The 128,333-nt window shown below is 44.6% G+C and overlaps 7 protein-coding genes and 1 long non-coding RNA gene across 50 annotated transcripts in view; 3 read left to right on the top strand and 5 right to left on the bottom strand.

Moving 5' to 3' along the window:
* Positions 1 to 2,507: 2,507 nt before the first annotated feature.
* On the top strand, positions 2,508 to 5,359 carry LOC118283443 (ubiquitin-conjugating enzyme E2 D4). The gene is made up of 7 exons (XM_035605401.2): positions 2,508 to 2,684; positions 3,205 to 3,268; positions 3,352 to 3,383; positions 3,930 to 4,007; positions 4,125 to 4,230; positions 4,486 to 4,579; positions 4,674 to 5,359. Exons 1-7 carry the CDS (start codon positions 2,661 to 2,663, stop codon positions 4,717 to 4,719), a joined length of 444 nt encoding a protein of 147 aa, XP_035461294.1. The 5' UTR covers positions 2,508 to 2,660; the 3' UTR covers positions 4,720 to 5,359.
* A 1,772-nt stretch (positions 5,360 to 7,131) lies between these two features.
* On the top strand, positions 7,132 to 57,722 carry LOC118283437 (protein bicaudal C homolog 1-B-like). 2 transcript variants are annotated; one of them, XM_035605390.2, is made up of 21 exons: positions 7,132 to 7,690; positions 22,910 to 22,956; positions 31,501 to 31,570; positions 34,960 to 35,039; positions 36,336 to 36,494; positions 37,593 to 37,646; positions 40,858 to 41,040; positions 42,982 to 43,233; positions 44,652 to 44,783; positions 46,636 to 46,840; positions 48,346 to 48,507; positions 48,788 to 48,975; positions 49,062 to 49,191; positions 50,661 to 50,814; positions 51,218 to 51,377; positions 51,473 to 51,512; positions 51,949 to 52,103; positions 52,248 to 52,410; positions 52,779 to 52,942; positions 53,357 to 53,456; positions 54,655 to 57,722. In XM_035605390.2, the coding sequence occupies exons 1-21, from the start codon at positions 7,498 to 7,500 to the stop codon at positions 54,780 to 54,782; spliced, it is 2,919 nt and encodes a 972-aa protein (XP_035461283.1). In that variant the 5' UTR covers positions 7,132 to 7,497; the 3' UTR covers positions 54,783 to 57,722. The 2 variants fall into 2 exon arrangements, with proteins under 2 accessions (XP_035461283.1, XP_035461284.1); XM_035605391.2 differs by lacking the exon at positions 7,132 to 7,690 and adding an exon at positions 9,632 to 9,731.
* On the bottom strand, positions 57,711 to 62,541 carry LOC118283444. Of its 2 annotated transcripts, none has more exons than XR_004784551.2 (3): positions 59,659 to 62,541; positions 59,221 to 59,307; positions 57,711 to 59,107 (listed from the first exon to the last, which is right to left on the bottom strand). It is a non-coding gene; the product is annotated as an uncharacterized LOC118283444 (long non-coding RNA). The 2 variants fall into 2 exon arrangements; XR_004784552.2 differs by having other exon boundaries at positions 59,225 to 59,307.
* Positions 62,542 to 62,745: 204 nt separating this feature from the next.
* On the top strand, positions 62,746 to 77,368 carry phyhiplb (phytanoyl-CoA 2-hydroxylase interacting protein-like b). Of its 2 annotated transcripts, none has more exons than XM_035605399.2 (5): positions 62,746 to 63,470; positions 70,008 to 70,204; positions 71,653 to 71,827; positions 73,339 to 73,456; positions 74,522 to 77,368. In XM_035605399.2, the coding sequence occupies exons 1-5, from the start codon at positions 63,365 to 63,367 to the stop codon at positions 75,063 to 75,065; spliced, it is 1,140 nt and encodes a 379-aa protein (XP_035461292.2). In that variant the 5' UTR covers positions 62,746 to 63,364; the 3' UTR covers positions 75,066 to 77,368. The 2 variants fall into 2 exon arrangements, with proteins under 2 accessions (XP_035461292.2, XP_035461293.2); XM_035605400.2 differs by lacking the exon at positions 62,746 to 63,470 and adding an exon at positions 63,537 to 63,832.
* On the bottom strand, positions 75,984 to 93,865 carry LOC118283435 (protein FAM13A). Of its 4 annotated transcripts, none has more exons than XM_035605386.2 (21): positions 93,675 to 93,865; positions 93,352 to 93,553; positions 93,043 to 93,252; positions 92,491 to 92,671; positions 90,438 to 90,723; positions 89,663 to 89,787; positions 85,728 to 85,946; positions 85,486 to 85,585; positions 85,111 to 85,208; positions 84,510 to 84,564; positions 83,879 to 83,968; positions 82,382 to 82,589; positions 81,565 to 81,814; positions 81,177 to 81,309; positions 80,213 to 80,294; positions 79,076 to 79,311; positions 78,799 to 78,882; positions 78,591 to 78,695; positions 77,739 to 77,953; positions 77,414 to 77,515; positions 75,984 to 76,943 (listed from the first exon to the last, which is right to left on the bottom strand). In XM_035605386.2, the coding sequence occupies exons 1-21, from the start codon at positions 93,702 to 93,704 to the stop codon at positions 76,817 to 76,819; spliced, it is 3,138 nt and encodes a 1,045-aa protein (XP_035461279.2). In that variant the 5' UTR covers positions 93,705 to 93,865; the 3' UTR covers positions 75,984 to 76,816. The 4 variants fall into 4 exon arrangements, with proteins under 4 accessions (XP_035461279.2, XP_035461280.2, XP_035461281.2 ...); XM_035605387.2 differs by having other exon boundaries at positions 81,565 to 81,811; XM_035605388.2 differs by having other exon boundaries at positions 90,438 to 90,600; positions 93,675 to 93,864.
* A 277-nt stretch (positions 93,866 to 94,142) lies between these two features.
* Positions 94,143 to 101,284, bottom strand: LOC118283439 (monocarboxylate transporter 9-like). 2 transcript variants are annotated; one of them, XM_035605395.2, is made up of 6 exons: positions 100,953 to 101,284; positions 100,075 to 100,315; positions 98,720 to 98,863; positions 97,618 to 97,713; positions 96,258 to 97,136; positions 94,143 to 96,068 (listed from the first exon to the last, which is right to left on the bottom strand). In XM_035605395.2, exons 2-6 carry the CDS (start codon positions 100,271 to 100,273, stop codon positions 95,884 to 95,886), a joined length of 1,503 nt encoding a protein of 500 aa, XP_035461288.1. In that variant the 5' UTR covers positions 100,274 to 100,315; positions 100,953 to 101,284; the 3' UTR covers positions 94,143 to 95,883. The 2 variants fall into 2 exon arrangements, with proteins under 2 accessions (XP_035461288.1, XP_035461289.1); XM_035605396.2 differs by lacking the exon at positions 100,953 to 101,284 and adding an exon at positions 100,418 to 100,548.
* Positions 101,285 to 105,278: 3,994 nt separating this feature from the next.
* LOC118283440 (coiled-coil domain-containing protein 6) lies at positions 105,279 to 118,490 on the bottom strand. Its single transcript, XM_035605398.2, has 9 exons — positions 118,129 to 118,490; positions 116,991 to 117,140; positions 115,050 to 115,178; positions 114,359 to 114,462; positions 113,376 to 113,536; positions 111,306 to 111,462; positions 109,229 to 109,329; positions 108,461 to 108,582; positions 105,279 to 106,495 (listed from the first exon to the last, which is right to left on the bottom strand). Exons 1-9 carry the CDS (start codon positions 118,381 to 118,383, stop codon positions 106,292 to 106,294), a joined length of 1,383 nt encoding a protein of 460 aa, XP_035461291.2. The 5' UTR covers positions 118,384 to 118,490; the 3' UTR covers positions 105,279 to 106,291.
* Positions 118,491 to 119,907: 1,417 nt separating this feature from the next.
* The window catches only part of ank3a (ankyrin 3a), a 113,037-nt gene continuing 104,611 nt past the window's right edge, over positions 119,908 to 128,333 (bottom strand). For 26 of the 36 annotated variants that reach the window (XM_035605351.2, XM_035605347.2, XM_035605346.2 and 23 more), the window contains 7 exons: positions 125,297 to 126,737; positions 125,010 to 125,172; positions 124,650 to 124,730; positions 124,288 to 124,371; positions 124,034 to 124,147; positions 122,711 to 122,802; positions 119,908 to 121,894 (listed from right to left, as the gene is read on the bottom strand). In XM_035605351.2, coding sequence (XP_035461244.2) covers positions 122,731 to 122,802; positions 124,034 to 124,147; positions 124,288 to 124,371; positions 124,650 to 124,730; positions 125,010 to 125,172; positions 125,297 to 126,737 — 1,955 coding nt within the window. In that variant the 3' untranslated portion in view covers positions 119,908 to 121,894; positions 122,711 to 122,730. The remainder of the gene's footprint in view (positions 121,895 to 122,710; positions 122,803 to 124,033; positions 124,148 to 124,287; positions 124,372 to 124,649; positions 124,731 to 125,009; positions 125,173 to 125,296; positions 126,738 to 128,333) is intronic. The other 10 variants (XM_047334871.1, XM_035605381.2, XM_035605382.2 and 7 more) reach the window with 8 other exon arrangements.

Genomic DNA, 128,333 nt, shown 5'->3' with positions numbered 1-128,333 from the left:
TAATCAGCAGTAGAAAATAACTACAAGCTAGTGCTATAAGCCTTCTATCTGGGGTTCTTACACTTTACCTTAGCATTTTTTATTTATTATACTTTATGTTTCCCCAACACTGCGGTAAAGCAGAGGTGAAAACTGTGCGAGAAACTGACTGCAAATGTAAGAAAATGCTACACATCATCTACGAGTTTCTGTGATTCAGTGACAGTGTCTCTGCAGCGATAAATGAATAACAGACAAAAAACTCTTAATTCGCTGCAATCTGTGTCTTTGAGATATGCACCAGTCCGGGCGTGAAAGATGACAGATGTGCCCTTTCTCCCTATGTACTGTATGTGCCTTTATGTTTATCTCTCCTCTGTTCTCCTTATCCCCTCTTCTCTCTCGGGACTTAAGCTCTCTGTAAGATGGATCGTTTGCTTCACTCACATTCCCATGCTGCAACATCAAAATTGGGATAATGTATACGATCGTGAATTCTTAACAATTAGTTACTGATGTCACGTCCTTGTGGGACACTGAGTCAACTAATATAATATAAAAATATAAATAATAAATATAATAATATCCATATTCCACTCTCTCTCAGCATTATTTTTCCATTTTTGTTTGTGTGCTGATGTGCTGCAAATAGGTCACATAATGCCTCCTCAAAAACATGCAATACAAAATAAAGACCTATCATAAATCCTAAGTTTATCTGAACAATATTGAGACAGTAACTTTCTTTCAGCTCAAACCTCAAATATAAGAGAATTTTTACTCTGGTTTTAGACAACAGATAATCAAACGATCTCTACCTCAATGATTCTGCAACTAAAGCAGGCCTCAGTACCACGGATCATAAAATACTTTTAGACAGACCGGACAACGGGATATGACTGTCTGCTATAGTTTTCATTTGGAACAGGTTTGTGTGTTATTTAGATTCTGGCTTTTTAAAATTCCGTCGTTAGTTTATAAATCACTAAATGTCTTTGGGCCCAAAAAATATTTTTGGTACACTGGAAGAATAAAAACCCAGTAGGCACCTTGGATCTGTAGAAGCCAGTCAGCTAGAAGTGGCTCAAGTCAAAACCAAACACCTGCTCACAGAAAGACAAGCTTCCTGTTTATCCATAACCTCAACTTTAAAAGATAAATTAAAGAAGTCATCCTGTGCCTTTGGTTGATTATTTTTGTATATATTAAACCTTTCATTATGTTTTAAAATGTTGTAAGCCTCTGTGTTAGACAGGTATAATTCCAATAAACTTGCCTTTGCTTGTTTATATATATGAATATTTCAAGCTCATGGTGATGCTATCGATCTCCCTCACCTCATCCTGACTCGTGGAAATCCTCCCCCGTGCACAGAAGGACAGTTACAGTCAAAGAACCTTGTCCTCAAAGCAACATTGGGTCAAGTTATTTATTATTTTATTGGACATTTTTGAAATGCCACAGTTGAATACTGATTTCTTCAATCCAAAACGGTGTCGGCTGAAGCTACATTTTTCCTAAACATATCGTATTTGACATCAACTACATTGCAAAAAAAATTGACGTATCCTGTACCTTTTCCTACAAATGGCTTTCTGATCACACTTTTTTTTTAAATAAATGTTGTCTTTAAATATTTAGTGTTTCTTCATTTTCAATTCTTCACTACATCTGGCCCTTAAAGCCTCCCTTTAACTGCAATACATTGGAGATTTGTCAATTTGTTGTTTCAACAACTCATTCTAAACAACCACTGGATATTTTCAGGTCATAACTGATTTTGAACTCTATTATTGGCACCATGTAAAAGCTACTAAATCTAAACATTCTAGAGCCTTTAAACAGTTCATGTTAAGTAGTTTTGTTAACATGTACCATGGCTCTCTTTTGACTGTATGGTTTTTAATCAGCAGCATGCCAACATATCATCATCTCATCTCATTAGTGAAGCTTACATCATAGCCACATCTGTCCAGTTCAAACACCATATGTTCCTCAAAGGTCAGGCATCAGTCACAACATAATACCGCTGATTCTAATGCTGTGAATGCAATAAATTGAGGGTAATAGACAAGCTCATACCCAACGAGTCTGGCGGTGTAGATTATAGATTTGCAGAGAAAGATGAGCTTTGTTTTGAATGTATCCTTGTTAACTATAATGTTTCACTTGAACAGTGAATAGATAATAGTCTTGCAGAAAATATGAACGTGTCAACTCTAATTCACAGTTGGGAATTATTAAATTAGTTAATAGTAAATTGCTGTGATAGAACAATAGTTGGTATCTATATTTAACACATTTGGATGAGTGTAAAGTCAAAGTAGCCCTGAGGCCTGAGCCTCATATAATATGATTACCTGTTTGTATTAAATATAGCATCAACCTGTTTCTCATGGTTTGTACATTTGTTTACCAAATTCTTTACCGAGTGGTTTTCACAGAACGAGCCGTGGTCACATATTGGGTGAACGGTCCCTTTAAGTGGCCCGGCTGAAAAAACTCAAAGTCCCACAATGCACCGCGCCATTCTCCGTCGCCAAACAAAAACGCGGAAACAAAAGAAATAGGCAGTTTGTCAAAACAAATAAGAGCGAGTCGGCACAAAGTGAGCGCAGTGGAAGCTGACAGCTGTCAAAGTTCACACCGTAGCTTCTCTCCCCCCGTCTGCACGACCCGCCATGGCTCTGAAGAGAATACAGAAGGTAAGCGGCTCCGTCTTCTCCTCGTTTGTGTGATGTGGTGAAAAAGGCTCGGGCGATACGGAAACGTCGCCCTAACGTTAGCCAGTCAATCGCCTAGTAGCATGTTTGCTAACGGAACGCAGTCGGCCTCAGCGCCGACGGTCGCTGGTCGATTCGAGGCTCGGAAACCGTTTCACTACGTGGCGTCGATGGTCGGCGAGTCCGAACTCCGAGCCACTGGCGATGACATCGCACTAACGCCGGAGAAGAAAGCAGCGGAACTGGAGTTAGCTAACTCCGCTGCCAGCTAGCGGTGGCCTAGCCGACGAGCTGGGCGGAAGCATCGGTAAGCTGCGTCGCGTTCCTGGCGGATTTTCGACACGTTTTCATTCTCGCTTGGTTTTGATCCGTCGATCGTCGACGGTCTGTGGCGAGGCGGACGAGTGTAGGTGTCCCGTCGGGTTCGGTGCGTGTGTCGCTGTGCGTCACGCAGCGCAGCGGGGCGGTAGCCGTCACACTGAAGTCCTTGTTCTGTGTGCAGGAGTTGAACGACTTGCAGAGGGACCCTCCGGCTTCGTGCTCGGCTGGACCTGTGGGAGAGGACCGTGAGTGACCTCCACAATCTGAGTGAATGTGACTGTGACTGAACGACGTGCTCTCACGCTCTGTGTCTGCCCCTCTCCTCTAGTGTTCCACTGGCAGGCCACCATCACAGGACCGGTGAGATTCTTCTGGATCCTTTGTAGCCAAGCTGCTTCTGGATCTCCAGACAATAGTGTTTTGTGTTGAGGAGAGCACACTGGGAACGAGGGAAACACCACAATGTCTTCATTTCAACCACAAATAACAAGCTACATTGTGGAAACTGTATTTAATACACATTTATGATCAGTTGATCGATTAGTAATCGAATACTAAATTAATCGGCCACTTCAAGTAGTTTTTATGAAAAAGTCAAAATTCTCTGATTTCAGCTTCCTAAATGTGAATATGTTCTGGTTTCTTTGCTCCTCTGTGACAGTGAACTAAATACCTTTGGTGTGTGGACGAAACAAAACATCATCTGGAGGTTTTGGGAAATACGATTGACATTTTTCACCATTTTATGACCCGATTAATTAATCGATTAATCAAGAATAATCGACAGATAAAACGATTAATCAGGAAAATAATCGACAGATTAATCGATTATGAAAATGATCGTTAGTTGCAGCCCTTACTTTATACTGGCAAATTTTAACAATATTTCAATCCCCTTTTTTTCAGAATGACAGTCCATATCACGGAGGACTTTTCTTCCTTTCGGTCCATTTCCCCACTGACTATCCCTTTAAACCGCCAAAGGTAATATTATTTATCTTAGTTTTTCAGTTACAGTTACTACAGTTCTTCTGACATTTTGTAGAGCACACAGTAAACTCAAACTGAAAATAAAAAGTTCTTTTTTAACTTTTTCCATAGGTTGCCTTCACAACGAAAATTTATCACCCGAACATCAATAGCAATGGTAGCATCTGCCTTGACATCCTGAGGACACAGTGGTCACCTGCACTTACGGTGTCGAAAGGTGAGTAACATCTATATTGTTGTATTGTATTGCTTGTTCAAAAATGACCCTCTGCATCCTGCATATTTTTGGGGATAGTTTTTCTTCCAAGGACCTAAACTGAAAGGATTTGGATTTGAATGAAATCAAAGCTTGTTAATTCGTATTTAAATTGGTATATAGAGATTGAGACGATAAATTGGAAAAAGTCCTGTTTGATTTAAATCAAACCTGTATGCTTACTGATCTCTGATCCTATTTTCCCTTTTCTTTCAGTTTTGTTATCCATATGCTCTTTGCTATGTGACCCAAACCCAGACGATCCCCTTGTCCCAGACATTGCCCACACCTACAAATCGGACAGACAAAAGTAAGTTGTTAAGGCTGAACACGATCAAAACGTGCAAAATCTCAATCACTCAGTTATTCTGTAGAAACCCATTCTGATGTACTTTTCTCTCTAGGTACAACAAATTAGCCAGAGAATGGACTAACAAGTATGCAATGTGAAGGAATGTAGTCCCAGCAACAGTGACGCATCCCTGAACACCTCAAAATATGACAGTACTGTTCCAAATGCTCATCCACACTGGTTCTAGCTGAGGTGTTTTATACGCTTGAAGCACTTTCTCTACTCAGATTTTACTTGACTCAACTGTTTTTACTGTTTATTTCTCCCTTAAATTGGCATTATTATTATTATTGGCAGTGGTGAGATAAAAATATTTTTCTTTTAAGATATTTACTGTATATTGTACAAACAGTACGGAATTTATTTTGCATTTGTTTTGCATTAAAAGCATTATTCAAAATTGGATTAAAATTTGTTTCTTCACAATTCACAAGTAAAGTGATATTGTAAACCATCTCCCTGTGGTACAAAATGTTTGCTTCATTGTACTTTATTTTTCACCAACAGATCCAAAGTGTTTGTTGTTGCCATGACCACTAGGTGGAGGCCTTTACTTTTTACTGCCCATCCTTTTTGCATAAGGCAGTTTGTCTCCTGGACAACTTCATTTTCATATTCATTTCTGGCCCATTTGCTAATTGATTTTTCATGTGGATCGTGGTTATTGGAGTGTTTTGTTTGAATAATGAAATGAGAAGAGATTCTGTTTAATTGACATTAAACTGCCCGTTATCATCACGTCTGCAGTTGCTTTACACTGTGAACGCACATTAACTCAGCCGCTCGTCTCTGTCAGAGGCATTTTATCATAAAACGCATTGCTATGGTGATGTAATGTCATCTGGTGAGCACTTTTCTTGTTCTTGTAGTAAAACAAATATTGATCCACTTGGTCAAGGATTCCTTCTCATTGGAATCAAACATTTTACGGGCGGAAAGAGTTATGAATGTGAACTTGAGTAGAAGTAAGTACTTGTGTTAAACTGTACTCCGATAAACGTACCCTTAACAAAAGATTGTAGAAGGGGAAATGTAAAGTGATAATGAAATATGATAAATGAAATAAACCAGTAGAGTGACCACCTTTAGGCCACCAGATGTAAATGAGTGTGTGCCCTGCCTCCTGCAGCCACAGACTCACCAACAGCTTCATCTGCTGTTGCTGAGGATTTATTGTGTTCGCACACAGGCCGTCATAACTTCATGTGACCTGCTTTTATTCTGTACTAAGTTTGACACCATGGCTGTGGCTCAGGGGGTAGAGACGGTCCTCCACTAACCAAAGGGTCGGCGGTTTGAGCCCTGCTTCCACACAGTCCACATGCCGAAGTGTCCTTGGGCAAGACACGCAACCCTAAATTGCCTCTGACGGCTCCGTAAGATAAGAAAAGCACCATATAATTAGTCCTCTCACTTGAGATGTAGTAAAGTACAACGTTAAAAAAAAACCTTAAAAATGGCTGCACTATGAATATGCTGCTTAAAAAGTGCTAGTGCTCTTTCCTTAGTTACTGTAAGGAGGGAACGTGTAACTGTTAACTTCCACACCTGCTTTTTAGATCAATCCTGTGAGATTTACTTAGTTTGTGTGAAAGGTGTAAATGTCAAAGATGATGTCAATTGTTTTCAGCTTCTGTCGATGTTGTTTCAGGATTGAAATCCAATGATCAGGTACATGGTCATTTCTACCTTTAATGCCAGATTGATGGAAGTTTTTTTCAAATGATTAAAATGTGTTGTGAGTGCGAGCCGTGGTTCTGCGGCTCTGCGGCCGCTGCCTTGTGCAGACGGCTCCAGCTGTAAGGTCGGGTCATCCCAAGTCGTGGCTGGCGTGTAGGATTAACACCTGACTAGAGTTTATTGAAAGTATGAAGAATAGCAGTGATGAAGGTGAATCATCCCGAACCACCGGCCTGCCGTGTTCCTGGGTGACAGATCTCAAGAAAACATGGAGATTGACCAACAGACACAACTCAAACTGGAACCTGAGAAATGTAAATGTAGCATGTAACCAGGCCGTATATAAGTGGAACGTGTCACTAGTCATGTCCTGGACACAGCATGAGACAGTAAAACCCCAGAAATATGTTTGTACAGGGACTTGAAATCATTGGAGTAGTTTCTGTGTCCAGACGCCTCTTGGTTCTGTATTTCTTTAAAGCTTTTCTCTGTGGGTGTGGACTTTACATTGAGTGGGTCTGTTGCTGCACATTGTTTCCCTTCCCTTCCCTGTATTGCTCTCGGGAAGTGTAGTGTTTCCTCTCTGAACCAATAAAGAGGCCGATGAAACAGAAAATAAAGAGATGTGAAGTGTCAAGTGAAGCCTGCTGTTGTGCTCCATCGTTCACGGTTGCTTTATTCCCACCTCATAATAACTATGATTGTGTTGCTCTAATTGGCTCCGGTCCCTCGGCAGTCGCCCATAAATGACGCATAAAAAGTTTTGCTCTGCAGCGAGTGGGTTTTTTTCACAGCTGAAGTTCTGGGACTTTCACAGGAACCGGGGGGAGGTAGATGCTCCGAAAAAAGTCTTTCTGGGAGGAGTCCCGCTTCTTTCTTTCTTCCTTTTCGCAGAATGACACGTGAACGTTTCCCGAGGAGCTGGTTGGCGTGTTCGCAGTGAGCAGCAGTGGGACACAGACGACCCCGTAGCTGCACACCCGTGCGCCCCTGCCTATTTTTAGACGTCTGCCCGATGGGGGGAGACGGAGGCGCCTGACGAACCGTGCGGCCGAGCTGCGATGCGCGCGCTCCACACCGCGCAGTGACGGGACGGGACGCGACGCGCTCGGTTCCAAGCTCCGCTCTCTGCGTCTGGCTCCACTGACCTCTGAGTCCATCGCAGTGGCCCCGGGACAAGTTGCCGCGCAGCACCGATGGCTGCCCAGTGCGACCCTCTAAGCGGATACTTGCAGCAGTCGGACCAGGGCTCCAACAGCGAGCGCAGCGCCGACTCCCCGCTGCCCGGCTCCGAGGAGGACCTGGGCGGACCGCATGCGCCGCCGGACCCGGAGTGGACGGAGGAGCGCTTTCGAGTGGACCGGAAGAAGCTGGAAGTCATGTTGTTAGGTAAAGAGCAAAAGGAGTCTTAACTAAGCGGGCTGCACGTCCTCACTGAATAATGTGCTTCTAAACTTTGCTGTCCACGTTTCAGCCAAACGTTGCTTGTCGTTGTTGTCGAGCAGCCCCCCGCCCCCCGACGACGGCTCTTTGTCGAGCCCGGACGACTTGAAGAACACAAGTTCAAAAGTTTCCGATCCGTCGTCAGCGTGACCTGGGGCCGCGTCACGTGCGCGCTCCGGAAATCACCAATTAGTGCAATTAAGCCAAGTTCAATTAGTGTCAGCGCCTTTTATTAACGGAGCAAAACGCAAAACGATAAAGGTTAACGAGTTGAGTTGCAACTGCGTGCATGTTGCCCCAAGACAGAGGGTCTGCGGGGGTCGAAGGGGTCAAACACACGAGCTGATGAACCAGCAGCGAGGCAGTAACGTGCCCCGACCACCAGGTGTCGCTGTGCAAACTCCCATGGCGGCCATTTGTTTTTGCAGACAAACATGAACTGAGCCGAACCTGCAGCTCACTCACTTCTCAGTAAAACAGTTTGCAGTCAGTCACAAGTCATTACAAAGTTGATTTCATAAATGAGTTAGCATATTTCATCATGAAATTACATCAACTACATTTTCTGCCTCACAACTTAAAAGGATTCCTTGAAAAGGTCACTCGCACCACATGTTGACCCTCCATGCATGTGATCCAGTGTGTGGTGTGTCCTCTCATGACGTGACAGCGACGTGCACAGTTAAACAAGCGATGACAGACTCACGAAGAGAGCCCAGCCTGGTCCCTGCTCAGAGGTCCCTGCGTGGAAACTCACGGGTTGAGGTCATTCATCACACATTTCAAAACACAAACTTATAGCATTAGGTAAGTTGGCTGGATTCTTTGTCAAGTTCACAGCCAGAGTGGGCAAGCAGCCAAACAGGACCTTAGGAGGATCATTAACATCATACTCTTACTGTATGATGTTAAATATGTCCACATTGCTGATGAGGAGAGATTTGGATACCAGAACTGTAACTCGGTGAAAGCTGCTCATTTGCAGTCGTCATTTAAACGTGTGACTAACTTTGGGTGTAATTCTCAGTGAGCAGCTGGTCTTGAAGTAAGTTTATCCTTCATGCTACACACTACAGACACGCACGCACACACACATATTTCCCCTCGAGAAATGTCCCGGTTGCTGCCTCGCTCCTCAGTACATTCCACAAAGCTGCATGTCATCCCAAACCCTTCCAGGAAAACAACTCAACCAGAGGCCGTCCCTAAATGTGAGCGTCCCGGACAAACCCTGCGCCACGTCACAGTGTCCAAATGTGTCCCTACGTTACGTATAGTCAATGTAGTTTGCTGGATCTGTACATTTTGTTACTTTGCTCGTCTTTCTGACTTCATGACCTCACGGCTGACGTCGCTCATGTTGACATTGCTGCTGGGATGTAGAATACATAAACACACAGTGGAACAGCGCTGCGTCCTGCTCAGCTGTAGGTTCATGTTTAAGCACCACAGTGTCTCCACTGTGGAACTGCTTTAACCTTTGATCTCTTGTTCAGGAAGAGTCCTGGATGTCTGGTTGCATCATGTGGAGCTTTGTTATCTCTCAGTAGACAGTACACAGGATCAGAGATTCTCATCTTTTTTTGCTCTTTGGCTGCAAGTTTAAAATCATATCCTAATAAATAGCCGTCCCATCCAGTTGGGCCCGAGCTGTGTAACATCTGGCTGTGTTTTGATTGGATGAGCTGTAGATTTTGACGTGGTACATCATGTTCTGAAAGCCTGAGCCCTAACCCTGACTGTAATTAAATCATTTAATGGGAAGTCCAGTTTATTTTTTCTCAGTTTTTTATTGTCTGTGACAGTACCTCTTTTTTTTCCTGGAATATGAAGTGTGCGCTGTACTTGGCAAATCTGCAAACACTTCCCACACAACTGTACACCAGTTGTTTGGATGGATCCAGGTAATCTGTCTGCACTAGTTTGTCATATGGAGGCTTCAGTGACCACATAGTCCAGAAGAGTCAATCATCAACGGTGCTGCGTGGTACGGCTAGACATTTATTCACTATGCTCTCTTGCTTATGGATAACACAATTCTGCCCTAAATCAGAACTGCTAAGCACTTAATGAATTTGACAAATGATATAAAATATTAGATGGATTTAATATGAAGAGAAATAGATTAGTACATTCATATTGGATGCTCAACTGTCTGTTTTTGTTTGTTTTATTATCAAAATGATATTGACCTGCTTATTGTCACTTTTGTTTATATCGCTCATTTAATAACAGGAGTTGACCCAAAGCAAGACAAGTATATATAAAGAAGACAATGTGAAGAGATATTTAAAATCAATTCAAGAGAAATCTGAGGTTCAAAAGAGTAAAGATTAAAATGTAATAATCAGACATTAAAGATAATAAATGCAATATTGAAAAAAATATCTTTTAAGTTTGATTTTAAAAAGTCAATGGTGGGACAGGACTTAATGTATTGGACCAAAGACATGAGGCAGCAACAGAAACAGACGGTCACCTGTAGTGAGGAGTTGTTGTGAGCATAATAACCCTACCTGGTTCTCAGAATATGGAATAATAATAATAAGAAAATACTAACGAGTATGGCTTTTCTGCATTTCACTGGTAAACACTGGTAACCTGCCAGAGTAGGAGTGATATGACGTCTTTCTTTAGAACCAGTTAAAAGTCTGGCAGCTGCACTTTGAATCATCTGTAGATGGTCGAACGGGTCGGCCCCCATTTACAGGGAATCGCTCCAGCAGAGAGGTGATACAAGCATAGACGATTATTTCCAGGTCCCCCTCAGATAGAAACCAAACCAAAAAACCCTCTTTAATTCGGCGGTGGTTCTGAGCTGATAAAAGCTGCACTTCACAACACTGCTCTCTTATTTAAGTAAAAGTCCGACAAGTGGCCAGTTCTTATTATGGTCATTATGACCTGGGCCAGGTAGCCACAGTAAGCCTCCGTAAAGAGGCTGCCGTTATGTCTTTGTGAGACCACCTCAGACAGGTTGAACCTGATGGAGGCGACTCGTGAGTTTCAGAGGAAACAGAATGTGAGAGGAGATCTTACGTTGTCACTTTCATTATAAACTAGAAAGCGTCTCACAGATTTGAGTAATGGGAGCAGACGTAGCAGTTTCAGTCAGTTGTCTCTAGTGGTCGACCTATAGGGACATTTACATTAGCTTTAGAGAGCACTGTACGACTGATGGTGTTTTGTTTTTATCTTTTCCATCTGATAAAAAAACAATAATTTCATAATAATAACTAATGATAACTAAGTTTCCTATGTGAAATAAACATGTATTTACTTCTAATGTATTATTCACTTGAACACAGAAAAATATTTGAAAAACAAATGTACTGGTATCAAGTCTACATATTATTTTATTTTAAAAACTGTGAGAAAAAACAACATTGTCTTTAGACAAGCAAACCAAATGCATGTAAGTTATCCCAGATATCAGCATGATTGGTTGACCAACCAATTCATCGGCCTATAATTAGTTGTCAAATCCTCCCACCCACAAAACAAAATCTCAAAATACTACAACCGAGGACTTAAAGCAGATGAAAAATACATGAATGAAAACTATAATAATTTATATTCTAATAAGCCTAGCTGAAGGTACAGGAAGTGGGCCCCAGTGGGACGTCACGCTGGTACAGACACATAATCAGGGCAGGGGTTGCACACATTCTGGAGAATAAGACTGCTCCTTTAAAGATGTTAGTGACTCACCAGCATTTCTCCACATTGAACCAAATCCCAGCGTACACACTTTAACTACCCTGTATTGGAATCGCCCGTATTTTATTTCCCAAGTTCTCAAGTTGCATCAGGAGAGAATGGAAATTATTACCTGCTGAGCAATTACAAAATGGACGGTCTGCCCCGCTGGCGGGGACTCTGTTTCCTGGGCTGAGTTCAGTAAATACAGCGTCAAGTGACAACAAAATCTGGCCCTGACGGCCGTCTGGGTTGACTGTTGTACCGCTGGCACCCGAGAATAGAGTTCTCTGGTTAATGGCTTGGAGACCTTGACGCAGGCATGAAAGCTTGAAAGATAATTTTATGTGTTCAGGGAACAGCGTACGAGAACTTTTGTGCCTTTTTAACATTCATTATGAAGTTAAGAGACCGGGAACAAGTGTGGGAAAGAGGTAACATTTTCTCCAGAGTTAGTGTCTGCAGGTGCGAAGCGTTTTTCCATGGATTCAGTAGAGCGTGCCGATGCCTTGTACCGCGCGTGGGTCCGTCTGAAGCTCTGGCCGTGGGTTTCCCTGCCCAGTCGTGTTTGTGACCAGTGTGCGCACACATCGTAACAACATGTTTGCTGAGTAACTGTGACAACAGCCTACGATTAGGCTAAGTGAATCATTTTCTTCATTGGACTAATTTGTTTTCCCTGCTCCTGAACCTGGGGCTGTTATTGGGCGGCTTTGTCTCCTAACGGAAAAAGAGCTGTTCCATACTGCAGTGAGAGATTTCAGTAATGTATTCATACCTGTTGTTCTCTTGGTGGAATATGTTGATGCATATTGTTCTGAATAAGCATACGTTCAAATGCTTTCTCACCAACGACTGCAGGCAACAGATTGCACACATTAGTCGGTCCTGTTGGACGCCAGTGGGATCGCTTTCTCCGAGAAAGTAAACCGAGCCTCTTGTTAAAACGTGATCATTGCTTTTTCAGTTTTTTCTCCTCATTGTTTCGACAAAGATTTCTCTGGCCTCTATGCCCACATAACGAGGGGAGGGTGTGTGAGGGCCCCATCCTCCTCTTCCTCCTGGGTGCTGAGTAAGACTCACAGACAGGAAGGAGTGAGTGTCTTTCGGGGAATGTGCTGCAGGCCTTCTCTCCTCTCACTCGCGCTCCCCCCTTTTTCTGTTCCCTCTTGAGCATTCAAACACTGCTCTGTTGTTCCAGCTTCCATCAGGTCGGCTATGGAGTCGTTGGACGTTCACGGGTCATTATTACACTACAACACGGCCCTGACGCTCACCTAACCAAACCCAGGCGAACACATTGCTGAAAGACTCCGATTGGACCTGAGCACCGTGGTTTTTTTGTAAAAGCTAAAAAGTAAAGTCAGGGCTGCACAATGAAACGATCACAACTCATGAGTGAAATGATTTAGATTTTCAGATATAGGGCTAAATGTCATGTAACGTCATTATATTTGACTAGTCTAAAGGGAAGGCAAAGATGGAGAAGCAGAGAAACCTTACACGGACCACTTGTTGGAAAAAATGCAGTAAGGAGTGGAAAACACTCGACAGGGCCAGAATTTGAGAGGACAATCCTTCTCTCGTGTCAAGATGTGAAATCTTTTATTCCCTTAGACGAGCTTATCATCTGTCGTTTGGAGATATTTGGTTGTTCAAACTCGATTGTGAATCGATTTTGTGTGTTATATCTGTGACTGTGCCAACGCTGCAGTTGTTTTAGTTGATTCTGTAGCTGTTTTCTAGTCCGGAGAAAGAAATGCTTCCTGTTCACTAAAGCAAAGAGAGAAATAGAGATGCTTTCACGTCCGACAAGCTTTCCTCTGTCAGGAATACGTTCTGCCTTGTTCTGAACAAACCGAAAGCTGGGCGAAAGCTCTTGGGGGAGTGGTTACGGGCTGGGTGGTGTGCACGGCGTGGGCTTCTGCGTTTGTGTGTGCGCGGCGTGGTAAACGCACGGAGTTGAGTCTGATTGAACTGTGGCCCATGAAATGGCGAGATTCTTCGATGTGTCAATCGGAGGGAAAGAGTAGGATTGACCCGCAGTTGTTCAGGAAGTAATGCTGGTATTGGCGTGTTTGTCCAAGGTCATGCAGAATGAATACAGGCCATGGAGCAGTAAGTGTGCTGCGTATTAAGAGCAAGGACATGATTAAATATTTTATTGTACAGAATTAACAATTCAAGAAATAAGTGCATTTATGTTTACAATTTAATTTTTTCATGCAAGTTCTATGTATTTGGTTGTATTCGTGATTTTCTTGTATTAATAGTTATTCAAAAATTTTGCTAATGACATCTTGGGAATCATTACCAATTTAAATTGTTGTATATATGTATATATATTATATCTGTATTGGGAACGTTTCACTCCCTAATATTTGTATTGACATCGATCCCCAAAAATACATATCTGTCAGTCTCTAGTATAAACAATATTATTTCCAAACCTGCTTACTTTTGTTGAATAGTCGAGCGGCACCAATTATGGAGATGTATGGTTTTCTCTGAATAGCATGTGTCATACGTCCTTTGAGAAAATAGTACATACAGTTAATGCAGGTCTAAGCCAGTAAATGTTCAAGGGAATGAAATTATTTTGTCTGTTGAAAGTCCAGCAGAATTATTTGCTTATTCATTAATTAATTCATTTGTATTAACTATTATTTCTACCATGTAGCCCAAACTATGTTGGTCAAATCTTGTTACCCGCTGTGTATAGTGTATTTTGTGACGGAAAGCAGATGCACGTTAGAACAACAAGTCTCAAGTCTTGCCCAGGTACCTCTCGCCACCTTCCCCTCCTCTCCTACGTGCAGTTTTCACAGAAACATGCTGATACAATTAAACAGTTCTATTCAGCTTTGCTTACGCATTGAATTCCTTCATCCTGGGCACGATGGAGCTTTCAGGAGCTGTAATATAGTTCACCTTCAGTCCACGGAAAAACCTGTAATTCATTACTGGAGAAAATAAAACCAGGAGTCCTATTTCAGCAGTCCAAGTGGAGCTGGAGTGTGTGACCCATTTCTACGCTCCTGGAACTGTAAATGGGCTGAAATGAATACCTGTTTTTCTACATCCCTCAAAGCTCTTTTTCCCCAGCCCTTTTCAAAGTGCAGATTTACATTCTGTCTGGTTTGTGGTTGCTATTTCAGAAAGGTTTCTTTTTTGGGGGGGGCAGCCCTGACTTAAGCCGCACGCGTGCGCACTGACGCCGCGCACACACAAACGCAGAAGCCCACGCCGTGCACACCACCCAGCCCGTAACCACTCCCCCGAGAGCTTTCGCCCAGCTTTCGGTTTGTTGTTCTCGCTCCTCATTCAACGTCTCAAAGCACAATCTGCCTTTTTCTCCACTTGCCGTGATTGGACAGAAAGCCTTTTGAATGTGCTCCTGGCTGCTGACGGAGTGTTCTCCAGGTGAACAAAAGAGAGAAGGTTCTGCTTAAGTTAGTCCAAGAGCAGCCATTTAATAAAACTCTGTGAATGATTTATATGAATTACTTCGGAGCTGTTCTGTCGGCTCATGAATCTGAGGCCGAGTATTCAAGTACAGTAACCGAGGAAAGAATTTCCAACTGTAAAATCCTGGACAGATTCCTCATGTGGGTGCTATGGTCGAAGTACTGATGAATGTGAAGTGTCAATGATTTCCCAATGTTCTGTTAGCAGGACAACTCTCGACCTGTGAGGTGAGACTGACTCCCTGTGCTCCGTGGTGGATCCAACACAGTAGATACCAGGCACCAGGAATGTACAGTGTTGTGTAATCACTTGGCAGCATTCACACAAGGGAGACGAAGGGGGAGACGAGAACCCAAACATGACACCAACAACTGCATGATGTTAGATGTCTGGTTGCCTGGGCTGGAGGGTTCTGTGTCTGTGAAGTCCTAATGGACCAAATGTTTATGGACAAGGCCGCAGAATGTCACTCCGAGGTCACTGTACTGAACGGATTCCTACAAAACTTGGTGGAAGGAGGCCACACGTGCCAAGAAAGATCCCGTTAAATGTTGGTGCGGACCCCAGCAAAGGGTCAAATCACTCTCTTTAACATTACAAGACCCACGTTTAAGTGAATTCAGCATGTATCTTGAGGGAAAGAATCAGGCATATTTAGAGGACTGATGAGTGTTTTCACAGTGTAATAAAATCTGGATCTAGCGGATATAAATGTGGTTTCATGGGGTAAGACAAACCACCAATGTGTAGCTGAGATCCCGTGGATTCGTTAGGGAATCTACAGTGTGTTTTAATGCTGTGAATAAATCCTGTTCTTAGTGTGATCTGGATTGTCTTTTTATTGACCATTCGTTGTTCTGCAGTTGAGATCATGATTTCATCTTCTCCGTTGTTCTGTTTGCTATAAGGTTTGACTGTTGAGTGTCATTCTCCTTTCGAGAGCGTATCACCCGTGTGACCCAGGGTCAGTTTTCTGACGGTTTCCTTTGGCAGGCGTTCATCTGTGTCTGCCAGAAAGCAACATCTGGTACTTGGTGCGTTTATTTGACAGCACTGTTGCTCGGCAACGCCGCAGGAGTTGCGAGGAGGCGTTTTTAAGCACAGAGGTGACTTTGGCTCAGCGCAGGAATACATTGACAGGCGTTCAGTTTGTGGGAGTTAACTTCTTTACCAAATGTGAGAGACGTGCTCTTAGGCGTTCAGTGGAGCTTGACCTCGAAACTCTGGTGGAAGAAAATACAGTTTAATACCAGAGCAGCGCTCATTTGAACAGCTGCTTATACAATAATGAATGCAACACAGGAGCAACAGGTTTGTCTGTTTTAGTGCAGCCAAACAAACTCATGTAATTGTAATGAAGAAGTCACTAATAATAGTTGCAGGTGAAACCTGATTTTGTTCACAGTTGAAAGTGGGACTGGTATAGAGCAGAAAAAAGACCACTGGATGACATGCTGCATCCCTACAGTGGGATGTTTTCATCTAGTGAGGGAATGGCGGACTTTGCCACTAACATGAAAACTACTGTACCAAACACAGAATACGTAAATACATGAAATGTCTACTGCTGAAGAAAATGTCAGCAGTAACGTAAGTGGATAACCTACAAAGTCAATGTAAGACGCCACTAGATACAATTTTCACTCGCGTTGGTGTTATGAAACAATCATAACCCCCAAGCTAGAAACCTACATGCTAAAATGATAAGTTAGTAATGTGCAGTCAGCATCCGTATTCTTTTTGTTTGAGGACTTAGCCATTTTAATGATAGTGCAAATCTTTTTCTAATTTCCCCCAACAGTATTTCGCAGGGTCACAGTTGCTGCATCCTGGAACTATTATCTCAAATCATAGATCTGTTTTATGACATAACTGAGAAGAAAATCAGATGTTCCCAGCAAGTGATTTTATTAAAGTCCTCAGTTGAACTTTGAATACACTGTATCATGACATACTGAACATAAATATTGCGATGTAATGTCACATACATTATACATTGACAAAAGTTGTATCTGTTCACCCACCCGAAATATGAAACACAACTCAGCGTTTACATCTAATTGTCTTTCTTATTTTTATGTAAGAAGGTTTTTGTTCATTTGACTTCTGACTTCAGATACATTATTATGTCTAAAATGGCTTTAACCGGAAAAAAAGACAGCAAAAAATATCCTGTCTTAGTCCGATAGATGTCACTTCTGTACGATGCTTTCCTAATGAGTTTGTTGCAATGCATGTGTTGTCATGTTTGGCTGCGGCTCCCTGCTCAGGCCTTCCATGTTGAATCAGCTGAGAGCGGCTGCACAGGGCAAGCGGATGCTTGTGCTCTCCCGCTCTTTTAAAAAGCAAAATGGGAAATGTAGTTTCTTTCATACTAGTTGAGGGGGGGGGGGGGGCTCGTATGTCTGGCTTTAATACTAATCTGTCTCACTTTAGGTCATGTGAGCAGACGGTGGACTGACATGTCAAACCTTTCCTAGATTAGAGTTGTCATTTGTTATGGAATCCAATCCAGGGGAAATAGAGTTTTAATGCCTGCGTGGGCCTTTCTGTGAAATGTCCCACGTTTCACCTTAAGTCCTCCTCAGTGCAGAGGATTTCCTCTAAGCAGCTCTGCAGTTTTGAGATTTAGCTGGTGCCTTTGGGCTCTTGCTTTTTGTAATCTAAAACCTCTCCTCTTCATAGAGATCCTTTGACGTGAAAGATTTTTTGCTTGATAATTCTGGGACAGCACGAATACTAATATTTGATTGGCTATTGAATGACTGATACCGCTTGTTCAAAATAAATGGACGTTGGATTACTTCTGAGCTATGAGGTATTCACCTTTGTGTTTTTCTAAAAGTCATTTTGGATTTGTCAACTCTGATTTGGCTTTGTTAAACTTCTGCTCACTCTCCAGATTTCTTTCATACCTGGATATTGTAGGAACTGAAACTAGGTAATAGTTAAAATATCCATGTAAAAAATGTCTTTTGATTAGATTTTCAGGGACTATGTCTCTATTGTTCAAGTGACTGTTGTGTGTGGATCGAAGCCATAACTGCAGAAATCTACGCTGTTTACATTCCGTCAGTGTCAAAACAGCGGAATCTCCCGGAAAGTTAAGTCTCTCCACAAAATAATGGATACCAGACCCCGTCCCGTCTGCCAGCATGGAGTCCGCTCTGCTTCTCACTGCCACTTCTCTCACGTCTTTCTTCACATCCCGTGGCAGTGATCTGATACAGCACATGATTAACTGCAGCCACCGAGTTTACTTTTTGAATTGATAGACAATTAAAAGACGGAATCAATGTTCCATGTTGGGGGGGGGGGTCCTCGGTGGACAGAACTGATTGCAACATGTGATCTAAGCCCAGGGGTCTCATGTCTCAGCTGTGATGTCTTTACAATCTGCTCTGCTGGGGGGGGGGGCACCACTGTCCTTATATAACCTGGGTAAAGACAACACTAATAAACCATTCTAGCACTTGTAAAACAAATGAAGCAAATCTTCTTGACTACTAATCAAAGCTACTAAACACTAAAAACATTTTAACTATATGCTCTTCAACTCTCGACCAACCATTTTGTTGATTCGATTTGTGCAAGGCCTATAATTTAAACTTGTTTTTTTTGGTTGGCAGACGAAATAATAGGTTGCTTGGCTATGAGGCATGAGCTGTGCATTTTTGTGGCATCACAACGTTAATTCTTTGAGAACGGGGTTACAGACAAATGCTTCTCGCCTTCTGATGGCATGTCGTTTCCCAGTCAGATCTTCACGTAAACAAAGACATCGTGAAGACTGGGATGTCAATTTGTTGACCACTGACCGGCAATATTTGACCAGTCAGCAGCCAGCTCCACAGCGCTCTGTCAGGGCTGAAGGGTGGTCTGGCTGTCATTCTGCTATAGGGGGGAAAGTAACTAATTGCAGTCGTCTCGGGGGGGGGGTTAACCATTGGAAATGGTTAATTCCCTGCAAAGGAAACGCCACAAAATAGTAACAGATGCACGTCGACTGCGTGATTGGACAGTTTATGAATAAAGTGATCAAAATCGCCACAGCAAACCCATCATTACTCACAGATTAACTCGACCCCTGCCAGCTCAGGTGAGGTTCGGGTGTGTGATGCTGTCAACGATCAGTAAAGCAGCGAGAACAGGTTCAAGACTTCTGGTGAACTCACTTGCTTCTAATGTCACACCCGCAGAATTCCAAACAGAACATCCTTCAGACCCAACTGATGCTGACTCAAGTGACATCACTTGAGGTCATTTATTAGACATTGAGCGGCTCCCTCTACAGCCGCAAAAGGCTCTGAACAACTTTTTCACGTATACAGTATAGTAGTATTCTCCAAAACCTGTAAACCGACTTTGAATTGTAAAATTAGTGAAATTTAACGTTAGTCATGTCAATCAGAAAGATGTTGAACCTACTCGACCTGTATAGCTCTGATCATTTCTTCCAGTTTTTCTGACTCGTATGCAGGTTGATGACGGCCTCGTTGTCGATCCCACATACAAAGGGAAACTGTCTCGATGAGATCTTGGCCTTCTTCAACCGCAGTAGTGCTTTAGGTGAGGGAATTAGTCTGCTCTGTAAGAAGCTCTAGTAGCTATTGCCTTATAGTAAACTGACATCAGAATGTCTTCTGTGTGTTTTTAGAAACACGGTGCAGATTCAGAAGGACTCAGCACTGTATTAATCTCAGGTCATAGGACGTCCTGCCAAACGCCTCCCGTCTGTGCTCTGGGTTCTCCCACAGTCAGTTTACACACCACACATGTTACGACAGGATGTTTTGTTCTCAGCACATGGCTCATATTTTCACTGATGTTCCGTATCGGATTCCTTTCAGCTCCCTGCGCTCACATGCCACAAATCATGTGGCATTGTTTGTGTTAGTCCTTGGTTGTTGCAAGGTTAATAACCAAGCACAACGTGTAAATGAGTTAAAATTATTGGTTTCCCAAATCATGTCTTTAGGATCTGATCTCATCTGATCTTCTTGTTTGATTGTGGACATTAGAATTTTGACTTGAATGTGGATATTTGAAGTTTCACCACTGCTGACAGAGGCACACTGCATGCAAAGTGTTAGTGTGTGCACGTGTGTGTGTGCACATGCTGTTTTAATTCATCTGTGGCTTTATATGCTAATGTAACTGAAGTAAACCACAGTCATTAAAGAATCAGCCATTATTATTATTATTATTATATATGTGTACGTGACTCACTGGAGGCTGATGTTAAATAGAATGCATATAGGATCATGTGTGAAAGTCAGCTTTCAACACATTTTTGTACGTACATGTGTGCTATGGAGACAGGATGTCATCCTCTGCATGGAAATTCCATTTTCATCAATACATTCTGTGAAAATCCTATTTCATTGGGCACATTTTGGATTAGACTGAATGGAATAAAACATGTTATTGAACTAGTATTGAAATGCTCAGTTTGTGGTGTTTGTTGTGTAATCACTCAATCTCAGTACGTTCTTGCCAAGCGTCCCCATGCAGCAGACACACAATTGTGTCACTTGGTCTTCATACATGCATCTCATTATTCATTGAGAAAACATCTGTTTCATATTCATGACAGTTCAAGTGAAACACACTGTATGATCAAAACAGTTTAACATCATTACCAAGGAGAAAGTCATTTGAATTGGCTCCACGCACCCTGTCTCATTGAGACACTTCACCTTTGGGTTTCACTCTTGTTGAGTTGATGGAAGAATAGAAACCATAAAACTCGCTCTACTAAACTGTCTCAGTAGACGAGTGGGCGAGAACAGTCGGTTGGGTGTTAGTGCTCTTCTTTTTGTTTGTCTAAGTTCTTACAGGAAACGCTTCCAGTAACGGAGTCTTTCATAATCGTGGATCAACTCCAGGCCACCTAGGAACTGAGTGCTTCTATCAGAGCTGTTCTGTACGAGACTAAACATTGGACGTGCCACTGATATTCATTTTCAGCGTCAGTTAATCTATTCATCTTTTTCTGTTTTTCATGTACTAATTTATTGAGTTTGACAAGCTGTGATCAAGTAGTTTATTTTTCTGCCGAATACATTCCAACCATGTCTGGAATCACAAAGCAAAGACTTGTTGTCGCTTTAGTCCCGACTCTTAAAGTAAAAGTTAAGTGTTAGATTCAGGCCGTGTTTTTGGTTTTGCTTTCTAAACCTTTATCTGCATGATGCGTCCTTCGATTATGATGATTATCCACAGCGTATGGATGTATCGGCCACTCTTGAAGGAACTGAAAAAAATCCAAAACTGTTGTAGGAAGATGTTTTTTCAACCATCTGTGACAGTTCCCGTCTGTGGATGTTGCTCATCCATCCATGACTTTGTGTTACAGCTTTGTTTCATAAGCAGGTGATGTCATCAGAACATTGGAATAAGTGCATGTGTCGTGTCAGAGGTAAACTTTGTGCATGAAGTATTGAATTGGACGTCTTCCTGTTTCATTCGAGGCTATGCAGATGAAGTGGGAATGGAATGACAGAAGGGTAAGAGTTGGACTGCTTTATGAAAACAGACTCCAAAATGCATTGGACATTCAATTTTTTCTACTATCAGTGTAGATGAGTGCTTAGCATTTCATTGCAACTCTTTAATTTGAAAGTAAATGAGCGTTTGAGCCAAGTGGGACCGTTCTCCTGTAAACTGTGGCCTGGACTCGTTTACTGGGCAGCCTGCATAAGTACATGTGTTGACCACTGCGACGCCAAAGGTTGGAAATGAAACTGTTTTCTAGGTTTGATCTTTGAAATGTGGTGTGGACGCAAAGAGTCAACAATGTTTTCACACCCAAGTCTAAAAACGGTCTCTTCGAACAGTACTTTGTGCTTTTTGTACTTTCTGAGGGCGAACAGACTTTTAGTTTAAAGACATTTCACAGAAAAGTGTAGCGATAGCTTTTAGGAACATTTATTTATTTATACATTTACAATTGCCATGTTGTTCCAAAGAATTTTTATTTTTATTTTCTGCCAATCAGTTCCCTAAAGCCCAAGGGGACACTTTCAGATCGCTTCTTTTGCCCACTCATGGTCAAAACCGGCACATTCTGACAACTGAGAAGTTGGAACTAGAGAATTTTTGGCATTATTTATTTTTCCTGAAAGATGAATTCTTTTTCAAAATAGCTGTTGATGAACCGTCTGTTGACCCACGGACGGATCAGCAGGACTTTTCTTTTTGTCCGAATGTCGTCCTTGCTTGTGCAGCATGGTCTGGTATAACCCACATCGACTCTGCCGCTGCTCCGGGCCCAGATTTGCACAGACAGCAACAGATCCATCTGGACGACGCTGGCTCAAATGTGTCACTACACCTTCCCTGTACTCCCAATGACAGAGGAACATGAAAATACTTCTTGGGGAGCAGATATGTATTTTGCATCGACAGATCTGCCACAACTTGAAGGATTTGCAGATGTGTCTTGGGCGCTACAGGCCCGACTTGCTTTGGTGGTTGGCCCCTCTGGTTCTATCCAGCTCACTGTGTCAGCTGAGGGAGTTTCTGTGCTTTAAAACACCAGGGCTCTCCGAAGTGCTTATTTAGTTTACAGGTCCTTCACAAGTTTTCATATACTGTCGTTCCCAAGGCCAGAAGTGTGCAGTGTGCTGACAGACGAATTTCAAATGTGTGAACGCCTTTTTCTTAAGAAGTGTGAAACCCGAGTGTGGTATGAAAAACTCCATTCACGGCTACTGTAAAGCGCCCAAATATTCTCACTGTATCCATCAATTTGTTACGCGGAAGCTGTATCCAATCTCTGGGATTATAGAAAATTACTTGGAGAATTGAAAGCCGTTCCTGAAAATGAGCTGCACGAGAGGCCGTGCCAAATACAATATCCAAAGAAATGGAGATCCACCATGAACACACTGACACTGTGAGGAGACCAGATAATGTGTGTGTGATTTGGCTGTGTTCAAGTTCCATTGGGGCAGTTTAACGTACGTATTTTTCTCTTTCCCTGTCTCACTCCAGCTGCCTCTGAGGGGAGAGTCAACGGCGGGGAGGATTTCTTTCAGAAGGTGAGTGTGCCGTCTGTTTGCCTTGTCTCGGGCTTGTGTTCCAGCCCACTGAGCAGCGCCTCTCTCTGGGTACGGGAGCAGATGTCAGGTGCTGCACCAGTCACTCGCAATTAATAATCAAAACAAACAAAAGCGACAGAACGAGGCTGACGTGAAGTCACTACAGGGCTCTGATCCTATAACACAGCTGACACAACACGGTGGAGCTGTTTCTCCCTCACATAATGTTCCATGATACACCAGAACATCTCCATTTTCTGTGTCTCTGATTTAATTAGTTCATATATTAAAGTTTCACTGCATGCAATGAAACAAGGATGCGCCTCAGTGATTTTAAATAGTCTTGATGAGCAAGTCGTAACTTGCTCACATTGTCTCATTGGTGCCCACTGATCAGTCAAATGTGTGAGTTTAAATAGTTCTAAGTACATTTCCCATTAAAGGAGACTTATTATGCTCATAATAATATAATAATGATAATGATACATTACATTTCTATAGCGCTTTACACTTTAGTGTGGGGGGGGTTAAGAGAATGAAAGGTGGTGAGGGAGTCTGAGTCGCAGATCTCTTGGGGGAGGGAGTTCCACAGCCCCCTGGAGAAGGCTCTGCCCCCAAAACTGCGGAGGTTGGTTTTGTGGGTGGAGAGGAGGCTGGCAGAGGCAGAGCTGAGGGACCGTGGGTCAGCGGGGGTCGGTAGGTGGAGAGGAGACCAGTGAGATATGCTCATATTCATGGTCTTAATTTTAATCTGGGTTATTACTTGAGAAGGTTCACATGCTCCAATGTTCAGTGAACACATCAGTTTCCTGCAGCTCCTCTTTAAGGCCCCTCCCTCCTGATGAAGCCCAGTCTGCTCTGATTGGTCAGCTGGACCACTGTGTTGTGCTTGGTCATGTAGGGAGTTCTCTCACTCTCACTTTGCCCCGCTTTGTTGGGGGTGTGTCGGACGAGCCAGTAGGCGGGGTTTATGCACGCATGTAACATGGTGATGTCACAGACGTATCGGCCGGACGACTGACGAGGTGTTTCAGTGTTTTCTGTCGGGGGGGGGGAGTTCCCTTTACCACCGACTTTGGGCTTTTTAACTTTGCAGACCTTTTACATACACAGAAACCCATATAACCCACTGGAGGAAGGGGGAAAACAGGAAAAAACATGATATGTCTCCTTAAATCATGTGTCTCAATCATGGAAATAGTTTCCAAACATTCATTCATCAGGCTGCAGTGAGTCCTGCAGTGATCTTGTAAAGCAATGATTGTTATCATTACATCTTTTTCAATAACACAATTAAAAACTGTTGCTTTCATAAATGATGCCCATGACCTTTTTTCAGTTAACCGTGTACAAAATGCAGTAAACAGAAAATAATCTAAGCGATATATTCTGTGACCCCCCTTTATCTTTAAGTTCTCCTTGGTGCACTGACAAAAATGTTGAAGGTTCCATTGCGGGTTGGTTGTTGGAGAACTGCTCAGAGGATGTCTCTGTCTCTACATGTGGAACGAGGCTGACTCCATGATGTGGAGATCTGGGCTCTGTAGGGGCCCGACCATCTGTAACTGAAGACGCGTCTTTATGACTCTGTGCTCGGGGTCCTTGTCGTGCTGCACAATCGGCCTCGGATGTGATGGATAAGAATCTAAAAATCTGCTTAACATTTTTGTTTCACAGTGACTTATCAGGATTAAATGCTTTTGCCGTATTGCCCAACTCTAATTTTGAACACAGTTCATTGTATTTGTGCAGCACAGTCTGACCACAGTTGGCCTCATTATGAGGAAAAAACATCCATTAATGATAGAGGAGAGAGTGAACCTGTCTTATGACCTGGCAGTGAAATAACTCTGATACACCCCATTTGAATAACACTGCTGCCGTTGAAGTGTGAGGGTGGTGTCCTTTTTAAGTATTTGCGTGATAAATGAAGTCACGTATTGAAATGAATCAAGACGAGACTGATCACTGTAATGAAAACAGCAATGTGGACTATTGGTGTTAATTATGTTCAAACAGCAGTTACCATGAAGCTCTCTTGTTGATTATGTGGTTTCTCACTAAGTATTTAAAGTGGACTTGTTCATGTCCACTCTGCCGTTTCCTGAGAATGTTTAAATCCTTCTATAGTATGTTAATGGGCTGTAATGAAATAAATGATGGACAGCGGTTTGTTTTAGAATTCCCCTTTTGTCCATTTTCCGTATTTGGTTTTGGAGGTTAGGAAGCTGAGTTAAACGTCAAAGGAGGAGGCAATTTAACTGTCCCTGAAGCAGTTTTCAAAAACCAAGTAATGCAAACCAGGCGCCTTAAGATTCTGCCCCTTGGAATTTTAACAAGAACTCTATACTCCAGCTCATTTTTCTCCACCTCTTTTGGTTTGGATATAACTGTAATGTTTAAGATATCCAGTGTAGGTGTGAACCTGACAAAAAAGGCCTTTTGGTTTATCATGTCGTGATTCTTTTCAATGTTGTCACAGCTTGTTCAAAGAGACGGTGGTTGCCCAAGGTTAGATTGTCAATTATGAATTAGTGCGCCGCTGTTTGGGTTGGCCGGCTGGCGAGTGCCACAGTCATGTTTTCACTGTAGAATTTCCGTTTGGATAACTGTGTGTAGTTTCCCTCTGATAGCGTGATCACCATGCATGCCCAGTTTCAGTCAGGAAAATAAACCCTGAGAGCGACCGTGGAAAGGTATTGTTGAAAGAATATGGATGAGGTGTGTGAAATACCTTGAAGTTGATGAAAATGGAAATTCCTGGTCGGACCGCTTCCTGCCTGTCCACCACGCCCACGAACCACACGCACTCAGGTCGACCAATAAAATACACGCGTGGCAACTCACTCCCTCATCCATAAGGCTCATGGTCCTTTCTGACGCACCTTAATGCACAAGGCTTTGGGAATGAGACTATGTCAATGTTTTTACATAGTTGCTGGAAAAAGCACTAAAAGGTCTTTTCATTGTATATTTGCACTTTGTGTAAATCACTGTACCTGCCTTTTGCTCCCACATTGCTGTTGTAGTTTCAACAACTAGGGAGAGGTTGCAGTGGTGTTATAATAATAACGTAGTTTGTGTCCCAAGAGAGACTGATTTTAAAGAACAAAAGCCAAACAATGGGAACGCTGCAGGCAGAAGTAAAGGAATGTGTCCTTATCACGGAGAAGAGAATGTTGTTAGTGAAACATGCAGTGTTCTTTCCCACGTGTAACCTCCCAAATCACGGTGGGAGGGGCTCATGATGTCGATTGTGCCTCAGGCTAACAAACACAATGACACAGAACACATCAGATTTCAGTTTCAGACCTAAAATTGTTCTTGTGTAACGGTGACTAGAGTGAGTAGACTCATAATATCCATGCAGCACTTGTGACCCATTTGGGTTGGCCGATCAGAATTGTCTGATATGAATCTTTCACAGACATATCTGTATCTGCATTTATTTTTGCACTTATATCTTACAAATTAAACAATGCAGAAAATATGTGCATTTATGTATTATTATTATAACATTTTATGTGAACAAAATTATGTTTATTTTTCTTTATTCAAGTTCTATATATTCTCTAGTATTTTATTTTTTTATAATCATCTATCACAAAATGTATGGTTAAACTGTAAAATAATAAACCCCATTTTCATTTCTTTGTCATTAGCTATTTATTACATCACCATAGGAATCATATTTGCCGAAGTGTGTGTGTGTGTGTGTGTGTGTGTGTGTGTGTGTGTGTGTGTGTGTGTGTGTGTGTGTGTGTGTGTGTGTGTGTGTGTGTGTGTGTGTGTGTGTGTGTGTGTGTGTGTGTGTGTGTGTGTGTGTGTGTGTGTGTGTGTGTGTGTGTGTGTGTGTGTGTGTGTGAGAATGGTTGGAAGATGTTTCTCCCTCACAACAGAAGCAGGAGGTGATTGGTGTGAAGTTATTCTACAATGTTTTTTTACGTTACAAAATATTCAACGTTGTCAGTGACCGTTCTAGTGACTTCACACTAACTACCCATTTTCCGCTTTCTCAACCCCTCCTACTCCTTCAGCTTCTCCATCCAAATTCCAGCAGCCTGCCTTCACACTGCAATCTCTTTCAGTCGCTGACGAAAGCAACATGAAATAGTCCAACTCCCCAGACTCTCTTGCTCCCTCTTAGTCAGTGTCTGGCGGACTTCCTCTCAGTCGAGAGAAACATCTTGTAATAGAGGGCAGTCCCCCTCTGCATGTGGTCAGTGAAGAAGTAAAAGGGATGGCAGACAGAGAGGGGCCACAGGAGGGTGCCACAACGGGGAAATGAGCCATGTGCGAGTCTCTGCAGCTCACCCGTCTCACCTTGTCTTTGTTTTGGTCTCAACTCTCCGTCTCGTGTTTTCCCTCCTGCTCGTCCCTCATTTCTCCTCCCCCCTCCTGCCGGATCAATGTTATTCCATCTTTTCACTCTGTTAAACCACAAGTGTGTCGTTGTTGTCAGCCTGTTAATCTGGGGATTTCTCCACGGATGACATGCTTGATTGTTTAACATCAAACCTGCATCACAACGGAAAGTCTCAGTCTGTGAAGAGCCGGAGTGTCGAGCCCCGGCACAGACCAATAAGCTGCTTTGACTCGAGAGCTGTGCAGAAACTGAGCCGTGGGACAGTGAAGAGCTCCGAGTGGATCTGAGTCCAGAGATGCCTTTGAACCCCCAGTCAGTTCATCGCTGATCCTCCTTCCATCGCTCCTTCCCAGGAGTTGTGGTTCTGTGAATAATGCCAAGCCTGAGATGTAAGTGCCCTCAGATCTCAGGCCAGACGTAATTCCCTTCATTCGGTTTAGAGCATTGGTACATCTTGTGTTCCCCCGTGTTGACAGAGAGGGGGAGAAGGAAAACTGAAGACTGTTCAGATGAAGATTGTGAGATGTTGAAATAAGCAGGTCATTGTGAGTGGCATCAAATGAAATGCTTTATCACATTGTGATGGAACTTTAGATGCAGTTCAGCAGCAGAAAGCTCTTCCCTGTAATGTGAACCATGCGTGTTAGTATCCGACCGCGGTGTGATGGGGCTTTACCTGCACGTTAGCACTCTGCTTGTGAACATGAACTCCGTTATGACTGAGTCTCGGGGGATGGTTCAGTCAAGGTTGTCCGCTTTCAGCCTCTTTTGTTCCCTCAGTCAGTCTCTTGCTCCGCTCACACAGTCTGCACACCCCCCAACACCCCTCGGTGCCCCCCTCCCAAACACTCACACACACGCACACATTCCAGCTGAGTAAACAGCTGCACCGCCGCACTGCGGGCCAGGAAACATACCTCCGCCACGCTGATTGCTGCTGCGCTATACGTACGTACAGACGTACACACGCAGTCACGTGTGCCCAACACGTGCTGTCGCTCAGGACTTCACTTCAGTTTCAACCACAGCTCTGCGCACATACGCCAGCTGCGAACCTCTCCCAACCTATCCTCAAGTCGAGGTCGTGCCATGGAACTGATCGAGCCATGGGCACTTATGTATTTATTCATTTCAGAGTGGGTGGGGTGGCGGAGCAGAAAGGGCGGGGCACTAAATGCATAGGTAACTTAATTTGTGCAAATATCTCGAGCCATTTGAGAGGTATTTGCAAGCTGCTTCATAAAAATAAACGCCGTCCACCCTTTCAAATGGTGTGTGGTCTGTTAGAAATCAGTCCCATCTGCGGGACGCTGCCAAGAACAGCAACACTGGACAGGAAACAGGTCTCACTGAACAAAGCCCTTTAGAGAAAAAGTTGATGAGGCATGTGCCATATAGTTTGATCGTTTTAGGAACGTATAATTGGAGACACATCTGATAGGATTTTACCTTATGTTGTTTTTAACATACGCACTGGGTTCTACAGTGCATTGTATGAAATGTTTTTACGTTTTTTATTTTGAATGACATTCTTATATGGATGTCAGGGGAATTTTCATTAGACGACCCCAGAGAAGTTGTGTTTGTGTGTTGACTGATTTCTACGAACAAACGCCAATGAATGGGAACGTCTGAGGGAGAGGTAAAGGGATTTTAGAGTCGTTTGTGATACATCCAGCTGTTGGTGGGAACGTGTGACTTGAGCTGGCGAAGAGATGGTTTGCTTTTTGCTCCAGGGGCATTTGTGCGTTATTGCCCTTCCCTACATATATAACCTACCAAATGATGGTGGGTGGTGTCATGCTGGAGACTCAGGCCGCTAGGGGCAGTAACACAGAACTCGTCAGATGTTGGTCTGAGGCCTACAGTTCATTGTGAGTAGACTCATAATATTAGTGCAGCACAAATATTTCAGCGACGGACGGGGAGGTTTCAAGTCAGAGGACATTTATCGGGGATGATAAGGGAGCTGGTTGCAAAAGCTAGAACTGTGTTCAGCCTACTCACTGTAATGACGCCACGGAAGAAGAATTCACAGAAAATAGTCAAGATCATCTGAAAGGAATTCTCCTTTGTTTTCATGGCAAAGAATGATAATCAGATGTCTTTTAGTTTTGTTATTAGATCAGTAAAAACTGGAATCAAACACACAAGCAGCAGACGTCATGAGAATGAATTGAACGATGTTTCTGTCATCTGATAATAATGATGATTATTAATGATGAGCAAAGGTGTTGAAGTTGTGCCAAGAGCTCAAGAGAGACAAATGAAATGAGGAAGGAGTGGACAAACTTGCCTTTGAGCTGTGGATTCACAACATACACAGCCTAAAGAAAAGACCCAGCTGGCTTTGATAAATGTAAAGGTGCTTTGACAAAATGTTACACTTCTGACTGCAGGTTTCATTCTGTTTTGTTTTGAATGGTACCTCGTGCTGTTGCTCTTCCAGGCTGTCCATTTCAGAATGTGATTGTAATAGCATCAATAATAGTTTTTATTTGTAGGACGCTATTTAAAGTGATTCTCACAGCTGCAAAACAGAATGATCATAAAATCTTCTGAATCACAAGAATAGAAAGAAAGCAGTTAGTGTATAAAACCAACTTGGTAACAAAAGATAAAATACAAATGCAGTATCAAAATACAAGAATATTTTTGAACATTTTTTAAGGAAAGGTCAAATCAGGAATGGCTGTTCCATGCGAGTGTGTCTAAACTTTGGACTGAGAAGAACCGACTGAGTCGGTCGGCCTGACCCCTCCGGGCCCTGACTGCAGACGCTCTGTCCCACGTGTGATGGGATTCTGCAGAAACCCACTGAGGCTTGACCGGGCTTCCAGTCAACCATCATGGTCTCGGGGTGTAGCAGCAGAGGAAAGGGCGAAGCTGTCTCTGTTTCCCAGGTGCGTGTGTGAGCCTGGCAGTGGATTCGCTGTCGGGTTCAGTTTGAAACGACGCCAAACAGACCATGTTACTTCCACAGCAGCATATGGAGGAATTTAAGTTCACTTCCAGTTCCCGTCGGTGTACAGGCTGCCGTTTTCTCTTGTCTTTTGCAGGGAAGAAAAGGACATACTGTCATTTCATGATGCCAGCTGTGAATTGCTGTAGCAGTCTTAATAACAGTAATATCTTATCGTTGAACGAAGTTCCAATACTAAGTGATGGCTGGAGCTCATGCAGTCCTCCGCTGCTTGATCACGGGCTTTTTGAGAACTTTGGGAAATTCATATTTTCTCCACCCTGAAAACACAAACCCCTGGACAGAGTCAAACAAACAAGGGGCCGCAGGACCTCGGTGAGAACAACCAGGGCCCGTCGAGGACAGAGCCACTAGGAGGGAGCGTGTCAGCCTCCCGCTCTTTGTTTCTTTTCTTGTGATGTTCTTCCCCATGCATTCTCTTCCCCCTGTGCATTTGTGTCAAGGAATTAGTGTGTGGATGTGAAAACCAGGCGATGTGACCTTTCCTCGTGGCTGAAAAGGGCGAGAAGGAGATTGGACGGCTGACAGCCTCTTGACCAGCAGCTCGCGCATTTCGAACTAGCAGCCGTTTCCTTTTTTCCACTTCAGTACCTTTGCTCCTGGTTACGGTGACTAGACTTGTCAAAAGGTTCTCGCATGAATTGTTGTTGGCATTTTTCGCGTGTTCCAAAGCCAAGTGTACTCCTCTGAATCTATAAAGGAGCTTTTCTGTGCCGTTTTAGCGCTCGAGCCCACTTTTCATCACGTACGGCTTTTTTGTTCTGTGACTGCTGGCTGCTAATAACTTGTTTCATGTGTTCTCTCCAGTCAACAGAATGACTGTTTGCTAGCACGAAAGATTCAGTAAGAGTTTCCCATACCCCAAGCGAAGCCAAAGCCACATTAAGGCAGTGAAATAAAATCGACTAATTCCAATGTAATACTGACTAGAGCCCAGTGGTTACTAGCTTTTTGTCTAAAAGTATGTCGCTGGTTAAAAAGAATGAAATAATGATATACTGTGTGCAGGCTGATAATCTGTTTTTTTCTGCCCACTCCGCCGTGCGGAGAACTGTTGTGAGCAAGAAAGTTCAGAGTGTGCTGCTGTGAAACTTTATAATCACGCTTGTCGAGATTTATGTTCCTTTGCTTGTATTCTTCTGCAAGTTTCCGCATGTGTGATGAACTAATGTCCGCCTGCTTCACTCTGTTCCAGATAATGGACGAGACCCAAACGCAGATAGCCTGGCCGTCCAAACTGAAAATTGGAGCAAAGTCCAAAAAAGGTAAGTTTTTTCCTTTTTAAATCCCAAATTGTGACTGAGAGCTCGTCCACTGCACGCCCACCGACACCTGCGAACACGCACCGATGGGAACCAGCTGTCCGTCACGCTGTATCCATGTCTACTTAACTCTAAATGAAATGTTCTCATAGAGTCGCCCCCTGCTGGTCGCTCCACAGAATACAGGCTTCAGGCACTTCAGCGTTGGCTTCCTTTTGCAGCCCCGGCGACTATACGTCCATTTCTATGTTTGAAACAAACCAATGAGTGACGTCACGTTGGGTTGCCACGCTGCCGCAGGGGCCTACTAACTATATGAATCTGATTCATACGGAGAAGAGTAACGTTTCCATGCATCCAGCACATCAAAGTCCATAAGCTCTGCCGTCAGCAGTGAACAACATGGGTTAATGATTCTGAGTCGGTGTTGTTTTAACCAGAAATATGTTCTCGGGGAACATCTCCGGTATTTCCTTCTTAATAAGTCAACTGAAAGGTTTGAAAAGATGAAAGATTGCTTGTGTTCGTTCCTCACACGCCTGTCATTTCATCTGCACTGAGGAATGTGTGAGGCGGAGGTGTGGGAGTTTCTTGTCTTGAATCTCACACATTTATCGGCCAAGTTTTTGCTGCACTCTTAACATTAAAATATTATCGAGGCTATTTTAAGCTGAGGGAGTGCGGGGGGGGGGGGGGTAGTTGTGCCCACTTTGTTGTTCTCAGGAGAATTGCTTCTGAGCGTCCTCCAGCCAGATGTGGAATCCAATGTCATTACGTAACTTCCTCACTCACTCTGTACAGAAAAGAGTGGACAGGGTTGCATCAGAATCTTGAACATTTTTCCCTCTGGATACTTAATCAAACCGTAGCTCCTGGCAACCCACTCACACATACTCATCCATTAGCCCCAAGTACCTTTTCATTCACAAAACCTGCCTCCACCTGGGAACGATGTTCTGTAGGGCAAGTGGGAATATTTTGAATTCTCACCCATGATTTGGAGCCTGTCAAATGTTTCTCCTGTGTTGCATAAACTGAGAGGAGCAGAGATGAAGAGGTTTGGATCATCATCACCGACTTATCTTGTGAGGGAGGCAGGGGAAGAGAACAGAGAATATTCTTCCTACCAATTCAAAAGGACAACTGAAGATGTATCACCCGGAGGTTACAACCTCACACACAAGAAACATCCAGAAAAAGGACTTTGTGATGACGACCCACATTCCATTCTCCCCTCATCATGTAACACAGGATATGACAACACAGAAGTCACCGGAACTGTCGCCTTCATCTGCACCTAAAATAGCTGATGACGTAGTTATGCAGTCGGTGCGGGGTTATAGATTATTACCGCTTGTCCTGATCTAAAGTAGTTGTCCTTTACGGTGTGCGTTTGCCTCGTTTTCCTGGAATTTTGCATCGGTGTTGTCTTTCACGTGCAGTCTGGAATCACTTACTCTTGGCAGGACCGCGGCAGATGCGAGCGGATTTCTATGTTCGTAACCTCTGCCCAGACATGGCCCGCTCCCCTCTTTCATTTATCACCTGCAGCTAGCCATCGCTGCCACCTGCGTACGTGTGATGAGGCCAGTTGTCAGCTCGCCGTCAGTGATTTAATACGGCGAGGAGCCACATCGCTCGCAAGAGACGGGTCTGTGTTGTGACTTCAGCATCGTGCGACACAGTGGGCTGGACTTTTGAATCCTAAAAGTTCAATGTTTAATGTTTCTATGCAGTAACTATGTTAACACTACCTCTTGCCAATTGTCTGTTTCAACATTTCCGCAGATGTTTCGAATGAGAAACTCCAAACGGAATGGACTTAATTCCCTTCATTTGTGTGGTATTTTCAAATGCAGTCCTTTGCTGGAAAAATGCTTCGGCATTGCCAGGACGGAGCTGCGGGTCAAAAGGTTTCTGCTCCGCCAAGTGAAACTGTTAAATCAGTGCGATTGAAAACACTCACTGTACAGCTGCAAGTCTGCTCTTGTTGGTGCTTGATTTTATAGGTCTTGCCTGTGCCAAATTAAGACTGAAGGTATTCATTTTCTTATTCCACAATCAATCATCCACCAGAAAAAAAGAGCGGCCAGCACGCTGCACTTCAAAAATGCGGGGGTGTTCTGCATCACGACTGCAGCACTCATTCAAGCTGCCTAATGTTTGCCAGATGTGCTGTACAGGTTGGACACTGGAAGAGCCACACTCCCTCCAACGGCCACGGCCGGCGCCACAGGAGGAAGTCCAAAGACTTGTATTGTTCACAGCAACGGCTCAATGATGGGAACGGTTCCTGGAACCAGTGTTGAGACTGTTGTGGGTTTTTGGGCCGCTCTCTCTGCCCTTTGTCCTCGTGCTTTGTTTACCTGTCTCCGACTGCAGCTTGGCTCTCGTTCAGCTCCGGCCCCTCGAACCGTCTTGGAGCCGGTGTTGCTCCCTGCGACGCTGCTGCATGTCTTGAAGTGTGTGTGTTGAAATCGCCTGACCCTCGTGACACGCTTAACCAGATCAGTGCTTGTTTACTGGCACCCCTTGGTTCTCATGCTTCCCAGGGCCCATTAAACGGAGGGCTGAAGCTCCTTCTGATGCTTAAGAGCAACAGCATTCTCGACTCCAGCCCACCCGCGTGCTGCTGCTCTCCGAAGAAGACTGTGGCCATGCGCCCTGCTGGTGTTTGTCGGCCTCGTGGAAAGCTTCTTTTGCTTTTGCGAGTCCATCTTGGTGTTTAAACATCATCCAAAAACATTTTGTAAATGTGCAAACTTCCCTTGCCGTCACAAAAAACATTCTGATATCTGCACACTCAAGCTTCAGCAAAATCTGAACATGCAGAACCGCGGGGTTCTCCTTTGGAGCAAATAGATCTGACTCGGGAATCTGGGTCCTGTCCGACGGGTATACTGTAAACTGCAGGGGGATTCCTGGAACGGAGCAGCTTACTGGACTTCCTGCAGCTTGGTACAAAAGACGGGGGCGACGGTCTGTGGGCGAACACAGACACACTGACTCCTGTGTGAAAAGGAAGCTGAGAGATAAGTCACCCTCTCTTCTGAGTGACAGAATGGGGTACAGGAAAATCGTCCTCCGTCTTCTATTGAGGCCAAATTGAAGAGGAACAGTTGTCTTTAGCTCCGCGGGTGCCACTGACTCCACAGATCTGCCCCCCCCTCCCCACGCCGTGTGTTCATTTGCCGACTTAAATGAGACCCGGCAGATTTCAAAGCACCGATTACTGCCGCTGAGCTTTTCTCTGACGCGCTGTGATTTGTTGACAAATGCAGACTGCTGTCGTGTTCTGGTCAAATGGGTTTAACTTATGTCCCACTTTCACATTCTATCAGACTCACACATTGAACACGTGCTCTCTCTTTTCTCCCTGTCTCTGCCCACAGATCCACACATCAAGGTGTGCGGGAAGAGGGAGAATGTGAGGGAGGCCAAAGACAGAATTATGTCTGTTCTTGACACAAAGGTACAGTATGCATCTTTATTGCTGTGAACATACACTTCATCTCTGTGTTTGCGCTCCTCTCCCCGTCTCCTCTGTTCCTCGGTCTTTCTTGTGTTTCACCTCTGCTCCCATGTGTCCGAGTGACAGATTGCACCTCAATCCAGCCAGATAGTCGCTCCCCGAGCTTGCTGTGGATTTGCAGTTTGCGCATGCAGGCTTCATTGCCATGGCAACACAAGAAAATCACCGACCTGGGCGACTGCACCATAGCACCCCCTGGGGGCAGCTAATCATCCATGCACTTTTGCACCACTTCACACGAAATAGCAACACATGATTGGCTTAGTTTACTGCATTTCATGTGGTTTTGTCACGAAGAGGCTGTTGCCGTCTGGCAGTCACAGCAGAGATATTTGATGAGTTGACTTTTTATTTTAATGTACTTCATTTCTGGTTGCCCGTTTGCTCTTTTCTAAATGACTGCAGCATGTGAAAGTGTTTAAAGGAGAGGAAATTGTGTGTTTTGGATCTTGTGGCTATTGGAGTAAAGAGACACAAAGCAACATTCATAAGACAATCCCAGGGGTGCACTTGGTCCTCGTCCTCCTTGTTGTCTGTGCATTTACAAAAGTGTTGGGCTGCAACTAACGATTATTATCATAATCGATTATTTTCGTTTGGTTCATGAAATGTCATAAAATGGTTTCATAAAACCCTCAACATGATGTTTTGTTTTGTCCAAACACCAAAGATATTCAGTTTACCGTCACAGAAGAGCAAAGAAACCAGAACATATTCACATTTAAGAAGCTGAAATCAGAGAATTTAGATAATTTTTTGTTATAAAGACTACTTGAACCGATTAATCGATTATCAAAATAGTTGGCTATTAATTTAGCAGTCGTTTATTAATTGATTAATCGATTAAGTGTTGCAGCTCAACAAATGTGTGATAGTAGAAAAAACAAACACATTTAATTTAAACGGAGATGGCGGTTACTATTTCTATGAGTTTTGTAAGTCGTCTGTGGAGATATATTGGATACATTATCCTGCCTCGGGACACAATCAACTTTACTGTACTGTATATGCCAGATGCACGCATAAGTCACTTGAGGAAAACCATAAAAGCAATATAACTTTAAAAAAAAATGCAAATAAATGCAGTGGATAAATGTTGTCCATCAAGTGTAATACTCTGTCTTTTTTTTAATTGTCATGTTTGTTTGTGGTGCCTTTCTCATACAGTACCACACTACCATAGGGAAGTGTTGTCGATCTTCATTTCAGCCCGACCCTGTCTTTTGTGCTCATCAGAGTAACAGGGTGACTCTGAAGATGGACGTTTCCCACACAGAGCACTCCCACGTTATCGGCAAAGGTGGCAACAATATCAAGCGGGTGATGGAGGAGACGGGCTGCCACATCCATTTCCCCGACTCCAACAGGAACAACCAGACGGAGAAAAGCAACCAGGTCTGTGGGGCTACCGACATGCTTTCACACTGTGCACTCACCAGATGTTAACCGCTCTCTGTACTCTAATGAAGCACAACATGGAAGTATGTCGCAGTCTGCTGCCCCGAGTGTTTACCATCATCATCCCTGCACAATGGGTTTTCTTTATTCGTCAGCTGCAGTTGTTGGGGTTTTAAATTCTGAAAAGTGTTTCCGATCTGTGCGTGCGCCAACGCTGTCACGGGTTCTCAGCCTGGACAGGTTACCAGAGAGTTTTGGCTCACCCACAGGAAGCCATGCGTGTTTTGGCTGGACTCACTAGAAGAGCAACGGGATCCTACTGTAATTACTATCAAAGTGTAGGAGGAGTCCAAGAGAGCACACCGAGGGCACGACATCAGACACTTCTCTTTGCCAGGTGCCCTACAGTGCACCTGTGTATGAAAGGAATCACGAGTTCCTTTATTACCCCCCCTCATGTCTATTGTACTGATTTCGACCTTATCTCTGGGTTTTGCGTAGTGTCCACACTATTATCGTCTCAGAACTCTGCCCCTCACAGACGGTGACACCGCCTCCAGGCTTACTCTCATGATGCAAGTGTGGGCTAATGAGTAGCAAGAGACTCCCTTTAGGCCCGAGAGCCCTCAAGCAGTGTCTATTTCAAAAACGGTGAATAAAGACAAGTGTCTCACTGGAGCGGGCAGGATTCAGGATATTGTACATTGTGTGTTTTGTTCCTGTGAGGGCCAGAGATGAACCAGACTGACCAGGTTTTTATTTAACCTGGAGCAGGAACACTGTGGACCAGTCCTTGGTTTGTTCCACAGTTGAAGTCTAAAAAGTCGCGTTACATTAGTTTTATTTTGAGCACCTCATCTGGGTGCTTTTGTTAAAGAAGTATATCACTTAAATTGTAACGGTCATATTTTTCTAATCACAATGTTGGATTCATGGTTTTAGTAACGCTGTGGTTCACAGTGGAGGAGGCCTTTAAACCTTTTCCTGTTATGATTACTCTAGATTTTGCTCTCAACTCTGAGAGGAAGTGCAACTGTATGCAGCGATCTGGGCCCGGTGAACTGATTTACATATGTAACTTTTTATTGTGAACAGGTGTCCATCGCTGGGCAGCCAGGAGGGGTGGAGGCGGCTCGAATGAAAATAAGGGTAAGTTGGAACTTGGCCACGTTCGTCCCAAAGGGACACTCCATCCAAAGTCCAAAGTTTTGAGTAGCAGTCATTTCCTGCCCCGGGGGCCTCTGTAAGTTTGTAGGTTTGACCTTCATTCAACAAGGCAACAGCACTCCAGGAGAAAGAAATATCAAAACACCGCCTCCTGCAGCATGAAGCTCAGTGTGTTCCTAACTGACCTATTTCTCCCAGATATGTGGCTGCCTCGGCCTCAGTTGGGACACACGACAACCCCGTTGAGCTCGGGAGCCGGCGCGTGGATTAGTTTTACAGATTATGGTGGAGTCAGACCAGTTTTCATTTCCCATTCAATTCTACAGTATGTGGGACAGGTCGAGAGGCATGAGTTCAGACCGACTTGAGTTGGACATGCAGAATCACCGGGGGACGACATAGGACCCACCTCTCATTCATTATATTTTGGTTTCATACTGCAGTAGCATGCCCAAAAGAGACCAGCAGCAAAGATAGGGATTCTGTTGAAGTTTATTGATTCACTCAGGTGAATCTCTCAAAACCTTTACTCCCTCAAACAAAGTACCAGACTCGAGACGGCCAAGACCCCTATCTCATCTCAGAAGAGCACCAGTGTCATGGTAGATAACTGTGCACTCGCGGGACAAATTACTCCCAGACCACTTCCCCAGAACAATTGTAAAATACAGGCACGAGCCTCAGCCCATTCCACAGGCCCATGTTCATGTCCAAGCCTCATCTCAATCTCCAGTTTCTTTCTGACTGGAAGCTCGACCTCCAGCCTCCGCTCTTTTTTACAAACCTTTGCTGTGTTTCAGGTCTGCAGCGGCTGTCTGCAGTGAACATGTTCCTCCACTATGAGCTGACCGAACTGCGTGCGTGCGTGTGCGGGAGAGAATGACAGAGTGTGTGAAGTGTGTGTGTACGATGAGGCGAGAGGGGGGAAAGAGAAGCTCGTGCTGGACATTTGTGCAGTGTGTATTGGCAAATGTCGGCATGTGTGCGTACCCATCCCTCTCCGTGCTTAAAGTTGTTTTCATAAGCAGCAGGCCGAAACCCAGTTCATCTACTGTTTTTACTAGGGGTGGAAAAAGTGTTGTACAAAAGGGTTTATGATATGAGCTGCAGAGAACCACAAAGATTGTTCTGCCCTAAGAAGGAACACACAGTCAGCGAATGCGCGGGCGGATCTAGAGACGGGTTTCCCTCTGTCAACTTGGCGTCTTTTGAAGGGAGCAGACCTTGATACTTCCATGATCCCCAAATACCTTGGGCTGATCCACAAAACACTAAACACTCAAGACCAGAAAGTCCCTCCACACAAAAGAGCTACACCACTTAACCTGGATGCAGTTTCCTCGTATGCAGCTTGGGAAAGGAACGACTTTGTCCACTCTCAGTGCAGTGCAGTGGATCTGTGCTCAAATACAATACATGCACGATAATCGGTTAACAACAACTTGTGCTAGTTTTGTTTCCTGGCTCCAAACAAAGATTTTCTAAACATGCTTATCAGCATGATATTAAATGAATTGAATGGGAATAACAACAGTTTTCAGTTTATGATCAAGTTGATCACCTCCTGGTTCCACCTTCAAGATGAATGGACAGATACCGTTAGTTATTGATCTTCTCCTCTAACTCGTGTTTCCTTTCAATCTATTTTAAAAAGAGGAATGGGATGAAGGTGGCGTCATGTTAATGCAGAAGGAGTCTGAATTTACAGCAGGTCCCTGACCCTGCCCCCCAACCACCCGAGGTTAACCCTTGCATAACACAATACAGATTTCTGTGTTTGGTCCTGAGTGACTTTAAGAAGCACATCCTCCCCATCTCTCTGGAAACCAGAAGTGGCTCTTGTGCCTTGTTGCTGAGCTGCGTTAGCTTTTAACTTCCAGATCCACTGACTGTGGTGGTGTAAGATCTACTGTATTTCTGCAGCCTCCTTGGATGGAGGTGTATTTGAGTCAGTTGTTGAGGTGGTGAATTCTCCGGGGGGTTTCTAGGAGCTTTCTGAGGTGGAGCTGACAGGCAGGTGATGAAAGGTCTGGCCAGTTGCTTTACCTTGAAGATATTCTCATTTTTCTTCATCTCTCACCCGTGTGTCAGGAGAACTGAGGCCTTCTCACAGCCCTCCAGACTGAATACATGTGAAACTCATATCTGCCAGGTAGACTTCTTTAAAAAAAATAAATAAATAAAAAAAAATAGCTGAGGTCAGCTCCGCCATAAAAATCAGTCCATTCTTCATTCAGCGCCCGACTCCTGCTGTTCTGCTTGTCCTCTGCTGTATTTCCCTCAGTGCTGACCTACATTTCTCAAGCCCTCTGAGAGCGAGTGCTGAAACGTGATATAAATGTAAGGCCAGGCGCATATGGGACTGATCAGGGATGCATTTCTTTGGTCAGAGCAATTCATGCTGCTTGCCCTTCACTGGCAGCCAAAACCATAGTGGCGCTCTGCCCAAGAGTCAGTGTTTGGATAACACACTGCGCGTGTGTGTGCGCGTGTGTGTGTGTGCGTGCGTGCGCGTGCGTGTCTACACGTGTACATTCCCTTCAGTCTGTCTGTGTATGGGTGTGTGCCTGTGTGATTTCTCTTCCATGCATGCATAAGTATGTGTATACACGAAGCCAGGCCTTCCTGTCCGCATCTATTTTGTTTGAGTGACTGCTGTGAAACAAATGACCGGAGCCGATGTCTGTTGCTGCTCCAGTGGTTTTGATTCAATGAATGCATGAGAATGAGCGGGCCATCAATCACTGGTGTTTTCCGAATTTTTAAAAGGACAGTGTAGCTGTAGTATTTAAATAAATGCATCGAGTGTTACTGTACCTCCACAGTACACACTATAGTGACTATAGCATACTTGGATGCCTCCTCCTGCTGAAGGAAGGGTTGTGCATCAATTCACAGGCTGCAGAGTGTAAAGAAATCATTCTTGTACCTCTTTGTTTCCATGATTACATACAAGACTGTATTGTGTCTGTCAGGAGTTTGTTAAGAAAACTGTTGAGGTTCTATTTCCCATTTTGCAGAGGCAGACACAGCATAATAAGTTTTCTAATTTGAGTCATTTATTTCAGTATTCCAGCAGCCATCATGTGTGTATCAAGGACATCGTGTTCATAGAAATATGATTGATTTTCTCTGACTTTTGTAACGTCCGTCCTCCCCGCTCTCTCCTCTCCTCTGACCCTCCATATTGCAGGAACTGCTCCCTCTTGTGTTGTCATTCGAGCTTCCCGCCATCATGCAGTCTGACCCCAGCTCCCCCACCGTGCAGCACATCTCGCAGACCTACAACCTCACAGTCTCCTTCAAGCCCCCGACACGCCTCTATAGGGCCACGGGCCTGGTCCGAGGCTCGCAGAATAACAGCAACGCGGTCAAGGTGAGGAGGAGACAGATGATGAATGGTAGTATTGGATAGTGGGGATGGTCAGTGCTCTCGTTTACTTGGTTGGTACCTGTAACCAGAATAACAATAACCAGAGGTGCTTTACACACACACACACACACACACACACACACACACACACAGTCCCTGTGTTAGAGAACTATATCTGTCTCCGTTCTGATTCTGTGCTGACTTGTTTGGATTTTCTCTCCGAATTTGGAAATGATGAAGAGACCAAATCGTAGAGCGATGACGATGACACCCTCCACCCTCCACCCCCCACAGCCAGCGTTACAGATTCTTGAACAACTAACTGAACCCTGTCATTTTAGATCGGATCAATATTTGCGTCAGCGCCCCCACTCTCTTCTCCAGCCGTTAACACGGCGAGCCACAGACCAAGACAAGCTCTCCAGAGCTGCACCACGTCACGGCCCACCAACGCTGCCGGTGCTCCTCACTCTCCTCGTATGAACTGCCTCATTGCTCTCGGCACCACAGGGGCAGGAGAGTGCTGAGAGATGTTTGGGAACTTGAACTGGACAGTGCTCTGCATGGCTCTTTCAACTAAGCTCTCTACTGTACCAGCAAACTCGGACCTCTCTCCTGAGTGACTTTTCTGCGTGAAGTCGGCCTTTGAGATTCCTCGCTGCAGCTTCTGAAGCATACTGTACATTTGATATGTGGACATCCAGAACTAGCCTCTGCGTTGTGTCTAAAGCCTGCCAAGCTGTCCTCCCATTCTCTCCGCCAGGAAATCATTCCCACCACCGCCTCTGTCAACATTATCAAGCTCATTGCAGTTTGCCCACGACTGCATACATGTGTGCACATTTGTGTTCTGTGTACAGTGAATGTGTGCAAATGTGTGTGGTAGGTCTGAGGGGTCAGTCCAGATTGGGAAGGGTGCCAGACGAAGGCTAGAGGATTAGAGGAATATGTGTGCTATGTAATGTGGTGGTGTGAGACCCTTGGAACACCTTCCAGGGTTGCCAAAACCACCGCGGGTTGTTGTGTTGTGCTGGCCACAGCGTGTAGATTCCTGTTGCACGCTGGAAATGACTTACTTTACTAGGCCAAGTGATGCTTGCGGAGGCACAGCAGAGACAGGGAGGAATACGACCGTTCAACAGCAGATGCTGCGGAAAATACAGTAAAAAAAAAAAAAATAGTTTCCATTGGTTGTATAGAAAATGCTGTTCCTGTGTGCTTTGGAAAACAGGCAACTGAGATGGTAACTTTTAAAACTACACACCACGATCAACTGTTCCTGTAAAAAGGAAAGTTGGGATTACTGCTGAAGAGAAGGCTGCTGGTTTATCCTCCCGAAGACTGACAGGAAGACTTGATGAACAAATTTTGATAAACAATTAATAGGATTTATTATTTATCAAGAAAAAGTGCCAACAATTTGCTGGCTACACAACTTTGAGGACTTGTGTTTTGTGTTTTGTCACAGTTAATATGCTCTACTTTGAATAAAACCAAGAGATTTGGAGAAATCATGTTAGACTGTTGGCAATTGTGAAAGGCATTGATTAACTTTATTTCTGAGCTGTTATATGCCCAACAATTTCATCTAAAAAATAAGTTACAGATTTTTTTAATAATGAATATGATCATCAGATGCAACAGTGGCAAATATTAATACCATCTGTCAAAAAGACCAACTCATGTTTGGATTTGTTAATATATCAGTTACAATGCACTTCTTTTTTTGGAAGATCCTCTCCTCTGGTGATTCAAAGCATAAAAATACTCTGTATGTACTCTGTAATAATGTCCAAGTCAAATTTAATATATCACAGATCACAATTTGCCGAAGGGGCTTTAACACCCTCTGTCCTTGAAGCAATGACTCGTATAAAAGCTAAGTAACAATAACCAAAAGACATTTACTTTAACTGTTCGTCCCTTGTCATCTTGTTTCCCCAGAGGGGAACCGCTCTGTTGTTAGAGCACCTGGCTGGTAGTCTGGCAAGCACCATCTCCGTCACCACCCACCTGGACATCGCACCCCAGCACCACCTCTTCATGAAAGGCCGCAATGGCAGCAACATCAAGCACATCACCCAGAGGACGGGGGCCCAGATCCACTTCCCCGACCCCAACAGCCCCCAGAAGAAATCCACAGTCTACATCCAGGGCACAATTGAATCGGTCTGCCTGGCGCGGCAGTACCTCATGGTGTGTACTTTGTTTTGTTCATTGACGTCTGCTGGTTGAAAGTAATAACTTTAAAATGCCGGGCATTGTGTATGTGGTTGAAGGGGTGGCAACGGCAATATAATCTTCACATATAAAGATTCCATATAAAGATAGATGTCGTCGTTTCTCTCACGTCATCACGGCATGTGTGAATGATGGGGTTCGGGCGTCACCACGATTGCCTTCAGGGGGTCGGCTTGGCTCTGCTCAGACTGCTCATCAACAATCTGTAGGCTGCGTGAGTTCTAGCTGCCACATACCTGCATGAGGCGGACACACATTTGTTTCAGCTTGGCAGAGTTCTCAATGTCTCGTGTGTGTGTATAGAGATTATCCTTATTGGTGTTAATGCTTTGGTTTTGCGTGTACAGTAGATTTTGGTGGACTGGAATTTCATCCCTGTCAGTAATTCAGAGTTAAGCACGGTAGCATTAGTGTTTTGGACCAAGAGGAGAAGTGCCTCCCATTTAAATTTCTCTTGGTTAAAGTGTGTTCGTTCTTGTCTTGTTGCCCGTCACCACTGAGGCTGCCCTTATCTGACTGACTTGAGAACATAATCAGAAGTCTGTTTCAAAAATGTCCAAACGTGATGGCTGTTTAATTACTGTTGGCTCGAAGCTTCTGCTGAGCTGGTGCTTATAAGACATCTCAGCCACAAACACATTTGGCTCTCTGTGTGGAGATCCATAATGTGGGGCGGTAATTCTGCCAGAGCTGCCTTCTCTTTGTCTGCGGTCTCCCATTTGGCCCCAAAGACATTTAGCAAATGCCAGAGTTGTCGCAGTGACTAAACATGACTTTCTCCTGGTCTGGAAACGGGGGACACAAGTATGATCCTCTCACTGTCCGTCTGAGTGGGAGTAAAAAGTGATTGATTCATGAGAGGAGAGTACAAGAGGGGAGAGCAGAAGCAACGCAAGCAGGGGATGGGAGAGTAGAATAGAAAAGGAGTTCAAAGAGGAGTAGGGGAGTCTCTTTGAAAGTAGAAGCCGTCTTGCCCACAGAAGTGTACTGTGTGATTTGGCCTCTTCCAGCCAGACGGTAGATTACAGCTCCAATCCCAGGCCCTGTCAGAACCATCCCGGTCCTATACTCTGCTGCTAATTACACCCACTCACAATAGGAGCGCTGTCCAGCTCTCGGCCCAAAATATAGATGTCTGTGGCACTTGTGGTGGTGATCATGCAAAACAGATTGCTCTTGGCGGAATTTCCCAAACCCCGTGTGGGATGAATCCAGCAGTGAATCTTGTATTTATTGGTATGACTAACATGTAGGTCTACAAATGGTAAAGTATAAAAGAAGCCTTCCTAACCAATAGTATAGGGACACAGATTTATTACATACAAAAGAAAGTATTTTTGTTTCTTAACTTGTTTTTTTGGTTTGCTCCACAGGGCTGTTTGCCTCTGGTCTTAATGTTTGACATTAAAGAGGACATTGAGGTGGAGCCCCAGTGTATCACAGCTCTCATGGAGCAGCTGGATGTCTTCATCAGTATCAAACCAAAGCCAAAACAGCCCAGCAAGGTATGACACTCACACCGCACACAAGGTTGAGGGGACTGTAAAGCAGGCTCTTGGAATGGATGTGTTGTAGCACCACTGGGGATCCCCTGACCTTTTATCAGCCAAAATTGCAGTTTAATTATTTCATATTTATATCTATAGAGAGGACAATAGCACAACATACAGCATGTACAGCCTAAGCTAATTTGCAATGTCCTAATGTAATGTCTACTTTTAAAATTAATAATTTCTACTAAACCCAAACTGTAAAGTTTAACAAGAAACGCATCCCACGTTTGCACACAGAGAAATGCAAAGCTGTCGTCTTATTTGTCCAAATGCTGTGTCAGGCCGAGAAAAAAAACACTACCCAGAAACAAACAAGCGACTGTTCCACTCGAGAATTACTCACCATCAAAAGTCACAGCGTGACACTGAAATAAATCATAGATTGCCATGTCACATTTCATCACCATTTGATGAAATTTAAAAGGAAAAGCTGGAATCGTACACCGAGAGGAATCATGCCATACCAACTCTGAGAATAGTTTTGGCAGATCGACATATGCCACACTGGAGAATCACGGTCCTCCCTCTCCGGGGCACTCCGCCTGCTGTGCGTGCCTCTCCTGATGGACAGGAAACTAAATATTGTTATAATGCCTCAGCTGTTCCAACTAAGAAATAGCTGACTTGATTTGAATGTGTTTTTATTAAATTATGTTGTCAATTGGCCTTTTAATAAACGGAGCCTGCATCAGTTCAACACGTTGATGGATTTGATATCATATGAGGATTTTTCACACTCTAACACTAACTGTGGAGCACCTGCAGTGCATTTAAAGCCAACCTCTGATGATGGTCCAATCTTCGACAACGCTTAATGTGCGTCATCATATTTCACCACTTCCCCCCCTCCTGACTGTCTCCGAGGTGCCCACGTCCCCTCCAGAGCCAGGGCTCGATGCCCAGACCAGACAGGCCTGTGGGGGCTGGTGTGGGGTGCCAGTGTCAACACTGACCCAGCCCAGGTCCTCTTCAGGACCCTTCACTTAAACATTTAAACGAGGTGACAGCAGTAATCCAAAAGGAAAAGGCCCGTCCAAACACACTCTGTAGCCTCTGTGCTCCCGGCACTTCGGCAGATCCTGTGTGTGTGTGTGTGTGTGTGTGTGTGTGTGTGTGTGTGTGTGTGTGTGTGTGTGTGTGTGTGTGTGTGTGTGTGTGTGTGTGTGTGTGTGTGTGTGTGTGTGTGTGTGTGTGTGTGTGTGTGTGTGTGTGTGTGTGTGTGTGTGTGTGTGTGTGTGTGTGTGTGTGTGTGAGAGATCGTGATTGGAATCCATTTTCCTCAGGCTCAGCTCTGGCACAGTACAAAGAGCCAGGGGCATGATTTATGTTCCCGTTAATTTTAATGTGATGATCATGAAGGGCAGCGCTTCTGGTGATATGGAAAATGTAGAAATATTTTCTCTCACTGATTTAAAATCTTTCCTGTTTTTAATACTTCTTGGTTGTATTATAGCCATTAAGCAACGTGTAACCTCATATTCTCTTCATCTGTATCAGTGAGCAATGGATTGAGAAACACTTTCTATCAGACTTTGCTCCCATGCCTCTTTCTATCTCCCACACTGTCTCAGTGTTTATCCTTCTAATCTACCCTTAATTCCCTCTTCCTTCCTCCCATTTGTGTTTGTCTCCCCCCTCATCCTCCCTTTCACTCCCCGTCCCTGGTGCCAACATTCCCAACCCTATCTAGCCCTCCCTCCTCCCCTGCCTTTTCTCATGCCTTTTCCCCCTCTCCGTCCTTCCCCCACCTCTCTGTTGTCGTTTGTTTCTCATCACCTATTCCTTCTCCAATGATCTCTCTCAGTCTGTAATCGTCAAGAGCGTGGAGAGGAATGCAGTGAATATGTATGAAGCCCGGAAATTCCTCCTGGGTCTGGAGAGCAATGGGGTGTCGTCCTCCTTACCCTCTGTGGCCTTGAATCCCGCCACCAGCGGCCCGTCCCCGTCCCTCATCTGCCCCGTTGGCCTGGACATCCTGGCCTCAGCTGGCCTGGGGCTGAGCAATCTGGGTAATGACAAAATGAATCCTGTTTGTTTCTTGCACGAAATGCATCAAAGATGAAACATCTTTGCAGAGGAACGAATGTCCTCATACATCTTTGTGCCATCGCTGTCTTGCACCAGTCACACACTCCATAACGGTGAAGTCCCTAAAGCCTCCAATCTGTGTGTTTACTGAATAACTCATAGAAACGTCCTCTCAGCATCCTCATAAATCACAGCCGGTGAGTCGTATGTACAACAGTAGGAGTTGTCTGACCTTACCATGGTGCTATGAATTTCATGCCAATAAGTGAGCTTCACATGTGCATATCTGTGATCAGTCAACCATCAAAACATAACCTCAATATGAATTAAGTTGCACTCGTTTGAGTGAATCATGGGCTTATGAATCACAGGATGATGAACAGTTATAATGGCGTAGGAGTTTGTTTGTCTGCAGCGCGGACCTCAACACGAAGGCACAGAGTTCAGCCTGGAACAGATGTCAGGGTTTCTTTGGACTTTTAATTGAAAGTATTAAGTGCAGTATTATGGTAAATATTTAGCCACAGCTATGTGTTTATTGCCTTTATGTGACACAGTTATTGGTCACCATATGAAAATGAATTAATGCATCAAAGGCTGTTGGAAATGACTTATTGCTCTAAGCACGGCTGCTGGCAATACATCACAGTTTATCTCTATTGTGAGATTGAATATAAACGCAGCATGTTTTTTATATCATCAAATGCTCAGTTAAATAATATCATGTGTGTAAATTTATTTTCTGCAGCCATGGGATTGTGGGTGTATTGGATAGATGGGCACTGACCTGTATTTGCGTTAATCATCTGTCTTTGATGTTCATTTTTGGAAAATATAGTCAAATTGTTCTTGCTAATTTCTTTGTCTCGGATTAATAGCTTTTATTCGATCTCCTAGTCACACTAAATGAGATGGTAGGATCATTATTCTTTTTACTGCCCACAAAAAGAAAAGACAATGGGTCATGAAGTCCCAGGACACTCAAACTGGTTTCTCGTGTCTGGTGCGGACCCAGGGGCCTGGGGCTGACGCTGTGGATGGCCACATCCTGGCCTTTAGTAATTGCTACATGCTTCTCTTCTTCAGATTACAGGCCGGGCTGCCAGCAGAATCCCTGGCATCATTCCTGGAGCCAAACTAGCCCCTTGTTTAAGCCACAGACCTGCTTCTTTCTGTTTTCATACGCTGTGTTTGGGTAAAGACACCCAGCACCACATTGTTGGTGCTCTCAATAACATGGTTCTGTCGGGTATAGAGACACATAAGATATGTACTTTTGCATCCATGACCTTGTCGAAATTTGGGAAATTCTTCCTCTCGTTTGCTGTCTGGTTGATGGAATTCCAGTTAAATAGCTGCAAGACCACGATTATTTTCTGAGGCCCTTTTCTGAGACCATGTGATTAGCTTGAAAAATGTCTCTGTGCCCTGACAGGACCACCGCTGATCCATTCAGCTCCTGTCCACTCCTGTCTCCTCTCCTCAGGTTTCCTGGGTGCAGCGGCGGCCCACTCCCTCAGCAACTCGGCGATGCCCAACGCTGTCCTCAACAGCCTCAACTCCTCCATGAGCCCTCTGCAGACCCCGAGCCCCCCCGCCCCCACGCCCTCCGCCTCCCTGTGGCCCAGCTCACTCACCAGCACCCAAGGTCCGTGTTTGGCGTTTCTGTCATTTTGTCGTCTGGGTGTGTGATTTTCTTGGCGCCTTTCATTTTAGGTGTATTGCAAATTAGAGGGATTCTTTTTAAAAACCCATGGGGTTTTTTTTAGAGGGATTATATTGTACATCATAAAAAAACATACAACTTGTGGTTTTTCTCCTTGTCATAATTTCAGTCTTTCCATTATATTTTTTTACAGACATTTTTGGTAATTGTCCCTAATGATTTATTCCAATTTAGAAAAAAATGCCTCATTCTTTTGTTTCAGGCTTCTCGTCTCAGCTGATGCTGCACCCTGCCGCCCAGGCCACCCTGAGCAGCATCCTGCTGTCAGGCGTGCAGGGCTACACACAGAGCACACCGTCCCCTCCTCCGGGCCTGGCCCCCATAGACAAGCAGCCCAACGGGGTCCCTGACTGCACCAAGGGCCCCTGCACTCTTAACGGACATGTCAAGGTTGGATCATTTATATACTGTAAACTGCATCACATTCAGTTCACTCGTACGTATTTCTCTCTTACTTAATGGTTTTTCATGTTTAGCATCCCGGCTCAGTCTATGGGAGGATAGCAACCGCGTCACTTGCAGAAACAGTTCCATGTGATTCGGTCCAGGAGGCCAGCGGACACAATCCGTCAGAACCGCTTTCAAGCAAGTCCAGCCCAGATGAAGGTATTCTTCTTACGTCAATTCATGAAGAACGTCGACTAGCCTGGCCTACACACGACACTACACTACACTACATAGGATACATGTTCTTGTGACCACTGGATGCAGTATGTGCAGTTTCCAGCGACCAGATTTAACATTCAAATCTTGACATAAAAAAAAATCTGGGTTGTGTTATTGTCTCTTCATAAAGTGCCAATTCAATAAACACACTGCATAGTGAAAATTGCATCATGTGCCCATGTTGAGAAGGTTCACACGTTCAGCCTGAGATTTATGTCTGCAGGTTTTATGCAATGAAAAAAAACCTCGTCCTGTTCAACTTTGTAAGTTATTAATTAATAATCATGTCCACTGTACTTTTCTAGCGACAGTTTATATATATATTTTATATTCACCATTACTGCTGGTAAATCCTTATTAACCACTTTCTTTAAGAAAGTATTTTTTAGGAAATCATGGTGAACTAAATCTCAACTAGGCTCGGAAGTCAAATGTAAAAGTCTATTTCGAGCAGGAATCTCGCCCTCATGTGATCCCTTGAAATCTTTTTGATTTATGTGTTATTATAATGTTGAGTCAACAATTTCTGGAGGTATTAACTTTTTTGACTCTGCCGAGCCTCGCAGACTCAACATAAATGTTCAATTTAAACTTTTCCTTTGAGATTTATGCAACCCTTAAAGCCACTTTGAGGAAAACGCCTGGAATGAACTTATTTCTATTTCTCTATACTGTCCTCTTAACCTCATACTCCCTCTGACTACTTTTATTGTATTGGAATGGAGACAGATTAAGTGCTGGTCTCCTCGTGGTTCAGAAAGGCCCTCATTTCCTCTGTGTCTTACACTCGCGGTTTTCCCCTCAAACCTTCACTCTCACGCGTCTCGTTTTTCTGCACTGTTTTCTGAGCAGGTCCTCCCCCAACGCAGCGAGTCCTGTTAGGTTTCCTCTCCCTCTCCTGCCTCCTTCTGTGTCCCGGAATTTGTTTGGACTGGCTCGCCCGTCGTGGATTGAGGGAAATGCTGGGGGAGAATAGTTCAAACATTGAACCCCAGAGAGATCCATTAGATCGACTGACATCACATGTTTGATGTTATACAGTGCACCGTGCACATTTCAGATGCTCTTGGTTATTCACATATTGACGTCCTTTCGCACGGAGCAGGCTCTTGGTAGAGGAGCAGATGAAAACCACTGCAACTACAGCTGCTGTGTTTTAATGAATCCAGGATCACACTTTAATTCATGCACACATACTGTACTTATGCCCACTGGGCCGCACAAACTCCTTAACAAGGAGTGACCTGGTCACAAACTGACAAACTAGATGAAACTAGAAGTATTTCAGCTCCGGCTGTTTTCTGTTCAGAAGACTTGACAGCATCTGTAAACTCTTTGGACCAATTAACTGGGGGGGGAATAATACAAATGGATAATCCAAATATGCTTGTGTTTGTTTGTTGCTGCAGGCTCTGACACATTTGTAGAAGTGGGCATGCCCAGGAGCCCCTCTCACTCGGCCAATGGGAGCGAGCTGAAACAAATGCTGGCTTCGTGCAAGACGTCCTCGGGGAAGCGACAGGCTGTGGAGCTCCTGCAGGGCACCAAGAATTCCCATCTACAGTATGTTTGAATCAAAAAAGTTGGCTACTTACAGTTTATCTGTATTTCTATCTGTATGTGAAACGGTGGTATATAATCTTTTTCAGTCAACTCTCAAGTTTTTTCATTTCTATATATAGATATTCTTCAAATTTGCTTCTGTAATTGACCTTTGGCAAAGAGTGCACACTTAATGTCTTCATACCTGTTTCTTGTACAGTCACAATGAAGGAATTGAACTGAATAACATATTTTGTCCAACGAGAAGTTTGTATTATTATAGAGTAACCAGCTATAACTTGTGTGCAGTCAAACCCAACGAGCTGGGAACAGCCTCAGTGATAATGTGAGGAGGGTAAGATATGCAATGCCTGGCCTGGATTTCTGTTTCTCACAATAATGTGTTTTGGTGCGATCCCAACAGCTCCGACTGTCTCCTCTCGGACGCCGAGTCCAGCTCGTCAGACAGCCCGGTAACGGATAAGAGGGCGCCGGGCAGCGAGCGGGCGGCTGAGAGAGCAGCGCAGCAGAACGAGAGGGAGAGAATCAGACTGGCACCGCAGACCTCCTTCGCCAACATGCAGGTACACACACTCCTGCACCCAACACACACACTCACAATACACCGTTTTGATGGCATTGAGACATAAAGGAATAAAACTGTCTCATGTCTTTTCAGGCATTTGACTATGAGCAGAAAAAGCTGTTGGCAACCAAAGGTAAGTAGACATTTGTGTTTGGTCAAATATTACTGTCATTGGCCCAGAACTTGTGAAGACAGACTGACACATAATCTAAAGGACACAGCTGCCAGTTAGTTTATCAAATATTTGTGTGCCCTGAAAAACATATTGTTGAGAGGAGACCAAATATCCTCGCTAAATGTTCGCCCTTGTGGATATGACCGAATATATGTACTGTAGTCTTCGGTGGACCTGGACATTTCAACTACTACATTGGTCCAATAAAAAATGTGTTTTCTCTTTAAAACTGTTCTAAAGGAGCAGTGACCACATTCAAGTGATTAAAAATGTACTAACCATATACTGGTATTTAACGGGATTTGGGGCTTTTAACTGTTTACAAGAGATGTTGATGTGACGCTATCTCTCTGTAGGCGCATGTGTGCATCACTCTGTGTCTGTATTCACGCAGCTATGTTAAAGAAGCCTGTGGTGACTGAGGTGCGGACCCCGACCAACACTTGGAGTGGTCTGGGCTTCTCAAAGTCCATGCCAGCCGAGACCATCAAGGAGCTGCGGAGAGCCAATCATGTGCCATACAAGCCCAGCATGAGCACCACGTACGAGGTCAGACTCTCTACAATTGAGTCATTATGTGTATTTGTTAGAAGATATTTAGACATGTGATATCTAAAAGACATTTGTCTTACAACATCCCCTGGGACAATGGCCTTGTCGACGTTTGCTTTGCCTCTGTGTTCGCTCTCCCAGGGTTCCCCGCTGTCCTTGTCTCGGTCCGGCAGCCGGGAAGGTATGGGCAACGGCAGTGACTCGGACAACTGGCGAGACAGAAACAGCGCCGGTAACGGGCTGCCAGGTCACACGGAGTTCCCCTCCGCTGTCGGCAGCCCCAAGAGGAAGCAGAACAAATCTGGTCAGTGTAGCAGCTCTTTGTTGTGTCTTTATATCTTCATTGGCTTTGATTGAATAACTTCATAGAAGTACTTAATAGTCTGTGTTTTCCATTTAATGTTGTGTTTAATACTGTTAATGATGAGGAGGACAGATGATGGATTCTCTCCAAAGAAAACACCATCATCACCATTTTCATCTGTTCAATTCATTTGCTGAATAAAGACGCTCTGACAACTTAATGCTAAATAAACTGTCGTTGTTTCTTTGTATGACTTCACATCTGTGACAGCTGACAAATGTGACATTTATTTTGCCTGCTTTTAAATTATAATTCCGTGTTTTGGGTTTTTTTGTTTTTCATTTTTGCCTTAATCCTTGTATGGACAGCTGCAGAGCATTACCTCAGCAGCAGCAACTACATGGACTGCATCCCCTCAGTCACTGGCAGCAACGGCTGCAGCCTGAGCTCGTCTCTGAAAGGCTCCGACCTGCCTGAGCTGTTCAGCAAGCTGGGCTTGGGGAAGTACACGGACGTCTTCCAGCAACAAGAGGTAGTGGAGAATGACAACACGCCTCTTCTTTTGTTTTCTGTCTGACCTAAGGAAGGACACAGGCTTTTCCCTACATTGTTAAGAACTTTTTATCCATGCTAATAGTTTGGCTTAATCTAGATCAAAATATCCCCAAAACGATTGGGTCAGTTGACAACGTTGTACAAGCATTTATGAATCCCTGAATGACTTTGTCGATCCATTAGCTGTTTCTGCAGACATGTGTGTTAAAGGATGGCATGTACAGTATGTATGTTGAAAAAAATATTTTAGTATTTAAGTCATGGATGTAATATAGCACTTGTACGAATTATTTCGTGACATTTATGGTTGATTTAAGGTCTCCTGCTTCTTCCTTACCGGATGTTGACTTGTGCCAATAGTTAAGTCAAATGGACTTGTCTCTGTGTCCAGATTGACCTCCAGACATTCCTGACTCTGACCGACCAGGACCTGAAGGAACTGGGCATCACCACCTTTGGAGCCCGCAGGAAAATGCTGCTCGCCATCTCAGGTACAGATGGAGAAGAGCGTGTGTTCCTTATAAGATATGATAAACCTTTATTCGTCCCATAATGGGGAATTTGGGGCATTACAGCAGCAAGGTGGAAAGAAGAATATATAAGAAATTTACAGACGCGTCTGTCTCTCCTATCAGCTGACCCACATACGACCACCTCTGTCTCACATCAGACATTTTCTGTGCCTGTTACAACAGATGCCATCTGGGCCCTTGCACTGTCCCTCACCTCTGCTGAAGGCCGTGCACACAAATTGCTTTGTGTTTCATTAGTGTTTCCTATTTTATCTGTCGTTGCAACGAGCCCGAGCTGGAGCCCAGCTGTGCAGAAGACGACCGTGTACTACAGCTTGCATTCCCACTGATGGCCGCTGGATCTGAAAGCTATATGTGGCCCTTATTAGTGTCAGACTCTTGGAGAAAAGTTCAGGAAAGTGCTGTTCCAACTAATTCTTCTTGTAAGCATACGAGGGAACATGTTGCAGTCATTTTCACCAGCAGGAATACATGGCATTAAGGCACATTCCTCTCAAATGAGTCTGTTGGTGTTCCTCCAGTTGCTCCAGCTGCCTCCCTAATGCTGGTGCACTGTCTCATTTCACTGCTGTGGGTGTCACGCTTCATTACTGATGTCATATTTTGGACCATGTAATAGCTGCAGTTGTTAGGCTGCAGAGTCAATCTTGCACGTGTTGGGATCAATGGCTTCCTGGATGCTCTGTAAATGTTCGCTTCACAAACCTTCGGCCAGAGCCAGGGCTGGTGGAGAGAGCAACACGGGGGAAAGGGAGGCCAGTGCTCTGATTAATAAGGAAGCAGAGTGATCCAAGGCTCAAATAGTCTCTGCCAAGCACAGGTCAACTTTCATGTCTGCTCCAAAAGAGGAACTTTATAGGAGAAAGAAAACCAGTCAAACTTCCTGCTGGGTTTTCCAGTAACAAGAACTGCTGGTTTACACTGGCAGCCACAGAACGCACCTCTCATGTGAATCACCCAGAGATGCCGTGGAGCACTTCTGACATTTTTATGAAAGCATTCCGTCCAAGCTAATTTGTCAAACCAGATGGACACAAAGAGGACGTTTGTTGATCCGAGCAATCATGTAATGATTTGAATCCAATTTTTCTTGTCACTGATGATCAATGGAGATTTTTTGTATCAGCTTTGCTCCACCTTTTTTTTTTTTCCACAGAACTTAACAAGAACCGGAGGAAGCTATTTGAGCCACCCATCAGGTCCTCTTTCCTCGAAGGTGGAGCGAGCGGCCGCCTCTCCCGCCAGTTCCACGCAGACATGGCCAGCGTCAGCGGGCGGTGGTAGTCGCCTCCAGACCGTCAGCCCATCTCCAGGCCGTCCGTGATGGAGACCGGCCTCCAGTGTCTTTCCAGGTTCCAGGGGTTGTTTCCCATCTTTCAGCTTCAGCTGAGTTGAGACTGTTAAGAATGTTGCCATGTAGTATAAATAAATACAAACAAACCTATATATATTTTGAAAAAGCCATAGTTTTACCTGAAGTGCCAACAAGTAAAAAGGGATTTCTCAGACACATGAGATTCAGTGTTCACTCCTTATGGAGCCATTCAGTCTCTCTGGAGCATTTATATATGAAGGTCGTTATGATTCTGAAGGAAGAGTACTGTCCAGTATTTCTGTCCACTTTGTGTTCAAGGGAACAGGCAGAATGATTGGTACAATCATTTCTACACATTGATACTACCTGCATTCGTATTATGCTGTCGTATCAGTGACATGCACTTTAACAATACTAGACTTTTGCCTGTGAGAGCCTAATTCCTTAGACTGAAGTAATGATGCCTTGATGCAACTATGCATTTCTTTTCTTTTTTTTATTGACTAAAAGCACAGATGCATTTTGTACCAAACGAATTGTAAGCACTTAGCCTGAGAGATTAGGGAGCTGCCAAATGAAGTGCAGAATGGGTCAACACACCAAAGTGATGACTTCATCAGCTTTCACACGTCTACCAAGGAAAGTATCATTGCGGCCTATGACCTTTGGCTGCCTTCAGTGTGTTGATTGGTGGACATTCCTCCAAGGTCAGTGTTTGTGTCCAACCACACTCTGTTCATCTGTCTTTGTATTTCTAGACAAAACCAAAAAAAACCAAGTATTTTGTACTCATTATGCATTATGATTCTAGTTTTAGTTTTTCATTTTTATTACCATTTTAGGGGAATGGGGGGGAGTGTTTAACGGTAATCAGTTTACATGTGTATTTTTTTATACGTTCATGAATGAGTTTCTATGATTTTGTAATTAGATTATTAGTATCTTTTACCTTTTTTTTCCTGCCCCTTAATCTGTGGAGCCGTGAACATGGCTGTGCCATTGGACCGCAGCAGAGACATGAGGCCGGTGGGCGAAGCTTGACCGGCCTCGCTCTGCCGGTGTCAACGGGCATTTTTCTGTGGTTTTCCCTTCACTTTGGTCTTTTGTCTGACCTGTTGTCTGTCAGCGTTGGCCTCCATGTCGCCCCGTCTCAATGCACTCCTCCATATATCCTGAATAGCAGTGGCCTCACTACAACTGCGTTCTTTTTGTAGTTTTTTTCTTTTGTCGCTCTTTTCACTTGCTGTTCCATTAAGAGCAAGGAAAGACCTCATACCAGAGCAAAGCCTTTGTATTGACAAGTGCCAATGTACATAAGTAGTTTTTCCAGCAGGGAGGTATTTCATTGAGAACACTTATATTTTGGTCTGACCTCGCTCTCCAGTTAGGAGGTGCATCACACACAGAACCAGTATATTCACAGCCAAGTCGGTTACATATGAGCATTTCTGCGAGACACAAATAAGGAACCGTATCGGTCTTGCAATCTAATATTCAGAAAACCTGGTTAAGCATGGTTTAATGAAGTAACAGGGTTGTGCATGCAGCAGCATTTATCATAAAAACGTGTCTTTGTTCAGTCAAGTGTTTAGAAAGGAAAACATTTACTTTGGATAACAGTTTTTTTTCTCTGTGTATGATGTTCTTGATAAGCTTCTTCCATGGTCCGTAGCATTTCGTATCAAGTGCAATTAAGTCTCTCAATTAAGTTGTTTTTTTCGTTTCTGGAAAAATGTGTTTATTTGTAGTACATCACGTATTAGAGCTGGGACTGAAGAATTCCTCATCTAAAATCCATTGTGTATGTAGAGGACATTTATCTAGGCAAATGTGACTATGACAAAACGTTCCATCAGTCCTCGTGATCAGAGCTGAGTCAGTCTCCTCACGATCGGCGGTGATTCCCTTCATCATGTTGTCTCATCACCACGTCCCCCCCTCCCTTGCATCGGATTTCAGATTTCCGGATGGTTTCCAAGTTAATAAGACTATTCTGAATAATGTTCTGACATGGTTGTTGAAGCCGACCAGTTAATTGTGGTTCTTGTTGTTTTGTTTCGTTTCTTTAAGGGACCCTCTGTCGCATGTCATGCCCCCGTGTCTCACGTCCTGTCGCCCCTTTGCGTTCGACTGCCCTACAGAGGCAAACTAGATGCCAAAAAAATGGCAAAATAAAGAGATGTGGGGAGTAGGGGGAGTAGGGGGGTTCTTTATCCTGAGAGGCAACCTGGGGCTGGTCCGCCCCCACTCATCATGGTACTACATTGAAACTATTAGCACTGATCCTCCCAGTGCTGTGACTCGTGTTCCTGCTTAGCAGACATTTGTTCTCCTCCTTCACTTTGCTCAGAGGGCAGCAGACGCTCCGGTCTTATCAAGTGAATGTTGTTTAAAAGGAAAAAAATATTGCTGTGCATGTTGTTGCAGATTTCTCACGGATCAGTAAAAGGGACTCATTAAGTCAAAAAAAAGTTTACTGCCAGCTTTAGTCTTTGCCCTTGATAGGATAGTTTCACAATTATGTCTTTGATTTGTGGCGTTAGTCATAATGTTGTTCCCAAAGGGATTCATTTTGAAGGAGTCTTTGAACTGCAATCAAATGGTACATTTATAATAAATGTAAACCACTAAGGAAACGGTGTTACATAACTCTTGTACAACTTGTTCATCTTGTACAACCATTGTTTTTGTGAGAAAAGGTACAATTCTGCACAAAGGTCCAGAGAACCCTCTGTGTATAAACATTGCCATGTGGCCAAAGCTCTGTTCACTGTGGATGCTGTTGTCGTTCTGATTGTATTGTTCGACTGACATAAACAGAAGAAACTGTCAAGCAGGCAAAAAAAAACATGTTTGTTCAAACATTCAAATGATATTATTAAGGTAATAAATGTATACAAACCAAACAATGTTTTTGGCTTATGTTTTGTGCATATCACAGAAATATTAAAACAGGCAAACCTTCTCCATAGGAATATATTATTTTTCAGCTCTCAGGAAATCCAGGATTTCAACGATGTGACCTCTCTACCTGCAGAACTTTCTGGAAATGGCAAAATAAAATACCACAATCGCTGTATCGATGCACAGATACACTGAATCCCCTTCTGCAACCAGCATTACAAAATCAGAACATTTAGAATATTAATGCCCAAATAAAGTTCCACTGATGATGTCACTGCCCATAAAGGATTGAGGCTTTTCAGTTTGAGCTCATTGATTGGCCACATTCACTTCATGTTGGTTAGTTTCTATAAACAGCCTCAGATATAACCACGGGACAAACACACTGCAGGTCCAGAACCAACCCAGTCCCCTGTCGTGTGTCTGCTGCGCCCGGCATGACAGCAGAAGGCCTGATCCATCGAAATGAATCTGCTCATTCACTGACCGCTCTGGAGACCGTGTGCACTGTACTGAGAACAGAAACAGAGTGAAATGGGTAAAGAGTTCAGATCTGTCTGATTTCAGGTCACGGTCTCTTATTTAATATGAGCAGCGCAGCCAATGAGAGGATGAGACTGCCTTCGTTTTCCTGCACTCTGCAAAAACACTGGCAGTTTGATCGAAAGTCTCAAGGGGGCAGTGTTGTGCCACTTGACTTGACTCACTTCCCTGGAAGTGAAAATGGACACGGTTACTCAGCATCATGTGTTTGATGTGACGTTTTATCTGTGGCATTAAATAACCATGCTCAAAAAAGAACATTCTTAACAAACAGAACATACAGAAGACTTCACTGCCAATATATATTTTACTTTGTTCTTTTGAATATCAGATATTAGTTTGTGTGGGTGTGTGACTGCCAAAAGTACCAGACAAACTCTTTTTCAGCCTGTAATTTGCTTTGAGGCAACGGAAGGTGGATGTAACGGCTCCAGTCCTCGTCCACAGGCCCCTCGACCACAGGCCCCTCGTCCACGGGCCCCTCGTCCACGGGCCCCTCGACCGCAGGCCCCTCGTCCACAGGCCCCTCGACCACAGGCCCCTCGACCACAGGCCCCTCGTCTACAGGCCCCTCGACCACAGGCCCCTCGTCCAAAGACCCCTCGTCCACGGGCCCCTCGTCCACGGGCCCCTCGACCACGGGCCCCTCGTCCACAGGCCCCTCGACCACAGGCCCCTCGACCACAGGCCCCTCGTCCACAGGCCCCTCGTCCACAGGCACCTCGTCCACAGGCCCCTCGACCACAGGCCCCTCGTCCACAGGCCCCTCGTCCACAGGCCCCTCGTCCACAGGCCCCTCGTCCACAGGCACCTCGTCCACAGGCACCTCGTCCAAAGGCCCCTCCCTCTGTTTGTGGCAGCAGATTGATGTTCACATGGCGGAGAGAGAGAGAGAGACTCATCCAATGCAAAAACAAGCTGTCATTAGAAATAGGTGGTGCCACTGAACTTTGTACTCACTCACGTTCCCTCTCACTGTCATCAGTTTCCACAGGAGCTTCGTGAGGTAAACTCAGAACGCCTTCATGTTGACATAACACCCGAACGCTGCACAGGATGTAAATACTGGTGTGTTACTCTGCAGAGTCAGGAAAACATCCATTATGGTGTCGGCTGCCACTCCTCATATGACAAATACTGTAGATCAGATCTACAGTGAAGTCAGGTTTCATCTCATCTTGCTCAGAATATAGTTTGATCGTAAAGTAACAACTTTCATCTTGACCCATGTGCATCAAGCATGATAGTTCTGGAGAACCGTGCACATGGCACCGTGATGGCACTGTTGGAACTCAGTGCCCAGCAGGACTCTCTCTAATGTCCTGCTCTATTGTGGGAGACGAGGATGGAAGATGGCTAAGTTCCAGAGAAAAGAGTGAAGGGCTTTTTATCACTTACCAGCCAAACGTACACTTGTTCAGCATCCTGCAGCCTCGCCGCTGAAGACATCACATATTGTTCTCATGGGCAGGACAGGTGTGAATGACTGGAGCACTGGCTCCTGGCTCTTCTCCAGCGGACCACATGCTCAAGTGTCTGATCCGTCTGACTCATTGTGTCTGTCCACCTTTTTTGTTTTTATTCTGTCTTATGCAAAATGAAACAAACACCACGAACGATGATGTTCCTACTGTTTGGAATCTCTGCATCTCTTAGTCGATTCAGTAACATAATTTCATCACGTAATAATTCCAGTGATGTTGAAAACTCCAACTCCACCAATCCTGTAAATGTTCTTTACAGGGGTTGTGCCCACTTGTTGGGGCCATGCAGCCAATGGAGACTCCAGAATGTTGTTGTTCATATGTATTTTATAATACAGACATTAGAGCTATATTGATATTGATCATCTAACTTTCTGCAGCAAAGCAAACAAACATATTTAATAAGTGTTGTCTACATTGGACACCCTTAATCAACTAAACTGACTTTATTGAAGAATCTTCCCTTCACTTCAAATGTGTTATCTGTTGAATACTGGCTAAGAAGTATTTTTATTCTTCATTTCCATTACAACAGGATGGACGGTGAAGGCGTTTCATTCTTGAAAACCACAGATAAAGAGGCATTTCCTTTTGCAGAAGCAGAGACACACGTGGGCATTATAAATCAAACTGCAGCCGGGCCAAAGGCACGGCTCCCACTGGAAATCAATGACACACGTCATTCACTTCCCCTAGATAAATGTGACTGTGCAGTCACACACACACACACACACACACACACACACGTTGAACCCTGGAGACGTGGTATTGTATTCTGCTAATGTAAAATGTTGTGGCTTGTGCTTCATATAGTCACTAGTGACTGCAGGAGAAGGGTGTGTGTGTGTGTGTGTGTGTGTGTGCGTGTGTGCGTGTGTGCGTGTGTGCATGCGTGCGTGCGTGCGTGCGTGCGTGACAGACAGACAGACAGACAGACAGACAGACGACAATTGAGATGTATTCAATTCTATTCTATTTGATGACTGCTCATGTACTCTACTGATTCTTGCACATTTGGGGTAATAGCTCCATGCTATATGCACTTATTTTAAGTCGCTTTGAAAAAAAAGTGCCTGCTAACTGAATGTAATTCTACTTTTTTGTATAGCACTAAATCAGAACATACATTATCTCAGGGCTCTTTACATAGTGAGGTCGAGGCGTCACAATATCATAGAGAAACCCAACGGTTGCCGCAATGAGCAGCACTTGGCACATATATGGATATGTACTTTACTTCTTCATTTCCTTCATCCTTCTGTCTTTTGTCTGGTTCATATTCTGACTACACCTCTCTCCCTGCTATTTCTCCATCTGTCTCTGTCTTCATGCGGTCTCTGAGCTCTGGGGAGGCAGACCGAGCAAATCAGAGTGGACTGCCAAGACAGGGCACACCATGACATCTAGTGTACACACACACACACACACTGCAGAGTATCATGCACTTCACAGGCCAAGAGTAACGGCAGACGAAGTTTGGGAAAACAGACGGACAGACAGAGAAGGAGACAAGAAGGTAGAAATGGCTGAATATGTAAAAGGCGGAGAGCTGGAAGAGGTGAAGAGGAAAAGAGGAAGAATGTGGGTGAAGGAGGGAACTGGACTTGGCTGGGACACTGCCGCTTTCCCCTCGACCTCCTGCAGCTCTACTGGAAACACTGACGCTAACACAGGGTGACTCTCGCTGGAGGGGATACGGGTGGAGCGAGGGATGGAGGTAGGATGAGATGGAACCCTCTAGAATCGGTCAGCCACATCCTCCTCCTCCTCCTCCTCCTCCTCCGTGTTTCCAATACTGGATTAGTGCAGCAGGCGGAGCGGGGAAATGGACAGGGGAGGGGCCACCGAGTGAAATAGATGATGGCATACATAACAATGAGCTCATTTTAATTTTGGTCTATAGCAGCTCTGGGCCATTATCTGAGATCTGGTTCTTGTTTGTAATCACTGCCCAAAGACGTATGATGAGCCAACTCACTGGTTGAGTGAAAACAGAATCTGTCTCATCATATGAATACTGTATATGAACACATATACAAGCATAATGCTTCATGCAACTTCCTTACACTAAAAATGCATTACGAAATAAGATCATTTCATCAGTTGACCCTGGCTCTAGCAGCATCCTCTCCTGGGACACAGATGGCTCTGTGTTCGCAGGGACTGATCTGTTGTGTTTCCCAGGCAAGAAGTTCGAGCCAGATGCAGCGTCGCCTTCATGCAATCCTAGAGTGGAATATATTCAGGCCTTCAGTGGTCTAATGTGTTTCCTACTGAATCTGAATGCCACAGTGATTATGAGCTTACTCAGAGTTTAATTCTCCAGCCCGTCATAACCCCGTCTACTAATCCTGCAGTGTGCATGACAACGCCCACCAACTGTAGCCTGGTGCACTGCATCTCCTGCATGGGAAAGTCAAATGAGATTTGTATTTCTGTTATGCTTCTTCCTCTGTTCCAAATTCAGATGATGAAGATGCTGCTGCTGTGTCAGCCCCCAAAACGAGATGAGTTAGTATCGTCTCCCCTGCCATGATTCAGCAGACTGGTGCAGCAGTTTCCCCCTTTGCCGTTTTGAACAGCATGTCTCAGGGCCCCACGGGCGCAGCTGCAGAATCCGTTGTCCGATGAACAGTTAAACACTCTCTCGCCTCTCCTCAGGCCGCCTTGCACAACACCCAGAGACACAAACAAATAGAAAGTGACACCGCCTGACCTCTGGAGCTCCCCTGCGGACTATGAGGAGACGACACTGCCTGAGGGATACGAGGATGAAGATGCCTGCAGATCTTCGCTGTGCATTTAGCCACGGTTTACCCACGCACTTGACCTTTCATGACCCTGGCACACCCATCTCTGTGGACCACTGATAAAGGGGGTGTAGCTAGTGTGCAGGAGATAACCACACACACACACACACACACACACGCACACACAGCCCAGCATTAAGTAGGGTTGTGTTGTGTGCATGAGGGTCATCCCCCTGCTCATTATACCGTGCGGCCCCTCGCACCTGTGCCCTGCTGGAGCGGCTCCACCTCTCCATATAAGGACATGTGAGAGAGCCTTGATGGGCTGACGTCGAGTGTGAAGGGGAAAGAACAGGCTTTGTGTGCTGAGACCTAAACCGGAGGGGAACACCGGGATAATCTGGTTGCATAAGAAGCCATTGAATTTGTCTCTGCACTAATCCCCCCGACATGTCCAACCGTCCCGCGGCGGAGGAACACGCGCCCGCACACCTGTGGCTCTGAAGGCACCGAGAGGCGCCGCATGCTCGAGGAGCGCATGGAATCAGACTGAACGCACGCGGTCGGGGCATCGCTGGGTCCGTGCGCGTCAACGCATCTCTGCAGAAGCTGCAATGCTTCACGCTGCGAAGGCGAGGTGGCCGCTTGTGCCGTGCGCGCCCGTGACGATGCCGCTGACGCGCCACTAGCCGCACCACCCAGGAGACGGAGAGGAGAGCTGTGAGCGACGACCGACCGGAAACCTCTCTCGGTTTGTTCTTTCCTCCCTCCTTCCTCGACGACCGCGGACCGAAGCCTGTTGTCCCGCAGGACGATATTCAACGAGCGACAGCAATTCACCGGTAGCATCGTCCAGGCTGCTCTGCAGAGATGGAGGTACCAGGCTTGGCGCACAGCATCAGCAGCCCGCTGAGTCCCTGCGAGGGGATGATCAAGGACCTGAGCCTAGACGCCTTGCAGCTGTGCGAGCGAGATGGTAAGAGAGGTTCGGCTGCTTTGCATTACTGTGTTGACACGTCAGGCTCCATTCTCAGTCCCAGTCGGTGCAACGCGCGCACAGAGTGTGTCCTTGCTCTGAGATGCATGATGCAGGGAACAGGGGCCGGTGGCTCCTCCGGCTGCTCGGGTGGAATGTCTGAGCGTCTTTACAGTGGCAACGACGTTCTGTTCCTTCACGAGAGGAGATTCATCCCTGAGCACAATGTGGAGAGATGAGGGACTTTGTTTCAGCACCACAGACATGGACAGAGGCCGGCGGCCAGCCCGCCTGATGGAACACACGACTCGACATCCATTCATCCACCTCACCTCATCTGTGCTGACTCCGCGGAGTTAAAAGTTGGTTTTTTTCCCCGTTTACATATCGCGTTGATAGAAACGTCATCAGTGATTTGAAGACACCTATAGTCAACTTTTACATTGTCCAGCCAAAACAGTTTTTCAAGTGAGCGGGCCGAGCTGATGCATAATGGTGAGGAGGGGGAAACAGCAAGTCATCATCAGGAGAGAAAGAGAGCCTCGAACATGGCTGCGCCCACATGGGAGCGCACAGGCGGCGCAGCCCCACACACCCATCAGAGCAATTACAGACCAGTGAATCCACATCTGAGCCCCCCCCCCCCCCCTTTTAATTAAGATAGTAGATTGATTCACAATGAGATGAGACCGCACCTTTTCACAGCTGAATGGATTTGATGGAGATTTTTTTTCTTCTCTCTGTTTCTGGATTGGCCAGTCAGGATGCCCACTGAGTCAACGGTGTGTCTCCACTGAGCCTTCACATGACCCCTAGCATCTTATGACAGTGCCACACCGCCTCAGTCTCTCATCTGCCAGAGATGCTCCTCATAATATAATACAGCAGGATAGGGTTTATATCCTCTTAGTGCGTTGCTGGCCCGACTGTAAAGCTGTAATTCTAATAATGGTACAGTACGAGGCTGGGGCTTGACTTCTCTAATGGACCCCTGTGCCAGTGCCGCGCTTCGTGTGCCGCTGCTCGGGAGCTTTAATGATAAGCCTGGTCTTTGGAGCATAACAGCCACTTTCCTATTTGTCACGTCGAGTGCCCGCAGTGTAAACAGTGTCCCTGTCTCCTGGAGACACCCACGTACTGTCTGTTTATGGAGCAACACAGCCACATGTCCACCTTCTGCACATTCTGGAAAACTATCGGTGGTTGTTGTATAGCAGCGCAGTGACTATATGCTTCAGAATCAATAGATCAAGCAGTCCCTGTTGTGTAAAAGTCCGTTGAGGATGGTTTGTAGTGTTTGAATTATAATTTAACGTAGCACTTTCTCATTTAAGGTCACCTCCAGAGACACTGAATAGTGTCCACCTGCCCTGCCACACCCCATGTAGAAGACCAATCAATACCAATATTTACATTCTTCAGACCACAGTCGTTTCAGTATAGCATAGCTTTCTAAATTTATCTCCCATATCCATTAATATTTAATTGAGAGGCTCATGTGCCTGTGCTGACCCAGCAAATGGAAATAGATGCAGCTTTAGTAGTCTGTGGGAAAGAGCTCTAAAAGCACAAAAGCATTCGTCCGATACAAGTTGTCTCTGTGTGCATCTGGGGCCAGAGCGGGTGTTACAGCCTTAATGGTTCAGTTTGATGATGGGGTTGTGACACGAAGAAGGGGGGAGGGGGGTTGCTACGAGCAATGAGTAGTAAGATATTACAGAGTCTGCACGCATGAATGAGATGTCTCTGCAGCTGGTGTGCACAGCTTCCAAAATGATGTACACATTCACTGCGTATTTACGGGGGATAATGAAATACACACTACATGTCTCTCAAGACCTCATGCTGTAGCCGTTGACAGTTGCCTTGATGGATTGCAGCCATTTATGCAACCAAGTACTCTCTCTGCACAAAATACTGTAGTGTTGTGTGTGTGTGTGTGTGTGTGTGTGTGTGTGTGTGTGTGTGTGTGTGTGTGTGTGTGTGTGTGTGCGTGTGTCCACAATAGAAAGATTGTCGTTGTTCTTACTGTTCAATCCCTGCACAACCCCAGCACTGAGAAACATCAGAAAATATTTTTTGCAATATTATATCGGCAGTGGAAGAATAGAACATGCAGGGGCTGTATTTTATTTCATCGTTTGATGTCAAAAGATTTTTTGTCGGCATGATAGAAAATTGGTGTCCACCACTTTGGTCATAACTGAAACCTCCCATCCTCAACACCTCTTGGATGGGTCATATCCATGTCTACATTGTCATTGTGACTATATTAGCATGTTAGGATTTAGCCCGGGGCTGCTCGCACGGCCGTAGCGGTGATGGCTGACTGTTACTCAGTATGGATCAGCATGGTGCAGCAGCAGGCCGGCCTTCTGACACAGCCACGTCTGAGCGAGCTGGCATTTCGGTCTGGCCAACGTTCAGCGTGAGCAGTTGTGTGCCATGACGCTGCTGGCAAGAGGCACAGGTTTTGTGCTGTCACTTATCAGCTGCATAATATATTCAGCAATGACCTTTTCTTCATTCATTAGTGAAGGACATTATTTGAGATTGATTGCAGTGCAGTATGACAAAATCAGCTTCAAATATGAAAGCTGTTTTCCCCTAGTTCCTGGATGCTGGTACTTACATTGCTCTAAGCAGAAGGCATAGAAATAAAAACTTTAACTTTAAAAAAAAAGAATTGAAGTATTTTCTGCAGCTTGCTCTTTTTTAATTTAAATTCTGTGCAAATGAGAAATTATAACTCCTGGTTTTGGACAAACATGATCTCTGCTCTCAAATGGTCTTCTATGTAATGAATGTATAAGAAGAGGGACGGGTCAATTCTGCAACGACAAACCCTCTCTTTATTCGTGTTATTTAAGTGTCTTTACTCCGTCTTTGCTATTCAGGAGCTCACTGGTTTGCAAAAGGTGGAGCTGCACATTGTGTAACCCTGATGAACAGGGAATTGTTTATCTCACTCTGAGAGAAAGCTGCTTTTTCTGTCGGCAGCTCCTCTCACTCCCAGCGTGGTCTCCGTCTCGGTCTGGCCTGTGCATCGAGAGGAACAAAGGCGTGATTTTCAAAGGCCTAGTGAGTGTCTGTCGCAGTGCTCATGTCTACACTCACTACTCCTAAAACTGCAGCTTAAAAAGCAGGCGGCCCGTCCGTCTGAAATGAGTGGCCACAGTCAGGGCTTCTATCATCTGCCAGTTCTTTCCATCACGTCACACACCTGCCAACAGGACTGTGTAAATTGATTTCCCCCATTGAAATTGGACTTGTTGTGAAATAAAGAAACATGAGCCTTTCAGCTGGAGCACCATAGTCTCACGTGGTGCACATTCTTATCACCAACGGCCGTGGTTGTGGCGAGTACATTTAGTGCTTGGATGGCCTGGATGGGAATCGAATCACTTTCCTCTCACCAGTAAAGAGCGCTCACAAGTAATTCACAGCACCAGTCCATGTGTGACTGGAACAGATCCCAGCACAGAGAGCCATTAGGATGGCCCTATGTATACATCTTAACACGATTGGCATTGATCCTTGTGCATCTACTGCCATTCCACTGGCATTTGACTGCACGCTGAGTAAAAGGGCAACACACTGTAAAGCTCCATTAGCTCGGGTTCGGCAGAATCAACAGAGACGGCTTTCCATCTTTTGAAATGTGCTTTTGCACCAGCGCAGATATTTCTGTGTCCTCCGTTTAGTTTCTCTGCTCAAGCATGTACACTGCTCTTATGAAGTAGGTCGAATGTATATGTGGATCGTTTTGAGTCTCCTGTACATGTGTGCACAGAGAAATCTGTGCTCCAAAGCAGGGGCTCGAAAACTGACTCTCAAAACCCCCCACCCTCCTTCTCAGGCATAGCATTATAATAGATGTATATAATAGTGTAATACATAGTAAAAGAAAATAGCAAAAGTACATTACAGTATAATGGCTTCCATGGTAAAATTCTGACCCTACAAAATGAATATTGGCTACAGCCACAACCTGGGTGCGAGTACAAAGTATCAAGAGCCGAGGTAGACGACTAGCATGATGTAAATCCCACGAGGTCTGGGCCTCCCGTGAGAGACTGTAAAGGTTTCTCTCAGTCTAATGCTTGACCTTGGCTTTCGCTCCTCCATCTTTCATCCTGCTCCCAGAGTCCCAGAGGACCACATGGAGCCAACGTGTTTACCTGCAGGCACATAGTATATTTATATTCAGATATAGTCGCAGATCATTTCATTTCATTTCATACTTTTGCTAGTGACAATGATGTGATATATATATATATATGTATTGAAAAGTGAACATCATTGATTTTATTTCCTGCCCAGTAAACCGAAGCCAGTACAGAACGTGTGTTCCCTGATGGCATCATTTTAACACTGAATAGCCTTAATATGCAGGTATACCTTAGTTAGTTTGTAAAGACGTAGTGTCGGTGTAGTGCCTCCATCTGCAGGTAAATTAAGAGAGGGTTAGATTAAACAGGATCTAAATCAGCGTTGTGAGTCAGGAGGAGCTGGGAGGGCAAAGAACCTGCAAGGTTTCCTCTTACAACTGACTCAGCAGGACCTTCTCATTTTGGTGTCTGGTGTCGGTTCATGTTTACAGTAACATACTGCAGGTATAATGAGGATTAAGGATTGAATTTGTAACTTTAGGGCCTATGTTTATAATCAATGAAAAGTGATGAATCGGCATAATAATGCTAAGAGATTAATTTGCTATTAAAGATTCAACAAAGTCCACATTAAAATAAACTATCTGTACTATCTAAATGTACTATCTGTTCTTTAAGGTTCACTCATTCACACACATATTCCTACAGCACATTTTCTATCACACATCATTCATACTCTGCTGGCTCAGCTGTCAGGGGCATTTTAGGTTAAGCGTCTTCCCCAAGGACGCCTCAGCATGCAGACTGGCGGTCGGGGGGGATCGAACCATCGGCCTTCTGATTAGTGGATGTCTGACCCGCTCTACCTCCCGATCCCCAAGATGGAATCAGAGAATCGCCTATCCCCCTCAAATCTAGTTTAATGCATCTAAAATCTAGTTGAAGTCCAGATAATAAATCCCATGTTTAAATACAGACTTTTTGTAGTGTACGTTCACAACACACATTTAGATTCAGTTCATCATGAGCAGCAGTAACAGAGCAACACTTAACTCTGTAGGTCAGAGATGATTATTTGTGGTAATCAGCTAGTCCTGATTAGGAACTCGTGATTAGGACAAACGTAAGTGGGGGGTCTGGTCTGGTCTGGTCATTTGTCTCTTAAGAACATTATTTGAAGATCATCATCAGTCATGATCCTACAATGAGCAAAGCCAGAATAAAAAAAATTGTGAGGCAACTCACGTCAGTTGTAAGAGTCCCCTTCTGGTTAATCTGTTTCCTAAAACAAATCCACCTAATGCTCCACTGTCAGAGTCGTGTTGCGGCGAGACAGAGGCGTCCACACAGCCCAATTATGGGATTACTCTTTTATCTCGTCCCCTCAGCTGATGAGCGGAGATGGATGTTCCATGCTCCACCGCCTCTGCCATTGTTTGGTCTCTATAGAGTGAAGTCGAGTTCTGCATTACTCCCATATTCTGCATTCTTGTATTTTACTCACTCTCGTGTTTAGACCCCAGCGCGGCACAGAAAACACATTGTTGCCATGCCAAGTGGGCGTCTCCGTGTGTGACCCAAGTCTATATTCATCCTGATACTACAAAGCTCTCATTCAACCACTGACATCTTCATTGGGCCCAGTGTGCACTTTGGACTGGACTGCTCTGCCACATGTTGCGTTACATGCAGGGAGCTGACTAATGGGTGAGGGAAAACATTATTGTCATGGCCATCTTTCTGTGAAATTAGATTGTTACAAGTTTACCCAACTTGAACAAATGGCTGTTCTTGCAATCCACATGAGTTATTTTATTTCTTACTACTGATTATAAATGAATCCATCTCTGCAGAGGGAAGAGGAGATTCATTTAGCAGTGTTTGATATTTAATGCCGCATGTGTTCTGAGAAGCAGATAGGTGTGTGTGTGTGTGTGTGTGTGTGTGTGTGTGTGTGTGTGTGTGTGTGTGTGTGTGTGTGTGTGTGTGTGTGTGTGCATGTGTGCGTGTGTGCGATGAGGGACTGATGTGTTTCCATGGCAACATACAGTATATGGTGGTCGGTGGCGCAGGCAGTCCTTTGTGCATGGGTGCTACTGTGTGTTGGATATTCTACTGTGAGTGCTGTTTACTGAGAGACTGAAGCGTGGACGGTTTACTGTCAGTAAGAAAGAAAAGAACATTTTGAGGGCTGAATGATAACTGCGCATTGATACAGGTTAAAACTTTGTACTCCTGACTTAATGTCCCTCACATAATGTAGATGTGATTGACGATTACTGATCAGTGATCAATGTCTCATAACACCTGAGTCAATATGAGCAAAGTAAACCATACCATGTCATCTTGGTCTATGTTGTTGTTCTTTTTGACATTAATATAAACCACCATATTAACATTGCTTCTTATTTTTTCATCTACACAGGGAGTAAATCGCAGGACGGCAGCATCTCTGAGATGGAGGAGCTCCCTGTTCCTCAGAACATCAAGATCAGCAACATCACCTGTGACTCCTTCAAGATCTGCTGGGACATGGAGCCGCGCAGCAAGGAGCGCATCACCCACTACTTCATTGACCTGAACAAGAAGGAGAACAAAAACTCAAACAAGTTCAAGCACAAGGTAACGGTTGAATCGGCTCACACTCCAGAGAGGTGGCCTCCAGAGAGGGGACCTCCAAAGAGGTGGCCTCCAGAGAGGTGGCTTCCTGAGAGGTGGCCTCCTGAGAGGTGGCCTCCAGAGAGGTGGCCTCCAGAGAGGTGGCCTCCAGGTGACCTCCAGAGAGGTGACCTCCAGAGAGGTGGCCTCCAGAGAGGTGGCCTCCTGAGAGTGGACCTCCTGAGAGTGGACCTCCAGAGAGGTGGGCTACTGAGAGGGGACCTCCAGAGAGGTGGCCTCCTGAGAGGTGGCCTCCAGAGAGGTGGCCTCCTGAGAGGGGACCTCCAGAGAGGTGGCCTCCAGAGAGGGGGCCTCCAGAGAGGTGGCCTCCAGAGAGGTGGCCTCCAGAGAGTTGGCCTCCAGAGAGGTGGCCTCCAGAGAGGGGGCCTCCAGAGAGGGGGCCTCCAGAGAGGTCACCTCCAGAGAGGTGGCCTCTCAGGTGACCTCCAGAGAGGTGACCCAGAAGGCCTCTTGTTGAAGGCTCGCTGAAATGAAGGGTCAAAGGATGAGAGGTTCTGTAACAGTTGGAGAAAAATGGAAAATCACAAGGCGCTGTGAGAGCACAAAATGGACAATATGCCAGCAGAATAAATATAAATCTTTTACCAAATTACAAAAATATGAATAATTTTCCCTCTGATCATTCAGTTTCAAACATCATGTCATGCCTTACTTTAACCAGGAAAGTGTCTTGAGGTTAACAACATCTCTGTTTCCACAATAAAAACCAACAACATAATTATGACGTGATACAAATTAGCAGTTGTAGGGACAATATCCAGTCAAGATGCATTTATCAGTCACATAAACTATTGAATAAAACAAAACAACATATTTTGAGGCAAATTGACTTCATCATTTCGGACATGTTCAAGTCTCTCTACATTGTTCCATGAGGCAGATGCACTCTACCATGTCATCTGATATAAATATATATGTGTTTGTAAATCATGTGCATTAGTTCATTAAAGTAACGTAAAGCAGGTTTCTTATTAAAAGAAGAGGATATACAATGTGACTGCGGGTCACTTCATGATCATAACATTCTGAAATCCTTCTGAGGTGTGATTATGTTTGAGGTTTGAAACCTAAAATGACTTGACTTGAAACACGGTGGTTTTGTTCAAAGCGGTGGCAATTCGGATAGTTTGATTTTGGTTGGAGTAGTGGGGCTCACCCTGTTGCTAGGCGGGGGCTCCTGGTCCAATCAGCGAGTGGCTTGGACTCACAGAGACTTTGGGAGGGAGAAAAGAGTCAAAACGGTGTACATACAAACATAAAAGTGGAGTAACAGGTTTAAACCACGGTCCTCCACTTAAATGAAATGTATAAATGTGTGTGGCATAAATGGAGTTTCTCTTCCTGACTCTTCACTGTTCTCATCCTTCACCTCCCTCCCTCCCTCCCTCCAGGATGTTCCCACCAAGCTGGTGGCCAAGGCCGTGCCCCTGCCCATGACGGTCCGGGGCCACTGGTTCCTCAGCCCACGCACAGAGTACACCGTGGCCGTCCAGACCGCGTCCAAACAGACTGACGGGGACTACGCCGTCTCCGAGTGGAGCGAGATCATCGAGTTCTGTACTGCTGGTGAGAAATACAGTCCATACATCTTCAGGCCTTAGTGTCAACCTGAATCAAAGAGGAGAAGAGAGAGGGGGTACCATGGGATACTGTGGAGGATATATGCAGCCCAGTGAAGTGAGTCAGGCTAATTTATACTGAGTGGAGTGGAGGGATAGATGGATGGAAAGATGGAGGAGGGGATGGTGAGGAGAGAGAAGGATTAAAGGAAGGAGCGGAGCTGTGCTGTATATCTCTGGATGCAGAGGTCACCGAGTGCAACATCGCTGGCTAGAGGCTTAGAGTGGGGGAGGGGAGAGGGGGAAGGACTGAAGGGGTTAGGGGTGAGGAGGCTTGTCGTGGCCCAGCCCTCCCCTCAGGCTCATGCCAACATGCTCACAATGACAATACAACCATGCTTATGTTGAACACTTGGCACCGAGTACAGGTGACTGTCTTCCGTTTACCATCGAACAAAGTATTGAACAAATAGAAATAGTGCCACCACAGGTATTATGATTACATAACATAAACGTCCTTGGGTCCCTTGAAAGGCGCTATATAAAATGAAGTTATTATTATTTTTTTTTTATTATAACCCCCTCAGGACTGCAGGTTTGGATACCTGTATGATTTCATAGCAATCCAAAAGTTGTTGAGATATTTCTGTTTAGACTTAACATTGCACTGTGTCTCTCCTGACCTGTTCTTTATTTTATTATGTTCAATACAGATATTTATTGTAATGATGCATCGTGACCAACAGTGGGAGGGGCAACACGGTTAGCCCCGCCCTCTGCATTTAAAGATGGTAAAGAACATACCTGAAGAAGGCCTTTGACTGAAACGTATTAAATGTGCGAGTAATTCTTTTTTTTCAACAGGAAATGAATATACAAAAGTACATATCACGTATATATGTGATAACATGTTGAAAAGAAGAGTGTGTCTGAAATAGCGAAGCAAGAAAGAGGTGATGAAGGAGAAAGCTTAAAGATGCTGCACAGACCTTCCATTAGGATAACAAAGGCAAAAAAGGTATAGAGAAAAGTTGGATCATGTCTGTTCACCATGTAGAGACTTGGAGCCTCCTGGGTATTACAGTAATAATCGACCAAAATAAGCAATATGTCTACTTTCTTTTTTCTTCAACTCAACTTCTTTGCTGCATGAGAGAGCAGAAACATTTCCTCTGACTCACATGTTCCTCGTTGGTGTGTTCATGTTCCCGTGGCAAAATCGGGATTGTGAAAAATGCCTGCATCCTTCTGATTTTTCTTTTTTTATATGCTTTGGATAAACTCCACAAGCATCTGGCAGAGCTGCTAACATGGTGGTGAGTAGAGGTGGATTATATTATAGGACTGAGCGAGAATGTTTTTGGTCTAAATGCTGAGTCATGTCAGCCAATGAATGTCAGGATCCCTGAGCATATATTCAGAATTCACATTACGCACCTTATAAGAGAATAATTGGTTTTCTACCAATGACATTCAAACATTTCTTTTCACAAAGTTTGCGCTCTGTGTTTTTTGCAGATTATTCCACAGTGCATCTAAACCAGCTAATGGAGAAGGCAGAGGTCATCGCAGGTCGCATGCTGCCTTTCTCCGTCTTCTACAGGAACCAGAATAAAGAGTATTTTGACCATGCCAGGTAGGCAAATCAAGACCAAATCATTTTAGGGGAATGTGGAACACATGCTTGTAGCCGTTGATTGGTTCCATAAATCCACACATGTACGTCAAACTACTGCCATTGATTGGTTCTTCCAGCAATTTCTTCTGCACGTGTACTGTATATCTGAGGACAACAGAAAGGGCCATGGCCTTGTGAGATATGGTGTCAGACAGTAGCAGAGAGTTGTCTGGGGATGCAGGGGAAAGAAAAGAGAAAAAGAAGACGTGCTTGTGGCAGCAAAAGTTGACCCAGTCTACTTTAATGTTGGAGGAGAGTGTGACAGACGGAGGAGAGGAATGTTTCTGTGCTTTTTATTCTAATGGCTTCTCCCCATCCTCTCACAGACTCTGTGCTGAAGCCACAGCTTGTGAGCCCTCTTTTGTTGGAGCTTTACAGCATGACGTCATCTGGGCGGTCTTCTCCCTTTTGCTGAGTTGCAGCCGCAGCCTTGTGCTCACAGTGATTCTGTTAAACTGCACCATCGTGTGGGGAGCAATAGTACTGACATCACCACTTGATGAGGCCTCAGATCCTCCGACCTGGACTGGGAGCTGTAAAATTCGATAATGCGCACAACAACGCATCAATTATGGATATAATGACAACCTGTGGAGTGATAGCGGTATAATTACAATTCACAATTTGAGCTTCTGGGCTAAGATTGACTCTGTTGTGAAGACAGGCAGCTGCCACAATAGCAACCAATGCTTTGAATGTTCAACTGTTAATTTGCGGTCTGAAAGCTGCTTTTGTTTCCGGGCAGTTTGTCATAATGATATTTGTCTCTCTTAGTGTTTCTGTGAGACAAACTCTGTTTACTGAGTTGTACCCATTCAGACAGCTCTCCCTTGAGTCACGCTGTTTCAGACACTGTTCACGATACTTTAATGAATCTCCATAAAGGGATGCCACCGCTTTCTGGCAACTGCAAAATGACTTCAATCAACTCAGGGGTAGAATTAAAAACTGCTGATGAAAAAATGTGCAGCCTTGTTACCTGTTGGTCCTGAAGCATTTCCTTTTCCTCTCTCCAAACTCCAGGGAGGTGCAGGAGAACCGAATGCTGTCATCGGTGAAGGACAACAGTGGCAGCCATGGCTCGCCCATCAGTGGCAAGCTGGAGGGCCTTTTCTTCAGCTGCAACACCGAGTTCAACACAGGCAAGCCTCCGCAGGACTCCCCTTACGGTCGCCACCGCTTCGAGGTCCGCGCTGACGCACTCTTCAACCCCGACACCAACCTGTACTTCGGAGACTTCTACTGCATGTATACAGCCTACCACTTTGTGATTCTGGTCCTGGCACCAAAGGGCTCCGGCGGTGACGAGTTCTGCAAGCAGCGCCTTCCCGCACTCGACATCGGCAACAACCCGTTCCTCACCTGCAAGCGGGACGAAGAGGGCGATGGCAGCCTGGCGTTTCATCACGCCCAGGACGTGATCCTTGAGGTGATCTACACGGAGCCTGTAGATCTGGCGTCAGGCACAGTGGCTGAGATCAGCGGGCACCAGCTCATGAGTATGTCCACAGTCAATGCCAAGAAGGACCCGAGCTGCAAGACCTGCAACATCAGTGTGGGACGCTAAGAAACAGCAGATTGTATGGAGAGCAAGGGATCGGACTAGAGGTGACCGACCTCGCACACACAGGAAGTCCACGTGTGCTGGAGAAGCAGACCAACACATGCATGAAGCAGCAGATTTAGTAGGCTCCAACATATCTCTGACACCGCTCTGTACTCTGAAGAAACCAACATTCCCAAAGAAGAATGGAGAAAAATAGGAGCGTCCACACACTTTGACACCTGCACCATTGTCTCCTCATCGTAAAACGTTGCCCTAAAGGTTGAAAGCCTACATTAAAACATACCTAAAGATGTCCACATAAGGGACCACCAGCTGAAAAATGTACACCTGGGTCACCAGGTCCATCCATCCATCCTACAAGTCCACACCGGCGTACTGACCAAACCCTTTAAACTGTACTAAAAGACACGGGCTGCTTCTGTTCTATTTCCTGCTTCTCATTTGGATCTGTTGATCATATTTTGCTAATGACCTTTGCCTTGTTATTATTAATATGCTGTCGATAGTGTCCACAATCTGTGTGGACGAGCATTTTGTTGTTTCCATTTACCTTTCTAGAAACATTTTGTTCTCATTCCACAGTAGAGAAAATCTGACTTCTTCTTACCTCCTACTAGTGGCATGGACTGGTTCTACAATTTTCGAAGGCTGCAGCATCAATAGTCATCTTTCTTCATATTGTACCAAAGGTATTAATAACCAGACATGAAACTGCTGTGGAATCTAATGCAACAACCTGTAGAAGGTGTTCTCACTAAGTCTCTGATGACCAACTGCTCATGAACTCATCATCCAAAACAAAAGCATGATGCAGTTCTGTGCCGACTGACAACTGTTCCTCAGCTCTCAGACCTTTTCTGCAACGTTCACTTTTATTTTATTCTGGTCAATGGAAAGAAAGTAGAACCATAAACTGTGTTTAGCAGAATAAATGTGAAAAAATATTTATTTTTTATTGATATTCATATATATATTGTGTGTATATATATAGAAAATTCTATAAACCAGAAGTGCACAATGTCAAAAGCTCTGATCATTGTCAACAACAGCATTTAGGGGGAATGAAATGAACTAATTAAATTAAGGTAAAATGGGGTAAAAAAATAAATTGAAAAAGACAAATTTGACAGCAGCAGAACTTGCACTACAATGTCAAGGTTCACCAACATTCACATTCCAAGGTGAGCCCGTAAATCGAATGGTCACGATTTAGATTTACTCTGAAATTCTTAATGCATATCATAGCACAATGCAGGACTAGAGAACTGACATGCACAAACACCACACGATCGTCTCATTGATTGCATTTATACTTATTTTTGCCAAGATATTGCACAAAAATGCAGTCTCCACATTAATAATGGACAAAGCTCCAAAAATAGCATTTTGGCAATGGCATAAAAAGCAAAGTGCCATAATATACGTACAGTAATCTTAAATGACTAATATGTAACTAACATCATGTGGTTGCAGCTCTTCATCTTTGACAGACTAATGCTACATGAAGATACACTTGCTACATTAGGCTTATTTAGTACGATGCGTCACGAATGACAAACGGTGTGTTTTGGGAATAAAAAAAACTGCAGTTGCCCAGATTTCCGTCAGATTGTCTCCGAATTCCATCCCTGTTTTCCTCATGTAAAGTGCATCCACCTAATGAGCATGGCATGAAAAAAAGACCCAGCGGCTTGTCGTCCCGACACGACCGAGTCCTGTTCAGTCAGATCAAAGTCCCACTGTGAGTCAACTCAACTGGTCCTGGTTGAGGCCTGTTGTTTGCTGAGCAGGGCCTCCAGCAGACGGAGCTTCGCTTTGAGCTTCTTGTACTGGCAGTACTCCTCCGCCATCGGGCCACGGTCCTCCTTCTGACAGGCCCTGTTAGAAAACACATGGAGGAAAGAAGATGCAAACAAACGGCAAAACCCTTTTTGTAGTTTCCAAACAACCGTTTAGCAGCTTCCATAACTAGTTGATAGTCCCTATGTTGCCTTACTCAGATTGCTTTGTACAGTGTGTATTGTAATCACGATCCTTCTGTATTTACTTTGGAGGACTAACATGTACAGTACAAAAGGACGTGTACAGTTCAGAGCAAACGTCCTCTCTCTCTCTCTCTCTCTCTCTGTCCCTCTCCTCTGTGCTGTATTAACGTTGTGTGAGTGTGCATTACTCTGTCGGACCATTACGATGGAATTTCTTTTGTGGATGTTTTTCTTTTTCCTTTGTTTTTCACAAGACATTGTTGAAAACCAAATGTTCCAAGTTTATTAAAAGACAAAATAAAATTCAAGCGCCAAGTAGTTGGGATGTGCTGTGTGTTATTTGTGTGTGTGTGTAACCGTTACCTGCCCGTCTGCATATAGAAATGGTCTTCAAACTCTCTCAGTGCCTGGTGAAGCCTCCGCTTCTCTAGTCGAGCCATTCTGAGGTGATCCAGTAATTCTGGTCTGCACCAAGAGAGAATCCAAACATTCATCATCTTTCATATTGTCTATTAATCCGTGTGCTGACTTGTAAACTGTAACTATGATGATAAAATGGGTTCAAGCTAAAACAGACTTTGCTGTTTGTATATTTAATACAAAAATGAAAAAATCATTTGATTCAACAACTAATTCTGTGTAGTAAAATAAACTGAAGAGCTGTTTAAGCTACAAGAATCAACCATACCTGGAAGCTTCATGTAATGTTGCCATGGTGATGAGTGGCAGCTGGAGACCCTTCCCCTCCTCCAGCGGGGACACCAGCGGTGTTTCGGACGTCTCTAGGGAAGGCAGGTGCAGTGACTCTTCCGGGGACACACACCTGGGAGGTTTCAGCCAGAGCGGCTGCTGCCCGGGGCTGCGCTGGTTGGGATGCCCTTCATCAGAACCCTCCTCTTCTTCCTATGTTCACACAAACACATTGTCTTTCAAACGTATACAGTACTGTGGTCAACTATTATAGACCCCACTCCCACCAACACCAGCTCTTAGTGTCTCAACCCACCCACAACTGTTATACACACCAGGTCGGGGAAGTCAGGGTACTGAGGGAACTGATTATGCATGAAGTGCCTAATGTGGAACAAGTGAGCAAGTACACTCATGTACACATGATAAGATAAGATATGATAAGATAAGATAATCCTTTATTTTCCTCCCACAACGGGGCAGTTTGGTGGGTTGTTTTTTACCAGTAAATCTGGGAAGAAGGAAAGAAACACATTTACATTCAGGAATCATTTGTCAAAGCAAACACTTGACAAAAAGATGAAGTAAACCATACAAGAGTTAAGGGCAGATCTGAACACAAACTAAGATCAGTCCCTGCATCATCTGTTCAACAACAAGCTGATGTATATGTGGCCATTAGATGGCAGTAGAGGGACACTCTGGTGTCAAGGCCTCAGAAGCCCTGGTCACTTTTATCCTCTGATGGAATACAGCAGAGTTGTGTAGCTGTGAAGATGTTGTCGCTGTCTCCAAAACAAGACCCTCTCCTGTTCAACATTCAGCTTCAGTATGAGACGTTGCCACTCACAATGGTCGTAATGACTGTTGAGGCCGCAGAAAAAAAGAGAAGCTGCTTGAGGACACGGTACCGATCGTAGAGAGGTTCCATCAGAGTCCGCTCCTGCTTCGTGCTCTGGAGACATACAGACAGAACGAGGCACCGACAGAAACCCCTGTGTTATTGGTGATAATGGACAAAGCAAGAGAAACCAACACGTGGTCCGGGCCGGTCTTACCGGTCGTCCGTGCAGACTCTCAAAGTAGAGCAGACACTTCTGCATGCTCGTCTTCTCCAGAGTCATGTGGTAATGGCTCATCTCCTGCACATGTAGGCACAGGGAAACTGTTCACAGACAATCGGTTTGGTCCACAACTTGTTGACTATTGCAAGTGTATAAGCAAATATGCTTTTCTGTATTACATTCATTCAGGGTCAGTGACCCCCCGACTCCCCCTCCCAGGAAATCCGACCACCAAAACGTACGCAACAACGTGTCTGTGTTTCATATCAACCTTGATGCTGTCGGGCACGCCGAGCTCCCGCCGCCTTTCCTTCAGTCTGTTGGTTATCGTGTTGAGCGTTTCCTCCACGTTGGGCTTGGAGTTGCTGTTGTTGTTGCGTTGCCGCAGATCCGTTCCTGTCAGTGCTGCCTCCCTCTGGTCTTTGTTGGTCCTGCGCGTTTTGACTGGTGGGTTTAAGCCCCCCTGCCCTCGCAGCCCTGCGTCTTCTGATTGTCTCAGCTTGAGCTCTGAACGGAGGGAAATGGTTTAGAAAAATATAGGACATGAAGACTGGAACCCTGTCAATCTAAAATGTGGAGGGGTACCGCACAAAAGGCATTTAGCATGTTTACAATGAGAAGTTACTAATAAAATCTTCCTTGACAATGAATTCAAGTTAATGTAAGTACTGTTGCAAGCTTCCTACTCCACTACATTTCAGAGACAAGTATTGTACTTTCACGCCACCACATGTATGTTGACTTTAAGATAAGATAAGTTTATATACAATACAGTGCTGGTGAATAAACCAGTGTTTCCCGAACATTTTACTGTGAGCTTTACAAAAAAGAAGTTTCTTGTTGAGGCACTTCCACCAAAGAGTGAATTCCCCTCTAAAACTTCTTAAACCTCTGGTTTTATTTGCACTTTGAGATTGCTTTTAGCAATGAAAAGTGCTCTATACATGAAATGTATTATTATTATTATTATTATTCAAAGTATATAAAGTGTTTAGTGTTCAATGTATAAATTTATTTCTTCTTTCCTACACTATTAATCATCCTGTGACCCTTTGAGACCCCTCAGCTGGGAACTGAACGAACTGTACATAAAAAAGTTCAAACTCGTTCCACCTCGACCAGCTTTTTACACAGAAACGGTACTTGTTCACTGCTGCATCATTATTGACAATCAAATAATGTTATGAATAATAAGTCAGACACAGCAGACATTTTTATAAAGAATGAGAAACTGATAATACCTCTGTACTGAAGTAGAATTTTAAATGCAGGTCTTTTGCCTATAATGGAGTATTTCCTTTTTTATTGTTTTATTGTTGTAATAGTACTTTGACCAAAGAAAATCTGAATACCACTGCAGTAGTACCGGTGTTTGACTGTTTATGTATGGTTACTGTATGTGACTGACCTTTGAGCTGCTTGCGACTCTTGATGAGCTCCTTCATTAGTCTGGCCACCTCTGGATCGGCTGTTTTATCATTATGAGCAGGCTGGAAAACACAGAAAACAATCAGGTCTCATCGTGAACAGAACAGGGGCTGTTTGTTGCTTTATTCACTTGGTCCGTTGATCTGGGTCTACTTGGTTCACATGTTTACCAGCGGCCTGTGTGCTGCAACAGTCCCGTCAGCCAGTTGACCGAGGATCATTTGTGTGACAAACTAACTTTTACAGTGGACCAGCAGAGGGAGTCATTCACTCTAGTATCTACCTAGGGTGGATTGGGAGTGTCCTTCCTATCATCTTTCCCTATCTACTCTTCCTTGACCACAATGGAAAACGATCATGATGTCAAGGAAAGGTGTGAAGGAGGACTCATAGGACTAAACGTAGATGTGACATTATTCGTGGTGAAGCTACAAAGCTCAGCGGCTCCATCAGCATGTTTCAGTGTTTTACCACCGTGTGACATCAGATGTAAATTATTCATATGTAACAGTAACTGACCGGGTCATATTCACACTCTCCTACTTCTTCTTCTTCTACTTCGGATTGAATCGTTTACGTCCGTACGTGTCACGTCACGTTAAATATCGCTGCCGCAATGAATTGTGGGGCGTCTATCTCTCCTTTCCTTTCGCATAGGAAGCTCGAGTGTAGCCTATGCTAAAGGAGACAGGAAAGGAAGCCTTACAGCTCCTTTCCTATGCATTTAGAGAATCCTAACAGCTCTTATCATGGCTGCTGATCAAATACTTCAGGCGGACTTCAAAACTTAAGAAACTTCCTAAGCAACGTTAACAATTCCACTGCACCCCTAGTAACTATATTTTTGGGAGGAAGGTGACACTGACTTTAAAATCCACGATATTAACTTCCAATCTAACGATAACTTACCCAACTGTCCCAGCAGCTCTGCTCTCCGTCCTTACCTTATAGTGCTTCTCCTGTTCAAACCGCTCCTCAAAATGCCTGATCCTCTTCCTCAGGGTGTGGATGTGTCTGTTGAGCACTGCGATGGACGCAGAGCCCTCCCCTGGCTCTGTGTGGATGCTGCAGCGAGCCCTGAAGACAGAAAAGTGCACGTCAGTTCATTTGCATTCTTGACATTCTGCATATTTATGCCTCATTATGAAATAGGGACACATGCTTTTACCATGCATCTAACTATGAGCAACGGATTTCCTGACATAGCAGCCATTTGGAAATCCTCCACTGCACCACAGATTGAGCGCTGCGAGGGTGAATCAGGAACGTAAAAACAGAGACTATTCTACCTGGGATTCCCTATTCTGAAGTAAAGTGAGGACATGATCTTACATGCGAATGTGCTGTGAACACGGTGGAGAAGGGGCTGTGTCAGGGTCTAAGTTGTAGCGCAGGCTGTGGCTGAGGTTGGGGCAGCGTGGTGAGGGAACGGGACAGTCGCTCGTCGTAAAACAGGACAGCAGCGGGCTGGTGTTAGTGTCTGTTGGGCTCGACGAGCTCTCGTCTCCTGACTTGTCCTCAGAAAGAGTGGCAGTCGAGAGGACTGGACTGGACGCCGATGGAGGAGGGGATGGGCTCTCTACTGTATGAGAGGGGGAGAGCGAAGGAAAAAGAATGATAAATAACTCTTTCCTTATCAAGCTTCACATGTGACATCTTCCTGTGAATCAGAATGATTTCCATTTTCAGGAGGAAAGTGTCTTGATATTGAAAATATAACATATCATTGAGTATATTTCCCGAGTTATTGTGTCACAAGTGATGCAACAGTGACAGAATTGTACCTCGGTCATCAGAAAAGACACACCCAGCTCTGGGTAACGATGAAGCTCGTAGCTGACTTAACATGCATCAAAAGAATATAGCAGCTTGGAAGATGCTCTGAATGGAAACAGATGATTAATTGGACCCTATGAATAAAGGTATTAATGTAGGACAAGAATAGAAGGAAAGTACTCCACTGTGAGCTCCTTTGAATAATACAATCACGTGAATAAATTGGTGATAAAAGTAGAAAAATCAAATCATTGGCAATTTGTCATTACAACTTTTAGATACATTTTCTCTTTGCCCCATAGAGCAAGAGGTACATTTAAGTTGTAAAACTTGAATATTACGACTTCTGTATAATACGATGTCATGGTCTTACCAGGCGGGAAGAAGTCAATCGTGTTATTATCCTGAGCAGGTAGTGATGGTGGTGAGTGGAGGAACGGCTTGTGGGTCAGATACAGGCTCTGCTCTTCAGTGGAAAGAGGCTGCTGCTGGGCAGGTAGGTTGTCCTGAACTTGGGGGTCTACCGGCGCTGGCGGGGGTCCCAAGTCAGCCTCCAGGGCTCGTAGCTTGAGGGAGGGGTTCTGGAAACAGAAGCAGAACATGGCCTCAGGGATGCCGACGAGCAGGGACAGGAGAAGCCAGAGAGATGTGTGAGAGAAGTCTTCAGCCTTTTTTTCAAGTCCTGTAAAACTATTTCACTCTCTCCTATGAAAAGAAATACTGTGGGTCTGTAGCTTGGTTGGGAAGAGATTCGCAGGATGAGCTGAGTTGCGTGGTCGCCCAGTCCTCGTGAGAAAAGACTGAGTCAAAAGGCAGATGGCTGGCAGAAGAATAAGGTACAAACTTCTAAATAAATGAATCTCGCAAAGCTCCCAGTCCGGTAGAAACGCTGATGGAAATCATCATTACAAGAACAGACGTTCCTCTGCTGCAGCCATACGTGAATCCTGCATCCAGCGTGGGAGTCCTTATAAGCAACATGCTTTCTCTTTAACAGTATCGTGGTGAATCCCATCCCAGATCAGCCCGTCCGTGTGTTTGTGGGTGTGTGAGTGTAGAGAGAGCACCGCCCCCCGAAAAGAGAATCCTTATATCCACATGGTTTTCCCTCTGAACGGCATTCCCGGCAAGTCATCTCCTCAACTGCCCACACATGCATTATTCATCATGCACGGAGGAAGGGGGTCGGCAGGAATACCGCTCTGGTCGGTGCATGTGGTGGGGGTGTGTGAGCAAGGGAGGAGAGAGGTACAGTACTGTGTGACGAGCGTTTCCACGGCAACGTTGTCAGACCAAGCCAACGGATCTATTTGATACAGCTGCAGGGAGTCACGTAGCTGCCTTGGTCGTGTGCGTGTGTGTGTGTGTGTGTGTGTGTGTGTGTGTGTGTGTGTGTGTGTGTGTGTGTGTACATAATGAATACTAATTTAAAAATATTTGAAATTTATCTGAAAACATTCTGGTCTCAGTGATGAGAGTAGACTATAAAGCAGATCTGTTAAGGGCAATTTCTTTTTGTTCACTACGGTGCTCTGACATCCTTTGTCAGCACCAACATCCTCATCATCCTCATCATCCTCATCATCAGCAGCAGCAGCAGCAGCAGCAGCAGACAGGGGCTTGACTTCTCCCTTCTCACCCTCCTTGGCGGTTCATTCATAAGAAAAAAGGAAACGCTGTTGTGTGCGTCACACAGAGGAGGTGGAAGGAGGGAGGCTGTTATTACTGGAGCAAAACAACCACAGGCAGGCTCACACCACGCAACACACACTCCACCGCCGCAGGTATCTTCGCTCCTGTTGTCATAGATACCCTCAACTGAAAACTGTTAATTTGTGTATCTAGAAAGACTGTGAGGAGGAGAACTTACGTCATGGCTGTTATTCATGCCTCTGCAGCCATTGAGTCTGTTGGGAGAACAACTACACCTTCCTCCTCCTCCTCCTCCTCCTCCTCTCCCCTGTAGGAACAGACAGTTGCACAGCACTGATGAAGTCTCCTTCTCAAAACCCACGCAGTGACACGACACAAACCGGTGTCGGTGAGTGGGCACACCCAAACGGAGGTCACAGTGACATTCATTTATCATTTTTATCTTTTTCACCAGACGACATTTTGAACAGTTTCCTTGTAGTAAGGTCCATTACCATCATCACCCAGCCGTGTGCTTCTTACAATGAAAGAGGGCAGTTTGTGTCTGTTACTGCTACATATGAACAAAATCATCTATTATTATGGATATTGTAGAAACAGCTTTGTACGTCCGTCCTGGTGACATCACTGAGAACACCTCACCCTTTTTCTTCTTTTTATACTGACAACATAACCAAACCGAATGTCAATTTTATTTTGGTTTTGATCTAGAATTTGAAGTGAAGTGACTTGGTGGCTGTTAGCTGCACTAGTGCATTGCACTAGTTTACAAGCCAAAGGCGACAGACTCCTCGTCCCTGACCAGGATTCAAGTGGTCGCCTGTAGAACCGATGTGGAGATCGTTTACCTTCCATCCAGGCTCTTCGGTTTTGTCTTCTGTCTTGTATATGCAGCACAGCAGACTGGAAAACAACGATTGTCAATTGTCAATTAAATCACATTTAATATTAGTAAGAAAACAGGTCTTTTTCCCAACTGGTAAGATTACAGTCCATTTGCCTCTTACACACATTGTGTTCTTTCTGTATCAATACTGTATCAGATCTGTTCACAGCACCCTCATCTGGCTTTGCCAGTAAGGTTATGACTTATTCATATCTGACACTAATGAGGCACTACTCAGATGACCTGTCCTGTGGCTCTCTGGATGCCACAACCAAACTAAACGGATCCGAGTCCAGCTCGTCGGTCTGCTCCGCGTGAGCGCCTGTAGCAGTCTATTTGGATTGGAATCATATCAAAACCATGACTGTGAGCTGCGCATTGCTCCAATAACCTACTTCTCATTTGACTACAGGGCAGAGACATGAGCTGAACTGAGGAGCCAATGATTGAAAACTACTTCTATTTGAATCTTGATAAGATTTCATATAACTGATACAGGAAAGTCACTTGGATGTTTTGTTACTATTGAAGCCAAATAGAATCAACCCTGCACCAACTCTCACCTCTCTGCGTCCTGACTTTGCATTTGGGGTTTTTTCCTCTGCAACCCAGTCACTATGCAGCAGTCTGAAATGGATGTCTGCCCACAATCTGCAGAAACCTAAAAAACAGTTTCATCTGTGAGATCTAAACTTTCCACTTTGTTCATTGCGCTACAATACATACTCCACAGAAAGTATTCTTCAGCACACGTAGGAGGCAGCAGCTCACTGTACATCGTTTTACCCACATGGTTACAGGTCTATAAATAAATACAAAGAGCTGCAAACTGTTGACTGTTGAATGATATTCACGGCGAGAGTCATGAGTACTGGAGGCTCCGGAGGAGACAAAGAAGAGAAATAAAAAAGGTCAAATGAAAAGATAAAGAATATGACCATTGAACAGTCATCTTTGATGGAAGGTGTCCTTCTATCCTCTGCCTTTTCTTTCTCCTTCCATATTGAGGTGGATGCAGACATCCGCGGTGAAAATGTCCTGTTTAAGAAGAGTAACTTATTGAAGTGTAGCAGAGAGATACGCAATTTCAAAAAGATGTATTAATAAAAAGTGAGCATTTGAGTTTTAAACTCATGTGAATAGGGAAGATATGATCTGTGTAGGCAGGAAAGACCCTCACTCTTTAGTGGTGGACTCCGGTGGCTTCTCTTGGACCGTCTGAAATGGTCCCATCTGGTGCGGATGTTGTTCTGGCCCCGGGTCAGTGGGGCAGGGCGGCACGCAGCCCACCTCCGTACCTTCACCTTTCTCTTCCAGAGCCTCCTGGTCTGGAATCAGCTTCTGAATGTCAGCGCTGACGTCAGAGCCACTTCCACAACCCTGTGTCAGAGTGTCGGCACTAGGAAGAGCGTGAGGAGGAGAGGAGGAAGTAAGGCATCCTTTATAAAGTGTCTTTTATAAAGTTTTATCAAGTGTTTTCACATACTCATGCTTCATAGATCAGTAGTAAGACAGAAATTAGAACACTGTTCTGTAGCCACTGCACACATGTTGACAATGTCAATATTAGGGTTCCTACATTAATTTCATTACTGTTTTGAAATCATTTTATTGACAAAAGGATTTTGTTCCAAATGCTCCATGGCCCTTTGATCCAGGAGGCGTTGAACAGTCCACTGGATTGATCTTCATGAAGAATGACAAGGCTACAAAAAACACCATGAAATGTACCGGAGGAGGATCGATACCACAAACTGCGAAATTAGTTTTATTCATCGTCGTCTACCGCTTTATCCATTTAAGGGGCGCGGAGGCGAGAGGCGCGGAGGCGAGAGGCGCGGTACACCCTGGACAGGTCGCCAGCCTATCCAAATTAGTTTGATATTTATGCTTTTTTACTATTAATAATAATTCATTAACCATTAACAAAAATTATAATCCAACATGTTACAATTTTCTTCACAAAATAACGATAGACTTGAAGACCAAAACAACTCAATCAGTAGAATGTTGAAAAGATTAGCAGGAACATAAGGCATGTATAAAACAACAGGTTTTGGGGTATCAGTCTGCATATCACAGGGATACCAGTGTCCCACATGTAATCCCTGAGAAGCTGTTGGCCTCTGCGGCAGGTAGTTAGACAAAAAGCGACGTGACTCAGCAGTGCTTGATTCAATACGTCTCACGGAGCTCTAATGAGCTGCTCCCAGCAAAAACAAGCACGACTCGTTTGCTGGGACATGAACTATCCGTCACATGCCTGGTTCAAACGGTGCGCGACTCCGGAACTGCAACCTACAGCCGATGGGTCAGAGCAGCAGCAAACTAATAAGGCTATTAGTCAAAGAATGAGCCGAGCGGACAGCAGCCTGCGCTATGAACATGAATTACTTCTCTGCTCCGAGCCTCCAGAGGCGACTCTGAATGAACACTGACGTCACACAACTCTCAGTGTGATCAATGTGTATTCTGTCAGAAAAAACAATAGAGCAAAGATGATAAATAACTTGATGGTCAAAAACACAAATGCAGAAAGCAGAGAGAAAATAAAGTCACACACGGCAGCACTAACTCATACTCATGTCCGACCGGGTCCTGGATTGTAGCTGAGGCTTCTCTAAAAAGTTAAACACACACGTGTCCTCAGTGACTCACATTCTCTGCTGACTCAATTACAGCCAATTTCCCACATTCTCACATTAAATCCTCCTCCGACACAAGGTCATTCCCTCCAAACTCCTTCTTATTTTAAAGATGCAACTGAACAACCCCTGCTCCACTCTCAGCAATAACTATTTCTGAAAAAAATCTTAATTATTGCCTCTCGGTTGATTGTATTCATGAGTTCCAACTGCATGTGTGCTCACTCCCAGAGCTCTGCATAGTACAGAGATAGTCTTAGTTCTAGGTGATAAATGACAATTTGAACAGCGACGTTCATGCATGCAAACGCCACACGTTTTGGGGGAAAACACAATCTGACGTACAGACGCTTTTTTTTTTTTAAATTATGATACCAGAGAAATGTGGTCATGTCCTTAAGTCCTCCAATCTGGAGCCTCTCATTTGATTGGCTTTGATTAAGAAGAAAAGTAGGGGATTGGTGACCACGTGTTGTCTCACAGGTGATGAACAGCAGATGAAGATGAAGTTTGTTTTAGGAGTTTTCAATCCTCTCTGGTCTGGAGACGAGGTTCCACTCTCACCAGGATAAAGACCATCCTGATATGAACTGTTCCCTCCCATATGCTTCGATACTGAAATGTTTCTATCGTACTTCAGGTTTTTGGGCATGACTGCATGTGAGCTGTGACCAGAAGCTTCCCTGTCCACAGGCCTGTGATATAATAAACTCATCTGTCAACTCTTTGGACCTGATGAACTCTGTCAGACGTTTTTCTTCGTGGACTTTTGGTTATATCTTTGATTTATGATGTTGCTTGCTCTTTTATTACTGTGATTATGAATTCTTAGATTTATGCTTCCTTGCGTCTCTGCCTCAGATGAGTCTCTTTCTTGTGATCCCTTGAGTGTTGTTAGTTCCTCTTTTTCTTCCCACACACTCGGATTGTCAAATTTGCTGAAATGACCCAGAAGTATTTCATCGGCAGCCATGATAAGAGCTGTTTAGATTCTCTAAATGTTTAGGAAAGGTGCTTCAATGCTTCCTATCTCCTTTAGCAGAGGATACACTGGAGCTTCCTATACGACAGGAAAGGTGAAACAGACGCCACAATGCATTGCGGCAGCGATATTTAATGTGACGCGCGATGCACGGACATAAAGGATTAAATCTGAAGTAGAAGGAGAAGAAGAAGAGTATGAATGTGACCCAGAAGAGACGCACGTCATCATGTAAATTACCGCTGCCTTACATCTGATGTCACGCGGTGTCGTGAGCAAACATTCTCACTGTCACAACCTTTCACTTTTCAGTTTTGTAGCGTAGACTATTGTTTTTATTTCAGTTCCAACCTTGGTAATGAATAAATATTTTTCACTGTGTTGTCCATGTTGAGCATGAATCAACCCACTAGGGAACGCGGAATGTGAATGTGAATGTGTGTGTGTGTGTGTGTGTGTGTGTGTGTGTGTGTGTGTGTGTGTGTGTGTGTGTGTGTGTGTGTGTGTGTGTGTGTGTGTGTGTGGCATGAAAAGGTGTGAGACGATGCTCCGACAGGGGAACAACCATATCGTGTTCTGGACATCAACACCAGACCGTCTGTGTGTCTGGTTTCAGGACATCAGTCGTCTGGCAGCTGGACTGAGAGTTGTGCATAGACATAGATGGAGAAATAAATAGAGGCTTGTGTCTGCTGGCGTGCTGCTACGCACAGAGCTGGAAGGCCACACACACACACACACACACACACTGCAAATTTCATAGCACAAGTTGAACTGGAACAAGCGACTGATGACTCCTCTGTAAACTGACATGGTTGGGTAGTTTCATTATTATTATAAGCCTGCCATTTGAATATCCATGTGACCTACAAACTTCATTTTACCTGTAGTCCACAACAATATGATCCGTCATCGTCGTGCTGGTTTTCAAATAACATCTTAACTATTATGAGTATTCACAACATGTCTGCTTCCACACAGGAAACAGACAAACTAATATACTCACACACATGGCTGACGGCCACCAAATAATCCGTGAGTGCATGTGAATAATACGTCTCATGCTCAATGAGGGCAGACCAAAACAGGAGATATACAAATGGGATTTAACTGATTCTGTCTGAGGGACATTGTTCTACTTCTCTGCTCCTGCCAGCACCAAAACACTGCTGCCATTAGACTGGAAGAGCTGATCTGAACGAGCAACAGCACTCCTTCCTGTCGACTACAGACACAAACGACACCAGCCTCTGTGAAGTGAGACTGTTCACATGCGTTTTCAGCAGGAGGTAGTGAGACATCCAAAGAACAGAAATAAATCACAAGCCTGACAGAGCACTCACGTCATCAACAGCGGGGATGTCCTTTAATTAGATTTCCCCTTTGCTTGTAGAAGCACATCCAACAGAAAGTGCGACACTGATGCAAAGCTCTGGTTTCCAGAGGAGAAGTGTGAATATCTGCTAACCACAGCACTGGGGACACTACCTGCTGAGTTGAGCCTCCGTCCTTATTGTATGCTCAGAAGAACTGGTCAGTGACACTGAGGTGGTCTCTGCCTCCCCCCTCTCCACACTGCTCTGCTCTGAGTGACAGCTGCTGGCTCGGGACAACTGGAGTGAACAAACACACACCACTGTATGAAGGTGATAACACCCCAACGCTCTGTTGGACTGTATACAGTGTTCACCACATTGTTAGGACTTTTATACAGCACACACAAGTGAACGGATGATGGAAAACCAGTAGGGACAGTGAGGCCTATAGTTATTTGTTATTAATAGTATGAATGTATTAACATTACTATCCTTCTTTGTTGCCCAGCTCTACATAATAATTCCTCCTAATATAATGAATCAATTTACACAACCTGGAACCAGATCAGTGGAAGACAGTTGATAGATGGATTAACTAATTAAAAACATAATGATTCACACTCATCCATCATTTGTTGATGAGCTCCCTAGATACTGTAGCTAGTAGCAACAATCCTACTTTTTGCTCAAACACGCTCTTGGTATGTATGTTAATGAAATTGATGATGTTTAAATACCTTCCTCAATGTTTGTGAGGGAACTATATGATATATATGATGTATATGATATACATCATATAGTGCACGAGTTCAAGACTGGCATAACTATGGCCCCACAGGTAAACACTGTGATGTGCAGTGATTACTAACAGAAATATAGATGTCATCAAAATGTGCAACAAATCATGAAATATAAATAACATTTCTGTCAAAGGGAACTTTGTTTACCTCAAAGTGCGAGAGAGCAGAGAGAGTGGGGGGAGGTGGTGAGGCGGAGACCCCTGTGATCTCGGCGGGGGTTGGAAGGAGAAGCTCCTGATGCTGGAGAAGACGGAGCAACAGGCCGTTGCACACACTCTGCTCCTCCAGCATCCTGGGTCCTGCTGGAACACTGCAGGGCGAAGAGACGGCCACCATGAATACACAGCACATGTATTCAGAAAGGGTCGTAACACACAAAGGATGTTGTTTCCATCTAGTGGAGGGACACAGCACAGCACCAGTCACAGTGCATCTGGTGAATCAAAAGACAAAAGTCAAAAGTTCCACATTTCAGAGTTAAGTAGAGATTCTGGTCATACATGATACAGTGATGATTCAAACCTCTTCATGTTGAAGCAGCTATTTTTCAACGTGTTGAACGTTGCTGCTGTTGACAACATCCATACTGGGTTTTATTTAGGTCTCGTCCCATGTACACACAGTGTTGGTTGTCATCGCGCACACCCGGTGAACACAATGTGAAATATCTGAGTAATAATAGATGCTTTACGAGGCTCGCAAGTCAAAGTGGATGTCGGGACAGGAGCAGCCTGCCACGTGGATGACATCAGAGGCACACAAAAGGTCAGAGGTTGTTTAGAAAGGAATTATGGGGGGAGGGGGGTTACATGTGCTCAGCCTGCCCGCCCCAGGTTCATTAAGACCCACCAGAATCCATTTAGGTCAATCTTACATTAACTAACAGAGTGGGGATCAGATGTTTCTCTGTGCACTACCGCCGAGCTAGTGTTCACCATATACAGTCGAAGGTTTCTACTGATATCCTGCACGTGTGGCCTTCAGAGAACATTGGTAAACGGTGCGTGTCAGGCGTTTGGGGACATCTTTCAATTGAAGCTTAGGAAAATAACCTGGGTGACAGTCTCCCCCTCTACACCGTGCGGGTCTCTGCATGCACATCGTCGCACCACCCACCACCACATCACAAGTAAATTCTCAACCCGTGTCTATCAGTCATTCAATATCATTCACATCTCACAAGAAGCAAAAATACAGCCACTGTTACTCAAAGTTTTTTTGCAGCTTTGTCCAGCCAGACGTCTTTGCAGCATGTAAATCTCATTGACTCTCTAATCGTTTTCATTCAAACAATGAGAACCTTCCTCTGTTTGTTGTTCTGATTCCTGTGGAACCAAAGGCAGAAGGCACATGACATTCTCCATCTGTCTCCAGCTACCACAACTCAAACCCGCCCACAACCCTTTTCCAAGCCTTTGATACCAACTCAACTCCCCCTAACCCACTCTTCGTCCTCTGGCTATAATGGTCGGACATTTTCCCCACATATGCAGAACTTTACAGCGTGACTCATCCACATTCCACTGACATGCCATTATCTTTCAGAGGAAAACAAGGCGGACACACAGTAGATGAGGCTGGAAGAACAAGCGAGGGGGAGAGAGTGAATGGCTGTTTAATATTTATCTCTTTAACGTTGTACGGTCTTCCCCTGAACTATGATGTATGTTGTGATTTACCTTTATACAAATAAAATTGAGTCATCACATTGTGTCTTTTTCCTCAGTGGCAGAAAATCACACAACACACAAATCTGAGTGTGTGTGTGTGTGTGTGTGTGTGTGTGTGTGTGTGTGTGTGTGTGTGTGTGTGTGTGTGTGTGTGTGTGTGTGTGTGTGTGAGTCGCCCTGGAGAGCCTGTGTTGTTTACATTGACGTCAATGTTCTATCAACAAGAGAAGAGGCACAACCGACAAAATCCCTGTTTGTGTCACGTTCTCCTTTATCAACCATGATCATGATCAACACCCATTTCCTCGAAGGGACAAACCTGACTCCACCCAACTCGGTGTAAACATGGAGCAGACACACAACCACGGAGGCTGGTGAACTCTGACAGACACACAAAGCATCCTCTGTGGTTATGGATCTGACAAAGACACAGAGACCATGAGCATTCATTGATTTAACTCTAGATCGCTCCTGTGTCCTAACAGTGGCCTGCAGAGGATTGGAACGAGGCATTAACAACAGCAACTTACTGAAATATACAAGGCCCAAAGATGGTCGCCAGATTTTCCATGGGCATGTGATTTGATTGGCTGTGAGCCGCCACTCTGGACAGGAAGTGGATGAGGTAAGACAAAAGAATGAGGTTGTCGGCAGGGAGGTGGTGAAGATTTTCTCTAAGGGACTGGTTCACCTCCGCCTCATCTGCATATCCTGAAAATAAGCAAAAACATAAAAGTTGTATTTATTCACACACACTTCAATCAACCATTAGCACTTTGACAACTATGGATATATGGCACATATCATAATAAAGATCGTATTATCATATCGCTGGTTTGTTTACATATGGGACAGCAAATCTTGGCTTTAAATAAAGCACAACATTTTAAAGAGAGACAAATACAACTATCATCCATGCATCAAATAACTAGTCATTAGTATTCGATTCCCCACTGAATGATGAACTGGTCACTCAAAGGACATCATGAGAAAGAGGTATTACATTCACGATGCCAACAATGACACTCATTTGATCCTCACGACGTCGGTCCAGCATGAAGTCAGAGAACCTGCCCTGGTACCTGAGAGGCTCCGGATGAGCTGCTGGCGCTGGGCTTCAGGGACCGTGGGGGTGGGCAGCTCCCGGAGGAAGAGTTTGAGCAGCGAGGCCACGGTCGGGACGTCTCCGTCCCGCTCCAGGTCCACCCCCCCTCCGTGGTCCCACAGCCTCCTCAGCTGCCTGGTCCGGATCACTGAGCTGCACAGACGGAACAGGCCTCTGTGCTGCATCCCTGTGGTGGGGAGACGCCAACGTTCAACCAGCAGGTGATGGTGATGTTCCACTACTGGTCTGAGTCAAGTGAAGGACAAGGTGAGGGGGTCTCTGTTACCTCTCCTGTCCAGGAACTGCACCATGTCTCTCAGGGCGAGGGGCACTCCACACACCATCTGCCCTTCCTCTCTCAGCGTTTCCAAGGCAACGCCGAACACACACCTGGCGGCCACTTCAGGCTCCAGAACCGGGCTGGGAGCGACGAGCTCCGGGCTGACCTTCGCGCTGGGCCTCACGATTCTGACCGAGGACGGGTCGTTCTGCAAAATGAGCTGCTTTAACTCACTACCAGGAAACAACAGATGTACAGTAGCTTTAAAAAGTGACAACGTTACGACACGAACGAAGTGAAGCGGCAGGTTCCTTCCTCCCCGAACTCACACACAGCGCCACCGACGCCCTCGCCCCCATGGTTCAGCTCCGCGGACCCTGCTCCATGTTCCCTGCCGAGCATGGCGCTCGCCTCCCGGCCACTGTGCGCACGTCTTGACTCCGGGCTCACCGTTTGTCTCTCGGTCGTCTCGGCGCAACGCTCGCTCCCTGCACCTTGTTTACGTTGCTAGTCACGTGACGAGCGTGTAGCCATGGCGACCTGCGGCGCGTTGCTAGGAGGAGGAGAGGAGTGGAGGGCGGTTCGGAAAGATGCTCAACTGTAAAGTATGAAACTCGCCTTGTCCTCCTTTCTCCAGGAAGCATGTTGGATGATGTCTTATAATATGAATTCCAGTGGACATTATTTAATAATGTCAGGTCAAGATGTTTTCTTTTGACAAACATGGCCATGGGCTCATATTTATCTTACATCTAGGATTCAAAATGTAGCCCAGACTCAAATCATTGAGAGGCATCTTTACTCCAAATACATTTTATTGGCACTTTATAAATGAAAATATGAATCAGAAACACAGACATAAATATTATAATACTGGCATAAAAAAATAAGAGTAGCTAAGCGGAGACGACCACACAGACTTGTCTCCTCTAAGTCAGAACTCACCTGCACGCGGTCAGGACCCTCTACAAACAAGGAGAAGAGACTAATGTCCCAGATAAGGAAACTGGAACTATCAAAAAAAGACATTTGCAGTAGAGTATTCAACAGCATTCAAGTGATTCTCAAAGTGTGTCGCAACTTATTCATCATCACACTAATCAACAGCTCTATGGCCACTTCTGTGCATATAAAAGTCACTATCACAGAGGACTTTACAAAGTGGTGCTGCTACAAAAGTTTATCAAACTATGCACACCCACAGCTGTGCACGTATGCGAATGTACATGTCCAGATGGGTACACACAACATAGACATGAACATACACGTACACAAGATGATGGAAAGCACCGTCCACAGGTCATGATATTCATGCCACAAAGAGAATCAGCATGCTCTCCAGGATGGAAACAGTAGTAGGAGGACGTCTTCAGTGTTTTCAAAAGTCCGTGTATCAGCATAACTCAGTCTCTCTCTGATCCATCAGCAGGGTGTATGTGGATCTCAAGCAATTTTTAAAAAACAGTATAAATTGAGTCAATGCACTTGAAAACAAAAATTATCTTTAAAGCAAGGCTTCTGCATTGTTCCAACAGGCATTATGTGTTGACAGGTATTGACTATAATTGTTGCTTTGGTAAGATACATAGTGGTGCAATTGAGATATAAAGTAAAACCAAAATACTAAATAACGCTGTGTTGCTATAATTATGATTATCAGAAAAGACTCCCTCCTTCATTCCAAACCCTGTATTCTTTGTTCCCGCATAATTCCTGGGAGATCTTTTGTGCATTTGCGGAGCGGTTTAAAATATTCGGACAGGGTTAAATTGGCCACCCTGTTACATTAACACGTGTTTTTCTTCCCAGCACCATGAACGGCACCATGTCTCTTTGTTCAGCGCTGCAGTGAGTAGAAAACCACCGTTCACATGAATGCAGTGTCGAATTTGGGAGTTTAACAATATTGTTCGGTTTGCCTCGTAAAATGAAGCAATAAGGAACGGTATCAACGCAGGCACCAGAGTCAAACCTCTGAAACGAGAGATCATCTTGCAAGGGGATCACATCAGCTGCAACGCCTATCAGCATGTTAACATGCAGACTCATGAGTACACAGTAGTTATTATTACATGACTACTGAGGAGTCATGGGTCTGTCCACAACCACCCAGCCTTCATTTTGATCTCAACTACACCTGTGCAGGTCTGTGTGTGTGTGTGTGTGTGTGTGTGTGTGTGTGTGTGTGTGTGTGTGTGTGTGTGTGGTTGTGATGCTACTGTAATGACAAAATGTGTCCACAGACATATAACCACCACTACCAAAGTTCCCGCTACAGTTTGTGTCTCCAGGACCACATTTTGCCATGATGACACACACGCACAGACTCAGAGGGTGAAAATAAAACTAGCTCTCTTTTTGTGGTTGGTAAAGATTTGCAGTAAATGGTTTGAACCTGAGAAATGCAGGCAAAGAGGGAACCCCCTGTGTACTCACTGAGAGAGACGTTATGCTACAGGTGGTTTAGGTTCAGTTTATCATTGGACAATTGCTTGGCAGTAGGGGTAAGATTTCAGTCCTTATGGAAGGTGGTCATATTCAGGCTACGGAGGCAACTTTGTCACAGTTGCTGGTGTAATTGACTTCTGGTCTGTGGTTCTCAGAGGGCTTCCTGTTCCAGCAGGGAAGGGTAAGCACAGAGAGAATGAATCCTCCCAGCAGAACACAGCTCCCACTGAAGTAGAACGCCAAATCATACGACTGTGTCCAGTCAAAGAACCAGCCTGGGAAGAGACGAGAGAAATGACACACTGATTGAGATTGATTTGCACTTTGACATGTCTCCAGAAACCATGACCTTTCAACAAGGTTTATCTCCACCAAGTAAAAGAAATATATTTATTGCTTCTATCAAACCAAGGATTGGCAGTTTAGCAGTATTTACACATTTGGATAAAGACAGGCCCCCTTACCTACAATAGGGGGTCCGAGCATGATCCCAAGCCCCCCGAAGAACATGAGGATTCCGTGGGCCTGGGTTAGTCTGTCCAAGCCGACAATCTTAGTGGTGATGTAGGAGGTGAGGGACCAGTTTCCAGAGAAGAAGCCCAGCAGAGCAGACAGGATCTGCAGTCCCATGTAGGTCTTGGTGATAGGGAGAAGGAGGAGCACCACACCTCCTGCGAACATGGTGAAGGCGTACAGATAGATGCTGTTGATCCATCTGATGTCCACCAGGATACCAAGCACGAGTTTACCCACACAAGTGGCGATGGCCCCTATTGATACCAAAGGGATGACACTGACTCCTTCAATGAGCCCCTCACTCTGGGCCACGTCCTCTATAAAGAGCACAGGAGGGAACGCCCCCAGGCTGAACAGGAATACAGCAAAACAGAATGCCACCATGGCTTGGTCCTGCAGGATCTCATACATGGAGTGCATGTACCTGGAGTAAGCCTGCTGCTTCTTCTTGATGACTTTCATGATGGCCAACCCAGACAGGAAGCTCCCTTTCTGCTTCTCTGTCTGAATGGCCAAGTCCTTGGTGTGGATGGTGATGAGCAACTCCTTCGCCGTCAGAGTTTTCTCTGGACTGGTTGAGGTGGAGCCTGTTGTTGTATTCAGCTCATTCGTCTGCGGCTTCTCAAAGAGCTGCTCCTCTGTGTCGCGCTCCAGGGCGGCCTTCTGTTTGAGGTAGTACCGTGGCATGTAAAGGGGCCTCATGAAGCCGGCGCAGGCCATGATGTTCAGTGCCAAAGCACCGATGATTAGCAGGCAGCCATTCAGGCCATACAACACAATCAGCTCATTCTGAGCGGTGGCGTAGATGAACGCTCCAACACTTGTGCCTGAGTGAGAAAGAGGAAGACAGAGAGTTTTTGTTTGTTTGTGCAAGAAAGTCAAAGAGGAATCAATCCAAGTCAATTATGTGCAGATTTGTACATGACTACAGCACTATTCAAATAAGTCTGATGGCGAGTCCTAACGCTCTACATCACTGCAGCAAGGCCATCAAGTGAAACTACTGGAGGTCAGCAGATTTACACTGTGACAAAGCTCAGTGGTTCAACATCTATAATAGACTGACTACACCAACAAGGCATAGCTGTCTCATACAGCATCTGAATATAACGTTTCTAAATCATTACTATCAAAGTTTTGATTTACCACTCAACCACTGGTCACTGGTCACCAGTCCACATCCCTACCCAACAGACCAGTCTGCGTTTGCTTCTCTACAGATGCTTTCCTTTGCTCCCTGCAGCTCATTTATGTTTGGAGAGGTGGCACACATGCAGACAGTTCAGAGCAGAGTGGGGGCATTAGTACCTGTGGTGACGATGCCCAAGGCAAGGCCGCGTCTCTTGTCAAAATACTGGCAGGTGATTGTCAAAGTGGCTGCGTACACCAGACCACAACCCAGGCCTATGTGAGGAGAGAGGACGAGGACAGACTCGGGTGAAAGGGGAAAATACTTTTCATTTCTAACATATACAAGAGGGACAATTCAATTGCACATGACATATCAGGGAACTGTAATGGCCACACATATTTCTTACAAGCGTTATAGCACTGTCACCTCACAGCAGGAGGGCTCTGGGTTTGAACATGAACCGAGGCTTTTCTGTATGAGGTTGTTCTCCCCATTCACTCCCACAGTCCCACGACATGCAGGTTTGGATGAATGGGCAACTCAAAATTGTCCGTCGGTGTGAGTGTGCGTGAACGGTTGTTTGTCTTTGTGTGTCAGCCCTGTGATACACTGCTGAGCTATCCAGGGTGTACCCCTCCTCTCGCACTCTGTCAGTTGGGATTCCCTCCAGCCCCTCCTGCGACCTTCAGATGATAAGCTGTAAACCTATTAGACAGATGCATGGTTGTATAATAATCCACTTGTGCTGCAAAACATCCCTGTGTTTGATGTATTTCAGTGTATTGGGTCAGAAAATCATTACAATGATGAATTTACAGTGTGCACAAGGTTTCATAGCTCTCGGTAAACAAGCTGCACGTGCATGCTCAGTCCCAGACATCGTCTAATGGCATCTCTAAAAATAAATGACTTCAGATATGCATGTCATCGACTCTCCAGTGCTGACTGGGGGGGTCCTCGAGGATTAAGCGTGACTTGGCTGGGGGGTCATGTAGAGCACAATAACAGGTGCTGTTGGGCCCATGTAAAAAGGTGCAAAGCTGAAATGTATATACGCTTTTTGCCACTGCTAATTGTTGTTTCAAATGATTATACAATGTGTTGTGGGATTTTCATGTTAGAAAGATAAGAAGTGACCGAAGCTACATAAACACATTTTAAGACATAAAAAGGACAGGACCTCCTGTCTGTTGGACAGTTACATGGATCAGGTCAGTACAGCACAGCCAAAAAAGCACGCTGGACCCTCCCCTCGGTTATCATGAAAGGTTTTCTTACCAACCACAATCCCATAGGAAAAAATGAGGAACTGCACATTGGGAGCAAATGCACTGAGCATCAGGCCACCTGCCACCATGACACCACTGAAGATTGTCACGGGACGGGCCCCAAAGTTGTCCACACAGGCACTGCAGACCGGACCTGAGACAAACAGACAGGAACAGAGGATTCAAAAACAAGAGTTGGGAAATAGAAGAGATACAGAAAAGGAAAAGTTGAGTGAGAGAGGAACAAAAGGGTCGTGGTGAGAATCTGTTGTATCCCACCACACTGCCGCTCCACGTAAGGCTCCAACAGCCTGACAGAGGTGCTGCTGCATCACTGGAGAAGATGTTGCACTTAAACTTTCTACACAAGCCGGTTGGGTTTGGACTTATTCCTCACCGCCTGATGGCATCACATGTTTATTTATTCATTGGAGCTACATAATGTATATACCGCAACCCTGAAACCAGGATGCAATGTTCTCTCAGTGCTCCACAGTCCACAGTGAAGAATCCTGAGGTTGTTGTGATACTTCATTTACTGTTTCCTTCCCCTCTGTGACCAGGGAGAAGAAGAGCCTGCTGGTGTGCAACAGGAACTGACATGTCTGGACAGTCCTGGACACGTACCAGCTGTCAGACCACTGGACATGAGACTAGATCTGTCCAGTCATGTCTGACAGACTGAAAGATCGGTGACTTCAAATGTTTTGTTGGTTGTTTCTCTTGACAAGCAATTCTTACAGTCCAGCTTTTACTAAGCTCCCAAACCTTGAGACTCATCTACGAATGGGTTATAATAAGTTTACGTCTATCTTTTTCCCCCCTCTGGGAGTGGATTAAGGATTAAGTGATCCTCATACATTCGTAGCATGGATGACTTGCACTTGCGTTGCTCTCCTAGAAAATCAATAAGTGCAGCTCTGCTCGGGGAGCCACAAATTGCCTATCTTTATGACAGCAGTTGATTTTTTCCCCCTCCATCCTGTAGAGACATTACAGTAAAGACTGAGGACTCTCCAACACCTGTAGCCATGGTAAATAAATCCCTGGGAGATAGTTTGACTGCTCCTTTACAGTACATGGCTGTCCTTGTTCTGACTTTGAACATTTACTGTCTCTTTTTTTATCAGTGGCATCATGTGGTAGGATCAGTGAGAAGCCGGAACATAGGTGCAAAGGTGAGTGTTTAATTGCTTAGCTCTTTTAGTCCTATCAGCGGATCTATTCCCTCAGCCTCAATCACTCATGTCAGCAGATATATGGCAAATAATAATGTTTTGCCAAAATATCCATTCAATGCTCATTATCAAACAGTATTCTGAATGAAAAGAAGTGCTACACATTATGACAGTGTATGCTACTCACTGGCTACGAGTCCCACTCCAGCCACAAGGGAGCCCACCCAGGCCGTCGTGCCCTTGCCCTCCTGGAAGGCATGAAGCCACTCGGGGTAGAGAACGCCCACAGACTGCGGTGATCCGTAGGCCAGGAGCTGGGCCATGAAAGAGGCCACAACAATAGCCCATCCCCAGCCTCCGTCCAGCACCTTAGTAGAAGGAGCCATGGTGATGATACGGCCGCTGCAGCGTTGACAGAGCAGGGCTTCCTGCAAGGGAACCACGACACACATTACAGAAATGAGAATGACATTTAAGAGATGATCCTTTTGGAGCACATGGGCCGTCGTCTGCAAAAGAGGAACTCACACGGAGCCTTCATGTGGCGAGGGCTGCAGCGCTCGGCCTGTCCAGACAGGCAGGCCACCTGTGTGAGGTCCTGAACACCACACAGTGACACAGAGTCGTGGCCAGCTGCCCCTTTTGTTCCTTTCTCTTAAACCACACCTCGGAGGAGGAGGAGGAGGAGGAGGAGGAGAAACTGCATCTCTAACACACCGGACAGAGGCCTGTCTCCTCTGCTGACCCAACTTCTTCAGACCTCTTTCAATGAATCAGAACTTCACACACAGCTCTTTGTTCCTGACAGGACGTCTGAGTGTGACCAAAGTTTTGTATCAAGGTTTTCAGATTTGTTTCCTTACAACGCATTAAATCAATAATCTAATATTAATATCCTGAATAAAATCACTGTGTGCCCGTGGACTAATAACAATAATACCCTCCCTGTATTCAACACCACCACCACCACCACCACCAACAACAACAACAACAACCTGCTCCCATCGTCACATCTCGTCACGTCAACACAAACACGTTGATGCTCATGTTGTTGGAAACACTCACCTGTGCCTCGGCAGCAGCAGGAGCAGCAGCACCAGGAGCAGCAGCACCAGGAGCAACAGGAGCAGCACCAGGAGCAGCAGAGCCCTACAGGAACTTCGTGTTAAAACCCCTCCTCACAGGATCGATTCTTCTCTAATGACTCCAACCACGACCGCCCGTCCGCGGACGCTGCTCTGTCCGAGCTGGCCTCTGCGCCGTGCATGTGCAGAGGGAAGCTCCGCATCGACAATGCGCATTGTGCATCAGTCCGCTTTTCGCAGCCGGCATGAAACCGGTTCAAGGCTGTTCCTGCTGGTCCTGCAGCAGCTTGCGGGAGGAGAAGCGCTACTTCCTCCTCCTCGGCCCTGGTGCGCACGGCGCGCACAGCCGAGCTGACGCAGCAGCGCGGAGCGCGTCTGCGCGCAGAGACGCGGCGACTGGGATTTCTGCGATACTGTGTTTACCTGATAGGTGTCCGGGTCCCAAAGTGGAATCAGAAGAACATGTTTGACACTCTTCTGATCTGCTTGAACGCTGTGCTGACGAGGTGGGCTGCTCCTCTGGACCACCGCTCTCCAGGAGTTAACGCCACAGACGCACCAACCCCAGGACCCAAGTGGATCAATCACGATTCAACCTCACGAGGTCCAAATCCTTTGAAGGAAGTCCTGCAGGAATGGGTGTAGATACATGCAGGCTGAAGCTAAACAAACGTTTATTTCGTCAATATTTAGGAATAAAATACTGTACGGTTTAGAAATGAAGATAATGCATATGTTTGTGTGAATTCATTTAAAATACATCTACAATGTTCACAGTTATTATTTACGGTTATTTATGTTGTATTATTTAAATTAGCTTCTTAAAGGGGATAAACTGATCTGCTGAATCTGCCTCTGTGCTTCATGCACACGTTTACCTCAGTCTGAGGCCTTCTAGCTTCTGATTGCTTAGTTCAGACATGTGATCGGGTGTCACCAGAAGAAGGGTGTTGTTGTGGGACTGCTGAGGGGAGAACCGTAAGGAACTGCTTGAGAAAGATATCCGTCTCCATCCTGCTGTTTCTTCGTACATAGAGTCATCCAAGTACCACACATCGTACCCTCACGTTACAATACAATACATGTTTCATGGCCTTATAAAGAGAAGGGCTATACGTCTCAGTGGGGAAATACATGTAGATGGAAACAAGGAAACAGACGGGTCATAGCTCTGTAACCATTCAGGCTACATTACTGCCCTTTGTGATTTCATATTTGTCTCATCAATCACACCGCAGCAGCATCATTACATCCCCATGTCACTGCAGACATCCTCAGAACCTCAGGTCAGACACATCGTGGAAACATCTCGTCTCCTGTTGTCTGCAGCAGGGGAGAGGAGAGCAGTGAGTGGAGAGAAGAACCACGGGAAAGTGGAAACCAAAGATGAAAGGACGGGCAGCTGATCAAGAAGGGGGAAGGGGTGACGAGAACCGACCAGATGTCAACCTGGTTCTCACACCGAATGCACCTAAAACTCTGCAGCAACTTTGATGCTTTTTCCCATAGCTGAGCTCCGCAGCCAGAGAGGCTCCCACAGGACCGATTTAGGCTCCGTAATCCCTCCTGCCTGAAACATGAAGTGAAAAGAAAGAACAAGTGAAGCACAGTTAATTGTACAAGCAGACCGGTTTCAACCAGAAACTGTGTCTGTTGGGGACAGTGTGTGAATCTGAGGTGGGGAGCGAATTATACAGCGAGTATGATACACTTATATCATTACTGACTACTGTAAGAATCAATGTCACATGCTTACATAAGTTACTCAGTACATTTATTGATACTTTGCTGGTTTGTGTACATGAACCACTACTTCTACTGGGTTACAGAAGTACAGTAACTTTGCAATCTTGATAGTGGAAAACTGTTTTTGATTCATACCCTCCTTTTCAAGACGCAGTGGTAAACTGAGATCTCCACACTGTTGCCACATTTTTAATTAATAATAATTTTTCTGAAGCTTTAAATAGCCTACTTGTTCATGTCACCATTTAATTGATAATGAGTCTATTTACAATATCAAAGCACACAATTCAACATCTCAGTTCTGAGAGGGCCCATGAGGGCATAAAACATCTACTGGAGAGAAAAAAAACTGGACACGTGCCCTCTGCTTCTGAATTAACAATCAGCTCTGTTTGTCTGAATAAAGAAGATGATGCCATTAATTCATAAATGTTTCGTCACGTGAAAGCACATCAGGTGGTTCCACCACACATCACTGACCTGAACAGTATCAATCACGAACACCAGCCATATCTTCAGGGTTGAGTCTTGATTGTAAGCAACTGCTTGCAACATGCGGTCGTAATTGACCATGTTCATTTGATAAATTAATTATACATAATCATATTAATCTGTTTGAATTATGGCATAATTTGCCATAAATTTGCAAAATTGCCACCCAAGGGGAGATTTTTGGTTGGCACCCCCTAACCCCAAGGTGTTTACATGTTAACCATAATAATAATAATAATAATAATAATAACAGTGATATTAATAATATCACTGTTATTAAGAATAATAAATAATTTAAGAAACTTTTGAGAACTGTTAAGAATAATTTCGTTCTTTTTCGACTCATGTTGCAGCGGCAACTCAAACACAGAGCTACAATGTTGGATGGTGATTAAAAAGGTTCATGCGTTGGTGACTTCCTCACGTCATGACACCAGACAGAGTTCATCATGTTGTCAGCTCATGACTGACAGTTCAGGGCCGGTTTCTCTACAGAGTTCAGGGCTGAGCTAGAATTAGGACCCAAAATGCAGATGACCAGACTCACTGAACGTTTAAACAGATCTAATAGTCTTTCAGGAGAGAGGGGGGGGGGGGGGGGGGTTAATTCAATCCAGATAAGGAAAACATATCCTGGGTATGTTGAACTCGCTTCATAGTACAGGCCCCTGATATTTCTCAAGTATATTTTCTTTTTCTCACGCACCTTTTTGACACCTGAGATGTAGTCCCCTGCTGCTCTTTTATGCAAGAGGCTTGGCAGGAGCCAACACAGCGCCACCCTGCAGTCTGGATAAATTGCACTTGGTTCAGGCTACCTAGATCCAAACAGCTGCTGACGTGAAAGACACACTTTAGAACCCAGCGTGGCGAGCCTGAGCCTCCAGTCCAGATTCCTGCTTGGATTAGTTCAGGTTGCTGGCTTCAGCAGCATGAGCGAAAACTGCAACATAGTAGAAAAACACAAATTCACTCAGGTCGCATCAGAACTCCCAGCAAGTCTCCTCACAAAAATATCTTGACGTCAATCATCTGCCTGTATTTTGATTGTGGCGAGTTTGGACTGGTCGAACTAATGGAGGCCTAATGTGACTGCCCGTCACCACGGCCCTGTTCCTCCCACCACAGGTTACAGCATCCACATCCTAAATAAACCTGGAGAGTTGAATTCATGAGAAATCTCCAGTTTCCAGCCAGTTGGAACTGGTTGAGACCATGTGAGGTTGATACAGGCACACAATCACATGTAAGAGGCTTATCACAAGATGTAGGTGTTACAACAGATTAACATCAGAGCAGAACCGATTCCTAATGTCACTTTGAGTTATGCTATGTGCACGGCTCTAGAATGGAAAGGTCTACCTGGTTGGTCAGTCCAGATTGAAGTAACTACGTAACATGTAGTGTACAACCACAGGTCATGTGGTCAAAAAATGTCTGCCTGTTTAGACTAAAGGAGAATTCAGAGGATCAGTCAGTAGGCCTCATCCTCTAGTATAGATAAATGGACCACACTTCAAGTGTCCAGTGTCACCAGAAAGTTAATCGGGACATTAGAATGTATCCTCATGAAAATCTCTATTACAGTTGGTTATTCCACTAAGATACCTCCAGGTTATGAAGACACGATATAACACAAAGTCTTACCAGTTTGGAAGTGTAGAGAATCCCAGGACATCGGGATAACAGGAGAAGCGTTTCCCATCATGCATTGGTTTCCTCTGTGCACATGCAACACGTAATGTGATTGCAGGGGATTCCTCCTTTGTTTTGCCTCAGCAGATGTGAGGTCTGATGGTGAAGTTCTCCACCAGGCAAAAACATCTTCCATCAGTCGCTGCCGCAGGATGGAGCAGGATGGTGGGAGGTCATGATCTCCACAACTCCGGTGAAGCTAAAGACACTAAATGACAATCCCCTGTTAGGCTCTGTTAAACCCAGATTGGTCCTGATGAGGACGCCGGCAATGGACCTGCAGTCCAGAGCGTTGCATGACAATGTTTAGCTCTCATAGTTATGAATACACACAAATATACCATCCATAAAATTGACAATTAAAAACAGAGGCTGTCATCTCAAGAGCTTTAATCATACATAGAAATTTAGTTCAACAGTACCATTCATTTAGAATGTTGGAGCAGTATAATGTATATTTAGTGTAAAGAGCATTATGTTTTTGTTTTTTTTTCCTTTTTCTGATGAATATCCATCAGGATGATAGAAGCTTTCAGAAATACACCAGAGAGAGAGAAGAGCAGAGAAGAGACTGAGTACATGACTAAGTTGTAACACCTCAGACTACATTTCAAACACAATTTATCTGTGGGTTATGTACCAGCATCCATCCTCCTTGATGGGTTTTATTTTTCCTTTGGACTGAAGAGCAGCAGAGCCTTGAATGCTTCCACAAACTGAAATAAGTGTGGCGCGCCCTCTTTGATCAATGCCCTGTAATGGAGAAACTCGGAGCAGTCTTCTACGACCCCTCCTGTTGACCTAATGGAAGCTGTTTGAACTCGGGTGCGGGGTGAATTGTTGACACTGCTTCGGGGGGGCCTGGAGTGGACGACATTACTGCAACTGAGTGTCATATAGAGGCTCGCAAAGAATCAACCACATCCATCTATTAATTCAGCCATTTCTCTAGCCATACATCCATCCTATCAGAACACATCACCATGAAACATACTGTATGTGCTGTTTGTGCTATCTTAGAAGCGCCACAACAACAATTCCAACCAGCTACAGTCCCAAGCAAAGAAAAAAAACAGAACATTTACAAGACAGAAGGTGGAACAGATAATTGGCCTACAGACCCCAGAAGCGATTCTTTTTCTGTCCATCCTTTCCTTTAAAGAGTAGTTAAGTAACGCCACGTGTGGATTTGGCTGGCAGCTAGCTTCACTGAGCCGCCGTCTCGTTTCTTTCCACCCTAAAACGTATGAAGCTGCTTCTTTTGAGGAGTTGGTAAAGAGTAAGAAACTTGACTTCCAGAGCTGGTAATGATGGAAGCTGCTGTTGCGGAAGCGTCGTGGCATTCAGTGGGCGCGTCGCGCGCAAAGAGAGAGAGAGACTGTGGCGTTAAGGCTGGGAGGGAGGCTGCTGCGCTGCTGCGGCTGCGTGCTGCGACATGGCTGCCGGGGAGGACATGGACTGGACCATGGGCTGCGCTGGTGGGGGCAGCGGAGGCTGAGCCTGCACGGCCCCTGAGTGCGTGTTGGGGGAGGGTGGGGGCGTTGGTCGTTTGAATTTGTCGGGGCTGGTGCTTCTTCTTGGGGAGGGCCTCTGTTGGAAAAAGAGAAAGTTAGTCCAAACTAATGTCACTTCTTGAACGATGCATCTTAACAGTGTAAGAAAGGAGGTCAACTGTAGCAGTGCTTTCTGTGAGGTTCTGATCCACTGGTGGAAAACACCAGTGTTAATGAGTCACTGTTGTTCATGAGCTGTCATTCCATTCAGAGGGATGGAATGAGAAAAGAACTACAAGTAGAACTGTAGAGCACAGGCCTCCGCCCAACAGCTACACACACTCAGATATCACTCCCCTCATCAAGATTCACAGGAATTATAAAGAGAAAAACGCCCTCGCATTATTAAAGAAGGTGGAAAAAAACATTGGATCAGTCCCTTTGTCTGGATCAGAGTTCTATTGGCTCACGACCCATCCTTCTACCAAGTTTCATGGAAATGCCTTTAGTAGTTTTTAGGGGCCGACTGATACAGATTATTACTAATCTAAGAGAACAATAACCGACATTTGAAACCGCAGTAAAAAAGTGTCAAAAGACTTAACTCTTAAAAATGTAAAAAATTAGCTTTGGCGGGTAACATTGTAAAGTTACTAGTCAATGTGTCTCTGGTGATGAATGAAGCGAGAACACTGTGTCTGTTTGAATCGGCTGCAGAAACGTGTTTTGCCAGATTGTTCTGTTTTCTGTTTTCCGGCAAGAAATGTGAGTGGTGTTCTGTGTGTTTGTCTCGGAAACGTTATCTTTATCTGACAACACTGCTCGTAGAACTGATACATTTCCCATGAACACTACGCTGTGAAGTGTCACACGACCATCGGCTCCGTGCCAAAATAGCGTGCGTGGTATCGATTACGAGAGAGATACGCTGAAACGGAGAAGCAAGTGACAACGTGATGTGGTAAAAATCTGTTCCAAAGTCATGGTATTAACTGTTGTATTCTGTGTTGTGACCTCGACCTGTGACCATCAAAACCTAATTCTGAAGACATTCCTGAGATATTGTTACTGGGAATGGGACAGACAGATGAACAACCAGGAAGCACCTTCACGCCAGCGGAACCCGTGGCCGGAGGCATAAAAAAGGGTTTAGAGAAAAATGTAATCCGTCTGAAGTTCTGATCTCGCAGACATACAGAATTATTTCCCTTTTTAACTCCTGGGTGGGCTGCGTGGTGACATAAGTATGGTCTGCATGCACCAAGAGAAAAGGAATGGAGGGAGAAAACTAGAGAGACAGAGAACAGTGGTAGGAAGAAAGGATTTGGTCAAAGGTTTAGAGACTAGATACAATAAAGCAAATGGATCAAACTCAAGTGGCCAGTTTAAACCAACACTGGTGAACGTGCCAACTCAGATAGGTCATATATCTGTGTTACACAAGGTTACCATGTCCATAAAAATAAATAGTTCATGAAAAATAAAAACAAAGAATCTGCTGAATCTGAGCAAAGGGTTCAAATGAAGTCAGAGCTGTCTCAGTTTCAGCCAAGACTCACAGGGTCACAGTGACCTGGACCCAACCCAAGTGGCAGGGAGGATTCATAACATGGGACCGATGAGCCCAGACAGAGAGAGGACTACACACTTCACTCACTTTACTCTCATCTTCTCCCCCGGAAACTAAACTTATCATTTTGGTCAGCACTCACAAACTGTCACATGTACTGACATCCTTTGAGGCTCATCCATTCAAGAGCTTGTCTTAGTTGAGATGTTTTCATGAAGCCCTCTCAAATTATCACGACATATCGGGTAAGTTCATGTCAACTCAACTTGACCATCTGCATCATCACTTTATGTAAATAATGTAAAAAATGCTAAATATTCATGCTCCATGCTTGAAATGTACAGGGATGGTTCAACACTAACAAAACAAACAATGATTTGCCGGCAGTTGCATATTTGCCAACTAATGGCTAAAGAAACTTTCGTAATCTGGGGTCCACATTATAAAACCGATTGTGTTGAATGTTTATCTGTACTACTGGACTTTACGTACTGCTACGGCGTGAGAGGAGCCTCCGTGGACGTGCAGGGCAGGAGTGTTGTAGTGGGAGATGGCAGCTCTGGACAGTGTGGCTGGAGGAGTGAAGCCAACTGTGTGGCTGCCATATGAGAGACCTGTGGCAGGGTGGGGCAGACAGGAAGGGAACAAAGTCATTATATCATTCTATTTGATAGGATTCTAAATACTGCACAAAATCTCTGAACAACAGTTTCAGAATTATTAGGTCATAGATTGGTGGGTGAATGGTGCAATCTATATTGTGCTGACAGAAGAGGAACAGCAGTGCTTTGGCTCCTCAGTCTGTTTTATGATTGAGCAAACATTTGGTTGTAATCTGATATCATGCTGAATCACAAAAAACACGACTGAGCGAACCTGCTCAAGGCGAATGGTTCACCCACTATCATTAGTTTTAATCAGAAAAATAAATTCGATTTCCACAGAGAGGGGGGATGGAGATGCTGCAGATTTATTGTGGAAGAAAGTAAGAAATGTATTGATTGGCCAGAGAGGGGAGGGGGGGCAGGATTTATCTGTGGGTTCACTGACCTTTAAGATACATCAACTCGTCAATGAATGTTTGAGACGAGATATGGATTTTGATAGAACACTTTATAACAAAGATAAAGCATGTGTGTCGCCGATAAGTCATATCAACCTGCACAAACAGTGGTTGTTATTTTTGTGTTGACCGACCCCTTCTAACGTAAAGTAGCCTGTTGACCGTCAGTGGACAGTGGCCCACTCTGATGTACCTACCAGGTGATATGGGTCGGCTGGAGCTGGGGGAGGGGGTGTAGGGGATGGGGCTGGACACGGTCCTTGCTCGCAGGCCCTGAGCAGACATCTCATTGAAGTACCTGAGAGGATGAGAGGAGCTGTTCAGTTCAGGTTGGTGTCAAACGACCCATGCTCCATTCATTCTGTCTGGTGTGTGAGGCAAACACCACTAAGGTCTGTCCTTCTCCAGGACTTCTCTGAAGCAGAGACAGTCATGTGTGGTCAGAATCCTGTGTATGCAGGTATGTGATTACACAACTCTGATGCCAATAAGCATTAGCTAACATTATTAGCAGTGTAGATAATGTTGCGGTGCAGGTGGCAGTTCATTGTATCGGCTGTAACTGATCAACGAGGGGACAGACCTCAATTCAACTAGCCTGTCGATATCTGATCAAAGAGATTGTGAGAGAAGAACTGCCACTGTCTCACCATCATGAGACCTCTTGGCATTTCAATTCATCACTGTCGAAGATTGCATTCTCTCAAAATGAACTTTGGTTTATAGCATATCAATAAATGAAGTTTACAGACGTTATGTTTGGAACAAAAGGCTCATAAACACAAGGTGTGAGAGATGAACTAGCCACAGCTCTGTCAGAAACACATCCACATCATGTCATGTACATTTCATATGGGATTAGGGTCCACACATATTCAATGTTAGGGGATAGGGGCCAAAAATATTGACTCCTAATGAATAAGAAATAAGAAATATGGCCATTTAGGATACTGTTCCTCATGACTATATGTCAAGCCTTATAACGGGGGTGTCAAACTTGAAGCCCGGGCGCCACGTCATTTTATGTGGCCTGCGAGAGCTTAAAAGGGCATATGTTTGTCTTATAATAAAAAGCTATGCTCCTTTACAGCATACAGTGACCATAAATTACATCCCCCACAATGCAATGTCGATTTTGTTACCCGCGGTCAATATGGAAACGAAAGGGACCCCTGTCAGGTAGACCAGAGAGGAGGAAGACAGAGGGACGAGCACTGAGCCGCAGCCCAGGACACCAGCCGGTGAAAATGTTCGTTCTGCACTGAACCTCGACAAAATGATGCTCTCATTAATGACTGATTCTCTCTGTTAAATAAAAAGAACGGCTCCAAGTGCCATTCGGATCCACAACAAACCCACGTTGCAGCTCCGCCTGCGTCTGGGAGACTGTATTTACTGTGGTAATCAACCGCGGTTTTGATGATAATTAAAAATTTTAATGGTAAAACTAGCCGTCGAGAATTTCACCATGAAACCGGTAATCGTTTCAATCCCGAGTGCTTACATATATTTTTTACATGTATGTAAATGCATGTTCACTTGGATAAATAATAATCAAATGCAGACATATATTTAACAATATGTTAAGAAGTAGTTACATTTATACAGTCTTACAGTTACAACCATAGTGGTGATGTAGCCTGGGGTGGAGATGAGTTTGACAGCCCTGGTCTAGAGCAACACAACAAACACAATGGTGTGTTGAGTTCAGAACAGAGTGACGGGGATTACACAGTTAAGTGTTGTTCACTCAAGAAAGAAGGCAGTCGTCAACTTAAATGATCCTAATACTTCGGCTCCTTTTGTCGGTTATTATCCTGTGTTACCACCGGTGTCTGAAGCAAAGCAGCGTGGCAGTACAAAAATTTTTATGACTGTAAGAGAAAACACAGAGGCAGTGTGGAGCTGTTGGAAGATACGTGGGTGGTGACATGATTAATGAACACCATGCTGTTAACTTGCTAATCACAAAGAGAGCCTATACAACACTGACAGATACTGTGTGCTGAGGTGACACACACACATGCCTGTGTTTTCTGCCTCTGTCTCTCCCTCCCTTTTGTTCCTTCACCTTCTAACAGGTTTACCCGCCGTCGTCCAATCAGCAGTGTCGGCAGTATAAATGGCCAATGGAGCCAAATGCCTCTCCAGTCACTTGGCAACATGAGACTCAAGTACACAGGCCAAGTTATTTACCAAAAGGACATTGTTTTCATCCATTTCCCTGCTGACACATGTGGTTTTATCTGTCATATTGTGTGTCCCAGCCTTTACCTCTCATCGTCCATCTCCAGGCTGGATTCACTCTCTGACAGTTGTCTGCACAGGGCCTCCCTGCGCTCCATCTCTCTCTGAAGCTTCCTCTGCAGCCGGATGTTCTCCTCCCTCATGTGTCGCTCCTCCTCTATGTACTGTGCACGCTTCTCTGTGTCTGGAAGGGGGGACATAGAACAAATGACATCAGATTAGACACGGTCACATCTGTACACCAACAAGCACAACTACATTCATGTATAGCATGTGAGAATTGTGGTTAAATGTAAAAACATCATCTGTTCCTGAGATCGATCCGGAGAACAATCTTGTTTCTTTGTGCTGTCCAATGTTTTCTTTTCAAAAACCAAAGTGGCAATGGGTTGATTCTAACCTCGAATATCAATCAGTCAATAGGTGCCATGGTGGCAGTACTGTCTTGCATCTTGTCAGAGCAAGTTAACGGTTGGACTGACAGCTCCCTCTAGTGGTGACAGACTATATCGTGCGTGTGTTTAGACTAGTCTCCATTTATTAATTCCATGAAGCTGAATCCACACTTACTAAGACTAAAGATGAAAAGACTAAAACTAAACTGAGATGGTCCTGTTGTTTTGTACACACCAAATCTGATGCAACTTTCCAATGAATGGAAAAGTAGCTCGGACCTTTTAGGACCCATTAAAAAATAATGATGGTCTAAGAACAGTAAATAATACAGGGGACAAAAATTGATCCCACATCCTAGTACAGCGCATCCTCAGTGGCATTCATGTTTGGGGGAAACAGACTACAGGAGAGTGAAGGTGGGACTTTGTATAGAAGAGTGGGAGTAATGAGTTACAAGTTAATAAAAGACACAGTGGGAGGAGAAAGTTCCTTCATTTTCTCAAGTTATGAAAATAAATGTTCATCCAAAGGACAAACCAGATGCACATTTCTCAGGAAAAGTGGTCATAGCTCTAACTTTAACTCTAAATAATAAAATGCCTATAATATCAAGTCAAGATCTATCTGCCTTACATCTTGCTTGTTTCTAACATTTCAGGGACAAAAATGGTGATGCTGCTGCCAGAAGGCAGGACTCAGGAGTTTTCTACTGTTCATGCCATTCAACAATTTGAAGTGCAGCGTTCGCACTGAGCAACACAGCTTAAATCTTAATACCATCTAAAATCTATCTTTTCCCAAATTTACATTCAAATATATGAAAATCTACTTTCACAGACCCGAAACTTATTTGGTAAGATTTCATAGTGTCATCACTGTTTTGTTAACTCCTTCAGGTGCATTAATGTTCACGGCAACTCAGTATCGTAGAATTTAGTGTTTCATCCTAAATAACATCTTAATTGGCTGAATTGTCAAATGAAAATAAAAACATGACACAAAGCGTAAGTATGTTCAGTATGAAACTGTTACTGTGAATATGGTTGAAAAAGTCTTATGCTGCTGTTGCTCTTAACTGCTTCAACACGATCACACCTCACACAATCCATGAAAATTCTTTAACAGTACAGTATTGTAACACACCTGGGCCTCTTTTTGAAGTCTTCTTTCTACAGATTAACTGGAACTGTAGCTTGTATGTTAGTAATATTGTTATAATACTAATAAACCTTAGATGCGAATTTAACAAAAAACTAAAAGTCTTTCACAAGTCAAATAAGGGAATACTGTTGACGAACAGAAAAGTTCAGAATGGTATAACATGTAGTAGATAGTAAAAAGAATATCTTCTGCGGGTTAAAAAATCCACAACATCGTAGGATGCATATATTGTATTTTAAGACCAGCGTGGATTTAGTTAGTGGCTAGTTATTGACTAGTGTGCAGTTCCACTTCTTTCAGATGAAATGTGACCAGTGAACCACAGGAAGGGAACAGGGCTGTAAACTTCGTCGGCACATAGCCAGAAAGTGTCCTGTTCACTCTGATCTATGTCAAACAAGCCAAGACTGGGTGGAGGGTGAATCACTGCTTATCTGAGATCACTTTTACCAATCACATCCTTAATCAGCAGTTTAGGGCATCTGCCGCCTCAGAACCCACAGACCCATTGATCACCCGATGAGACGAGAGGCCACTTACGCTGCAGCTCAGTGGTGCGCAGGCTTTTCTTAAGCCTCTCCACCTCGTTCTTCAGGAAGCGGATATGCCGCATCATGTTCTCCGGTGAGTCGATCTCCATGGAAACATCTCTCGGAGAGGGAGGAGCTGAGACAGGCTGGTCCAACTTCTCCTGAAGGATTCTAAGTGAGAAAAGCAAACAAAACACATTGGTGGTATTCTTTAAATAATGGGTATACTTGACAAGGTTTTTGAGATCCCTGGGTTTACCATGTCTGGACAACAGCCTAAAGGCCAAATCTAAGACAAGTTCCTGGTCTACTGCATCTTCAGGCTAAGGAGGACTGTTGTGATTACCAAACTAATATATGAATATTATCAGGCTATAATGATGTCATTATTTTCCCTATTGCAAATCCCTCCTATAAACTATTACCCTTAAAATGTGTCATCTGGATTAGAAATCTACTTTTAGTAGATCACCTGTGAGTATATTCACTGAAGTCACTGACGCGTCATACATTTAATGTATGCCTGTGAATGTGTGTGCATCTGTCAGACACAGAAAGGGGACAAGAGATATTCTTTCTTTAGCCAAGAAAGAATGAAATAACAACCATTCTGAAAAATTGTCCAAAATATTGCTGAATCTTACTGTTGAGCATCTTAAAGACATTTTATTCTTCTCTTGAATAACTGGAAGGTAAATTGAAATGACACGTTTCTATATAGTGTACATGAAAGCCAACCCACCAAGCTTCATACTATTAACTAGTGCAGAAACTATTGGTCACTCAACAGATGATGCACAGACGAAAGCCACAATATGTGGATGAAAGCTCTGGAAAATGTAAGTTGGAGCCTTTGGTCCTTTTGCTAATGCTACTAATGAGATCTTGGCTTTCAAATGTGTTGAATATGAGTGTAAAATAAGCTGAATCCAGGCCCACAGGACTGAATACTAAAATGACCACCATGTCTAGAGATTTATGATCATTCCACACCTTTTCTCAGCCTCCAATTTGTCCATCCGTTTCCACAGCCTGTTGACCAGCGCTTCTTGTTCCTGCTCTAATGTGTTCTCAAGGTCGATCTTCTCCCGCCTTAACTGGGGAATAAAAGAAACAGTGCGACTTACAGAGATGGAAAAACCTTGACTTTGCAAAGCCTTCACGGATTTGCACACAAATACACTGTACCGCAAAACCAAGGTCTCTGTCCAAATAAACATCTCTTTCATAAGGCTTCAGTTCCTAAGTCAGCTTGTGAGAGAGAGGCAGTGATAGTAAAAAACTAAATTCAGAATAAAGATTCCATTATCGCCAACTGATACACATTAACTCATAAAATAAGATGCTAATTAGTGGGTATTTGGGGTGGAATGAGGTCACAGTTTTGGTTATATCTCCATCTGGTCAAAAATGCGCAGTAGCATTACATAAGCATCACTCTCAGCACATACAGCATGCATGGCATGCACACCTTCAGACATCAGAGAAAGGAAACATTATTGTGTGGCTTCACCACACAGGTTGACAAAGACCAAAATAATCTTACCAGGTGACTTTCAGTGGGAAGAATTAAGGGTGGTGAAATTTGACATGTCACACTATTTAAGTACCTGGACACATAAACTCAGGGACAAATTGTTCCACACTGGATGCTGATGCACTTGCTCTAACGTGTTAAGCATACCTGTTCCAGTGTTAGCTGCTTTGAGATGGTTTCATTTTCCATCTTCTTGATCTTTTTCATTAGTTTGTTAACCTGGAACTCCTGCTCCTGCTCCAAGTGCTGCTCCAACTCTGCCTTCTCATGCTGGAGCTAGGATGGAAAAAGGGGAGGATAGTGCATGGACACAGGAAAAAAAGAGGAGGCGAATGAAACAAAGGAGACGAAAAAGAAGGGAGAGGAGCAAGAGCAAAGGAAGAGACTTGTGGTGAGTCAAATAAAAACTGTCAGATAATCATATTTAGTTTATACATAGAGAATACAGCAACATGGGAAGCCAAAATTACAATTCCTCCTGAATCATGGTTTAAGTTACCAGAGGAATAAACAGTCAAAAATAATGATCTGGCAACCAAAGTAACCACCTCTGGCAGCTCCCCAGTACAAAGAACGGGTGCGGCTCAGCACTGATTTAAAGCGGGACGGCTGTGTGATAGATTATATAAGTGACTCATTACGGAAAAGCAGACTCAAATTCATTTATGGGAAAAAGACCTTGAGAAGGAAAAATAACAATTTCCGCTATGCTACTAGCAGAAACAACGACAATACCTCAAAACATCGCTGTTCTTCTTAACTTACAATGACTGCATTCATACAGAATTGAGTGCTCTGTGGTATCCCGGTTGGAAGAATGGGCAATCGAGGTCTGACACACCCAGTACAGCCACCTCCTTCTTCTTAAGAAACTAAGAATTTAAGGAATAGTTTAGAAAAGGCTCTTCCATTTGACTAATAATTTCTCCAGGAGGATCAATAAATGATTATCTTAAGTTAATAAAGGTCTATCTTGTTTACCGGGGCTCTACCTTACTGTGGTGAGTAGCAGCAGCTATGACCAAATCTGTGTGAAAATATGTCTGTTCAGTTTTATTTGCCAAGATATTTTATCCCACATGGGTTCTTCTATCCTTCACGCAGACACCATTAGTAAGCAACACCAGAACAGTGTCAACGTGTGCAAAGTGCATATAATGCTAGCTGCGTGTTTTTCCTTTTATTGGTCCATACATGAATGATAACAATACGACCGAAACGGAAGCCTTTTATCCGCCTATTATCATGACACAGAATTTACCGTGTATGCTTCATAAAATGAGCCCAGAGGGGCACTGATTCCAATCCTTAATAGGGCACTGAAGTTGGTGACCGAACTTTAGACAACTTCAGTAGAGGTAAGTCAATCTTCAAAAGTAATGATGGGGAAATGCAGGTCAGAAAATGGTCTACAACAGTGCTTTTCCAATAGAGCATTTATACACCACGTTAAATTAATGAGCTCATTTGCTCAATTCTCACTCTTTCATAACAAGAGTAAGACGTATGCCCATGTTAGCATACACACACCAGCACAGGTCTGCCTCATGTTGAGTCAGAAGGTAAGACAACAAAATCACAAACTAGTCCACCTGCATGATCTCACGCAGGGTCGTGTATGTGTCCCACTCCCTTACACATCAACAAACCATTAGTCAGCCCACATCTAGCCGCTGAACGTGTGCATGCTCTGTGCTCTGCAGTTGGGAAACAAGATGTGGAAGAAAGACACTACCAAATAACCGACAGACGGGAGTAGAGTCATTTGAGAGTCATTTGGAGCAGCTAGCAGCCACAATGAAGTCATCTTGAGCCTTTCCAGGCTTCAGGCAAGTACCAGGACAGTCGATGGTAGTGCGCTAGCAGCTGTTCACTCAGACACGGGGTGGTGTGCACAGATACACGTATGCTGAACGTGCTTGACAATGCTGCAGCCACAAACTTTGCATTAACACAACATCTCTGCACCACAGACAGGTTTTTTATCAATATTAGTCATCAAACAGGGTAAAAATGTCATGCCGATGTGACTGTCTGGCATGAACTAGTGCAATCGATGAGGCACTGGCCTGTGGTGTTCCAACTTACTTGCATGAGTTTCCTTGACAGCTCATTGGTGAGAAATTCCTCTTCCTTTTCATAGTTGACTGCCAAGGTCTCCTTCTCCTTCTGGAGGGCCTGGATCTTCTTGAATAAGGTGTTGCTGATAAATTCTTCCTCCTGCTCCGCTCTCGCTTGCTGTGGGATGGACACAGGAGGAAGGGAGGCCAACATCAGTGAAGTCGACTTTGAGGTATAGCACATTTATTCTGATTAAGCTGTGACAATCAACAGTGCACATGAGAATAATGCAACACACGCACACACACACACACACACACACACACACACCACCAAAAATCTGCTGCAGTGAAGCGTTGTCAGCCGAAGAGGAAGTAGAATTTCCCTAATGAAGAGACACTGCAGCGAGGCAGCAGGGTGCTGGTGCGTCTCCACTGAGCCTCCAGCTCCAGTCCGTCTGCCGCCGGGAACATGCGAGTCGTCCATGAGCCTCGAGGAGGACCACAGAGAGAAGCCCCGACCTCGCACCGCCGGTGACATTTAGCTAGCTCGCTAAGTTTGGCCCACATGCTTCCATCTCTCCGGCAGATCGGTTACACATTTCTCACGAAGCGATGGCTAATTAACGGAGCACGGAGACACATGACGCTCCAGGCCAATGCTGCCGCTGGGCTATTTATTTCAGCCGGTACTCGGTTACCGTCTCCTCGGTGGACTTGACATGGTGACGATGTCGGGCAGTGGGCGATCAGCTGACCGAAGAGCTCGCATCACTCGTGTAACCTGCATCGTGAGGTCCCCACCTACCTCTAGCGCACGTTACCTTGGAGGTAGCGGCTAAGCTACAGTTAGCCACGGTCGGGAACGCAAAACAAAACAAAGCAACCAGGCGGCTACCGCTGTCAAACAACCTAGCACCCGTTAGCCTGCTGGCTAAGTTAGCCACATATCCAACCAACGCTAAATAGATCATATTGGGTGGACTATGGAAACAGAATGTCGCGCTCATATGCAGCTAACCTCTCCGGGTAACACACTACACGTGTCCCCAGTGACTATTAACGATGAGCGGCCAGCACCAGCCGCAGCTGACTAACTGACAAATACAACATAACAAGTGGCGTGAGGATAGCATGTAGCCTGTTAGCTAGCTCCCGTTACTCACAATGGTGACGCTAGCTTTGCGGAGGTCCCGATTCTCCTCCTGCAGGGCTTTGCACTTGAGTTTGAACGTCTCCAGCTCAATTTTGAGAACTTTATTCTCCTGCTGCAGGGAGGCCAGGCGGTTCGTCAGCTCCTCCAGGCGGAACTGTGAAATGACGATGCTCGGTTTCCCCGAGTTGGATGCGGACGTCGACATCGGGGCGGCCGAGCTGCTGCCCGCTCCGTCGGTGTCGCTCTCGCTCGCGCTGTCCGCCATGGCTGTGCGACGGTGTGGAGGGAGGAGAGGAGAGGTGCGCGAGGCCGACAACACGGGGCCGCGGACGCGACACGGGTGAGCCCGTCCATTGGTCCGCTGCTCGCGCATGCGTGTTGTCGCGTCCCCCGCGCTTCCAAAGATGGCGGGCAGCGACGTGACATCTCACCCCTCTCATCGCACAGTGGCTTTGATTTGACACGTTTAATGGCCCGTCCACACACAGTTGATTACACACTATGGAAGCCAAAACCAAAGACGCGACTAGATGCGATTTCCGCGTCAGGTGACGCGAGTAGCGGGCAACCCTCAATCACACACTCAGGACAAGTTTATTCAGTCCAGATCAGCTGAGAGATTTCTGTCCAAAATATCCTGAGAACTGGAGATAATCTATATACAAATATTACCAAGGAAAAAGGTGTCGGTCTTTTATTTGTCAAGTTGCCTCACATAGAATTTATTGGCAACATATTTATATTCAACAAAAAAACTCCCATCAATACACATTTACTAAACACACACAGTTGTGTCATAACATCACATTGACTAACGTGGATTTGACCTTATCTTCATCTACTACCTGCCGAACCCCAACTGGTACCTTAACATTCATACATGCCTTCACCATTAAAGGTTCTATGTGGCATTATGTAGGGTTCACTTTAACCGTGTGCGTGTGTGCGCGCGTGTGCTCCTGGGTTATTAACTTCCTCCATTAATGAGTTGTGTTTGTTTTCAAACCGGAACATTGTCAAAATCCACAATACAAAATGTTATCTTCAATGTTATGAGTTACTTGGAGTATGCAATGGAACATCATTTAAAGTTTTTTTTTATTAATAATAATTTGTGTCCTTTCATCCATCCATTTCATGTGTTGGTTGGTGGTGAAACATTTTGCGACCCAGCGCTGTCCCTAACTTTCACCAGCAGAGGTCGTTATCGAGCACAAGACGGTATAATACTCTTTTTTATGAAGCTAAGGCTGTATGACCTTGGTCTCGTATCAGTGCTTTATTTCTACATTTTTAATTCAATTCATTATATTTATCTGCACAAACTTTGTTTTACAAATGGTGTATATTTGTATTTAATCAAAATACCACATGTTAATTGGATAGTGCCACTAATATTTTTTATTATATTTGTAAGTAGTATTACAGTAACTACTTTACCTATACGTTTTTAATCATCTGCATAAAATATCCACTCATAGTGGCTATGCAATCTTAATGTTAAATCATACAGAAAATCATGAGAGGCAGGTCTGCTTTGAAATCATTTTTCCATCTTATCATTGATTACATATTCAACTGAAATAAACAGAATGGTCATAAGGAATTATTGTTGCCTGGCCCTGAAAGTCAGTCCAAGCATATGAAGATGCAGCCCGAGAGACTCAAAGAAGCACAGAGCTCTGGTTGAAGGACAGGCCTCAGTCATGGCATCTCGATGCTGGAGCCATTGCCTTACTTAGGCAATGGCTCAAAGACAAGAACACAAAGACAAGAACAGAAACAATTGTTCTGCGAAATCAATGCATTTTATTTTTTTTATTTTTAGGTTGATTTTTTTTTTTAAAGACGTCTGAAACATTTGTGATGGCATCATTGTTGCTATAGCCTCTAAAAGACCTTGAATAACCAAAGTGCTAGAATAGTTACATTTCAATGGCTTCACGCTGTTAGTAAGAATTGTACATCAAAAAATCTGCTCAGGTGAAAACACATATCCGACAAAATTGACAAAATTGATAGTTCCACCATATCAAAGGATCCTATACCCCTTGATTGACATAGTAGTATAAGGGGATGTGGTACAGCACCCTACCTGATTTCCTTTCATCTCCCCTACCCCAAAAAAATAAAGTTACATAGTTTTCATGTCCACAGCATAGACGTCAGCATACTGAGCCATCGCACCAGTAGAACACCACACTTTAACTACATGGGCATCTAATGAAAATCAGTACAAAGAGAATTCCTAATGTAAAGTAAAAATGTTTGCCAATGAGCTAGTGAAAACAATTCTATTGGACACTGCATACACAGACTCTCAAGCCTAAAAAGATCACACAGTTTCAGAGTTTAACACAATTTATTTAATGCTTAAATAATTGTTTTTGACCGTCCAGTGTTTTTGTCATACAATATGCTATTTAGAGCTACAATCAAATGATGTCTTAATGTGTCCTTAACGTGAGTAGGTTTTAAATTAAGGAAATACTTCACCAAAAAAAAAACCCCAAATGAAATGCCCCAGTTTTCTTCTAAGACCACAGCAGCCGCAACCAAATTGACACACTGCTAAAATGATTACAAACAGTCTAACAGTGTACAGAGACTCCTACACCTCATAGCCAATACGCACAATACAGTTATAATTTTACAGCGAGCCAGCCTTCTAGCATTTACATTCAGATTATTTCGTTCTTGTAGCAGAAGCTGCCCTCCGGTTTTACATAGACAAGACATCACACCCTCAAGAAGCTATAGATCCTTTTTCCCCATCTTCACCCCAACATGATGAATGCTTTAATGGTATCCTTTTTTCATTTAAAATATAAAAGTGGTGACAGATGTTTGGGCTATATGTGTGCACAGATAAAGGGTTTTATTTGTCATTTGAATATTGTGTTTGCAAACTTGTAAAAATTGTACTTAAAATAATGTGAACAGCATGCATGAAAATAGGAGTACTCTGAAAGGCTGCTTCTTTGCAGGACTAGATCACCTCCCACTTTGGGAATTATTGAAATTCGATTTTCTGGAAATTTCCTCTATTAAAATCAAACCAGCTTTTTTCATGTACAAACATTATAACTGCTCTAATAATTAATTATACAAGAACCTGTGAAGTTACACTCAAATCTTTAAAAGTGGAACTGTTTCAAAAGGGTATGTTTCAACCAGAAACATACCCTTTTTTAAAAGAATTTTACACATTGTCATTTTATTTACAGAAAAAAAGCTTTTGTGTTAGTTAAAGTTTTAAAAAGGAAGAAAAAAAATCCCAAAACAATTTACATCCTGACAACAATGGGTTCAAGAAAAAACCATAAGGCGAGGGTTGAAGTTTGAATCCGAAGTGTTCAATTAGATATTTTGTGTGTGTTATTGTGTCTACTTGGTTCTTTCCACCCACCGTGTGGATTGGGCTCGTGTGCCATCTTTGGTCACAGTTGCACCCGTGGTGTTCAGAACTGGAGTCTTTCGTTCTCACAACAAACGATGCTCCACACAGAGCTCTCACGTCACCAGTGGACCGATGGCATGTATTTGTCTCACACAAAACAGGAAGAATCATTGTCCATGGGTCCACCGCAGTCAGAAGGCGAGAACCTCCTGGGTCTTTCGATTGACAGGGAGTGAGTTGTTCATGCTCATGCGTAAGTCAGGCGTCGGCTCCTCACGTGAAAACCATTTGTCTGAAGAAGATGTCTGCAGACTGGGCCCCTGCCTGAAGTCCTCACACAGCAGCTCTTCAGCCGTCCGACTCGGTCCCTGTACACCTGGGAGGCACACAATGCACATCACATTTAATGTCACTGTTGAAAATGTTACAGATTACAACTACCAGGATTTTTTCGGGAAGAATAATAATATCCTAAATCTAAAATGTACATTCATATTTATGGGAATATCTTAATTTGCCTAGCGTGAATTCAATTCAAAGGGTGCAACTTTCTCTCATAAAAGACCAATTCTTCTCAAAGGGCAAAAAATACTGTACATGTGAACAAGCCCTCACGCTCTGTGGGGGCCCTCTGTTACCATAGAAACTCTATGCCAGGCTTACAGCAGTGCCATATCATTTCTAAGTCAGTTTTGTACAGATGGAATGATTCACTGCAAGCACAACACAAGGGTGAGCAGCAGTGGGGATTAACAGTCTGGCCAGTGGGATAAACTCTTTTGGAGTTGGGGATTTACTGGACAAAGACAGGCATGGAGGGTATCAGAGGGGTAATGTAATGCTGAGGTGTGTACCATCCCTCAGCCTCGTTTCCATTGTAACTGTTCCCTTTTCACACACACTCAGTGAACGCGGAGGACAACCACGCACAGGCCTCCGTCAGCCCTTTGCAGTCTGCGGGACCGTGAGACAGAGCAACTATCTGTGGAGGAGTCAATTAAAGAATAGGCTGACATTGTGGAAAACACCCTCATTTGCTTTCTTGCCAAAAGTAAGATGAGAAAATCAAAAGCCGAGCTGGAGAAGAATGCTGCATGAAGAGCAATAATGCACAGATGCTGCACACTGATACACTGATAAGTCAGGATAAGTATACTAACAGTGTTACAGAGAAAGACGATAACTACCGTACCTGATAGAGCTCAACAGTCCCTATGAGTGGAGCTTCTTATCCCCCGACCTTCTGTCATCCTTCCGCCTGCTGTTCCTTGATCCTTCTCCTGGCTAGAAAACACACAAGGAAATATAGTTGAGTCATGGTTCTCTTTTCCTCTGGTGGGAGCAAAACAAGTTGCAACCCAACTCACAAACCTGACCCAGCAGATTGAGACAAAGGAGAACATACACTACACACACTGCAGGAAGACGACACAGGCAAATGTTAGTGGTCTTTTTGTTAGGAATATAATCAGGAACCAAAGCACACACCAACCACACACCTGGAAGAAGACAAATTACATTATTATGGAAAGCGTTAGGAACGAAAGAGACTGTATTTCCCCTGCAGAATCATGGAACCGATTAGTCCTACTGTTGGATAATCAGTTAACACTTTGAAAGAGCATGAAAAGCAACCGGTCAGGAGAAGCATAGTCAGCACCCCCTTTGTTATGTTAGCACAATACACACCACACTGTCGAAACACAAAATGCAACGTTGTACTTTTAACGATGGCATTCATGTTGATGTTGTTTGTTTTTTTTGCATTTTGACCCAAAAGAGAAATATCAAGGACAAATTTTCCCGAACCAGCAGGTGTGAAACAAAAGTTGACCTGCACCACTGGAAAAAAGCCCCCCCCTGTCAGATTCAACTGATTCCACTGTGACTTAACTGTTCGACTTAAAGCTGCACGTGGTATCACTCAACTCTGCTGTTTCAGAGACGTCATTTCATGTTCAGCCACCTTAAACCCCATTGACCTCCAAACATGGCCCCAAAATAAGCTTTAATGTTAGGGGGTGTGTTCATATGCACGCTGTGTCACGTTTACACATCTGCTTGTTCCAACGCTTCAGTGAGTGAAATATTTGAACCCAGAAACGTTGTGTTCTGAAGACTACACCCTTACAAAGTGTAATTATAAATAATATACATAAGTGTTTCACATTCATTATTACATATTTCATTAAAAAAAATGGGTTGGAACAATGCTTGTCCAAAGACTACACTGCTGTTGTTCCAGAGGTTGCTTCTCACTGAGGTTGACGGAGACACGTTTCACATTTGGATGAGATACAACGTTCTGTTTTGTCGCAGCTCCTCTGTGTGAAATAGACTACTACTACTTTTTAAGATCAAGATTTTTCCAGTGCAGCTTTAAGCCCAACTCCTGCAGTTAGCTGTGAACCTCCCACATGCTGGTGTTTTCTGCCGAGAGACTAACAACATCCCATGCATCCAATGGAGATTAGACCTTGAACCCAGGAACACAGTAAGGTATCTTTATGCCAACCTCAGACCCGTCTTCCGGCAGACTGGGACTGCGCTGAAGGTCTCGGAGCCACTTGTCACCTCCTTGGTTGTCTGGTGTGGGAGTAGAAACCCTCCGAATAACCTTCCTGATTACCTGCCCAAGGCAGAAGGATGTCGACAAAGGAAGAAAAAGATCGGATCCGCTTTTGTATGAAAAAAAAAGTTTAAGCTACTCTCCCTGTGGTAAGTTTCATTTCAGCTGAATGGGAAATGAAAAATGAAGTTATACATTACTTTTCTACTGACGAGGTTACCATCTCGGTCCATATAGTGTTCCTCTGTAACAGACTCGCCTGGGATATTCTTTGCTTCTTCTCCCTGCAAGCATTTCTGGTTAGCACATGAATAAAGGCTCACACAACAAACCATCCCCTTCACCACACCCAAGCAACACCTCCCGAGACACAAACCGCCTCTGTAATGTAAGTACGCAAAAACATATCTATGCACACACAAGTCCACACTTACACAGTTCACTTACTATGAGTACACCAAGCACAACTACTATCATGCAGACCAGCCCAGCCCATGTCAACCAAACCAAACCAAACCAAACCGAGGCCCCACCCAGCTTCTGCTGCAGGCTTTTAGGGTACCTTTAAAATGAGACGGCGTCTGAAGATTCTGGTGGTTACAGTCTGTTCTTCATCTGAACCAGAATCTACACTAACCCGCTGCTGAGGAAGGCATCATAAGGTCATTACACAAACACATGGGGGAGTCAGGAGGACGCAAGAGAATTAGTTAGTTGAGACATTTTGTTGATGCACTTTATGTTCTTCATACGCCATGGTTGTCTGGATCAAAAAAGAGAAAGCTGGAATCAAACACTGAAGTTGGTGTCTTTAGCTCAACTTATACCATAGATGTTTCTCCTGCAAAAACAGATTCACAATGCAATAAGGTACTTTAGTAGATTCTACATTCATTCTAATCATTATCATTAGTAACATTACCTTGACTTTTTTCTCTGACACCAGCGCGCCCTCTTCCTTTCTGCCATTCGATGACTCAGAGGAGCCGTCCTGAGGTGACTGCTTTGAGCTGTTGCCATTGTGTCGGGATCTCCCCGATTCAGCCCTAGACGAGGAGGTGATGGACTCACTCGAGATCTCTTGACTGTTGGGTAAGAAACAAAGAATTCGAATATGGTCACAGGATACAGTAAAGATCTACAAATTGGACAATCTGAGAAGATCTCTGAAAAATTGTTGTAAGTCTTGAAGGCTTCACAGAGACTTACCTTTCCCGTCTGTCTAGCAGGTCTGAGCTGACACTGCGGCCTGGCGTCGGTGGTTCCACATTGACGCTGGATGAATCACTGTGCCAACCTGAAAGTGAACACATGTTTTTTTCTGCCTGTTCAACCGGACCAATAATCTCCTGAAGCCTGTCCTGGATCATCTCTTCGTCCTCCTCCTTTTCCTCTGAGGCTTCTTCATTCTTCACCTCCTCCATCAGAGTTCCTAAAGCCTCTCCTCTAATTTGTTTGTCTCCTTGTTCCTCCTCCTCTTCTTCATTGGATCCAGACTCACTAGATTGAAGTTCTCCAAGTGCATCAACCCAGGCTTGAGTGGAGAGGCGAGCTACAGCCCGGTCCTCTGCCGCCTGGTCCCCTTCTGATGTCCCGCAAATATCTCCTTCACTGCCACACAAGCCTCCTCCCTCTTTAAACTGCAGTTCTCCATCTGTGTTATCCACTCTGTTACTCTCGAAGACTGTAACATCACTGCCCCCATCCACCTTTTGTTGTACCTCTGGTGTTTCATCAATATCCTCTTTGACAGTCACTGCTTCTACTGTGGTACACATTTCTAGATTGTGCTGTTCTTCTGACTGATCCTGAACATCTCTTACCTCTTCCATCACACAGACTGTCTCCTTATTCCCATCTTGTACATAGACATGATGCTCTTCCTGCGCAGATTCCTCATTCTGTTCTACCAAATTTTTAGTTTCCTCTGCCATCGTAGTCCTATCTTTTGTTATCATCTCACATTTTCTCTCCACATTTTTAATCAAGTCCTGCTCTATCCACTTTCCCACTAATGCTCTGCTCTCTGCGGCCTCTGCTGTAACTGTCTCAACAACCTTCTTTGTTTCTTCTGTCACTTCCCTTTCACATCCTTTCAAACCTACCTCCTCCTGTGCCCCATACGAGGCTCCCATCTGCACTCCTGTGTCTCCTATGTGTGCTCTGTCAGGTGATGAAAGGGTTATTGATGATACTGAGGATAGTGAAGGGGAAGATGTGGAGTAAACCATGTCAATGTCTAACTCACACATCTTGGGGAAGGTGGGTGACTTGGGCTTGTGGCTCAGCTCCATTTCATGACAAGGCCTGTCCTCCTCCTCGCTCAAAAGCAGCTGGTCGTTCAGAGCGATGTGGGGCTTTCTGACCTTGGAAGAAGGATCAGGGAGTTCAAAGGCTGGGAAAGATAGGGTGAGCTCACAAGGTCTGGGGGGGCTCCTAGGAGGGCTGAATGGCTCTCTGCTACCAGGCTCTATCTCAGGGCTCCATGGCAAGGGCTGAGGCTGGGAGCAAGCCAGCAAAGGGGAGTCTGTTTCTGGCTGGTGATGAGCAAGGGAAGGGTTGGGGGTGATGGGGAGTTCGGGCTCCAGGAAGTTGGGGTCAGAGTGCAGTGCGGCGGGAGACTGCAGCTCTGCTAGAATGCTCTGATAATCTGTTGGTGACAGGATGAGAGATGGAGAGACATATCCACACAAAAGCATGCCACAAAAAAATAGAATAAACCCACACCCTTACACACACACTATATGAGGTGGACAATGGCACAGAGAGGTTGAAGTGAAAAGCATGTATCCAGAAAACCTGAGATTGTGATGCGTCAGCAGCTACTGTAGCAGTAAAATCAACTTCAAACGTGAAGTAAAATGTGTATGTTAGAAAATGCCAGATTGACAAAAAAAATCTAAAATATTAAAGATATATAGAAATATACATTCAAATTGACAGTAATCACAAAAGCAATTTCTTAGTGAGTGTTCATTCAACAGTTGTGGTGAGGAGGGACGTTCAAAGTGGGGCACATTGGTGACAGAAGGCCATATTAATCATGTGGCTTTGGATGTGATGAGTGTAAGATATTAATATTTGCCCGGGTGTTCTGTTACAACTTCACACGAGATCATTGACAGATGAGAGTTGTGAGAAGGAATAAGGGAAGAGAAGGAGTAAGATAAAGGACGGAGCACGCTAAATGAATATTTCCATTGTTGAAGGATCAACTCGAGTTCGGGTGGGAGGTGGAGGGATGGAGGGAGCACAAGTGCACTGGCAAGCAGGACAGGGAGACAGGGGGCGGAGGGGAGGGGAGGAGGGACTGGGGCTAGGACAGCGGGACCCAGAGGGAGAGATGGGAGGGAGAGTGGACAAGGAAAGAGGGGAGACAGGGCGGGAGGAGGAGGCCAGCTGAGTCACTAAAGACTCTTTGCTTTGAGAGGTGGCGACAGAAGGTGAAACCCTACCTGAGGGTGCGCACGGAACGGGTGAAAGAGGTATAGAAATGGGTTCAGATATGTTAGGGATCTTAGAGGAGGGTTCGAGGGTATGGTTGGTGGGTGCGGGAACAGGTTTGGCGGAGGTAGTAGCAGGACAGGACAGGTCAGGGGTAGATCCGTATACTGTGAGAGAGGAAGCGATTGGTTCTGAAGGTTGTGATGGGTTTAGATTGGGCATAGTGAAGGTGGGGGAGGTTGGGACAGAGGTGGGAGAGCATGGGACACATGTAGCTGAAAAAGGAATGGTTGATGAAGAGATGGCAGCAGATGAGTAAGGTAAAGGTGAGGTAATGAGGGGAATTGGTGAGGTTGGGGATTGACAACGGTAAGCAGGTGGGCACTGAGGAATGAGGAATGGGGGAAGGGTGGAGAAGTTGAATTGAAGCTGCTTAAATGGCGCTGGAGGTGCCAAATCTTCGAGCGAAATGGAGGACTCATAACTTGGAGATCGGCGTGAGGAAACAGTAGAGCCGTGAAGCGTTGCAGTAGGACTGAGGGGAGTGGATGGGGGTGTTGGAGTCCGTGTGGGAAAGAAGGGGCTGGGTGTCTGCATGAAGAAGGCAGCTTCAGTGCTTCTGGGTGTTAAGGGGATGACAATGCAAACTATGGTAAAGGATTGAGGCAAGACATGAGCAGAAGAGATAAAAAAAAAGAAATAAAAAGTGAATTGGAGAAGGAGAGGAAAGGAAATCATGAAAGATTTTTTGAATGTGAAACATGCTTCCACAACAAGATAATGAATGAATAACATGACCGGG

This window comes from Scophthalmus maximus, chromosome 10, assembly GCF_022379125.1.
Source record: "Scophthalmus maximus strain ysfricsl-2021 chromosome 10, ASM2237912v1, whole genome shotgun sequence".
NCBI classification, from domain to species: domain Eukaryota; kingdom Metazoa; phylum Chordata; class Actinopteri; order Pleuronectiformes; family Scophthalmidae; genus Scophthalmus; species Scophthalmus maximus.
The sequence above is the reverse complement of the archived record's forward strand: the minus strand, read 5'-3'. Positions and strand labels throughout refer to the sequence as shown.

Excerpts from the sequence above, each read along its gene's own strand:
- LOC118283443 (XM_035605401.2), top strand. The coding sequence starts at position 2,661 with ATGGCTCTGAAGAGAATACAGAAG. Across the intron at positions 4,008-4,124 it reads ATCCCTTTAAACCGCCAAAG|GTTGCCTTCACAACGAAAAT; the intron begins GTAATATTATTT and ends CTTTTTCCATAG. Across the intron at positions 4,580-4,673 it reads TACAAATCGGACAGACAAAA|GTACAACAAATTAGCCAGAG; the intron begins GTAAGTTGTTAA and ends TTTTCTCTCTAG.
- LOC118283437 (XM_035605390.2), top strand. The coding sequence starts at position 7,498 with ATGGCTGCCCAGTGCGACCCTCTAAGCGGATACTTGCAGCAGTCGGAC. Across the intron at positions 50,815-51,217 it reads ACCAAGAATTCCCATCTACA|CTCCGACTGTCTCCTCTCGG; the intron begins GTATGTTTGAAT and ends CGATCCCAACAG. Across the intron at positions 52,411-52,778 it reads GAGGAAGCAGAACAAATCTG|CTGCAGAGCATTACCTCAGC; the intron begins GTCAGTGTAGCA and ends TTGTATGGACAG.
- phyhiplb (XM_035605399.2), top strand. The coding sequence starts at position 63,365 with ATGGAGGTACCAGGCTTGGCGCACAGCATCAGCAGCCCGCTGAGTCCC. Across the intron at positions 70,205-71,652 it reads CAAACAAGTTCAAGCACAAG|GATGTTCCCACCAAGCTGGT; the intron begins GTAACGGTTGAA and ends CCCTCCCTCCAG. Across the intron at positions 73,457-74,521 it reads GAGTATTTTGACCATGCCAG|GGAGGTGCAGGAGAACCGAA; the intron begins GTAGGCAAATCA and ends TCCAAACTCCAG.
- LOC118283435 (XM_035605386.2), bottom strand. The coding sequence starts at position 93,704 with ATGGGGGCGAGGGCGTCGGTGGCGCTGTGT. Across the intron at positions 92,672-93,042 it reads GCTCATCCGGAGCCTCTCAG|GATATGCAGATGAGGCGGAG; the intron begins GTACCAGGGCAG and ends GCTTATTTTCAG. Across the intron at positions 89,788-90,437 it reads CTGCTCTCTCGCACTTTGAG|TTGTCCCGAGCCAGCAGCTG; the intron begins GTAAACAAAGTT and ends TGTTCACTCCAG.
- LOC118283439 (XM_035605395.2), bottom strand. The coding sequence starts at position 100,273 with ATGGCTCCTTCTACTAAGGTGCTGGACGGAGGCTGGGGATGGGCTATT. Across the intron at positions 98,864-100,074 it reads TGGAGTGGGACTCGTAGCCA|GTCCGGTCTGCAGTGCCTGT; the intron begins GTGAGTAGCATA and ends TGTTTGTCTCAG. Across the intron at positions 97,714-98,719 it reads TTCCTATGGGATTGTGGTTG|GCCTGGGTTGTGGTCTGGTG; the intron begins GTAAGAAAACCT and ends CTCCTCACATAG.
- LOC118283440 (XM_035605398.2), bottom strand. The coding sequence starts at position 118,383 with ATGGCGGACAGCGCGAGCGAGAGCGACACCGACGGAGCGGGCAGCAGC. Across the intron at positions 113,537-114,358 it reads AAATTGGAGGCTGAGAAAAG|AATCCTTCAGGAGAAGTTGG; the intron begins GTGTGGAATGAT and ends TTTCTCACTTAG. Across the intron at positions 108,583-109,228 it reads CAGCCGACCCATATCACCTG|GTCTCTCATATGGCAGCCAC; the intron begins GTAGGTACATCA and ends ACCCTGCCACAG.